Source organism: Astyanax mexicanus, chromosome 8 (genome assembly GCF_023375975.1).
Source record: "Astyanax mexicanus isolate ESR-SI-001 chromosome 8, AstMex3_surface, whole genome shotgun sequence".
NCBI lineage: Eukaryota > Metazoa > Chordata > Actinopteri > Characiformes > Acestrorhamphidae > Astyanax > Astyanax mexicanus.
The window spans coordinates 27257804-27401982 of NC_064415.1; the positions used below are offsets into that span (position 1 = coordinate 27257804).

A 144179-nucleotide genomic window follows, 5' to 3' on the forward strand; every position below is an offset into this window, starting at 1 on the left:
GATTACATCCGCTTACTTCAGTCAACTCAGAAGACCGTGAGAGACTGTTGTGTTTATGTTTTCACCGAAACCTGGCTCAACAACAGCGTCCCGGACCACGCCGTTCAGCTGGAGCGGCTAACATGCTATCGGGCGGACCGCGCCCTAGCTGACGGAGGTAAGAGCCGCGGCGGCGGGCTCTGTGTTTACATCAGCGATGCTTGGTGTCGGAACGTAGTTGTGGTCTGTAAACACTGCTCACCGGTAGTGGAACTGATGATTATCAAATGCCGTCCGTTCTATCTACCGAGAGATTTCTCCGCCGTGCTGATCGCTGCTGTTTACATCCCTCCGACCTCCAACAACAGCGTGAGGAGTGAAGCACTGAATTAACTGTACCAGTACATCAGTGAACAGCAGACAGCGCACCCAGATGCTTTTCTCATTCTGGCTGGAGATTTCAACCATGCAGACCCAAAGAGTGTGTTTTCTGGACTTTTTAAACACATAGACTTTCCAACCAGGGGAAACAACATATTGGACCAGGTCTTTACTACACACAGAGGAGCCTACCGAGCCTCCCCCCTCCCCCACCTGGGAGCCTCTGATCACCTCACCATTATGCTAATGCCAGCTTACAGACCACTGGTTAAAGTCACCAAACCAGTTCTTAAGCAGGTACGAGTATGGCCAGAGGGTTCCTCAGAGGCACTTCAGGACTGTTTCAGCACAACAGACTGGAATATGTTCAGAGAGGCTGCCACCCACAACAACTCCACAGACATTCAGGAGTACACAGAAACTGTCTCTGCCTACATCACCAAGTGCACTGATGATGTAACCAACCTCAAGACAGTCACTGTTCGAGCGAATCAGAAACCATGGCTGACAGGAGAGGTCCACAAGCTCCTGAAGGCTAGAAATGCAGCCTTCAGAACAGGTGACCAGGCAGGCCTGAGGTCAGCCAGGGCCAACCTGTCCCGCGGGATCAGGAAAGCTAAGAGGCTGTACTCAAAGAAGATTTCCCAACACTTCAGTGACAGCAGAGACACACAGAACCTGTGGCAGGGTATCCAGTCTATCACAGGCTATAAACCACATCCACAGACCTGTGACAGTGACACATCTCTGCTGAACAACCTGAATGGGTTCTTCGCAAGGTTCGAGCCACTCAACAACACACCCGCCCAGAAATCCATCCTTCCTCCTGGTGACCAGGTGCTGACGCTGTCCCCAGACAGTGTGAGGAGAGCATTCAGCAGGATCAATGCTCGGAAAGCTCCTGGGCCTGACAACATTCCTGGCCGTGTGCTGAGAGACTGTGCCTGGGAACTCGCAGAGGTTTATACTGACATTTATAACACCTCTCTGAGTCAGGCGGTGGTTCCCACATGCTTCAAAGCCACCACCATCATCCCTGTCCCAAAGAAGGCATCGCCATCCTGTTTCAATGACTATCGTCCAGTTGCACTCACCCCCATCCTCATGAAGTGCTTCGAACGACTAGTCATGCATCACATCAAGTCTCCCCCCTCCCTACCTCCCTGGACCCCTACCAGTTTGCTTAATCACTGCTGTGATTATATATGTTCTATATGTTACAGTATGTCACACATCTCTGCACCTTATCCCAACTATACACTTTATTATACCGTATCGGTACTGCACTGTCCTGTCTTTAAATTGTCTCGTCTTTTGTATTTATTGTATTTATTGTTATTTAGTGTTATAATTTTATAATTTTATGTTGCACTGTCGTCACTCCTGCACTTTATGTTGTCTATTGCTTGTGGTTCTATGTTGCACCATGGTGAAATTTCATTACACTGTGTACCTGTACTCAGATGTAATGACAATAAAAGCCTCTTGACTTGACTTGACTTGAAGTACCCCCCCCCCCACCCCCCCCCAAAGGCAGCATTTAGGTGGCTCTTATATAGGGGGCTGTTGACTTGCTGTTTCTAAGGTTGTTAATTTTAATGAACTTATCCTGTGTAACAGAGGTAACTATTCTTCTTCCTTTCCTGGAGCAGTCCTGATGGGAGCCAGTTTCATCATAACATCTTTGATGGTCTATGCGACTGCACTTGAGGATACTTTCAAAATTCTGGATTTTTTTTTTTCTTGACTTAGTTGAGTAGTTTTTGCCATAATATAAATAAGAACATTACTCAAATACACCTATTTACTGTATACCAACTCTACCTCTTTACACCTTTACAATTAATGCTCTCAAACACATTAAGAGGACAAGAAATTCAAGTAATTAACTTTTCAGAAGTTCAGCACAGCTGTTAACTGAAAGCTCACATTCCAGGTGACTCTACCTCATAAAGCTGACTGAAAAGAAAATCCAGCCAAGATGTGCAAAGCTGTTATATAAGCAAGAGGTGCTACTTTGAAGAATCTAAAATATAATATTCTACTTTATTTAACACTTATTTGTTTACTAAATAATTCCATATGTTTTTCTTCATAGTTTGGATGACTTTAGTATTAATCTAAAATGCAGAAACAAAATTAATTATCCAAAAACACTACATTTAAGAGCTCTAGAGTGGCCCAACTGTCTAACTGCTTGCTTTTTGAAAGACAGTCAACACCCTCCATTGTCTGACTCAAAACATCTTTACAGACATTTAAACTGTAGCATTTATACATTTGTACTTATCAATATTTTTTGCATCAGCTCAGCTAAAAAAATAAACATTTGATTAAACTGTGCATAAAAACACTGCACCATTAGTTAATATATATTTTTTTATATATGGACAGTCTATACAGTCAGTGGATTATGTATTACAATATGTATAATTTTTTTAGAAGTATAAAGCAGAAAAAATGGTCCAAACTAATTGGGATGATATATATTGTCGTATAACATATATCAGAACTTTCTCTCTTCTTAATCTATAAAGGTCACCATTTCAGAGATAAATGGATTTGTTACAGCAGACACAATCTATTACATAACTATATATATATATATAAAAAAACTCCATAACTATAAATGACCCATAAATATGTCCAGCATGAGGCATTACAAATATGCTGTGCGTGATACAGTGGAGAGATGAGCCGCTACACATCTTCATTTCTGTTTGGCTGTGTCTGCCTGGGCTCACTGTGTTCTAAAGCCTGACAGTTTTATGCATAACTCATAGAGAAGCAAGCGGCAGAGGACAGTCTGTGTACAAGATGCAGCAGATGATAGTGGAGGAAGACATTAAAGGGGCACGAAACAATCACTTTGGATGCCAAAGTCCATCCCCCCCACACACACACACACACATGCACAGGCGTACACACACACACATACACACACGGACACACAGCCCTCGTGTGTTCAGTAGGTGAGTCAGGCAGGTCTGGTGGCTTGTCACTTCTCCATGTAAGTGGACTGCCAATGAGCTGCCTCGTTTGAGGGGCTTCTAAATAATGGAGGGTGCCAAGAGGCAGTCGCGCGTTGACTATGGAATGGGCCCCAGGAGAGAGAGAAGGGAGGGCGTGCGTGTGTGTGTGTGTGTGTGTGTGTGTGCGCGTGTACGTGTGTATGTGTGTGTGATCTGAACGACCGTCCTCAGGCAGGGGCACATGGCTCACTGGTTTTGGCCGCACACACACAGGAAGAATTGACCATCTAATTGTCTGTTTATCATTTCTGGAGGATCAGCAGAGGCCAAGGCCTCCTGTTGCCCTCTGCTTGCTTGTCTCTATCTTGTCTCTCTATCCCTGTCCTGCTTCTTCCCTCTGTCTTTTTATTTCTGATTTCCAAAAAAAAAAAAGCTGTAGTGTCCTCAACTTTGCTCCCGACCCCTTGAACCGTAGGTTAATCGTTTAGTTATTAATAAACTCTGTATGCAGAAGGAATTGTGTGTGTGTTTTTTTTTGGTAACAGTTTTATTTAAGGTATTTTTACACCTGTGGTTGGTTTCCCCTGGTCTGAATTAGTTGATGAGTTTGTTTAATTGGAGAATTTTTTTCTCATCTTATTCATGGCTCTGTACAGCTTTCGAAAAAATTTGTTTCTGTGATTTGGCTATTTATATGTATATGTTTGAGTAAAATGAACATTGTTGTTTTATTCTATAAACTACAGACAATATTTCTCCCAAAAATTCACATAAAAATATTGTAATTTAGAGCATTTATTTGCAGAAAATTTGAAATGTCTGAAATAACAACAAAAAAGATGCAGAGCTTTTAGATCTTAAATAATGCAAAGACATTTTTTTTTTCATGCATCTTGGCATCATGTTCTCCTCCACCAGTCTTACACACTGCTTTTGGATAACACTATGCCTTTACTCCTGGTGCACAAATTCAAGCAGTTCAGCTTGGTTTGATGGCTTGTGATCATCCATCTTCCTTTTGATTATATTCCAGAGGATTTCAATTTGGTAAAATCAAAGAAACTCATCATTTTTAAGTGGTCTCTTGTTTTTTTTACAGAGCTGTATATACCAGAACTTCGACTTCGCTTCCCTGCGAGATATTGTCATGTTGTATCATTACTAAGCATTTTTCCTGTGTTTTGTTTTTCTGGAGTTTTGACTCTTTGCCTGGTTTTCGACTCTGATTTTTACCTCGTGATTTTGATATCAAGCATTCTCTGCTTTTACGTCCCACTACCTGTGTGTACCGAGAGTTACACAAGCCAACACTAACATGTGGTAAACACCCAGCATAAACATGGGGCATGTCCATAAAAACTTTCAAAAGATTTGCATAAAAGTGACAGAGCCCTTAAACGGCTCATTCTGAAAGGGAGCTGATGAGATCTCCTCCTCTAATTATGAACATGTTTTGTGTAGCCCATAGACCTATTCTAACTTGTGTTTAACGAGGAATATTATGAACCCCCTTTAATTCTTTTCTTTTTAATGTGTTTTCAATGTGTAGGCATGCTCACTCTATCACAGAAACTATCACAATGCAAAATCCAAAAATAAATGCTGCATTATGAATTTTTTACATAGTGATAGTAAACACAGTAGCACACGGAGAGTGCATGGTCACATGACTGTCCATTTTACTATGGTGCAATCATGCAATACTCTGACCCATCTACTCAGTCAGCGTTCAGTAAGATAGGTAAAGATACACTGCTTGACCTTATATAACATGCTCCTCTGTGTGTATACCAGTATGTGTTTAATTATATAGTAGCTGGAGTGGATGCGTCCACGGGATGTGTGCAGTATAGATCTATGTGTATCGGTGTGTGTGTATATGTGTGTGTGTGTGTGCGTTAGGGTTTGTGCTGTAGCTACACGTGACCTATGGCTGCAGAACAGTCCAGCCTATCCAAACAGCAGGCCCTGAGCAAATCCTCGCTCTCAGTAATGGTCAACTCTCCATCTGCTAATCCCTAAAGCATTCCGTCTGCACACTCTATCCCCTGCTCCAGATTGGTGCCCTTTGAAGCTGAATTGCTGTGTTAAGCAGTTGAGGAAACCTGAGGTGCTTGAAGGAGGTCCAAACACCAAGCAACCTCGTGGTGACCACCTCAAAAATGGCTATGCGTCTATTTTTTTTTTTCAAAGGCTTCTAAAATCACAGCTCTGTCGTGTGCCGGAAGCAGGTACAAAAGGTGGAATTCATGTTGCTTCAAGTGTTGACCTTAAATTACGACACGATGCTTAGTAATCTGGCAGCAGCTGACGGTCTGCTGCATTCTTATTTTCCTTATATCGCAGAGCAGCATTAACCAGATACGGATCAAGCGCCATAAACAAAATCCCACCCCAGCGATCTTGACAACTGCTGCTCTTTGAAAGTTTCTTATCGTGCCGTTTGCTGACAGATCAGGATTTCTGAATTTAAATTGGCTTAAATGTGTAAGATTTGCTTATGTGCACATTTCTACCGCAACAAAATACAGTCAGTGATTTAAAACTAATATAACATGACTAAAGAGTTTGGACTCTATGTGCTCTATGTGCTATTATAAGCTGCTATTTATAGTAGAAATTGCCTTTCTGTACCAATATAACATATGCATTTTTTTAGTTTTATGAAAAAACTATACTTGCCACACTTTGCCACAATTGGTTTGTGGTTTTTACATTTTATAGATGCTTTAACTAATTTTTTTCTTAACATCTATTAAATTCACTAACTAAGCCTTACCCTGGTCCTAATCTTAAAACTGTTGAAAATTCACTAAGATTTACATTTAGAGAGACACAATCTGTGCAAGGTGCACCGCAATACTCATTACTATCTTACGCCTTGAGCCTGCGTCATTTAAATAGCAACAATGCTTGTGAATGTTTCTATGCTGATGGGTGTGGTGGTCTGGAAGTACTATGTGTTCAGGTACATTTCTATCATATTGCTACAGTATCTTGAAAACGGAAAACACAGGTAAACCACTGACTGATTAAAACGCAGACAACAGTTAACAGCCTGACGTTCATTGCAATCTTGGCAATGCAACAATAATCAACAATAAACAGAATACTAAATAATATAACATTGTTGTTACCATCAATTATCTGCTTTTGTACCTCCAAGAATAAGCAGGTCGATTTCCACTTCCTGAAAAGTGCAGAAGTGCCGTGCCATTGAAATAGCAAGTCAGAGCACACCTGCCTCTTAAGGTATGGCAAGTGACACATCGATTGGTTTCAATCATTTCATGTTACGCCCAAAACACACCCATGATTAATTAAGAGATGCCTTTTGCGTGTTTCGAGCCATGCAAGTTGTACTTTTCCCATCATTATGATAGCAAAGACACACTGACACACCCTTACTCAAGCTGTACAGTGTGTGGTTGATGGCTCACCTATAGATCATTAAAATAAGTCTACTCTACTAATAAAAGGAAAGCATAAAATAAATCGGAAGTCCTGTGGCTTTCTTTAAAAAAAATATGCAGATGTTAAAGTCACATTTACACTGGCCTGTTCTTTTTTACAGTAGTAAAGCAGTCATTAAACTGGGCAAAGAAATAAATACATTTTTTGTCAAAAGAAACTGTAATCGGCTCAACTGCCACTGCCTAGTAGAGACACAGCATCATTGAGTATTTCTGCAGCCGAAGAATACAAAATAACATTTTATTGTTCCATTCCATATTTAATGTTACTGCACTTATGTTAGCTGACCGGCTAGTAATTAAGTAATTAGATCCCATCAGACTTACCAGAAAAAAACTGTAAAAACTGTATAGTGTGTGTGTGTGTGTGTGTGTGTGTGTGTGTGTTAAGGCACCCAACAGCACAACACCACATGATCAATAATAGTATGATTAACTAGCCAGCTGCCTGAGAGCATTACCATAACTCAGATAAATACAGACAGACTGCTCCAGCCATGGCTGTCCATCACTGTATTCCTAAGTATAACCTCGCCTTCTTACATTATAGCAGAATAATGTTTAAAAAAATGATTTCTGGGGAAAAGTAATAAAATTTGCCAATATTAGTACATGTAAAACTAATTGTTGGAATTAGACACTTGAGATGGAAAGCCAGTTTAGTGGAGAAAAATAAGATTGAATATTTGCAGAAACTTTTATTGAAACATAAAGGACACATTGTGCCACCCATGCGCGTGTGCACTGTCTTCTTGATTAAAGCAGAGATAATCAGCATTAATTTACTATGAAATATGTGCCAATTGTCAAGGTTAACTCAGTCATGGTAACATACATAGTGACATAGCTCATGGTCCCAAGAATGGGTGCTTTTCCTGGAGGGGTGCTGAATTCGGCACAACACTGCCATGCTTGTTTACAGGAATGTCGCGTCACTGACATAAAATGAGAGTAATGTATCAGATGTTAAGTGTGGAAAGGGATTAGTATGTTTGCCCATTTTGTACATTATTTGTTTTAATGCAATATAAAAATGAAATGAATCTCAGATTAGTGCAGGTTAGTGCAGATCTGGTCACAGACGTAAAAATAAACTAAGCTGTTAGCAATTGTGTAACATTTCATCAGGTATAAAAACAAAAAGTAGATCTTGTTTGGATCTAATTCTTGCCAGTCCAGATGTGTTTTTTGTTTTTATTAAGAATATTCTTTATCTTTCATGTTCTCAGCCTGTTCTGTGTTCTGTTCTTTCCTGCTCTATCTTCTAAATTCTGTGAATTTGTTTAATAAAATAACCACATGAAATTACAGTTACATATACATATTGAATATACAATACATATAAAAAAAATATACTCAACAATTAAAAGTAGTGTATGTTCTCATATTGAATGACATTTCTCTGTTTAATGAGAAACTTGCTTGAGACTGAGCACATTTAAAAAGGGCTAGCTACGGTCATGAGCTTTTATGCTAGAGCATACAAATAAATAATAAATGTTTTTATATCATCACAGGAAAGACTAAATATCATTATATTGCACATCCCTGTTAGAGTGCTTACCTATACCTATATACCTATACCTCAGCTTGCATTTAGCTCTATACATGACTATGAATATAAATAAATTGACATGCACATCATCATATTAATCAATTATCTGTTGTACTCTAACAGGAAATGACTGAAAATACAAATTCCTTCCTTTTTTTTTTTTTTGCCAAGACCTGGTGGCAATGTACCCTAGTAAGCTTGAACACGTCAATCAATCCTCTACACACCAGCTGTATAGAGCAGACACAATCAAAAGGCTATTTTTTGAGTGCACTGCACAAAGGCATGTGAGTGATCTCTCCTATTGATCCAAAGAGTCTACATATTTTTAGAGAATTGATTTTATGCTGGAGTGTATTCCAGGAAGCACTAAAACAGGAGCGTGTGTGTGCATGTGCGTGTTTGCTCAAGCGAAAGAAAGCTCCGCTCAGATGTTCTAGACGTTCTAGGATCCACAAACACAGCAGGAGCCGATGAGCCTTCTTCACCTGCAGTCATATGCTAAACACTCACATGACAAAAGCATATGTTTCCATTACTGATGTGTTTCTGTGTTTTTAAACTCAATATACTCAATAATTTTGTACTAATTTCACGATACTGATTTCTCAGTGTGGCAATAAATTGAGCATACAGTGCACGGTGGAAATGTTCAATAGATGTTAACAGAATCTTAAACTATTCTCTTTAACTATTGCAAGCACACTATGTAAGATCTACTGATATAGACAAATTACAAACCATTATACTGGATCAGAAGTAACCGTTGACTGTATTTTTATTATGTTGACTATATTTTTATTTTTTTTTTGTACTTCTATTGTTGTTCTATTGTCTAGTGCTTGTGTCACGTTCACCTCCTGTTCCGTGTCTTTCCTGTTCTATCTCTAAGACAGGTGAGAGCACTGAAGACAGGGGTGGAAAAAAAGAAGAGCACAGAGCCACGGGCAAAAAAAAAGGACATGGCTAGGAAAACAAACAGGCATGGGAAAAGATAGAAACACACGGATGGACCAGAAAAAGACACGGAACAGGACAAGAACGTGATGTGCTCATGTATCAATATATATCAATATATATATCAATATATATATACAGTATACCTTAAATGCTTTGTTTGCATTGTAGATTCATTTAAAGTCATCCAAACTATGAAGAAAAACACATGCAGAATTATTTAGTGTTAAACAAACCAGAATATGATTTTTCTCTTTAGATTCTTTAAAGTAGGCACCTCTTGCTTTGACAGACAGATTTGCACGTCTTGGCTGGATTGTTTCAGTCAGCTTTATGAGGCAGAGTCACCTGGAATGTGAGCTTTCAGTTAACAGCTGTGTTGAACTTGTCAAGAACTAATTAACTGAATTTCTTGTCTCTTAATGTGTTTGAGAGCATCGGTTGTGAAGTTGTAAAGAGACTGAGTTGGTATCAGTGTTGGGAAGGTTACTTTTAAAATGTAATCCCTTACAGATTACTGATTACATCACTCAAAATGTAATTTGTAACATAATCAGTTACATTACTTCAAGTGAGTAACGTAATCTGATTACTTTGGATTACTTACAATATTGTCGTTTTTTTTAAGCCTGAATGAATGTAGCAACCACATCTTGCATATTATTGTTTTATTTTTCCTTCCAGTTAATAGATGGACAAATAAAACAGCCTTTTCAATCACCCTATAAAAATACTTATGAAACCATTTAATCGAACAATTTTATAAAACACTTCTATAAATTGATGATAAAATCATTAAAAAACAAACAATGTAACAACAACTGTAAGCTAACTATTTGCAGGTTTGCCACTTTCTGCAGGTGGATTTTTTGCCAGGATTATCTAGGGGTGTAAATCACAAGATTCATTACGATACGATACAATACGATTATTTTAGTCAGCGATACGATAATGTACGATACCTCAAATTATGTCTTTATACGATACAAATCGGTCCAATAGGATTTAATGCGATTACAATCTGTTCCTTTTCTAAGAACTCACAAATGCAAACAAAATATAATTTGAATGTTTTATTATTAAATGTCAAATGCAGTGTAATCATAAACAGTAAAAATAATTCACTTCAACACTTTAATTTCCATTATTTAAGTTCCATTTGAGAACATCAAATGCAGAAGAAAATGTAAAAAAAAAAAAGAAAAAAAAAGCGCCTGTTATATTTAGAGTTTACAATGTGTGTATGGATGTTGGTGATGAATAGTCAATCATTCTCTACATTTCCTGATTCAGTAGGGTCTTGACAAACAAATTACAAAATTTGTAATTTATATCACAATGCATTGACGAGTTACACTGCATTATATTAGGTGTCCACCAGGCGTCTCCAAAGTGTTCAAAACCTCTCCAGTATATCTGTCTCTATACAGCCAGAGTTTGTAATATTTTTGTTTGTTTGTGATAAAATAAATGAATGTAAGTCTATTTCAGAGTAATATTAATACTTTTTGATGAAATGACAAACAAAATCACACGTATGCGCGCTGTGGGCGCACTTATGTTTAGCAGAGGGAATTTGGTGACAGCGGTTAGGCATGCCCCTCCCCCAGCCATTAGGAGACCAATCACGGCAAATTACGTACCAATGTTTTCGTCTAAGGGTGGACTATTGGTTGAAATAGGTGTCAATCACTTTTGTGACGCTGGAGAAAGGCTATGACCTGATTTGATTGGATTGATCCAGCGCTCACGTTATTGGTTCAAAAGACGATCACTCAAGAAAAATAGTGGTTTGTGGACCAATAAAAAACACAGAATCTAGAAGAGGACATCCTTAGCTTTGTATTCACATTTATTACATATTACATTGTGTGGTCGCTAGGAGCTTGAGAATATTACGTTTCAGCTGCGCTGAAAATAAACGCATGTTTGTGAGGAGAAGTGAGCAGGCGAATAAAGGACTTTATGGATATTTTATCTGCGATTCAGTGCTGTATTGTGGATGCTGTGATAGTAAGTGAATTTTCTATAATGTAATATGATGTTATTTTATATACTTATGATATTTTATAAGGCTATTTTGTTGGGGAGGCGTGTTCCCCATGTAAACAATGTGAAAAAAACAGGCTGTTTTCAGTTGGTGATTTCTGGCGACTGGTTTCATGTAGATGGTTGTAAATTTGCATGCAGGTAGTTAAATTAGTACTAAAGAATATGAGTCGGTTATTTGGTCGGTGTGTTTAGAATATTTGACGCTTATAAGCACTCTACTTTACATAGTCAGAACGGGCCCACCGACGGGCTAGGGGGCGCTTCTGCAGTGAAAACATTCTGAGCACGAGGTTGTGAATCATAGAATATTTTGATGTCGTGATTTATGTGAATGTGATTGCGTTTTGTCAGTGTTGGATTGGAAGACCAAAAATAGAAAAGTACCGTAATGTAATCCATTTATTTTAGCAGAGTAACTGTAATCTGATTACCATTTACTGAAGCAGTAACTGTAACGGATTACAGTTACTCATAATTTGTAATCTGATTACGTAACGCCGTTACATGTAATCCGTTACTTCCCAACACTGGTTGGTATACAGCGAATAGTCCTATTTGAGTAATGTTCTAATCTGTATTATGGCAAGAACTACTCAATAAATAAAGAAAAAAAAAAACATTTCAAGAACTCTGAAAGCAGTGTTGTGCCAGTTCACAGCTTTTCTGAACATGTTCAAGTTCAGTTCATACATGCTCAAAGTGAACAGTTCACGTTCCAATTTCACAATTTTAATTCTGAACTAGTTCAAAAGTTCAGTTCATTTTACTTTTTTCGTGAGATATTCAAATAAATACTTTTTTTTCACACTACAAGCTAGAAATCACTAGACGTTCTTTGAAACTGCTCATTGTAGACATTTGCTCATGACACTGCAATTGTGGGTTTCTTACCAGGTGATGAAAATGTTCATAAGGAGAATTGATGTCTGTCTCCGTGCATCACTTCCACTAGCAATTTTTTTAATTGCAGCGCTTTCTCTCACTCCCGTCATTGGTCTCTCTCTCTCTCTGTATCTCTCTCTCTGTATCTCTCTCTTGCGCGCTCTACGCTCTCCGCGTCGTTGCTCCTCGCTCTCTCTCTCTCTCTCTCTCGCCCTCGCCCTCACCCTTGCGCTCTGTGCTCTCCGCGTCGTTGCCAGTATGTTATTAAATAGCCACCGTTCATTTACAGGAATGTCTGCCGTTCATGACACATACTGTGAACTAATTCACGTTCAAGTTTTTTTCTTAAAAAATGTGTTGCTTTCAGTTCAACGTTCACGAAAAAATTAGCATGTTCAGTGAACGCGTTCTTTTGAACTCGTTCACGCACAACACTGTCTGAAAGTATCCTTAAGTGCAGTAACAAAGACCATCAAAAACATTATGATGAAACTGGCTCTCATCAGGTCCTCCCCAAGAAAGGAAGACCTCTCTACAGTAACAAATTGATCTTATGTCAGTTCTAAGTGCAACTGATCTGAGGCTAGTTCTAAGTCTTTCTTCAAATGGTTAATACCAGATTTTGGGTTAAAGAGAGAAGCAGATCTCAGAATCGCAATTGTATCTGATTGAACAAATTCTGAGCTGAATTCCCAGTTTTATTAAACGGTGCAAAAGGATACTTTAGGAAATTGATTTCTGTAGCTTAGTTAATCTGTGGGTGCCTTTTAAGGAAACTATGATGAATTAGTTTTAACATTTAAGTTTTCATTTATTGTGTAGATATTCTTTAAAGCACCATTCTGCAAGAATGCCTTTTCTCCTAGTTAAAAAAGTAAAAAAAAAAAAGAAAAGTGTAATTCATGGTTTAGGAGTCAACACTAAAGGACACACATTTCTGGACAAGCTGAGGGATACATAAACATCATGCGAAATTAAATAAACCTGTGGACTAAGGATTTTACATGAATATAATTTGGGTTACCCAACATTGCGCAATTCCCACTATGTTGTTCTGTCCGCTTTAACAAAGTTAAATAGTGCAGTTATCAGTGTTCTGGACAGTCTTTACAAGACAATAGAGCATTACGCTGCAATTATTTCTAGATAAATATATCACCTTTACGTGAAAAAGTGGTCCTTTTTAGACTTTTGAGCCCTCAGGGACCCCCAAAATAGTTAAAGAAGCAGATCTCAGAATCGCAACTTTATCTGATTGAACAAATTCTCAGCTGAATTACAACAGAAACCACAAATACAGCCTCTATCCAGCTGGCTCAAAGAACGGCTTCCGGCTCCTCATCCTCAGTTTTATTAAACGGTGCAAAAGGATGCTTTAGGAAATTGATTTCTGTAGCTTAGTTAATCTGTGGGTGCCTTTTAATGAAACTATGGGGAATTAGCATTAGCCGACATTAAAATGCATAAATAATGGATTAACATCCTGAATTCATCATGAGCTAATGGTAAAGCCGATGCACAGGCCGCGCAGAAAAGAGCACACCTAAAGTGTTCAGCCCCTGTGCTAATCTTTCTCCAAATCACTGGTGCTGATACAGCTGATAACACTTTGTTGATATGCATCTGCTCAGATATTAACGCCGTCAGCTGGCAGTGGGCTGAAAATTAATTTTTCTGAAGCCTGTCTGTGTGCGGTGGCCAGAATGACAGAATGACTTTGAAGAACAATTTGTTTTGCACATTAGCAGTGATACAACAAGATGATAAGCTTTTAATCAAAATTAAATCCTCTCTTCACAGGCTGATAGGCTCTTATTTTCCATATAGCACCAATGACAATTTGGGCGAAACCGTACGAGGGTGTTTAAATCACTCTCGAAAAATCATTTTCAGTGTTCAATTGCTTCACTGACAAGCTAATCATCTTAAAAGAATGCTCTCACATGAAAAATGAAACGTTCCAAATAAAGCAGAAGAGCCGAGCATTAGGCTGGATCAGAATAAAGGTTAATTGAAGAGGCACGATGAGACGCATGGAATATTATGCATTGCATTACGTGTGAACTGAGATGTATGCTCATCCATACTTCAGGACAAATGTGCCAAAAAAAGGATTCCTGGGTTCTTTGAGTTTAACCATAGACTGTGTATAGCTGGACAGAGCATCGTCTCTCAAAAGTGAAGCCACCACAGGTCGGGCGCCCCCTGCTGTTCGGCTGCAGAAAGCTGTGTAACTCCACTCATCCCCATAGGTTTCAATGTCAAAACAGACAACTTTCAATCACGTTTTTTTCTAATATACTCTAATTCTACCTCCATTATTTAAATGCAGCAGCTAGTGTAACCTCAGCTTATATTGTCAAATTTTTATATCCCCACAGAAATCGTTTTTTTAAAACGTTATTCAGCTCTATTCAAAAAAGGTGTGGTTATTGTAAAAGGGCTGGTTATGGGCGGGACCAATAACAGACCGTCAGCTCCGCTCCGCCCCGCTCTGCAGCCTGTCACTGCGAGACAGACCTCAGGGGTGGGTTTATTTAAATGAGTAGGCTGCTCTCCACAGTCTTTCTCCCTCCTCTGGTCTCTACTGTGCAGAATCGGGTGTCAGGATCGCCAACATGGCGGAAGATTTTGGCTTCATTTTCATTGAATGAATGGGAACAGCGACACGGTGTCCATCTTTTTTACAGTCTCTGAGTTTAACCCTTAGAACCCTACGGACGGATTTTCCGTCCAAAATCGCACCTTATGTTCTCAGCTTAATTACTCAGGAATCCCTTCACACATCTTTCTAAAAATAGCGATGACATCCCAGTGCGGTAAAGCATCTACAAGAAACCCATTGAGAAAATCATCTAAAAAGGTGAGATCTCCTTTCCCAACCAATATTATTTACCTTTAGTGCTTCAGACATATTTATATGATGTTTCAAACCAAATAATATCAGTAAATGACTCAAAAGTGTCCACAGAAAAAGAGTGAAACTACCTGCTTTACTCAAAGCTAGGTATGATGTGCGCACTACTTTATATAGTTTTTATTTATTTTACTTGCACATTTTTCTAAGTAGTTATTTTGCACTAAACATTTTTTTTATTTAGACAAAAAAGTTTACATTTTTGTACGTAGTTTTCTTTATGTGTCCTGATCAAAATACTGAAAGGCATAGGCTGCTCTGAGTATCAGGTTTTTAGTATCTACATGTATCCTAGAGGTGTGATTATCAAGAAAAATAACTCTGCCTGATGCTCTCCATGTATTTTGTTAAAGTAATAATTAATAAGCCATGTAATGAACTCAAATCATCAATATTCTTATGCTTTTAACTTATATACACTCTAGTTTAACCGATTTTTAAAAAATATATCTTAGGTGTGAATATATTTAAAGTCTATACATTCAAAAATAAGTAAAAAAAAAAAACGCTTGGTAAAATTTTGACCAAAACATGGCCAATTCTGGGAAAATATAACAATTCTGCTTCAAAAGAGCTCATAGCATGTGTCTGTCTGATACAATTACTGTGTTATAAGACCTGAAAGAGAAACAAAGAAAAAAAAAAAAAAAAACAGCCTAGGGTTCAACAGGTTAAGATGTTGTAGAGCATATATGTCAAACTCAAGGCCATGTCCTTTTATGTGGCCCGCAAAAGCTTAAAAGGTCTTAGTGTCTAAAAATTAATAGGTCAGAAGCATGCTTTGACCAAAAACTACATTTCCCACAATGCATGTCGATTGTGTTACCCGCAAAGTTACGGCTAACTGGCACTACACGCCGCAATTTTGCAAACAAATGTCATTATGGTAAAAATTTGTTTAAAACCCCTGGTGTAGAAGAACCACATTAAGATGTGTTGCGATGCTCGTTGCTATCTTACAGCCCTTTAACAGTCTATTTCCATGCCTTGCGCACGCATCCATAAAATAGCGTTGGAGTTTATGGATATATTTATGTATACGATGGTCGTGGTGGTCTGAAAATGACGTGTGTTCAAGTAAATATGTAGCGTGTTTCTATCTTGGTGCCCTACTGACTGATAAAAACCAGGACAACAGCAAAATACCACATATCATCACTTCTTTACCACAGCAAAAAAAAGAACACAGTGGGGCTGAGTTCAGAGTGAGGCTACAAATATTATATATAAAACTCAGTTCAGATAAATAAACTTTAGATGAGTAAGACCAGTAAAGTCAATCAAATATTGTCCAATATAAAGAATAGGGTGAGGTTTTGGTGAGCTGTTTCCATTATTTAAAAGTAAAACTAATCTAAGCAAGTTAGAGTTGCAAACCCAGCTTTTACATAAACAATAAACAGAATAAAATAAAGAATAAAATAACATCGATGTTCCCTTAAATGAGCTGCTGGCATACCTTCACAACGTGAATGTGTAGGTCAATATCCTCTGCTGAGACGCGCAAAAGCGCAGCGCCCTTAAGATTAGAATGTGCCAAAGTCAGAACACGTCTGGCTCTTAAAGGGCATGAAAAGTGACGCGCTGATTGGTTTATTTTTTAAGTTACACCCAAACCACACCCATGAATAATTAAAAGAATTAGTACATGCCTTTGGCACATTTAGAGCTGCACAAGGTGTATTTTTTTGGCACCCTCATGATACCAAAGACAGACAACATGCCCCTAAATCACTCTGCCCAAAGCACAACTGACTGGTGCACTATTGGTCGCTTAAATAGGGCCCTAAATGGATGTTCTATTTAAGACCCAATCTTTAATATTTAAGACCCATTTTTTCACTGACAGGCCATGACTGTCATTAGATAGCTGTAAAAAGTTATTTGATCATGATCTGTATTTTATCTCAGGGGGATAAGCAGTGAGGTGGTCTCTTGTTATAGTGAGGTTGAACACTGGCCATTTTTTAAAGAGAATGTGCAAAAATATCAGGAAATCCACATTCGATTCCTAAGTGCACAGCCCAAAACAAAAACAACCAACCAACCGTCCAGTTCTATCCCTGAAAACCAATGAAAATATGATAAAAAAAAACACACTCTGTGAACTCTGTCCTTTTGTGAAGCATAAGCGCAGCCAGTTGTAGCACTCTCCAAAAACACGTCTCAGATCAGCTTAAAAGGGCAACTTTACCAGCACGGAAGAGCATCGAATCAATGGTCACGCCCGGCTGACTATATTCCGGGCCGCGGTCTGCCTGCTTCTTTCTGAAGCCTGCTTGAAAGCTTCACGCTGAGAAACTTACGGGCAGCGACCTACGAGATGAGAAGTTCTCATAGGTTCACCTCCTGTAAAGGATCCATTACCCTGAACCTGCAGCTGAAGTTATACAGCAAAGACCTGGAAAGAAGCAGAGTTACTGTCTGCTGTTAAAGAGGTCAAGTATCAAACAACAGGACATCAAACAGCACTGAAAACTTATTCTCCTTATTTAAGCAGAAAAAAGAAACAAAGAAAATAACCCTTACACTTAGGAAAGGAAAAGAGTTATTTTGGAAGATAGTGCTGCTTCAAAATGAGATAAGATTTTGCAACAGTTAAAGAAACATAGCGAATTTCACACTATAAAGCGCACCGGATTATGAGGCTCAGTATCAATAAACATCTATTTTCTGGTCTATTTTCATACATAGTGAGACCTGTAAAGCTAAGCTAAGTAACCAAAGCTGTAATTCTTTAAAAAAACAAGCGCTGGATGTTAATCTACACAGATTTCCCTCCTGAAAACTGTATATTTGGGTCACTTCAGTTTATTTACAGTAAGCTTAGCTTTTCAGATTTCCAGTAGCATTAGCATTAGCAGCTAACAGCTAGTGCTAGCCACGTTTAGCGGCTAATACTGCTCTACAGTGGTACACTGATGAACCATGAGTGTTCCAGTTAGTCAGGCCAATATTTGCTAGCAGTTCGTCCCACTTAACTTATTTTAACACGGTAAACACACAGGATACAGGCCAATAATACTCACCTCTCAACGGCAAAAGATCTAGTGTTGCGGTTAGCAGGTAATGCTAATACAGCTGGAGAACTAAACTGAAACTCCTGTATGCTGTACTTCAGTGGAGTGACTTTACTGCTTCTTACAACCTGACTGGTAAAATTTATTCATAAGATGCACTGGATTATAAGGCGCACTGACAATTTTTTGGAAAAACAAAGGACTTTTAGTGCACCTTATAGTGTGAAAAATATAAAATTTAATGATAGTCATGCCTCAATCTTCACTCTAAATTCACCTTTTTATACAATTTTAGGACAGACTTTAACTTTTAACTTTTAAGTCATAGTGCACATGTTCTTTACAAGCGCCATTCTTTTTAACCGTTCAACAATTGTTCATTCTTGCTCATGGACTTTTTTTCTCCTCCTAAAGTAAAAAAAAATAAAGTTATATTCACAGTTTGAGAGCCACCACTAAAGGACACCCCTTTCTGGACAAGCTGAGGGATACAGAAACATCATGCAAAGTGAAACATATCTGTGGACTTGTACAATTCTTACAAGAGTTGTCCTGTGCGCTTCAACAAAGTTAAATAGTGCAGTTAGCAGTGTTCTGGACAGTGTTCACAAGACAATGAAGCATTATGTGGCAACTATTTCTAGGTAAGAATATCTCCTTTATATGGAAAAGTGGTTCTTTTTAGGATTTTAGGCCCTCAGGGACCCCCAAGATAGATGGGATTTTTTTTCTCCATCCCAATTCACAAAGTATATTGATAGAGTAGATTAAAAATAATGTGGATCATCTGGTGGTCCCTGAGGACCGGATTGAGAAGCACGAGTAGTCCTGTAAGCACTGCTCCGAAGAGTCCTTTCCCTTTTCGGCACCTTTATTTTTAAAAAGTGTTGCAAGGCAGACTTTACCTAGAGCTCTTTTCCAAGAGCACCTATCAGCCACGGCTTGAGCTCCTTGCTCTCCAAGTCCTCTAATGGGCCGCTCTAAAGGGCTCTTCACTTGCACAGATGTTATGTGTTTAGAGCGGATCTTTCACCCTGGCCTACCGTGACATGATTAAGACATCAGCCCGGTGGAGATAGACCTGGGGATAAGAGCGTCAACGTCCAGAGTCGCTCATTAGGATGCCAGTCATACTCCGGGCTCTGTGCTGAGGAACGCTCCACTATTTATCAGGCAAATGATCACGGAGAGGAATCAGGAAGAACAACTTAGCATCAAATATACAGGCCAGTGTTAATACCACATAAAGATATTCCCCGGCATTAAATCCCCACCGGAACCCCTCGCGCTCTGCCAATCGCCGGTTGTAAAACTGCGGGCTGTAATGTTCTAGTGCCTTAGGGGCTTATTAGGGGACATAAAAGCCACATAACACCTTCATTCCTGTTCTTCATGAACGGGTGCAGGTTTCTCTCTGTGCAGGGAAACAAGGCTGCTCTGCTATTCAGACAGCATGCTTTGTTTGCTAAACAGGCATTATCTGGAGACAAATTCCAGTCAGATACCTCCATATTTGGTCCTCAGACGTATCTATGTGAAAACGATCCCCCATTCATTTACAATAAGGCACTGTTTTGTTTGTATGAACCATCAGGTAAATATAATAACCTATAATCAAGAATCATATCCACACACATGAGCAAACACCCCTTTGAATCCTCCCAATGTAATTTTAGCGACTGTGCTAAGGCAGCATAAAAAAAAACTCACATTCCTGACTCACATTTCCCAGCCTCGGAATAGGGAAGTATCTCCGCGTTCATTCGAGTTGGAGAATTATTCATTTTCCACCGTGTGCAAAGTTCAATACCTGAATTTCAGTGCAGCCCAGGCTGCGGCAGAGACAATTACAGGCTCCGCGCTCCTTTTCTGAATCTGCTTGCCGAGTCTATTATCTGAGGCCCAAAACAAATCTGGCAACAAGATCATACCTCTCCTTATCTGCCCTGTAAGAGCAGAGTGCTGCAGTTAAATCACATCTGCACACACACACACCTTCCCCCGGTATAAATGAAAAAGCTCAGCGTCGCATCTGCAGAAGAAATCGAACTCAGCTTTGCAGCCGCCCAAAAGAACCGTGTGTGCACGAGTGTATGTGTGTGCACTGTGTGCTCTGTGTGCTTTATGTGTGCACCGTGGCAATGGTGCTGCATTTTTGTAGCTTAACAATCAAACAGTGTATCAAATTATTCTGATGATTAAACTTGTAATTCAGCCTTCGAAAATGTAACATAAAAAAAGTGAAACAAAACAGTATATAGGGTATAAATCAATTAATCAATCAATCAACCTTTATTTTTAATCTGTAATAAGTTGAGGGTAACCCTCATTTTCATTGGTGCTGAGCATGTACAACTTTTACAAAGGGACTGAAATTAGATTTTATTAAAATTTTAAATAAAGTGTTTAATCAGGTAAGCTAAAATTGTCAGGGTTTGCAGCAAGGAAGACGCGAGGCGGACGCAAATGCAGGTGATTAATTTACTCAAAACAAGATACATGAACAGACAGGGCCACTGGAATTAACACTGAATAAACAAAAAAAACTGAAAACAAAGAAACTGCAACCTGACTGATGTCAAACATGCCTAAAACCAGACAAACTAACACAGAAAACACAGGGGCTTAAATACACATTGAGGGAACAGGAAACAAGAAACACCTGGGGTCAGATAATGAGGGGGCGGAGCTACAAATAAACACAGGTGGGAGCACTGAAGACATAGGCAGAGACAAGGAGAGACACGGAGACAACAAACAAAGGAGGGGGAAAAAACATGGAGGCTGACAAGGGACAGTATGTGACAAAAATGAGGAACTTCATAAACAAAGCAATAAAAGTTAAAAGGTAAAATCATAAGAAAAACAAACAAACAATATATTGTTTTATATATATATAAAACAAACATAAGATTTAATTAAGAAATTAAATAAATGAAATAATTAACAATAAAAGGATAAGTGGACAGGCTAAAGTTTAAAGCAATAAAATAAAGAGATAAATATTGGAATGATAAAAGATAACAAATACAAATAAAAAAAAAATAGAGAAGTAAAAAAAAGACACAGCTAAAATAAAAAAAGAAATATAACAAAAGGTAAAACAGAAGATAGAATTAATAAAAGGATGAAATAAATTCAATAAAAAGGTAAAATACCCAAAAAGATAAACAGGTAATAAAACAAATACAAGGATAAAATAAATTAAAAGGTAAAAGAAAAACTTAATTAAAACAGTTACAGGTTGTCTGACGGTGGTTAGAAACAAAAAGTTTAAAATGATTAAAAAGGAGTATATAGAAGTAGGAGTGTCCATCAGGCTCCGTAAGCCAATAGATCAGCAGCATGAAGATGAAAAAAATACATTTCATATAAATGTCACAGCAAAGAGAGAAGGTACATTTTAATTTAATCATATTTTAAATCAAGCAATTGATTGTAATATATGTTAACCTGAGGTAGCCCAAGAGAGAATCACTACACACTGACAGTAAGTGTCAGAAAATTGGGGACACACCCAGTATGCAAATAGGTTGTGCCAGAAGCCAATGGAAAAGAAAATGCCAATGGCAACCGTCTAAACTTAGTATTTATAAGTTGATTCAACTGAAAGATCTCTGTTTAAATGTATATGTGGCCATAAATGTTCACTTAACTCAAAACATTTGAGTTTTTTTTTTTTTTAGTTTAGACAAATAGTGGGTTTACAGTGCATGAACACAAAACACAACCAATGAAACTACTACACCACATCTTCAAAAGCTCGGGTCTCATCATCATTTCATTTTAGATGAATTCAGAATGTGCTCCTTAATCGTCTTCACAGTGCATGTGAGAGACGATGAGCCTGAGCTGAAAAAGACGCCCTCAAGGCGAAGCGGTGACAGGTGAGCCATCCATCACAAAGCAGACGCTTATTATACACGTGCCATCAGCCTGACAGGCACCTGCCACCACCATAAAACTCCACTAATACAGCTGACGATGAGAAGAAAGTGCAACAGACACGCACTCAGTTATAGGCCACAGCATTATAGTCACTTCTAATGAATGCTAATAATGATGCCGGGAGGCATACTAACTGGAAGAAGCCTGATCTTCAGTGTAGAGGCGTATACATGGTGCAATGTTTGAGCCTTTATAATGAAAAACATATCAGATATCAGATATAATCAGATATTTAAATGTTTTTATTTCATTCGGACAACCTTTTTTTCTTAATAGCTTTGTGTTCCACCATTCTGCTTTTTTTTCTTTCTGGCATCACATGACTGGAATACTCTTCCAGCTAAAGTAAAAGGCTTTACAGCTATTGGTTTATTCTCCACAACCTAAAAAAGCTGTGCATTTATTTGTGTGTGCCTGCAAATGGAAATGATCTATTAGGCTAAATCTGCACATTTGTATTATGACATAATGATGTTTATTAATGTGCATTGTGTGTCACGTCTTTTCCCTGTTTTCCTGTCTGTTCTCATGTCTCTGTGTGTGAACCCCATGTGACCCATGCTCCTCTGTGTTGTTCCCCTGTAATTTTCCACTTACCTGTGTTCATTTGTAGCTCCGCCCCAGGTGTTTCCTGTTTCCCGTTTGTGTCCACCTCTATTTATAGTCCGTGTTTCCTTTCTCGTGTGTCGATCCTTGTATCAGGAGGCGGACGCAAACGCAAACCACACACAAATTTATTAACAAAAACAAACACAAAATAAACATAAACTTAACCAAGAAAACAGGACTGAGCATAAACAGGAAAACACGAGGACCACTAACAGACGTAAAAACGTACAAGGATCGACACACGAGAAAGGAAACACGGACTATAAATAGAGGTGGACACAAACGGGAAACAGGAAACACCTGGGACTAAGGGGCAGAGTTACAAATGAACACAGGTAAGTGGAAAATTACAGGGGAACAACACAGAGGAGCATGGGTCACGTGGGGTTCACACACAGAGACATTAGAACAGACAGGAAACAGGGAAAAGACGTGACATTGTGTCACGCCCTTGCCTTGTTTTCCTGTGTTTCTGGTCTCCCCGTGTGTTCCCCCGTAAATTTTCCAGTCATGTGTGTCTATTTGTAGCTCCGCCCCCTCGTTACCTGTTTCCCCAGGTGTTTTAGTTTTGTGTGTTCCCTGTGTGTGTATATATATATATAGTCCTACTGTTTCAGTCTGTGTTCGTGGGTCTTTGCACCTTCCCCTGTTGTTTTGTCGTTTATAGCCCTAGTTCTTTGCTCCTTGTTTATCTCTGTTTATTTCTTGTTTATTTCCCTTGCCTTGTTTAGTTTATTCTGACTGGTTTCAGTTCCTCGTTCGTTTCTTTTGTTAGCCTCCCTGTTTGTTCATGTTAGCGTTACCTCTCGTTGTTTTGGTTTGCTTCTTTGTTTATTTGTTTATCTATTAAAGAAATATCCTCTTTTACCTGCACTTACGTCCGCCTCCACATCTCCTTGCCTGCAAAACTCTGACAGAAAGACCGACCAAGGAAACGCAGAAACACAGGGGTATAAATACACAAGGAGGAAACCGAAAATGGGCAACACCTGGGGAAACAGGTAACGAGGGGGGGCGGAGTTACAAATGAGACACGTGAATGGAAATGTACTGGGGAAGAACACAGAGTAGCACGGGTCATGTGGGGAACACACAGGCACGAGGAACAGGTAAACAAACCGAGAAACACAAATAAATCAAATCAAATGTTGGCGTACATTTCTTCTTTTATGAAGTTTATTTAAACTGAAATTACTTACAATATAGAATATAAAGTATACAGTATAAAAAAAAACTTCAAAAACTCAAATTTCAAATTGTTGTGATTATTCATTAGAAGGATTCAGTTCTTAAGGCCAACTGGAGTCTGGGTATATGGATGAGGTTAAATGTACAGTATGTGTGTAAGAAATGTAAGAATATTTTTTACTTTTTTTTTTTTTTTACCGTTTCCTTGCACCTCGTTATTACCATATATAATCATAAAAAACAATATCACCTGACCAGTAATAAACACAATTATTGTATTATGTGACATGGTTTTAGTTCATGCCAGACATATTTTTGTGCCCTCACGATACAAGACACACGACACTCCCTAAATCCAGCTGCTCGATGTGCAATTGACCTGTGCACTGTAGATCACTAAAATAGGGCCCTGTGTGTCCAGACGTATAAATGTCTTCAGCTTATGTTAGCTCTGCTCATTGCTAACATTGCTAGCTGTACAAATCAAACTATACAATTAAAAATCCAATCAAATCAGATTTACTGTCATATCTTATAAGTACATGTATGTAGTTGAGTGAAAAACTTGGGAACATTCATACCCACAACTTTTGTAGTCCATATAAAGAAGTATTGCCAATAGAATAGGACTCACGGGAGCACATAAAAATTATTAATCTATTGGCAACATGTCTAATGCCAGGCTTGGGCTAGCGGGCTATATAATGCCTGCATTATTGAGCAACATTGAGCTGTGGAGCAGTGAAACTGTGCTTAATGAAATGATGGTGCTGCTTCCAATCATTTTGAGGGATGATGAGGAATTGGGGGGTTGGGGATATCAGGACTATTGTCACTGAATGCCATCAAATCCTCACAGTGATGTTCTCGGACATCCCAAGTTGTACACATCACATTAACTCACCTCAACATGGATATACTTTAGAGTGGTCTGAGGCTAAATGAGTTTTGACTCACTGAATGCATTCTGTCTGGGAGGGGGAAAAAAAAAACACTGCCCACCCACACTATAAACTGATTGGCTGACTCACAGACTCTTTGCAGAGAACAGGCCAATCAGAACCCTCTCTGTTTTGCATGCGCTTCATAAATATGCACACAAGGGGAGTGCCTTTCTCTCCCTTTCTTATACACACGTGATTGGGGAAAAAAGTTTGTGTCGCCTGCATGCGCGTTTGTGTTCACTCTTGGGCCACTATTCTAGATTGCAGGAGATTTTATCTGACTTGGGAAGTCTGTGCTCTTAAATCTAGTCTAAAGGCCAGTAGCACCAGTTACAGTACTCCAACAAAAAGGTTAGCCTTGATTGTAGAGGAAACCAAATGGAATGAAAAGAGTAGATATTAGTATATATTTACAGCGTATGCTAAAACAAGGTTAATGGCTCAGAATCATTTTAGCATGGTGGTGGAATCCGTCAGCTCTTAGCTCTCAGCAACAGCGACTGAGGGAGGATTTGTAATTTTTTTTAAAAAATGACAGTACTCAGTGCATCCATGCATATGAACTCTGCCTTCCAGCCTTTTTTTCCAAGTAGGTCATGGGAAATCAGCAATGCTGAAAATACTCAAAAAAAAGGTGTGACCCAGCTGTATACAGGTATGAATGAAGTCCTCAAACAATAAAGCAATTATAAATATATATATATAAGTATCTATATATATATATGTATATACTTTTATAATCATACCACTCTGCCGTAGCTGTCTACCGCACTTACACAGAACACAAGCCTATAGAGAACAGCACATACAGGCGCATTCAGTCACATTTTTAGAAGTGTGAGTTCAGAATGTATCTCCAGCAGAGAGCTGGAGAGTTGTCTGTGCGTTCTCTCACTGCAGCGTTCAGCTCCGGTGTTTTTTTCCCACAGAGCCACAGCTAAAGTGGCCGAGTGGCTTTGCTGCGAGCTACAATAGCACTCAGTCTAGCAGCAGCAGCAGCGTGTGAATCCCAGTGTTGCTGCCCTGGTCTCGCCTCTATATGAGGAGTGTACATTGCGTTGTGATGTCCAGAGACTTGGCTTCATGCACAGTTAATGTCTCTCCTGTCCGGATGATTAACGCAGGCCGTTTCACGCTCCCGAACGGCCCCCAAAAATGTCCTCCCCTTTCGCCTCGCCTGCCACACTCTTGGGCCGCAGTAAAAATAGCTCTCCGCTAACCTATGTACTTGCTTTTGTTCTGCTGCGGCGCGAGCGGAGCGGCGCACTCCGTCTTCTGCTGGATTCTGACTGATTTTTACACAGCAAAGTCATTTTAGAAACAAGCGTGGAGAAGAGACTCAAGATATACGACAGTATGTATTTTTTTAGGGTGGTTTTAAAATGTGTATTTAGCAGATTTAGCAAGATCATATATTATCGTATTGAGTTAGTTTTGAGTAATAATAGTAATTACATTAGTAGTTCACTATTAATAATACCTGATGTACTGCACAATGTCTTAGGTACAATTTATACACAAAATATGAACTCTTATGTTATTAAATCTTATATTATAAACCCTTATGCCCTATCCGGGCAAGATTAGTTTCTCAGGGGGTCCTGTGGTAATTTTCTCTTTTATTGGGGATTCTCTGTGATTTTATTCCCATTCAGAACTATCATGTATGTGTTTTTCCTCAGACATCCTCTGAGAACATTACAGGCTGAATTATCTACTGTTTTTTGCGGAATTCTGTGGTCCCCCTGTAATTTTTAATTTCTGTCCGGACTCACTTCTCTAAGGTTCGTCACCTTGCATTTAATAAGATAACTATTTGTCCACTGCCATGCACCGTAATTACACTTTGAGTGCGCGTTTCCATGGAGATCCACGTGAACACAACAGCGAGTGGACATGGAGGAGCTACTGAACGTGATGTCATGTGACCAAGAAAGCTAAAAAAACTCACTGGTACTCCCGAATATTTTTTACTAATATATATATATATTTTTTTAATAAAAAACAATATCAGCTGACCAGTAATAAACACAATTATTGTATTATGTGACATGGTATTAGTTCATGCCAGGCATATGTTTTGTGCCCTCACGATACAAGGCACGCCGACACACCCTAAATCCAGCTGCTCGATGTGCAATTGACCTGTGCACTGTAGATCACTAAAATAGGGCCCTGTGTGTCCAGACGTATAAATGTCTTCAGCTTATGTTAGCTCTGCTCATTGCTAACATTGCTAGCTGTACAAATCAAACTATATAATTAAAAATCCAATCAAATCAGATTTACTGTCATATCTTATAAGTACATGTATGTAGTTGAGTGAAAAACTTGGGAACATTCATACCCACAACTTTTGTAGTCCATATAAAGAAGTATTGCCAATAGAATAGGACTCACGGGAGCACATAAAAATTATTAATCTATTGGCAACATGTCTAATGCCAGGCTTGGGCTAGCGGGGAACACAACAGCAAGTGGACATGGAGGAGCTACTGAACGTGATGTCATGTGACCAAGAAAGCCAAAAAACTCACTGGTACTCCCGTTTTTTCATTACAAGTGTGAAATATTTTTCACAGACATCCCCCTGAGAAACTAATCTCGTCCGAATAGGGCTTTATACTGTTTTTGCTTTATAATAGTACAATTTGTGTGCTTTCTTTATTAACATTTATAAAATAATTTATAACTTCTATCAGATTAATGCACAAAATACTTTATGTTTGTCCCTGTGTTCCTGTCAACTCCTGTTACCTAAAATTGCATAACATTTCCAAACAGTGCTAATAAATAAGACATGTGCCTTGACCCAAGTGGTGCCTCTTCCTTTGATAGAAAACCTGTGGAAGGCGGTGAGGTACAGTTTTTATTTTTACTTTTTATGTTTTCCTACATTGTAAATGGATACTGAAGTAATTCACTCTATGAAGGAACACATTAGGAATCAATCATGTTGTAACTTAAAAGTGTTAAACAAACTAAAATACTCTGTAAAACATTTAGATGGGCACTTAACTTGGGTTAGGCTGTTAACTTGTGGTTTCTGAGGCTGGTAACTCTAATGATCTTATCCTGTGCAACAGAGGTGACTCTTGGTCTTCCTTTCCTGGGGCAGTCCTGATCAAAGCCGGTTCCATCATAAAATTTTTGACTGTCTTTGTGACTGCACATGAGGATACTTTCTTCCTTAAGTTCTTGAAACATTTCATACTGACTGACCTTTATTTCTTAAACTATTATTTTTTCTTTACTTAGTTGAGTAGTTCTTGTCATGATATGGATTAGAGCAGGGGTGTCCAAACTTTTTGTGTTGGGGGCCAGAAGGAGAAATATATTTGAAATCACGGGGCACAGACTCTATAATGAATCAAATAATGAAATATACCACTTTAAATAATACATTTTACTGATTACTTTCATTTACACACCATTTTACTTGACTTACTATCTTTATCTATCTTTGACAGTGTTGTGTAAACTAAGCTTTTTCAAATTGATGTTTCATTTCATGATGTCTCTTAATATTAAACTCCTTAATTACGGCAACTTTTAGACTCTTTGGCCCGTTTTTCTGCGCTACAACTGAACACTCTTGCCACTTTTAGACTCTTTGGCCCGTTTTTCTGCGCTACAACTGCGCACCCTCTCCGCTTTTAGACTCTTTGGCCTGTTTTTTTGCGCTAAAACTGTGCACCCTCTCTGCTTTTAGACTCTTTGGCCTGTTTTTTTGCGCTAAAACTGCGCAGCCTCTCCGCTTTTAGACTCTTTGGCCTGTTTTTCTGCGCTAAAACTGTGCACCCTCTCCGCTTTTAGACTCTTTGTCCCGTTTCTGACACCTAGCGTTGAAACTTTGAATCTCACATTATAAAAACCTGCTTAACAGCGGGCCAACTTTCATTCTATTTCTAAAATACCTCGCGGGCCGCTCCAAAAAAGGAAACGGGTTGCAAATGGCCCGCGGGCCGTAGTTTGAACACCCCTGGATTAGAGCATTGCTCAAATCGGGCTATTCGCTGTAATACCAACTCTACCTCTTCACAACTTTATAATTGATGCTCTCAAACACATTAATTACCTCTTGACAATTTCAGCACAGCTGTTAACTGAAAACCATTCCAGGTGACTCTACCTCATAAAGCTAGAAGAAAATCTAGCCAAGATGAGCTGTCATCTATCCAAGAGGTGCTACTTTAAATATAAAACATTTTATTTGCTTAGTAAATAATTTTGAATGTTTTTTCCTCATAGTTTAATCCAGTAGTATTAATCTACACTGCAGAACACTGAAATTTAAATATGTTCAAACCTTTGACTGGTACTCTATGTATGTATATACAGTATTATCCACAATAGCTTCTAAATAAAGCTCTCTAAATAGACTGTACTAACTGTTTTTTTTTCTCTTGTGCACTCCAGTATGTGGCTCTTGCATGGCAACAGCGAATTCCGTAGGAGAGACAGGAGTTTTAGTAAAGAGCCAGGCCAGGCACTGCTTCTGTGATAAAACGAGTTTGAGGGCTATTAATTTCAGTGATAAAGTGTGGAAACTGCAAGGCCTAGCAGCGTGCCCGTGACAGTGGGGGAGTGTTGTGCTTGAATGCGAGACAGCTCTGTCCTTCACACTGTCTGATCTGCTTGGGAACGGCATTCACGTCCAATGCTAATTTGAAAGACACCAGCGAAACTCTTGGCTTGATTTCAGGAGGCGCGATTTGGGCCGGCCCAGCGACCTTCCCCCGCAAGAACATGAAAAACGTCTTGGCTCAATATGTCAGAAGCACTGTAAAGGAAGATGACAAGATGCTGAAATTATTCAAACGCGTCCACAAGTACACAACAATCCAAGCTGGATTTAGAGCTGCAAAAAATACAAAACATATTAAATAAATAAAACAATGATTTTAAAAGAACTTACATTATGGCCATAGTTATAAATCTTTTGCAATACCCACTAAAGTGTATTTTATTCAATGTAAAGAAACAACAAACATTGTCAGCTTGCAGTTTCTAGAGTGGTTAATGCTATGAAAGAGAACATACGACATGAAAATCACTTTTTTATAAGCTTTTGTACTTACGCTTGGATCTCAACTACCCCATAAACACTCCAAGCATTTCCTGTAAATCAGCTAAAAGAATCATATGCTTCTATGAGCTATTTGGATGACTCCCTTATTGTGACATCACAGTAAGGAAAATTGAACAAAACCACTTGGCATCACCCATCACCCGTCAACTCCCACCAGACCAGAGCCCCACCCACTAGATTAGTTGCCCCACCCACTAGATCCGCCATTTTGTCCATTTTGGATGAGAACTTCAGACACTATACAGCAGGATTAGCCAGCAGACTTTGTCTGACAGAGGGATCTGTACCTACTGTCCATGGCAATAAGTGGATATAAATAATGATCTTTGTGTTCGTATCGCAGTTATATTATACATAAATTACCTTTTCAGTGTTTCGCCATTTAGCACAAGCTAACACTAACGTGAGGTAAATGTTCATGGGGCATTAGATAAGGAGTGTGTTGCTGTTAAACATAGCTGTTCACTTATTTATTCACGTTTTTTAACCATGCTGCCAAAACCATGTGAAAAAATAAAAAACTTTTACCACCACATATTTTCTTCTTGTATAATGTCTTGGGCAACCAGCTTATTTGCATAAAAGTGACAGAGCCTTTAAACATCTTATTCTAAAAGAGACTTAAACTGGCAAGAATAGAGCAAGAATAGAGAATATTTTTACGTGAAAGTGATTTTTGTGTAAAAAGTAAAATATGTCGTCTTTAACCCCTTATGCTCCCTGACCCTACAACATTTTAACTAGTACTAATCCATAAACACATGCAAAGCAATGCAAACAGCTGCAGTTGTTTCAAAATTATACCCGTAGTGAAAAATGTTAAAATTTTGTGAACTACATGTTTACATTTTGCTACAAAACATCAATAAAAGCAGTCCAGAAGAGTTCTGATCACAGAGTACTGTGGACTGATGACTTAAAAAAAGAACTCTTTGTCTGCAATCAGCACAGTTATCTAACTGTGAAGCATGGGGGTGGACGGATCATGCTTTGGAGTTGTATGTGTATTGTATGTATATTGGAACAAAGAAATGATGGATTTCACATAATACCATCAAATTCTGAACGCAGTTTCCAAAACAGACTAAATACATCTGAATAGAAAACAGATTATACAGCAGAATAATGATCCAAAATATACTGTATCACACCATCCACCAGGGGCTACTGAAGATACACATACTGAAGCTTTTGAGGTGATAAAGACCTCAAAACAAAGCTCTGTATTTATTATGACCCAGATATCTCAGAACTAGATGTCTTCTGCAATAAATAAATAAATAATAAAAAAAAATGGATGGGAATGGGAAAAATACTACAAGGACAGAGATACTTTTAGTTTGAACAGATTTAGGACCTTGATAATGAAAATTCTTTTTCTTATTATAATATGAAAGACTGAACATTTTGTTAACAGCAGAAACTGTATGTACTTTTTCTTTATTTAAAAAATACAGAAGACAAAGTGTGATATTTGGCTGTGATAGATGCACATAATTCCCAGTGTGGTGTTTCTCTCGTTCTATCCAAGCCCTCATCTTCACAGCCTGCCATTCTGTTATCCTATATGATAAACTCCTGAGCAAATATGTGTGCCGAGGAGATAAACAAGCCCTGCTTATATTTAGAGACTAAATGATAATTACATTTAGGGAAGTTAAGTTTGGAGCAAATTAGCCCTCTAGAAAAAAGTTGAAACAAAAGTGTTAAAATGGGGTTAATTGAATTTTAAGCCTCGTCGTAGAAGATTACCAAGCACATGAAACACCACTTTAATTATGTTATTAGCACGTGGATTAAGGCATAAAGTATTTTTAACAAGTAATTACGGCCCGGCTGTCTGTATATTATTACAGGCGCTTGGACGCATCGGTTTTGGCTCCGCAGTTTGTCATTTCAGGCGTACAGCCGGCTCGGACTAAAGTGCATTAGGAGGCATCACTGACCACTATAGATCATCAATATTTAATAGAGGCGTGCTCGCTGCTTTACTCCTGCATGTTCTTGAGTAAATTATTTGTGAGGACAACAGATAGGACATATCGTGTCCACAGCATGCTGGAGAAACTGCTCACTGGCTTCTTCTAAGTATAGCAAACCACATCAACCATTTCTTTAAGGAGCCAATGATTCACTAGATTCCACCCTCTTACCAGATTAGGGTCCAAAAAAGTCAAACAAGAACATTCTGAAACTGAGATGATTAAGATTATTGAGTTAAATGTTTGCTCTTTGGAAACATTTAGTTTGAAAAGGGTTTACTAACTTTAGATTTAAATGACAGTTGTAAGATTTTTAATCTTTGGTGTCTTGGTTATGGATTCCCAGATGTTGTTTCGTATTTTTCGCACTATAAGGCACACTTAAAATACTTATTTTTTTCTAAAAATCGTCAGTCAGTCACATGTGCCTAATAATTCAGTGCTCATTATGTATTAATTTTAAGCACTTTAAAATGTAAAGCCACTCCACTGAACTGTAGCTATATTCAGGAGTGTCAGTCTAGTTCTCCAGCAGTATTAGCATTAGTTGCTAACCACACTAAGCGCTAGCTCTTTGGCCGTTCACAGGTGAGTATAATCAGCCTGCAGCCTGCTGATAACCCATGCTAGCACTGCTGAGGCAGCATTAGCATTACCCACTAACCACACTAACGCTAGCTCTTTGACTGTCCAGAGATGAGTATTATCGGCCGATAGCCTGCTGCTAACCCCGGCTAGCACTGCTGAAGCAGCATTAGCATTACTGTTAGCAGTTATGCGCTAATGCTAATGCTCCAGCTTTAGTGGAAATCTTGAAATCTAAGCTTACTGTAAATAAACGGAAGCACTTAACTCATCCAAATAAACAGTGTCCTCAAATGCAATCATCAAAAATGATGATGAAACTAGCTCTCATCAGGACTGTCAAACCTAATCACGGCTTGCTATTTGCTATTTTAAGACTGATACACTCTTGATCCTTTGTTTTCACCACTGTGATGCTGTGCTAGAAAATGTGTCAAAAATAGAGATTATTCACAATCCATTGCAGTGATATGCGTGTGTGTGTGTGTGTGTGTGTTTAATATATCAATATATAGCAATTTTTTATATTTTTACTAAACTTGAGAAAGCCTTTCCTCCAGAGAAGGTGTGTCAGATGAGTTGTGTGTTGCTCTTACACAGCAGTTTTCTCTCATGTATTTTCTAATGTTTTTTAACCATGCTGCCAAAACCATGTGGGAAATACACTTCTGCCACCATATATTTCATTCTCGTATAATGTCTGCTTTTAAATGGAACTATCACGAAAACGCTTCATTTTACAAGCAGCAGAACTGAACCTGAGAGAGAGCAGGAGCTACTGTGTGTGTATGTGTATGAGAGAAATATGAAATTATGTTGCACTCATAACAGTATAAAGTTTTTCAAAAGTTATTTCACAAAACTTTTACTTTTACAAAAATACCTTATATTGTGCTTGAATCAAATCAGGGGGAAATAAACTGTATACACAGTTGTGTGAAAAAGTTTTTGCCCCTTCATGATATATAATTTCTTTTTGCATGTTTGTTACTCTTATTCTTAACTCTCTAGTTTCTCTGGTCCGAATCAGTTAATGAGTTTGTTTACTTGGAGCGTTTTCTCGCTCTGTTTGGTCTGGTTTCACATAGGCATTAATGTAAACGCACCAAAATGCGCATCAATAAACCACGCGAGCAGCCTGTGTCCTCTAAATGGTCAGAGCTGTCTGACACAGGAGTTTGTTAAATATAAATATACGAAAAAAGTAAATACAGCGAGAAGACTTTGTGTTCCAGCGCAAATATCTGTGCTTTAACACTGAACGCTGAAACGCTGCACTTTCAAACACAGTGAGTCACGCGGCTGTGAGCAGTGAATGCAGCGCGTGCATGGACACAGCATTTGTTCACAGCTGTGGTAATCAGCGTTATCTGGCTAGTATATCAGTTTAAACTGTGCTTGCTTTATCAGCAGTTTAGCTCAAATAAATGGCTTATATTTAATAGCTGGATGCGATCGAGACCGGATCACGTTCTCACCACAAGCGAACAGCTCCAGAGTTCGTTTGGTACAGAACCGAGAACACCTCCTCTAGCTGGTCTCGGTCCGGTTCTTTTGATCCCGAGTGCGATTACTGTTTTCACACCTGCTCAATCGAACCGCACTAAAGTTACAAGCGGACCAGAGTTCGTTTTAACCGGACCAAACAGTGCTGCTGTGAAAACGCCCTTAAATGATTCAGATCATCAAAGAAATTTAAATATTAGTCAAAGACAACATACACAAGTAAATAAAATGAAATTAAATGAAGCTTACAAAGGGAGAAAGAAAAATTTAAACCTACATGACCCAAACGTGTTTACCCCCCCTGTGGTTTATCACACCTGAGTTCAGTTTATCTAGAGACACCAGGGCCTGATTACTGCCACACTTGTTCTTAATCAAGAAATCAATTAAATAGGATTAGACCAAAAGCTACTCAAGAGCTAGGCAACATGCTAATATCCAACAAAATTCAGGTACAAATGTGTTTTTTTTTTTAAATCTATCAGTCTGAAAAAGGTTTGTAAAGCCATTTCTAAAATGAAACCACAGTAAGAGCTATTATACATTAATGCAACAGTGATGAACCTTCCCAGGAGTGTCTAGCCGACCACAATTACCCCAAGAGTGCAGCAACGACTCCAACGAATCCAAGATGTCACCAAAAACCCCACAACAACAGCCAAAGAATTGCAAGCCTAACTTGCCTCATTTTAAAATGATGAGTTGATTTGATTTTACCAAATTGAAAACCTCTGGAATATAATCAAGAGGAAAATGGGAATTTTGCACCAGGAGTGGCATAAAGTTATCCAAAAGCAGTGTGTAAGACTGGTGGAGGAGAACATGCCAAGATGCACGAAAACTGTAATTAAAAAACAGGGTTATTCCACCAAATATTGATTTCTAACTTCTTTTTTAAACTTTATAAATAAGAACTTGTTTTCTTTGCCTTATTTGAGGTCTGAAAGCTCTGCATCTTTTTTTTGTTATTTCAGATATTTCTCATTTTCTGCAAATGAATGCTCTAAATAACTTTAATATTTTTGTTTGGAAGAAATGGGAGAATTTTGTCTGTAGTTTATAGAATAAAACAACAATGTTCATTTTACTCAAACATATAAACCTATAAATATCAAAATCAGACAAACTGATTCAGTAACTGAAGTGGTCTCTTAATTTTTCTCTTTTACAGAGCTGCATATACTGTAAATAAACACTAAACGTATCTGTAGCCTTTAAGGAAACTAACTGCATGTTGGAAAAAAAACTTATATTCATAAAAAGTCTAAAAGTCTACTACTAACCAAATTGTTTTATCAGAGATTGACACTTTAGTTATTGTAGGGGTGTTTTGTTGGTGATGTAGTTTATTTTAAGAATATATCTTAAGAAAATATCTAAAAAAAAAAAATTCAAGGCAGGAGTCCCCTCAGGCCACAGACTGTTCAGGCAATAAGGGATGTCTGGCTGTGCTGATGGGGTAAATATTAGGATGTTTTTAGGACGCTTTAACGTTGAAAATTCCATGCAAATAAGTGACTAATCCTGCTTCTGTAAGGATGGTAAGAATCAGAGAAATCACACATGTATTTTTTGATCGCATGTAACATTTCAGGCCCTTTCTTTCTGTTTGTGTAAATAATCCGGGTATTTTTAGTGCTGACATTTGCTGTACTAGCTTGAAGAGAACGTGCGCTCCTCACATTAGGGTGGAAACGTTCAGTGAACTGCTGTCTGAAAGTGCAAATGAAGTCATTTGGCTCGTCAGCGCCTGTCGTTACAGGCCACGCGAGTGTCCGATATTACTTCCTAATGAGTATTGATGACAGCTGATAATTACCGAATTACTGATGATATAGCGGAGCTTTCGCATCATTACATTTGCATGTTTTATTGGAGGCGAGTGTGACAAGCTTCCACATAATTATTCCATTAAAAAGCCACGCTGCTCACCAAGCCCATAAACCAGTGAGCAGTGGTGTCAGATCAAGTTAATATTTACCCCCCAGCCTAGCTAGGCTAGCCTAGCCCACCCCCACTCTTCCATTCTTCCTCCCTTTTCTCTTTGCCTTCCTGTCAATCCTTCAACCACCCCCCCCTTTACAGCTTTTCCTCCTCTTCCTCTTCCTCCTTCTCTTTCTATCTCTCTTTCTTCGTCTTAATATATTATTTCACTCTCCGTCTCCGTCACTCTCCTCTTTCTCTCTCTCTCTCTCTCTCAGGTAATGCACTGACAAAAAGAACACCCCATCCACTTCTCTCCGCCCTAACCGATTGTGTCAGCTGGCCGTCCCCACGGTCACCTCAGTCACCACGGCCACCTGACTTTCTGCTGACGTTCCCCGGGGCGCTGCGAGACTTGCCAGCCGCAGCATTCTGAAAGGCCTGCGCTGGCCTGGGGGCACGGAGCGGGCGGGCGCCGCCGCTCCTCGCAAAGCTCACCAAATCCTCCCTGCGATAACGCCTGCCACCTCCCACTCCTCCATCTCTCAATCTCTCCATCCACCATCCTTCCTTCCTCCTTGTCCCTCACAGCTCACTGTTTCATTCTGTTTATATCTCACTCACACCTTTTTTTTTGTTTTTTTATGATGATGATGCTGATAATGCTTTCCCAAAAGTGCACGAGAGAGAGAGAGAGAAAGCGTGTTTTCTATTTCTTTTTTTCTTTCTTTTTTTTTCTTTGGTTCACTCGTGGCCGTCCTAATTAATAAACGTATCTTTGGTGCGCTTGAGGTAATTAGCGTTGTGTTTTCCGCCGGAGGAGCAGATGGTGAATTAGAATGGAAGTGAGTTGCTCAATCAGCTGCTGTTTGTCTGGTGTCATTAATTATCAAGCGTACTATGCGCTCCGCTCCCAAAAGTTGATACTTTGGGAAAAAGAAGAGTATTGTGCCTTCTGTTGCTCATTACTCCTTAAAGCTTAAAATGGTAAAGCGCAGGTAGAGGAAGAGACGGACGGACGGACGGACGGACGGACGGATGGAAGGAAGGAGAGAGCACTGTCGCCGTGGCTCCATCACTAACAGCTGCCAGAAGCTCCGCTCCGCAAATGACAAATGCGCTCGGATTGCCGGTTACGAGCCACATGGCTCGCTTTCACACCTAGTTAATTGAGTTTACCAAGGTTAAGATGATCAGCAGATTTATATATACAGTGTGTTTTAGAGTTTAGAGTCATGACTGCGACATATATTTTGCAAGGAATGCCACAACCAAAAGGGTTATTCTAGTTTTGCTGTATTTATTTGCATTTTCTTTGCACTTTCTTTCCATAACCATCACCTCCTCATTATACACTCTAAGAAATATAAGTACAGATTTGTACTTAAAAGAGTACAAAGCTTGTCGCTGGGGCTGTACCTTATATTGAGGCACAAAAAAGTACCTTTCAGTGAAAGTCCTTTTTTGTACCCATGGTTTTTGTGCCAGTAAAGATCATAAAGATTATAAACATTATCATCAACTGAATATGGCTCAAAAACTTGATGATACAAAATTGTCTGGCTTTCAAATAAAAAATGTGCAATTAAAATATATATAATTCATTAGTATAGTGATGCAGAATACTGAATGTACCCTTTGGCTGGTTAAATGGTACAAATTTGTACTTATTGCTGTTAGAAATGACTTTGTACTTCAGAGGGAACAAATCTGACCCTGTAAAGACCAATATTGTACCTTTGAGGGTACAATTATAAAGAGTGTACCTTCGAGTACAAAAAAGTACTCATATCGTACCTCTGTTTTTTAGAGTGTAGGATTATTAGGACTGTCAGGACTATCATTTATTTTATATTTACGACATTATCAAATGTTTCAACCATTTTTACATGTAGACACAGTCCTTTAGTAAGTGAGTAGGGGGGTTAAAGTTGGAGAAAGAGGATGGAGGGTTTTGTTGAGGTTTGTAAAAAATGAATTCAGTTTTTAACCTCATCCAAAAACACACATCAAATAAATAGAATTGTACCTATTTTTTAAATCGTGCTGATAATGAGATAACCAGCTTATACTGATAGCTTTCTTTTGGTCTGTAAAATAAAAAATATTTTAATATTTTACTATTTTTTTATTATAGTTGAAAAGAAGTTACAGGTAAAAATGGTAATTTATGTTCTTGAAGTGGACACCTTAATTGCTGTGTAGAGTGTAGAAGTTATATTAAGGTATTGTTTTTATTTTTCTGTGGATTTTAGTAACATTTCTAATTATTTAATATTAATGATTAATGATCTGAGGATCGCTGGTTGGAATCCTAGATCATGCTTCTTATTGGCATCAGCAGCCGGAGTCAGAGAGAGCACAATTGGCCTTGGGTCCCACTTTATAATAAGTGTCCCTAAGTACTATGTAGTTACACGGTAGCAATCCATGTAACTACAGTGTAACTACTAATGAAGTACACATTGTTACAGATTAACTACAGAGGTACAGGTTATGTAAGTACACACGTGTATGAGGGTTAATTTTGACTTGTGTAAGTAAACATGTGTACCAGGGTGAGTATACTTACGCATGTAGTAGAGCAAGTGTACTTACACATGCGTAACAACGTGTGTGTACTCAATCAGCCCTAATTACATACTAGACAATTGCTGTTGGATATGTTTATACTCAACTTATCACACACACATATATTACACATATATGTAAGTACACTTGCTCTATCACTTGTGAAAGTACACTCACTCTGGTACACATGTGTACTTACACAAGTCAAAATTAACCTTAATTACACATGTGTAATTACATAACCTGTACCTCTGTAGTTAATCTGTAACAATGTGTACTTCATCAGTAGTTACACTGTAGTTACATGGGTTGTTACCATGTAACTACATAGTACTTAGGGACACTTATTAAGAGTGTATCAGCCTGGTTGATGGATTTATCAAATTAATGAAGCGATAAAGTGATCTATAGGAAGAGGGAAGAGTGGCACACCTAAAGCCGACTTCACAGAGCGTTCACATGCTAAAGAAGAGGCAGGTTTTGGTTTGGTTTGAGGGATTCATGAAGCAGAACCCAACACTAAAGATCAAAAAGCAGAGTCACTCTCCACTGCAAGGCTGCTGGAAAATTCCATTGCGGTTTGTTCTCTGCCTTCTTCTGCCGAGAGAGAAAACAGATAGAGCTTTGATCATTTTTGGAAGTTTTGTTCATGAGAAATCGAAAAAAGAGAATCTCCAATATCCGCTGAATGTCCAATAGCAAGACAACTGTTTTATTCTTTTAAAAAAATATCAACAACTCGGTACAAATAGCCGCCACTTTGGCAGTTCAAATTGATAGCAGTGGACCAAGAGAATTGAACAGTTTACACAACGACTGTCTCAATAGAATCGTCTCATTCTGCTGAGAACTGGTGATGTTTCTATATAATTAATCCGTTTTTGAACATGCAGGGTTAGAATGGATATACAGGAAGCAGTGGCAGGAGTTGGATTAACTCTCCTGTTATGTTCCGGGACAATTTGACCCCTTTAAAGTTTGAAGATCTAGGAAAAATATTTAAAAGTATTTTCTTCAATATGAAACTTCTTCTGCTTGCCTTATTTAGTGTAATAAACGTATAATATGAAAATGGTTAATCTCACATATTTGCAAACATCCCCTGCAAAAACTAAACTAAAACTAAATTGCAATGTTATATTTCAATGTTATGTAAAACTATTGTGTTTTATTGTTTATTATGTTGGTCTTTTAAAAGTAATAAAGTAGTGAAACATTCAAAAAAGTTTGAACATGTATTTTTTTATGAAAAACGAGTGGATTATCCTAATAGAAGCATTACCTGAAAGAGGTAAGGCACACCATTGCACTAAATATTGATTTTCATTTGAATAAATAGCAATGGAGTTAGTAAAAAACATATTTACACTACACTGTAAAACCCAATAAGTTGACTAAACTCAAAACTTTTGTTGTAATCGATTACCTAATAAATTTTAATTTCATGTAATATAATTTGGTAACACTTTACTTGGATGGTCCATTTTATGGCCTTGTTGATGCTCAACTGACATTCAACTAACACTGAATTGAATGTCCATTAAATTTAACTTAACCATATGTTGAATGTAAATGATTCAAAATAGAACCTAACCCTACAACCAACCCTAACCTTAACCCTTAATCAACCATAAAATCAAACCCTACACCTAACCCTTACCCTAACCTTAACCTAAACTTAAAATCTAACCCTACACCCAATCCTAAAATATTAAGCGTTTGTATTAGAGTTGAATGTAGAGTTATATTCAATAGAGAATCATTTACTTTCACCTTTTAGTTCATTTACATTTAATAGACATGTAGTTGAATGTTAGTTGAGTGTCAGTTGAGCATCAAAAAGGCCATCAAATGGACCATCCAAGTAAAGTGTTACCCTTTTCTTTATATCAATTGCTTAGCATAATAATTCTACTTTGAATGTGATTGGCAGGTGAATAAAAATTGTAGATTTGTATTTAGTCTTATTTTTGATTATATTTCATTCAACTATTTTTTTAATACTCATAAAAAAGTAGATGAAGAAAAAAAATAGTAAAGAATGAACCGAATTAAGAGTACAGCCAACAACACAGAGGCCAAGCAATTAATCATAATATATGATTTACAAGATGACCTAAAGTAGCCTGGGGTGAATCACTACACACTGATGGTAAGTGTTAGTCAAATAGATTGTGACAGAAAAAAAATTGAAAAAAGAAGCTGTTAATGGCAAGAGACTAAACTCAGTTATTATAAGTTGGTTCAACTCAAAGATCTCTGTTTGAGTGTATATGTGCCCACAAATCTTCAACTAACTCAAAATAGTTAAGTATTGTTTAGAAATATCTTTTTTTTGGTTTGTAAAACAGACTTAATTGATTTGAGTTCACACAACTTCTGGGTTTACAGTGTACTTGTAAGGATTTTTTTGAGTTTCAGATAATTTCAGTTTTTGGATAATGAAACACACACCGGTTCAAAATGACCCTGGAACACCATTGTTGTTTCTCACAAATGAACATAATAGGAGGGTTAAGCTAAGAAGGACTAGCCTAGCTTTCTTTTGATGTCGGGGTCTTTTTTTTAGGTCTTTTTTTTAGGGCTCTGGGTGGTCCAGCGAACTGAAGAGCAGTCATTATGCCATCCCTCACACCGACTCTTCCCTCTGATGCCGTCCGGCAGAAGATACAGGAGCATAGGAGCCTCCACTACTAGACTCTGCAACAGCTTCATCCACCAGGCAGTCAGACTTCTCAACGCACAGAGACAGAACTGAACCCCCACCCCACCCACCACTCACCCAACACACTCACACAAAAACTAAACTGTTAACCCCCCCCCCCCCCCCTTTACACACACAAAGAACTGAACTTCACCCACACACACACACACCCAGTCAGCACACAGAGGCTGACATGACTTTATTTGCTGCACTCTTAAAAACTATAAACTCTACCTCAGTAACTGCTGTGATTATATATGTTCTATATGTTACAGTATGTTACACATCTCTGCACCTTATCCATACTAAACACTCTATTATACCGTATCGGTACTGCACTGTCCTGTCTTTAAATTGTCTCGTCTTTTGTATTTATTGTATTTATTGTTATTTAGTGTTATAATTTTATAATTTTATGTTGCACTGTCGTCACTCCTGCACTTTATGTTGTCTATTGCTTGTTGTTCTATGTTGCACCATGGTTCCGGAGGAACGAAATTTCATTACACTGTGTACCTGTACTCAGATGTAATGACAATAAAAGCCTCTTGACTCTACTATAAGCATTTCAGGCTCTGAATAAGACAATAAGACAAATAAAAAAAGAAGAAGAAACACCACATGTACTACTGTAAGTATAAGAACATGACTTGTGTTCAATGCACGAAAGTTACCAAGCTTATCATATGACATTCCATAAATACTATAACAACAGCGGCTGTCTGATTTTGAGTATGGCTCATTAAACCTGAAGGAATAAATAGCAGAATAAAAAGGAGAAATCACAAGCATATAAAAGCTACAGTCTGGACATTATTGCTTCTCTGTGCAAAGTAAGAGATATTCTAATGAGCCCATTATGAGCTTTTTTCTGTCTAGTGGACCGAGATTAACAATCCTTGCATAGAACGTTGCATAATATTACATGTAAATAGTCAAAAACACAATTAATAATAGTTCAAAATATTGTACATGACGACATTTGAAAACATGTTCATATGGGAGATTTTATCTTTGCTTATCTTTGTTTATTTTCAAAAGATTGCATTTTTTTTTTACTTAAGGAACGGTTAAAAAACATGGGTCATATTTTAGTGATCTATAGATGATCCATCATCATCTGTGCACTCTGTAGCTTGATTCAGTGCATGTCAGTGTGTCGTTGCTATCATAACGACGGGAAAAGTATGCCTTATGCGCCTCAAAACGTAAAATAAAAGGCATGTGCTAATTCTCTGAATGAATTATGCTTGTGTGTTTTGCTATTCCTTTTAAGAGCCCGTTGCGCTCTGACTTTGGCGCATTGCTGTTTCAGGGGCGCAGCGGGGTGAGTGACTCTTCTCAGCAGAAGAAAACCGACCTGCTCATTCATTCTGTTTATTGTTTGACGAAAGTCTGCAGTCAGTTACCAACATGTGTTTTCCATTGCCAAGATAGCAATACACATTTCACAAGCACAGTTGTTATTTATATACGAAAAAGGTGAAAGGCATAAAAAAGGCGGGGTGTAAGATAGCAATGAACATTGTGACTTGGGTGGGGTGTAAGATAGGGCCTCATGTGTCTTATTCATGTGTGTTTTTCTCTATAAGGAAAGAGACTCATGGTTATGGTTACTACTCCACTAACCCCCTGTGGGACTATGGGCGTGTGCGAGGTTCAGCCCAACTATGAATGTGTTTTATGCTTATCTAAATGTTTAGCCCGCAGTTCTTGCAGGACTAATGAATGTAAGTTTATCAACAAAAAAAAAAAAACGTAAATTTGGTTTAACTCCACTTTTATTTTGTCATAGTTTATTCAACAGACAGACTCAGAAAATCCTTTATTCCAAGAGCCACCAGACTCTTTAACTCCTCCCATCAGGGACGGGATGCTGCAGTCACACCACATGGACAATAATCAACCACTTAATTATAACACTTCCCCAACCTCACTTACATTTAAGTACACTTTACTCATGATTGGGTATTCACATGTTCAAATTCTCTTTTTAGAACTATATTTGTTACAGATGCATATTTATATTATATTTCTCGGTCACATCAGTCACTTTCATAATAAATGTCATTGCACTTTGCTCTGTTAATTATTTAATTATTTAATGACCATTAGCAACATCTACTGCTACTGCAAGTTTTTTTATCTATCTATCTATCTATCTATCTATCTATCTATCTATCTATCTATCTATCTATCTATCTATCTATCATATACCGATTACAGGAATTTAAGGACATCTTTGATAATTTGACCAGCAATATAACAAGAGATTAAAAGCTCAAATCGCACCTGGACTCAGCAGTGATCCATCGAATTTACCAAAGAACCAATGATCCATTAACATCAATAAGTGGCCAGATATCAGGTTACCTGATATTTTTATGTTGCAGACGTCTAAGCTAGTGTTTTCTGTTGTAGCAAACCCAGTTTACCTATATATATTAGTTATTTGGATTTATTTGCCACATATATTTTATAGTAGAATATTTTCCATAATATCAGTCTTATACAGAAAGCAGAGTCTTCTTTTTTGTGCATTACAAATAAAAAACAGCATTCTTACTTTTTTTTTCATCACAGGAGGCAATTTAGGTCTGAAAGGGTTAAAATAAAAACGGTTCAAGGAAGGTTAACCTGTAATATTACAAAGAGAATGATCCAGGAATGTTCAGAAAACGTGTAACATATTATTAATGGTTTGCATCACAATGTTATTAGAGCGTTTCTCACATACTGTTCCCAGCTAGACAAATGCTAACAGACATATGCTAACATTATTCCCAACAAAAATAAACTTTTGAAAGAAGTGATATTGCTGTGATGTTGTCTGAGCGTTCAAACATATTAAACATCCAGAAACCTTGTCAGATTGAATGTTCTAGGAATGGTAACGGTTACTTTAAAAAAAAATGTTACTAACCAAAAACTGTTAGCTGGGAACCCTCTATTCATATTAAGATACCTGTCTTATTGTTTAATTGATTGTTTATTGTTATTATTAGGTTCAGTTTGAGATCAATGTGAGATTAAGTAGTCTTCTTCTGATTTTTGAGAAGTAACCCTCTGGTTTTGTCTCACATGCACCTTAATCTTTTCCAGTCAGACTAAACTCACCTTAGATTAAAACAGAACAGGTGTAATATTTCATTTCTTCTTATAAAGTGCTATTTTTTATATTTCAGAAGTCTATTAGTAGACAACACACAATTAAGTTCTAATATTTATCTCCTGTCTTCCTTCTAAGGGGGGAGTTTGTAAATATATATATATATATATATATATATATATATATATATATATATCCCTGGAGAAAAGTTTACATTCACATTTACATTTATGGAATTTATCTGACACTCTTATCTAGAGCGATTTACATACATTACATACATTCCTGTAACAGATATGGACCAATGTAGTGTTTTAGGAATTTTTGCCTAAGGACTCTTATTGGTGTATCACAGTATAGTCACCCAGAGTGGAAATTGAACCCCAGTCTCCCACATGATGTGGTAGCTCACATCAGTAAGCGGTGGTGTTATACACTGCTCCACACCAACCACACCAAGCTCTGCTTTATTTCAATGGTAATAATAATAATGATCAATCAATCAATCATTATCAATTTAAACATTAAAACTGGACTGATGGGATTTGTTTTTTTGTTTTATTTTGGTATATAAGTCATTTTACTTCAGTCACTATATAAACAGATAGGAATATTTCAGGAAAGTGGAGTTCTCCAGTGTCCAGTTCCATTGTGTGGAAAAGGGCACGCTGAGGGAGACCTCCTGCCTGCGCGTGGTTGCCGAGCCAAAATGAAAGAAACAGCTCTTTTCTCTGGGGCTAAACTGCAGCATTAATGAAAAAAAAAAGAAAAGAAAATACAATTGGATCCCTCTTCTTTAAAATTTAATGCCTACTCCTGCCGTATTTCTCAAAGCAGAGAAAAGGTTACTCACCCCTCGCTCCGAGATCCGCGTACAGGTTGAATAATAATAGCGCAGTATTACCTTTCAGCGGGACAGATACGCTATCAGATGGAGCAGAGCTATTTCCAAAGGCCCATTCCGCGTCGCGCTTTTGTTTTTAATTCATATGCAGAACCCGTCAGAACAATTTATGCATGTTGGGAAACAAGACTCTGCAGGATTATCATCGCTCATTTCCCAGGTTCGTGCAGAGTTGGCGAAAAAACATAAACATCAGCCCAAAATAACTGACTCTGCAAGTGAGTCATCCATAACGCTGCACCTTTCTCCAGCGCTTACCGAGCTAATATGGAAAATTCAACAAATGTAGCTGAAGCTCGATACAAAGCGAACTCGCGGCCGGATGCTGGAGTTTCATTAGGAGGAATTCCTCAAGGAACAAATTGCTGTTGTCAAGCTGTAACTAGACAATTTGCAAAGAATCCAAACAGATTACTCCAACACGGCTCTTACTTCAGTTCCACGCTCTTTTTCTGGCAGATAAAAACCCACTAAAACAAAAGGAGAAAAGGACAAAAAAAGAGAGACGGAGAGAGAAGCAGGTTAGGGGTTATCCAGTTGTGTTTCTTTGAAACACATTTCCCTTTATTGGCATGGTGAGGCTGATGAGAATTGCACATTAAAAAAAAAAAAAGTTCACAAGAAAGATAGAAGTACAATAGGTAGAACCACAAAGGCATTGGTAAGGACTCAGCAGAAGGCAACATGGATAGGAGACGAAAAAAAAAAAAAAACAAGAAAGAAAGAAAGAAAGAAAGAAAGGTAACAACAACCCCTCCCCCCTTCAACCCTCCATATAACCACTAGAACCACTCACCACATACGCTCTCATTCAACACACGCACAAACAAACACGCACCTCTCGTCCCTCCAAAAGAAACATGATCATCCACGTACAAATGTATACAGTAGTGGCAAATCCCTCAGTAGTTCACATTAGTAAAAACTCCGCCACACAGTTGAAAAAAAACCCCGCCGGGGATTGTAATATATTGCTACTCTAGCAATTTACAAAGCATTTTTTTTTCTCCGTTATATCACAATGATTAAAGCCACATATCAAATTGGACGTGACACCGTTACCCAAGCTCTGTGCTGAAAGAAAAAAATAAAACACTAGAGAAAGAACAAAGAAAGGAGGGCTTTTTCTCGCCCGTCTGATATTGCCTCTTCTCACAGATGCAGATGCAGTTTCATCTATACTTTCATCTTCATACATCATGAAAGGTGTTGTGTGGTCTGCTGATAGAAATTCAACACAAAAAAAGGAAGAGAAAGAGAGAGAGACTGGCATTCTTATTACTCTCACTATAAACTGGATATTAATTGAAGTAGAAGCAGAAAAGTTACGTTGATTACGGGAACAGCTCTGGAAAAAATTAAGAAACAACTTCAGTTTCTGAATCAGTTTCTTTGATTTTGCGCTATATATGTATACGTTTGAGTAAAATGAACATTGATGTTTTATTCTATAAACTACAGACAACATTCCTCCCGAATTCCAATTAAAATTATTGTCATTGTCAAAAAAAACAAGTTCACATTCATAAAGTTTTAAGAGTTTAGAAATCAATATTTGGTGGAATAACCCTTGTTTTTAATTACAGTTTTCATGCATCTTGGCATGTTCTCCTCCACCAGTCTGACACACTGCTTTTGGATAATTTTATGCCACTCCTTGTACAAAAATTCAAGCAGTTCAGTTTGGTTTGAGGGCTTGTGATCATCCATCTTCCTCTTGATTATATTCTATCTGTTTTCAATTTGGTAAAATCAAAGAAACTCATCATTTTTAAGTGTTCTCTTTTTTTCCAGAGCTGTACATTTGGACATCTTTACAGTTCCTCTTACATTAGTACTGGAATAGTACAAGTCATTCAAATTCAAATTTAGTGTAACTTTAACTGTAGAAAACTGTAATCTGCCACTAATCTGTAATCTGCTGGACTGGCTTCATGTGACAACCAGAACAAGTAGTATGTTCAATAGAAATATGTAAATACATACGTAAATAGTATATTTCACTTTAGGTCAGTGAGAGTGTGGTATATGTTTCTCTTCTTCTAAAGGACGCACACATCCAAATGAATGTATGTAAATATAAATGTATGAAGCAGTACCCACACAGGAGCATGTTTTCTCAGTGTGACAGCGTGACGTATGGTAGTACTAAGACACTGGAATGAATCCTTTTCTCCACGTTTCCACAGAGTCTGGGTATCAGGTCAGGTCATCAACCGTACAACAACATGAGCTAAAATACACCTTCGAAAAATAATTTATTGCTTTTTATTTTTACCTTTTTTTATACACATTTTTGTCTTTCATTATTATTGTTCATTTTTTTGTATAATTATTATTGTGAATAATGTGAAGATTAGTATTTTATATATAGATCTTTTGTTTTTTTCTTTTACATCAAATACAAGATTTTAAAAAAAGTCAGGAAAGGAAATTGTAAACTTTAGTTTGGCATTCACATAACCAAGCATGTGAGGAGCAACGAGACAGACCGTGTATGATATAAAATACCTGCTAAATGAGTTTATTGCTTTATGTGTTGCAAAAAGAAAAAAGAAACAGAGGATGTGGATCTGATGTGGCTGCAAACCACCTGTTTGACAAAGAAATATATATATATTTTTTCCTTTTAAATAATTATCACTGTAGAACAGTATTATGTGCATTATGAGTTCAGTATGTGCCTAGTGTTTCTTAATGTCTGTTTGTTTGTTTGTTTGTTTTTAAAAGGCATAGAAAATAATGATAGAAAGAAATGATATCTCGACAGAACATTTACTTGTACATCTTTGTCAGCGAATGTTAAATAACAAATCAAATAACAATATAAATAGCAAATAAATTTAAATTGCGCATCATATTCGACGGCAACCATAAATATTTTGATCAGAATACTGAAATAAATACATCTTTTCCTCATGAAAAAAAAAATAAAAATGAGAACATGAGAGAACATTTCTCTCTCTGTGTTAGAGGAAGAGCAATCACCTCTTAGTGAAAGTAAATTTTATAACAAAATTTTTAAAAAGTAATAAAAATGATTGTTGTGCACAGAGAAATGGATTAAAGTCTTACTGATTCCTTAAAAAAAAAAAAAAAAATCTTGGGATATTGTTTTGTACAGTGTTTGAGATAAAAACATTTAAAATATACAATATGTCATATAAGAAAATAAAACACTGAGATAGCTTTAAATCAAATCAATGCATTTATGACATGACATTTTAAACGAAAAAAAAAAAAAAACATAAAAAAAACCTTGAAAAAATAAAAAATCTGTTCGCATGCTCCCCCCAGCTCCCCCAGAGCAACCAATCTCAAACCATTCATGTTTTTACAATCATATCACGTCACCTAACCTAACCGACGCCATGTTGGTTATACATCATCATCATCATTGTAATGACTACAGATTGACATTCTCAATTAAGAAAATTTCATCTTAAAAAGGCTGCATTTTACAGTGCATAGCTGTAACAAATAAAGAACTTTTGCCTTGATATGTACAGAAAATAAAAATATTCCATTTAATAATATCTGTAAATATCTCACTACATTATTTTTCCCCCCAAAAATGTAGACAATATCATCTTGAATACCCAAGATTTTTAATCCCATACTCTTAACAATAGTGTAACACCACATCCAAATACCAGGTTAAATAAAAAAGGCCAGAAAAATAACAATAATAATAATAATAATAGTAAAATAAAAACTGACTGAACAGGCTGCACCTTGTTTTTTTTTTTCTTCCCCCCGCTCCTCGAAGCGCTGAGATCGGAGCAGTGCATGGAGAAACTTGGTGCGGAGATCGCCTCAGTCTCATTCAGCAGTACAGCAGTACACGCACGTCTGTGCACTCCTCTAAAGGTTCATTGGCTAATCCCCACAGGTAAAAAGTCTCACCTCAGCTTTGCAGCAGCTATGTTCATGTAAACTTTGCTTTTAGATATACACATATATATCTTTCTCTTCATATATGTATATATAGATATTTTTAGATTTATATTTTTCCCTCTTTGTTTTTTTTTTTTTTAATATAGACTCTTTTTTTTCCTCTCGCGCTGAGTGTAAAACTTCTAGTAGTCTCAGAGTAGAGAATTCAGAGGACTGAAACAACAGTGAGGTATCACACGAGGAGTCCCTCTCTCTTCGTAAGCCAGCAGGTCTGTGTTGGAGCTCGTTACCTTCTCAGGCTGCACTGGGCCTCACGCAACAAGCTGTCGAAATCCATGGAGTCGTACTTGCTTTTAGTAGAAGCCGGATCAAAGTCGTCAGAGTGGGAGTCTGAAAGAAGCGGGAGATATCGACAGAATTTGACATTAGAGCTGAGCGGGGACACTGGCCTCACAGCCTATTGCAGAATTTTAAACACTGTTCTTTCACCTCTGCGAAAAAAAAAAAAACCTCGCTAAAACTACGTTTCCAGCTCTGTGTATGTTTGGACTGAAGTGCTGGAGTGCTGGAGTGCAACAGTTTGGAATACTATAAGGAGTTTAAAAGGAAGACAGTCACGGGATGGATTGAAACATCACACAACTTTTTATTTCAAATTTTTTCCCCCATTTTCTCCCCAATTCTGCTCAGAAAATTACCCAACCCACTCATTAGGACTCCCCCTATCACTAGTAACACCTCAACACACCAGAAGGGTGAAGACTAACCATAGACTGTATATATGTATGGACAGGATGTCCCTATTCATTTTCATTACGGCTTTTTGAAGCCAAAATTTGGCCAAAAATGGAAGCTGCCATCTTGCCTGCGCTTGGGCAATAGAGGAGGAAATAAAGTGGAGCCAGAACAGGAGCAGCAGCAGAGGTGGAAAGCAAGGTCGTGTAACTGCCCAAACCCCGCCCACATGACTGAGACCCCATCCACCCCCGTATCGGAGAAGCACACAGCCAGCGCGTCAATCATCGCTTCGTCACACCCCTTTAAATATCATGAAATAACTCCTATAAAACACATTAACTGTACAGAAAAACACTGGGGGTTATTAACATAGGAGGGGGGCTTGCAGAATGTACAGAACCCAACTTCCAAAAAACCTCCCATTCAAATGAGTAGAAATAGGCGGGGTTAAAAGTTGTACTGGAGCCACCAGAGGGCGTAAGAGACGTAGTAGCTTCCCTATTCAACTTGCAACTATCGTCCTGTCCTATCCTGTAGCATCACAGTGACTTGGTTCCGATACATTAGCTCACAGACGCCCTGTGCTGATCTACATCACCCTTTAGTGATGTGAGAATGGGGAAAGAGCGCCATCTACCCATCCAGAGGGAGCAGGGCCAATTGTGCTCCCTCTGAGCGCCAGCCGCTTGATGGCAAAGCTGCATGAGTGAGGGTTCGAACCTGCGACCTCCAGTTCATAGTGGCAGCGCTTTTAGACCGCTGGACCACTCGGTGCCCTGATGCTTGTGAACTTCAGCGCAAACCTCTGTCAAGCACCTACTTAACTGTCCTTAATTAAATAAATTCTTAAAATGTCTGAATGCAAAAAAAAAAAAAATAGATAAATAAATAATAAAATAGAAGCATCGGAACCATCAAAGCGAAATTGAGCAGCCAGTCAGCGCAGGGCGTGTATTATGATTTGTAGTTACGATAATAAGTATGGCTGTCTTATCTCTGGTGGCAGGCAGCTTCACAAATGGGGCCCGCACACGGACAGCGGCGTAGTTGGGCTGCGTGAGAAATGAGAATGACCATGGCAGGCAGGAGATGCCAGTTGTGATCTAATACTATGGCTAAGGGGAGGATTGTGTCACATCGCACACCTTGAAGGATGAAAAATGCTCCCGTGCTCTACTTAGAACTAATGGACAGTGTCTCAGAAAACAAGGAAGAGAGAGAGAAAAGGAAAGGCGGCCCGAGAGGAACTCGAGAGGAGGGCACTGACTGCCTGGGTGGAGCATTTTTCAAGTCACTTTTTTTCTTTGCCCTCCTCTCCTCTTTCCCTCTGTCAGAACTCCGTCAGGCTCGATTTAAAGTTTCCTTTAAGGAAGCCTCTCCATCCGTTTGCTCCGAGGTACAGTAGGTCTAAGAGCCAGTCTTCAAACACAATGCCTCCCCCATATACAACCTCTTAAGTTAACGGACGCCACCTCGCATCGCATAGATCCGGGGCATGTATTACGTCCACCATCTGAATACCTTTGGTCTTACCCTCAGCCGTCGAAAAACACACAGTAATGTCCTCATTATTTGAAGGAAAGTGCTCTTGTTCCCTTCCATTGACCTGCACGGCCATCAATGGCACGGAGACAAATCTATCCAGTGTCCCCTACCATTACACATCCCTGACCTCACATTTTGCAGAAAATAGATGTGAAGTGGAAAATCGACTAACTATTAAAGTCGCCACCAGTCTTCTCCCCCCATTCCCGCCACCAGAACGGGAGAAAATGATCTTGCTGTTGCCTGGAATGAGCTTTCAGATCTTCCAGAGCTGGCCTGTTTAGGATTCCCCCCTATTTTATCTTCCTATCTCAATCCATCCCCCTAAAAAAAGAGGCTTCGTCCTTTCAACCATAGGAATCATGGTTGTGTGTGTTGCTTTTTTTACACTCCTCTTTATAGATACTGCATTATTGACCACATAATACAATATCTGGAATCTTTGAAGATTGCCACTCCATGAACTCTTAAAAATAAAGGTAAATACAAAAGGTCTATTGGGTGATGCCATAGAAGAACCAATTTTAGAGGTAAATAACCTCTACAGTTTCATCATTCTATTCTATTTGGAACCAGCAATGAAGAAAATGAAAAGTGTGGAGCACACATGTACAGCAGTGCTTTATTTAAGAATTTAAGAAACTGAGAAATATAAACTTTTAAAATAAAACATGCGCCTAATCCCTGACAAAACATGGCACAGGTCTCTAACTGCATTACTCGGAGGAGTGGAGGTGTGGAGCAAGAAAAAGAGAGAGATATATAGAGAGAGAGAGAAGAAGAAGGAGAAACGAAGAGAGAATGTACTAAAGGGAGAGGAGGGGAAAACATGAGAGAGGAAAACACAAGACAGCAAAGCAAAAAAGAAAAATGGAAAGAGTTAGTAGAAGATGAAGAACTGGCGAGATACAGAGAGATGGGGATAGAACTGAATAAATCAGACCCCCAAGTCACAGCTCTGCCTTAGCCTCAGCCTCTCACTCTATCACTCTATCATTCTCTCTATCATTCCCTCTCTCTCTCTGTCCCTCACTCCCTCACTCTCTCAATCCCTCCACCCACATGAAACTCAGTGTCATGACAATCTTGCCTCTGTTGAACATCCCAGCAGCTGGCAGCAGCAGACACAGGCCCGCTTGGGAACATGGGAACTGATGGGACTTGACCTTGCCTTTCTCTCCTTTCTCAACATTTTTTTTACATCCCTCCTTTTCTCCAACCTTCCAGGGAAGCAAATTATGAAATATGCATTACAGGACAGTATCAAGCCATCAGTGGGGCATTGCTTTCCACAAAGGCTATGCTGATTAACCAAAGGAGGTATGGTATGCTACTGGTAATGGTGCACCTTTAATTCCACCAGATATATGTACAGTACCCACTGTAACGGAGCGACATATAGAGCAACGTTTCTATTCCTGGACGGAAAACAGAGTGCCTGTTGAACTCCACATGCCCTCCTCAATGCCTAAGAGAAAGATACCAGCCTCCAGGGGATATGGCAAAAGCATCCTCTTTGATTTTAAGGCATCACTCAAGCCTTTTGCTTCCCAGCTATTTTCTCCTGCTTTCAAAGGCAGCCCTTTGTCTGCCGTGACTTCAGGCACTTATGTATGGCCACAGCCAGGCCGGCGCACTTACCCAAGTCTGTGTAATTCGATTTGAAGAACTGCTTTTGTCCACCGAAGCAGAGCTCAAACTGAGGCTCGTTCGACCTGCGCAAGGTGTGTCCATTCTCAAGGGCAGCGAAGGCGTCACAAGTGTAGCGGTAGGTGATAAAGCCAAAATTGTCCCTGGATCAGATACAGAAAATGAAGGCACGTCAGACCGCGGGGGGGGGGGGGGGGGACACATCGGCTGGAAGCCTCAAGCTGATGTTTAGACCATATAAATGCAAAACTGGAATCAATAAGTGGGTCTCGCTGTTATTTTTTGGGGGTCAAAAACGTAAAAAAAAAGAGCATAATCTTATTTGTATTCAAGACAACCTGTCTTGGTTAATCTGGCTCATTTTTGGATTTGGGTTTTTTTGGATTTGGCTGGACATGAGGTCGTGAGAAGACTGCAAGAACACATATCGTCGCTGTCCAATAAAAAAAGAGTATTTGGAGTATCTCCAAATCAGCAACTTTACAGGAGAGAGAAAAAAACCTTCTAAACTCTCGATGGAAGTCAATGTAAATAGAGTTTATTAACCCTCCTGTTATGTTACGGGTCAAATTGATCAGTCTTTAAGTTTGAAGATTTAGGCAAAAAAGGTAAAATAATTTTTTTACAGTATGAAACTTCTTCTGCTTACTTTAATTAGTGTCATCAACATATCATATGAAAATGTGATCAATATGTTCATCCCACATATTTGCAACCACCCCCTTCAAAAACTAAATCAACAACAACAACAGAAAAAATTCAATGTTATGTTTCAATGTGATGTAAAACTATTGTTTTATATGTTGGTCTTTTAAAGGCAATAAAGTAAAATGTTTGAACATGAATTCTTTCAATTCTTTCAAAACGAGTGAATTATCCTAATTGAACCACTACCTGTTATAGGTGAGGAACACCACTGCACTAAATATTGATTATATTGATAATAATTAGCAATAGAGATAATAATAAAATATTCACACTGCTTCTTAGGATTTTTTCAGACATCTTTTGGATAATTAAACGTGAACCAGGTCAAATTGACCTGGGAACACTATTGCTGTTCTTAAAAAAAAAAACATATTAGGAGGGTTAAAGGTCATTTTGAAGCATTTCTATTGGTCCGGTCATCAAAGACTTTTTAAAGAGATTGTTTAAATGATGTAGTAAACTAAAAATCGAGACAAAATGGAGATGCTTGTTTTTCATTGGACAGCGACGATATACATATTAAACTGATTTTTTTTTAAGACTATGATAAAAAGTCTTAAAGAAAGTCTTCTTCTTGTCACATGACAACTTATCATAACATAACTTGCTGAAGACCGAAGGACTACTTACCCATCGTGTCTCAAGTTGATGGCGCACTCCTCGATCTCGCCGAAGACTTCAAAGCGGCGCTTGAGCTCGGAGCGTGTGCTGTCGGCGCGAAGACGCCCCACGTACAACACCCTCCTCTCCTCCTGGTCATTAAAGGAAAGCAAGAGAGGGGGATTAGAGAAGCACAGCACCTCTGTCTTTCCTCTCTTTCTGCCCTTAACCCTCCCTCCACCACTGTAATTAACATTCACCACTGCGGGTGAAAGCCAAAAGTGGCCCAGAGAGAGAGAGAGAGGGACTGGAGGACTCTCCTTTTCTCCTTTGTCTTTTACTCTCTCTCTCTCTCTCTCTCTCTTTCATCCAGCGAATGCAGTCGGGCTAAACTCTTCCTCTTATCTGATGGGAGAGTCAATTGGAGCAGCTTTGAACAGCCCACTCATCTAGACTGTTCCAGTTCACGACAACTAAGCGTTGACCAGGGAAGTATGATCGCTAGATAAAAGCAAACGGGAAGTAGAGCGGCTCTTCATCTTCCTCCCACTTTTTAGCCTGAACGTACAGCGGCTGCTGTGTGGATCTTTTATGTTTTTTTTTTTTTTGTGAAAAAGGGAAAAGAAATACAACTTTTTACATTTCAAAAGAAGTCAATGTTATAAGTGGCTAGCGGTGTCAATCAATTTAAAAAAAATCTGTAACACTTTTTATGAATGTCATCTCTATTAGACTCTATAAGCACATTCATAACATATGAATTATTATAATGCATTCATAAGGCATTATAAACATGGCTGAAAATATTTATAAAAATTAATATCCAATTACAGCCATGTATATAATGCATTATGACTTGCTGTCAAAATACATTATAAGCTGTGCTTAAAAGAGTATATATATATATTCATATATTGTTAGTAATCTAGTCCCACAGTGAAAGTCTGGCACTTTACATAGAGCGCACAAAGACCTTTTATAATACATTATAAATGATTATAACTAATATTATGTTCAGGACAAGTATAATGAGTGGTTGAAATATTATATTTACAGGATTATTGAGAGTGTGTTTATAAGTTGGAAGCTTTTTTTAGTTATAATGCATTTTTTAGTTATATTCTGCAAGATGGGACTGGATTTTTTGGTATTGACTTGTTATAACATGTTATAAACACAGCTATTAACGCATTATAATCACAATCATAATAGTTCATGATGCATAATTAACATGGTTATGATGAAATCTACAATTTTATAAATATGTATAGCCATGTATACAATGGCCTTGATGAATGCATTATAATGTGTTATGAGTATGTTTATAGAGTCTTATAGAGATGACATTCATAGAAAGTGTTACCAAAATATCAATAAAAAAAAATAAAAAAAACTGAGAAAATGGGTGCAAGCCTCTTATTAAATGAAAAATTCCATTTAATCATAATGGATTCACGACTAAGCTAAGACTAAGCTTTTAATAGTATGTGGAAAAAAGACATACACTCTTCAGTGTTAGAATCACTTAGATTTGTATTATTGGTGCCAATCCCTTATATTCTGTGCCTAAACCCTGGGTAAAATTATATATATATTTTTTAAATACATTTTTTGGACGTGGACAGTTATAATATTAGTATAGTCCGATCGATTTACACCTGGTAGACTAGATCCTTTTTATTACTATATTATATTATCTCAGGCTAGTTTTGGATCTTTTTAAACTAGAATATTGCAATGTGCCGAGTTGCTAAGTTTAAATTAGAGTTTAATTAGAGAAAAAGGTAAAAAGAAAAAAAAAGGAAATCTACCTTCTGAACTCGACAGTAAGTGTTGCTGTGTCATATCACTAAATAAAACTTAATTAATCAACTGTATATGTTAATGCATTAATGCTGACATTATAGCCCTAGTTATAATATTTAGTTATAATTCATGTGTAAAAATGTACAAAAAAATTAAAAATCCTTCTTGTTTTAATAGTTGATACGGTCCTAGGCAAGGACAAAATTAGCCATCGGCCACAACCAATCAGTGTTCTCTAGAGTAGAAATTACAATAAGGTCACAGAATAAAACAATACAGCTTTAAGAAGCCATGATTTGAAACCCTTTAAATCTGTTTACTAGTCAAAAGACATTGCGAAGGCCTTGGGCCATTTTGTTATTACTGTATTTATTTATGCACTCAGCTCACTAACACTGCATTATCCTGGCCAACATACTATATATTTATATATATATATATATAATACACAGAAATCGTAGTCCAATATCCAGACATTCAGCTCTGCGGAAATCTAAAGGTACACCTTGCACCTTGTCACATGACTCTCTGACATTCACGAGTCCAAGTCACGTCATCGCTCTCACCGCTGTTCTCTCTGATTACGTTACAAATTAACCCGAATATTCAGCTTTTCTTTTTGTTTCACAGCCCCTCCCCTCTGCCATCACGCTCATGTAGAAGACAAAAGTGTTTGCTGAATTGGTGGTTTAGTTGCTGACAGCTGATAAATTCAGTGAGGTTTTAAAGATGACACCCCGAGGGTGGCGCTTCATATGAAGCTCTCGCATCTCTGGGCCCCCCAAACCTCTCCTGACAGCTCGGCCCGCACTTCCCGTAATTGTCTCCCTGCCGCAAAAGTGGTGGTGCTGCTGGCTGCTTTTGTTGGCGAGGGAGGGGGGCAGTGACCTAGTCACACGTGCATTATTTGACGTGTGCATTTATCAGCAAAGGGCCGAGGTGAAAACCTCTCGTCTCGTTTCACACTCTGCTCGGGCAGGAATGAGTGGAACAAGAAGAATTGATATATATATATATATATATATATATATATATATATATATACAGTATATATATATTTTGTTTGAGGAGAATCGAGTTTAAAATAGATATCCGCTCTAAATCCGCAGTTTGGGACTCATATTTCCGTAGCTTTGATTTGTGCTGTCTTATTTTAACATGATTTCTTTCCCCCCTCTCTCTCTTTCTGTCTCGTCGATAGCATTTAGCCCGTGGTGTGATTAATAGGATCCGACACCGTTCCGAGACGCCGCGGAGACGTTAAAAATACACAACCGGGAGATAAAGAGGAAACGCGTGTAGCCCTGAATGATTCAGAATTTGAGCTTTGCCTGAAAGAGAATGTGGGGAAGACTGTGTGCTCGGAGCTGTCTGCAGGCGTAGTCGGAAAGTCAGAGCAGGGAGTGGGAGAGAGCTACAGAGTTGCATCCAGTCTGCAGAAATGTGAGAAGCCAGCCTGAGATGGACTAAGCGTAGCGCCAGAAACAGAGTGCACCATCCATATTTAGAAATACTGCTGCTTTTTTTCATTTAAAAGGAAAACAAAAATGACTTTAGATGTCTTTACTGAACTTACTATTGCTTTTTTTCGTTGTCGCTCTCTCTGTTCAGCCCTCTCACCCTCCCGTTTCTCGTAGTCCCGCTGATACTCCTCCCTCCTCAGCTGCTCATGCTGGTATTCCTCATAGCTGTTGTACCTATGTGAGGAAGAAAAAAAAAACAAAAAACGAACAATGAATAAAACAGAACTCTAGCCGCAAAAGCAAGTCTAGCTTATGTTCTAGCACTAGGTCCCACAAGTGTAGGAAAAGGTCAAGACCTCCCCAGATTACAGTGGATTACTGCAATTTCCTTTTTTTTCTCCTCTGAAGCAAAAAAGACAAACAAACAAATGAACAAACGCATTAATAAGACGTCTCCCCGCATCGCAAAAGGTTGCGGCTCCCATAGGAGGGGCTCTTGAGGGAGCACGTCAGGAATTGGGCAGCTGCTTCTGTCAGCACAACTTCACATGCCATTACTTTCTGCTTAGTTTGAGCTTTGCGCCTAAAAGTGGAACTTTTTTTCTCATTTGCAAAGGGCTGACTCCCTCCGTGAAAAGCAAAAAAAAAAAAAAAAAAAAAAACGGATTTCAAATGTTGAAAGCATAACAGGCTGCTAACGCCGGAGAGATGCAAAGAAATTGCGCTATTCAATATTTACCTGGGCCTCCGACCAAGAGTAGAATGAGATTGGGACTGAGGGCTTCTGCGTGTCCTTGATTTAAAAGTGCTGTTGTCAACAGTGTGACGAGACCTGCATATGAAATGACAAGGAACATCGTTTATAAAAATCGTTTAGTAGTCGTTTCTATTTGTATTAAATCATTTCTTCAAGTAATTCTTCAAAAAGTATATTTGTCTAGTATATTTTGAATTATTTTACACACAACTAGGTGTAAACTGACGCACACTTTGAGGCAGTTTTCCAAACAGGGATTAAGCCTAATCTTGGACTAAACAGCAATTTAAATGGGATTTAAATTTAAAATTCATTTAACTAGGCTTAATATCTGCCTGGGTTACTTACCCATAATGCTCTATTCTATTTAACCACTAATACTTTTAGTATCCAAATGTGCAGAAATGTCATAAACCACACTCTCTTCACTTAAAACTCCAACAATTACAGAACCAAAAAAGTACATGTACACGAACAAGTTATGTATTTTACCACTTATAACCACCTAATGTTTTATTGGATACTAATAAATGATGCTATTGGTGTTATTAAATCATTAATCATTTTCCTATGTTATAGGAAATGTTTGAAACACTAGTTTCTTACACATGCCTGTGAACCTGCAATGCTGCCTCATTCAGTAGGTACCCTGACGAGACGGCATGCCACCTTGGGAATGTCTGGGAACTTCCTTTTTTTTGGAGAATCCTCTTTCACTACCATTCCTTTTTTGCCTTTGGTGCGAAATCAAAGGCAGCACTATAAATATTGTCTCCCTGATGTTCTGTGATGATGTAACCCCCCCTTTAAAGGGGTCCGGTACTTTCATCTTCCAGGGACTGAGTGGCTAACACTGATGAGCCAAAACAACAGCTGCCACTAAAAACAACAAAGCCCTGTCAAGCAGTGAGGGACATAATCTAAAATCCAGCATAAAAAGGACGAAGGATGCGATGCTTAGAGCGATGAGGTCCTCACATACTCTCAGAAGCAAGAACACTTGTTTGCTGAAGGAATGACAAAACACAGCCGTATTTCAAAAGGTCTGTGTGCTGTTCTTAAATAATTAAATTTATTTGGGATTGTTTGTTTCCAGTTTTTGAAGGCAAATGCAAGTGATGTAATCCTAGTGAAGATAGTCCCATATGGATTGAATTAACTGTTTTGAACTTTAAGTTTTGCATAAATTCAGTACGGCAATGCAAACCCATGCAAAATCAATTAAGTCTGCACTCAGTTGGTCCAAGAGATATGGGGGAATTTGGTAAGTTAGTACTTACCAAGAAGGAGAGCGGCTGGCCGGAGACTGGGAACGGGAGTAAGGAGACCTGGAGAGGGATCTACGCCTGTGGTGGGAGGAAGACCTGGAGCGGGACCTGGAGCGAGACCCATACTGGGGCCAGCGGAAGTGCAGTGGAGAGAGCATGGTCGAAGGTGGCGAGACGGAGCTCCGAGAGGGTGAGCTGTTGGATGGGGAGCAGGAGGGCGAGCGTTCGAAGAGAAGTTCCAGTGGCGTCCCTTCCCACGAGCAGAGAAGACGTTCACGGCACACCTCTAGGTCCTCAAAGTCGGGCAAAGCCGTGTGCGCGTAGTCCCCGAAAGGGTTATAGTTTTCGTCCCCGGAGTCGCTTTCTTCTAGTGGCTGAGATCCTTTCTGATCAGCCTCGTTATAGAAGGCTTCCTGGGGTTTACCAAAGTGCTTGTTGAGCTCGTCCCGTATCTCCTGGTCTCGCAGCAACTTCCTGCCAGCAGAGTTGCTCTCTGCTGAAGTTTTGGCATCCAGTGTGGGGCTGTGAACCTCCTTGTCCGGGCAAGCCTCCTGGACGGTAGGGGGAAGGCCCTGCAGCTGCCTAGCCAGAGAGGAAGACGAAGGAGAAGCGGAAGACGAAGTGGATGTAGGAACAGAAGAGGACGGCATGGCTGAGTCTTTACATTCTACATGCCGGCCCTCCAGCGGCCCAGTTAGTGCAGTAGCTGTGGAGCTGCCGTCTCGTTTTGTGCTGGCAGACTGGCAATAGTCATGATCGCCAAAGACACGGGGCGTGGGCCGTTTGCCCCGACACTCCTCTGAGCCTCCCAGAGGCAAGGCAGAGGAAGCCTTGCTCAGCTGGGCATAAAGCTCAGTCTGCTCTGGGCCCTTCCTGCTGGAGCCACTGGATGGCTGAGGGAAAGGGCCTCCATTGCTCAGCTTGGCCCTCTTGCTCGTCAGGGCTGAAGAGGAGCATGAAGACAGCTTGGTTTTGAGTGATACTTTGAAAGGGTTCTCTTGACTGGCTTTGTGAGGAGGCGTGGTAGGTGGTGTCAGACCTGCGCAAGAGGGAAGATAGAGGGATATAAATTCACAATGCAGGTTCTATTTTTTTTTACAGCCTAGCACACTTCTGCCTCGGCTCCATCTGCTCCGTCAGTGAGCACCCTTGATTAAAATATTCTTTTTCATTCAGCCCTAACACTGATCTGCATTTTATTGGAATATTGACAGATTAATGAAACCTCAGACGGCGCACTGAAAGAGCACAAGTCACTTCTCCTGATTTCCTCCTGACCTTGGACAACCCCATTCATTAAAATGAAAAGAGTGCTGTCTCTTGGATAGCTAGACTGTAGTAGCAAGGAAATGTTTTCTTTGATATAGGGACTCATTATGGTAACCAAAGCTGGTAAAAACTAATGGACATTGATGTCTTCCTCGACTGTACGATCTATATATATATATATATATATATGTATGATCTGTGTGCATTTTCGTTTGGAATAGGAACTTAAGAGAGGCTTCTGGGGAATGTGTTATCATTCTCCTTGGCTCTGCCACCTCTTCCCCCTCATGAACCACAGCAGTCCTGACAGATTTACGTGGCACCAGATGGCAGTTATATGAGAAATCCTGAGATGTGCCGTTTTTACGACATTGTTAATGCACTTGCACAAACAACTGAATGTGGTCCTTCCCCCTCTCTCTCTCTCTCTCTGAACCCCTCTTTTCTCTTCGACTATGGTTTTCCGTTCTGGGAATGATGATCTGGGCAAGATAGAGGCTGCTTCCGAAATGAAGCATCTTGCTGCACCTCTTGTTTCTGTTATGGGACTACTTGTGGATTTTAGAACCTATATAGATCTGGACAGGAAGAAGCCAAAGTAAAGGCTTGAGGCCAAAACGTGATGTAGATCTAGACAGTCTAGACAATACTTATCCATAGCTCTTAGAGCATATCCTAGACAACTGGCTAAAAAACTTCAACAGTCTGTTAAAAGACGAATATGTTATCTATACTAGTGTGGCTGATACAGTATTTCAGAATTAATTTGGGACTGAAAATAGGTGTGTTATTATGCCAGTGCAATGAGCTGTGAAAAGTAGGGAGGAGGAGTGCTGCCAAAGGATCTTCCGCGGCACCAATGAAACGCCATCTGGGTAGACAATGCACACAGGACTGTAAACTAAGAGCCATTAGCACCTCTGGAATAAATCAGAATTAGATAAATATATGCCGCTCAGTCAGTGATGGATGTGACATAGACACAAACACTAATCATCCAGCTGTGGGGTTTTTCTCATCTGTTTCCAGCCGGGTGTGAATTACACAGGGACCTCCAAACGAGTCGCTACCTAAAGCTCACGGAGCTGATCCCTGTGGTAATCTCAAAAAGCCATGCGAGGAGTGACACATGGACTGACCTGGGTGTCATAGATACCATAATTAAAGACACCAGCAGCCCACAGTAAATCTATTAGAGAGGAGGGGATTAGGGAGCAGTATTAAAGCTCCTGCTCTATGCCTATTCTGCAGGTATCCTCAGTTGCCAAAGTCATTTCCTCCACATCAGCCTTAACTAACATTCTCCACGAAACCATTGCACCACTATTTCTAGTAGTTCTACTACTTCTACTACCTTCATTCAGCATTTCATCATTTCAAGTATTGATGCAACTATCATAACCACAGTTTCCTGCAGAAGGAAATGTGCAAAATGCTGCCAAAATGGAAATTTATTCAGACCAAAAAAATAAATAAAAAATTCTACTGACCCTGCTCTGACCAATTAATCAGGTGTAGCAGGAATTATCCTCTGCAGTTCTGGAGTGTTATTATCTGAGTGTGTGTGTGTGTGGAAAGCTCAAGGTAGGCCTTTTGCAAGTAACAACAGTACAGGACCCAGGCACACTAATCCTTAAGTGGAAAGGCTCCACATCAAAGTGCTCACCTTAATGGCTGTTTTACGCTAATATCTAATCCCAAATCTGTGTTGTGTAAGGGAGAGGGGGGGGGGGGGGGGGTGCAGGATGAAAATCTGGGTAGTATAGCTGCATTCGGCAATAAACAGAGCTGTAATTTGACTAAGATCGAAGCCATGTGCATTAAACTTAAATAAAATAAGGCAATATGGCAATATTTTATTATACTATTACAAAAAAAATCAAATTGACAATATATATATTTTAAGCATGTTGAGGATATCATCCCTGCTTAAAGAATACTGATCAAGCTGCACATTTCATTACTAAGAGTTTGATTAGTCATGTTTGATTGGATGAAGGATGTAATATTTTAAATAAGAATGACTGTGAAAAATATTTAAATTGTAGTTTTTAAGGATCTGTCTCTACTGATGCATTTTGATTAAGATCATATGTATCAATATAAATATGGTTTATTATGAAAAATGTTTTTTCTGTGGTTTTATATATATATATATATTTTTTTTTTAATATATCGTCCAGTCCTCAATCCTAAGTCTAGCTTTAATGGCTATATGGGAGGCTTTCTAAAGTGTTACCTGGGTTTAACTCTGGTTTTGTTTACTTACGTTTCAAACAAAGTTAATCTGATTTGTCCAGAGAAACCACAGATTCCCCAAAACCATGGGACAATCTCTGTCTCTCTGTGAATTACCAAAGCAGAGTGTTCCCCTTAATCTCAGGGGTGAGCCAGATCTGTGCACCGAGGGCTATTACTTGGTGGTAAATGAATATCAAATGACCCATTCATTCTGACACCTTGGAAGAAGAAAAGGGCAGCCATTTTGTTTTTTATTGACCTGGAATGATTAATCTCTGCATGGGGGCTACTGAAATAATTACCTGCATGATTTACACTAGGAGAGAAAAAGAAAGAGAGAGAGATCTGCAGCAGCCTTGTGTTTTAGCTTTACCTGCCATTAATTTAGCCTGGCTTTAATTACTTTTTTTCCTGTATCTTTCCCCAACATTCTTTATTAATACATATATAATGGACAGTAATGATGCCAATAATAATAATAATAAAATCCCTTCACGTTGACCCATTTGGCAAATTACATTCTTCCCATAAATATTGGACTCAACGTCGGAAATTACAGCAATGTCCTCTAATCAAATTACCAGACAGCAAAGACACAGATAATATCAGCAAACCAAATTACCTGACAAAACTAATTAAAACAATACTAATGCTGCATCATTTCGCTTCTGAGATATTGGGTAGAATGACTCCCAGTCAAACAACGTTCGGGTCTACACGAGAAAAGGAGATTAACTCTTTAAAGGGAAGGAAAGAAACCTTCTAATACAATTGGAAAAAGGCAAGTTTTTCCACACAAAACTGATAAATCATTGCATCGATTTGCTCACCTGGGGTTCCAGAGATCTCCACACTCAGTGTGCGTTCAATGGTCTTGTTCTCAAATGGAGATCCTTTGTGGTCACTGCAACACATAAAGACAAGTGGTATAATCACACTGCAGCGGCACACGTGAATGGTTGTGTGGTTTTACAAATGGAAATGAAATCTAAAAAAAATGCCTCATCGCTGGATTAGATCACTTTTTTTTTCTTTGGTGCTCTAGATCAGATTTTGTCTGCTCTACAAGAATGGTGGAAAAACTCTCTCACTTACTTTGGAGACTCTGGGGTCAAAGGAAGTGGCAAGGTGGTTGGTTTGGCTGCAGAACACAAAGGAGCATGGGTAATTAATTAACTAGATCACACTGTGCCCGAAAGATATCAGGTCCACATCTACAAATCATTGTCAGATTTTGATCATTAACAGTGTTGATGTGGCACTCCCAACCCAGTACAAAGTGGCTGGAGTATTATCCAGCCAAAACTTTCAAAGGAAGAGAATGGCTTCTAACTTGACCCCATTTGTGTGTTTCCTTTTATTTATCTCTTCTTCTTTTTTTTTTGTTCTCATCGCTCACTTTCTGAGGCAAGATGAAATGATGGTATGTGTCCAGATATCCAACCCATTTGAAAAAGTCCCCCACAACACAGAACAAACAAAATGGAAAGAGAGTGAGTTGAAAATAATAAGAAAATAAACAGCACACACACAGATCACAAATGGCGATGGAAACCGAACTAAAAAAGTTAACCACTTGGCATGCAGTTTAAACCAAAGCAGGAGAAGAAAGAAGAGTCGAGAAAGCATGTGCAGTTGCCTGAGGCTGCGACCGTCTCCAACTGTAGCTAGGGAGCCTCTCTGAGATAGACAGCTGTGTCAAGGCAGCCATGTTTGCCTGAGACCGCATGGAATTTTAGCACGCCTTTTTGTCCGTTGCATGCTAGAAAATGATGATCAACTCCAATTGCCTTTAAGTTGCTGTCTCAACCGCGTGAAGATTTTTTACGCATTTAGAAGGATGCCCTTCCGTTTAAAATAGGCACCTGGCTGCGTTTTTTAAAAGCATCTAGTTTTAGTTTATTTTTAGCATCAGGGTTAGTCTGTAGTTAAACTGGGAAGCGGTTAGCGTAGGAGAGGCAGAAGAGAGAGAGGGTAGGGATGCAGCAATGATTACCTAACGGTGGTGGAACCTGGTCATCAGGGGGCTTGCAGAGTGCCTGTTTGTGTGGGTTCTGCCCTTGTGTGGCGGAGGGGGTGTGCTCTGGAACTAAAGCGTCTGGAAAGAGTGGTCTTGGTGAGACCCATGGGAATGACACAGGGCCACCTAAAATGTCATCATCATGAACATCCACCCCGTTTTGCCCCTCTTTGTCTTTTGACCCCTCTGTCTCCTGCTCTAATTTCTGTAACCAACTTTCTAAGTCCAGGTCAACCAGTCGCGAAAGCTCAAGCCCGGGCTCTGGTGGGTCGGCCTTATAAGGATCTAGGAGGTCTGGAACAGGTTTGTTATTCTGCAGTTCCTCTCTGTCTTTCCCTATGTGCCAATCCCACCCTTTGTCTTTAGGAGTCATTGCGGGTGGGCTTTGCCTGCCTGATGTCTGGGGTACACTGGGCATCTGCAGGTGGGCCCGGTAACGGGCTGGCCTGGGCCTGGAGGTCAGCAGCTTGCTGAGCATGGGATGCTCCTGCTCTTGCCTCCTCTTCCTAATGGTTAACCTGATGTGCCTCTCGGCACGACTGGCCCCAGCCCAGCCGCCCGCCTCAAGACAACGGCCACAGCTGCCTGCGCGACCCGTCTCTCTAGGCGGGAGAGAGTAAGAGTGCATGTACCTAATGAAGCGGGCGGCGGCCAGGCTGCCTGTGTCTGCACTCGGCTGCAGGCCCGGCGGCCTCCCCTCTTCACCGGACCAGGCATGGCCACAGCCACTTCCGCGGGAAGGCACAATAGGGGCGGAGTGCTCCCCGTGTGTACGCGGCCGCCATTGCCCTGCCCCCTCACCAGCCACACTACACGCTCCAGCTGTCTGGCTCTCACCTCTCTGGGCCTGCGCTGCCAGCTGCTGCTGTTGCTGCTGCTGTTGCGACGACAGGGAGGCCGAGGAGGTCTTCTTCTTTGAGGCAGTAGAAGAGGAGCAAGAGGACAGAGAGGAGAAGGAGGATGTGGATGAGGAGGACGGAGAGGAAGAGGACGAGCAGGACGAGGTACCAGGCCCACCCCGGTCCTTGCCGCAGCCTGACCAGGTGCTCTTGGCTTCGTTGGCTCTCGTCTGGAAGGCATCGTCGCTGGCGGTGAGGTACTTGAGCAGCTCTGTGCAAGGGCGTCTCACCAGCCGGTTTGGCTGGGGACAGACCCCTCTTTGTTTGCTGTTCCAGGGGTTTTCCGTCTACAGAACAGGTGCAGGGGACAGAGAGAGAGTGAGACACAAAGAAAAAGAGAGAGAGAAAGAGAGAGGGAGAGAGGGACGTGTAAGAGTGGGGAAGAGGGGAAGAAATAAAACAGGGTGTCAGTTAGCAGAGATGTAGTGCTGTACTCCGCGCAGGGCGATGCAAGCGTGCATCACCCATCATCTTAATTACGAGGTCTTGGGATAGCTCTAGTGAGATCCGGATGCCAGCGGCGGAGGAAAGGCAACGTACTGTCCTCTGGGAGTCTGCCATGTGCAGCACTTCACTTCAGAAACGACTTCAGAAACAGAAGAGTCAAAGTCATTTAAAAAAAAAAAATGAACTCCTCATAGGGAGGCGTATGTGAATGTGTGCTAAAGATCTTAATGGGTATAAAAGACTCTGGTAAAATGATCTAGTCTAAATATTAAACTTGATAGAAAATGTAACACATTCAATTCAATATTTAATATACATTTAAAGTGTTTTCTCTGGCATATAACATTATATAGCTTGAGGCTAGCTTGCCTTTTAAGTCCTGGTTCAGTCAAAATGTTACTGTCTTTTGCTCTGACAGACTTGTTCCATAGATATCCATAGATAAGGAGACTAAACACACATTTCCAAAGAAAAAAAGGAGGACAGATCTAGGATACAGAAGTACAGGCCTTTGATTAAGCGCGCAGCACGTAAGTACCTTGGTAACAGCAGGTGTTGGTCTGATCCTGTGGTTGCTGGCTGCATGGTTCTGTGCCTTGCCACCTGGGTATTGATTATAGCTGAGCTGGGAGTTAGGGGGAGCCAGGAGGAGCTTCTTCAGCTGCAAATGAAACACATAAACAATTAGATAATGGATGACGAGGCATTAATGGGTAAAAAGCAGATTTTAATGAAATTATACTTTTTTTTTCGAGAATAGAACTGAACTGGTTAATACAATGCAAAATGTTTATTATATATCCTTTTAGATGTATTGGCCTTTGGTAGATAATTTTATATTGTTGTGTCATTGTTATGATTCTCAGGTATCTTGGTTATTTGATTAAATTGCATATTAAGCTTTGTATGACAATATGTAGACAAATGCTGGAGTTGAAACCATATGAACCATATGAAATCTGATTCATATATCCATTCCCCCTTTCCTTAACTTTCAACGTTTTACTATTGATTGCTAATAAATCAAGATCAATTTTTAATGCATAAGATGTCACTTTTAGAATGTATGTATATGCCATTTATTTAGTATGGAAATATGTCTACCACTACTACTACTGCTACTACTTATAATAATAATACTAGTAATTACTAGACAATATTAAACAGAAAGCTCTCACAAACATATGCAGAGATGTTTGCATTATTCATACAATAATAACAACCAGAAACAAGCGGAACAAAAAACACAGCAAATACCATAAAATGTTTGTGTTAAAAGGTCAACACAAATGGAGCAAATGTTGTCATAACACACACCCCTATATGTACTTTCAGTTTTTCTGTGATGAGCAAAATAATGGGATGAGGGAGGGGCGTAAAACCCCACTGGAAACAGGTCTCACGTGGTGGTAAACAGAAGTGAATAGTGAGTAACCCATAATGAGTGACATATAAACTGAGTGACTGACAGATTACTACTGATTATTTTTATAGTGGAGTTGTGTACTTTATCATCATTAACTTGGCAATATCTCACTGATATCTCTCATTGATACATTACCGACCTTTACCCCGTAGTTGCTACATACCAATACTATTACTACTACAAACTGTAATAATAATAGTAAAACATTTTTTAGATGAATAATTACACATAAGTCTGTGGAGATGTTTTTTTTTTTTTCATTTTATTTTTTTATAATAACCAGAAACAGGTGGACTGAATACTACACCAAATACCATTAGGTGTTTGGGCTAAAAGACCAACTAAAATCAAGCAAATGTTGTCATAACACACACACCCACACACGTAAATTCAATATTTCTGTGTTGAGGAAAATAATGAGACTAGAGGGTGATGTGAAGACCCACTGGGAACAGGTCTCACATGGCAGTAAACGGAAGTGAGTACTGAATTAGTACTGATTGTGTGTAAACTAGAATACGACTAATCAAACTCGAGCTTCTCTGATTTTGCTATTTATAAGTATATGTTTGAGTAAAATGATAATTGTTGTTTTATTCTACAAACTACTGATAACATTTCTCCCAAATTCCACATAAAATATAATGATATAATGTAAAGAAAACAAGTTTTTGGAGGAATAATACTGCTTTCTAATCACAGTTTTCGTGCATCTTGCCGTGTTCTCCTCCATCAGTCTTACACACTGCTTTTGGATAACCTTATGCCACTCCTTGTGCAAAACTTCAAGCAGTTCAGCTTGGTTTGATGGCTTGTGATCATCCATCTTCCTCTTGATTATATTCCAGAGGTTTTGTAAGTGGTCTCCAATTTTTTCCAGAGCTGTATATATGTATGTAATATGCCAAGACCACCACTGTGCATGTGTGTCTTTTTTTTTTTTTTTTGGAGCAATGTACAATGCAATTAACACCTCAAGAACACTGATCCACTTCGATTTGCTCTTTCATCTGTGCTGTGCGGCTTAGTTGTGCCCACAGACGCCGTGCTGGGCCTTGCCAGAGCTGCCGCCTGCAGAGCCTGTGCCCGTTTTTGGTCACAGGCCCGCAGCATCTCCTTATCTGGTGCATGCGAGGTCCAGGCAGGCAGGCAAGCGAGCGAGGGAAACAAGAGAGAATGTGGCACGGAGAGAAGAGGCCCGAGTGAGAGCAAAAGAGAGAGAGAGAGACAGAAAGAGAAGGGCTGGATATGGTTCATGGCAGCAGGGGATTGGGGGCATGCAAAAGCAGAGGGAGAGAGGGAGCGAGAGCCTTACCAGGGAGGGCTCCTCTGGCTCTGGGGTGCGTGGCGAGCCGTCAGGGGTGGAGGGACAGCTCTGATCGCTGGCGTTGGTCACGTCCCCATCTGCCAGGGCCTCGAACGAAGGCAATCCGTCCTCGTCCACCGGGATACTGTCCAGGGTTTCTGTGAGCACTGCCAGCAAGTTGGCCTCATTTTCCTCATCTATCTTCTTAGGAGGTGGAAAAGGGAAAGGGGCGAGAAAGAGAAAGAACAGTGGGAGAAAATAGGACAGTTTAGTTTGGAGAAGTCGATTCTGTCTGTCTCTATGTTGGCGCAAGCACCGCAGGGTGGGGTGTTGCTCTATTGTTAATAGAATATAGAGAGGTGTGTGTGTGTATATGTGTGTATGTGTAAAGGGAGGGGGGGGACGTTTGGTGTGCAGTGCTGTATGGGGAAAAAAAAAATTTTGCACAGGAAAAAAACTTTCTTTCAACTACAAATTGCCTTAGCCACATGAGTCAGTGCTGTCAGTCATACATTAAGCATGCGGCTTACTGGACCAAAATAATATCTCCCCTAAGAAACCCATTAACTGGGCTGACACACAGCAACTACCCAGGGAAAGAGAAGGGAAAGGGAGGGAGGGGGAACAATGGATGGGAAGCTGAGTAGTTGCTCCAGTCTCCAGTCAACTTTCCTCTCTGCAGAGGGAGAGAGAGAGGGAAGGAGGGAGGGAGGCAACCGGCTTGTCTCCACGTCCAAGATGTTGCAAACGCTTCATAGATAAGGGATAATTATCAGCCGCTAATGCTACTAAATGGATGTCATATTTTTAAAGCAGCGCTAGAATGCTGACAATACAGTCCATGAGGAAAAAAATAATTAAAAAAACAAATCCAGACGTTCAGCTAGTACGTAGATCAAAAAAACAAACAAATCTGGATTGCAGACATCTTCCTCCTTGTCTTGTCAAGTGGTCATGGTAACATGGGAGGGGCAGCGTCTGAGGAATAGCAACAGGAACAGGAGGAGGAGGGGTTGTGACAGGCACTGGAAGTTCCACTGCCAAAAACCCACGGGACTTAGCAACCACGGAAGATAAACACCCAAACTGCTGTGGGTCATGGCACGCGCGGCCCAACAAGAACAAATCCTTTTATGCACACCACAGGATTAGCATCACTTGCCGATAGCGTTCGAGCGCAATCATTGTGGCTGCAGGCAAAGAGTCCTCTTTAGATAGGGGTGTTGCGCTGCTTAGCCTCCGGTCCCATGTGCAACGATCACCCTGTTTGATCCTCTTTCTATTCATAGTTTCCCGTGATTACATGCCAGCATGGCCCTATCCTCATAGGAGCAGCTTTTGAGAAATCAAAACAGAGGCCATTCTTCTTATCTCTCCCTACTTAAAGAACCGCAGTAACTGATAGAGCTGATCTGAGGAACCGTTGACTCGAAGACAGGAATAATAAAAATAAAAGAGAAACAAACAAGGCTTTCGCTGATTCTCAGGGACACTCCCCTCGCTCATTTCGGGAGACCTTTCAGGAGGCTCTGTTTTTGAAAACGATAACGTGAAAAAAAAGTCGAGAGATAATCACTGAGACACCCACTGAGGCCTGTGCCTGTGCCTACTGCCTGCGTCTGGTCTGGTCAGGTCTGGTGGTAGGCCTAAAAAAAAAGTGATGCATGATGCTGGGAGTAAATTATAGCAAATGAATTAGCACTTAATTGTTGGTAAATGGCGCTCATTAAATCTTTTCACTGTACCCCAGCAGCTTTTCAATACCTAACTGCAGCAGTTTAATATATAATACCTCGCCAATGCCTGCAGCTCATGTACACTTAAGCTTTCTTCTTTTCATTATAAAAAAGCACCCCTCAGCAAGCTAATTATAACCCAGATCATTCTGTACTATTCCAAACGCTGCAATAATGCTCAATCATTTAAAATCGTCTGTTCTACTTCAGACTGGTAGTATGGATTGATCTTATCCAGCGGATAATAGCACCAAAATGGCCTGCTTCTACAAATTTCTCCTTGAGGTTTGGTTTCAACCCTTTCCAGACTGATATAGATTAGGGCTGCCACGATTAGTCGACTAGTCACGATTATGTCGACTATTAAAATAGTCGACGACTAATTTAATAGTCGATTAGTCGTTTTTTTTTTTTCTTTGTTTTTCTCTCCAAACTGCTGCGACTGCCTTTCTGTCCTGGACGCACATGCGCAGTAGTGGAAACCGGGGTAGGTAGTGGACGACATCTCAGGACATTATACAGACAGGCTCTGGTTTCATGGCTACCCCGCTACAGAACTCAAAAGTGTGGGATCACCAAGAAAATAAAAGTGAAACGCGTGCAATGCAATATCTGCAATGAAGAACTTGCCTTCCTCGGCAGCACAACCGCGATGCACGAGCACCTGAAAAGGAGGCATGTTGTGGCTGATTAAATGACGAAGAAGCTAAATTGCTATTTAGCTGCTAAAATTAGCGTAAACAGAGCGTTAACTTAGTACTTAACTTACTCATCTTGATAGCTTTAAAACAGAGGTCACTAATAGGCGGACCGCGATCCGGATCCGGACCCAGACGTTGTCACAAATGCCGTCCCAAACCGATAAACTACAGAGAAGGATTTCATTCTGACAGTGGCTTCTGTTTTCAGTGCTTTTTGGTGCAGTAAACTCACAGATCAGTCATGTGTGGTGTAAAATCACCAAACGCTCTCCTCTGCCAATCAGATCTGTGCAGACCGCTGCCCTGTGTACGGTAATGTACACAATATCTGGACAGAGAGGCATTTTTTATTAATATACTTTTTTTTCATAATAGTTCAAACAACCTCACGGTTGAGATGTTTCATAAATGCCAGTGCCTTATCCTTATTTTACACAGTTGTTTACACTTTATGCTAAACAGTAAAATAATTGTCTGTTACAACAAGCTGCATATTTCATTAAAGGTTTAATGAACTATGATTTTAATTGTTTTTATTTTTAGTTAGCATATAGCTGAAATCTAATGTTGGTTGTATAATAGCAGCTGCATTCTATTGTGATAAACTGTGTTTTATATTCAATTAACGTATGATCCGATTAGTCGACTAATCATAAAAAATAATCGGTGATTAGTCGACTATAAAAATAATCGTTTGTGGCAGCCCTAATATAGATTAATCTTATTGAGCCAAGCTCTGAGCAACAGATGATGTCCATTCTGAATAGCACCAAAAATGGGTGTAAATGTGCAGCTTCCAACAGTAAGCTAATAACAATCTAGATTTTTTAGTTCTACTTTTACTATAACGGTTGACTATTTCATTGGTTTATACTTCAGGTTTGGTTCCAACCCTTTGCTTCCGAACCAGTATGGATTGATCTTATTGAGCCAATCTCCAAAGGAGATGATGCCCTCATTGATTGCAAGGCTGTAAATTCATGCTTCATTCTCCATAAAATCAGCTTTTAGAACAAAAAATGGCTACCAACGCTTTGCACAGAAAACTGTACTCTGTGCTCTAAAGTCACTTTCCTGGTAAAACTATCCTTCACGATTGCGTGACACCAGAGCTAGATTGGCTTAAGGCATAGTGTGCATTCCTAGCAAAGGGGGCTCTTAGAGGACACATGGCTTTCGATTGCAGAACAGCCATAGCAGAAATTGCCTTCCCGGCATTCACCATGTCTTTCACCACTCCATTTGCCACTACCAATAGGGTACAATCCAAAAGCTCCATTCAAACTGGTGTAACTGATATTCCAAATGAAAGAGAGGAGAGAAGAGAGAAGCATCAGCCAATGCCAAAACAGATCCCACCAAAATTCACGTGCAATCTCTGACAGGGATGTATTCCTCCACTGATTGCCCACAGCAATTGTGCAGGGCTGGGCTGGAAGAAAGAAAAAGTAAAATAAAATAAAAAATAAATGTTTAAAAAAAAAGAGTAGCTAAGGCCTCCTATCGTGTTTAATGGGCCTGACAGTATTAAAGAGATCTTAACAATCGTAGGCTAATTGTGGGATCACAATATATTAACCTGCCTCAATTCTAAAGGGTGCCATTCACGGCTGTTTTACTCCAAATGCTTCAATTAGCCATAAAAGACACTGGCAAGCACCGAGCGCCTTCCCTCCATCTCCACCTACACCTCCATTCCCCTCCCCTTTTAGCCTCCCTCACCTTCCTCTCCCTCCCTCAGAGGCGAGGCAGCGCTCACGAGTCGTTCATTATCAGGTGAGCCCTTTTGTTATCAGACAGGCTGTCTTTGAAATCGTCCTTGCTTCAACTCTTTTATTGAGTTCCACCGAGCCATTGTGTTCCCAAGATACAATTCATGCCCACTGATAACAGGCAGTGCTTTCTTTTTCTTTCTTTTTTTTTTTTTTTGTTGCACTCCTAAATACGCTTTTGCACTCCAAGGCAAATAGAGTGTTTTTTTTTTTTTTTGCTTTTTAAAGCAAGCACTAATTGTTATAGAAAGCCACCCTGAAAACGCCCCTGAAGAAACAGGAGGAGAGATCGGGGTTCGTGCGGGGTGTGTATTCTTGCGGCCTTAAGGAAAAAAAAAAAAAAAAAAACATTGGAGAGGTGATAAAAAGTGCTCAGGGAGGTTTACAACCTGCAGCTTAGCGTCATGGAAGACACTAAATGACTCGGCTTCATTGGAAGTTCTCAGAGTGGAGAGAATCATCTTATCTCCAATAGGCTTTATCTCTATCTCTCTCTCTCTCTCTCTCTCTCTATTTTTTTTTCTATCGCTCGATTTCCCAACACCACCATCCACTCAGAATAAAAGCATGTTTAATAAATTGGTCTGCAGCTTGCTCGCGGTTGGCCACAGCTTTGACCATTTAATTGCAGTGCATTTCTTTTCTTTTTTTTTTTCTTTTCTTTTTTTTCTCTTTTGCTCTCACACAAATATCAAAGGCCACAGATGAGGTTAACTAAGTTGCCAGACCTCCTAATCACAACACGAGCAGAAACATGTGTGTGCAGTGTGTATATATATATATATGTATGTGTGTATATATGTGCGTAGGCGAATAAGTAATCCCAGTGTCCCAGTGATTGGAGCACTTGGAGAAAGCACATTATGTGATGTAATAAACAAATAATGTCAGTCTGTGTTATTAGTCTGCGCCCTGATTTCACAGCAAATAAATCAAAGTCACTCAAAGCAATATGTGAAGTGTGTTCACATCATTTAGATGCTGGGGGGTTGGGGGGGTTTGGCGAGGGACATGGAGACGTGGAGACAGAGCTCTTAGATTAAGAGAGAAAAAGGCAACAGAATTTGATATGCAACTTTTCTTTTGGCCATTGAACAAAACACTGCAAAACAGCACTTTGGAACATGTCCAGAACCTACGATAAAGAGCCGATCCCTGTAATTTGACGCGATCCATCATATTCTAATGTGTCTACCAGATAATGTCACAGCACATCTTAAAAAAGGAAAAAAACTGCCTGGCGTTCATCTGTCAAGCGCAAAAATAGGATTCGGCCAGTGGAAGGACCAGCACTATTTCAAACCTCATTTCCCCTGCAAATGATCCTGCAAGCCAGCCACTGATGCATGCTAGCTCCAGAGGCAATGATCACAGCACGTCAGGCTACCACATGGATTAACTTTTCATAACGCTCACCAATGTTACAAGAAAGACCCCCCCCCCCCCTCCCCCCCCGCCCACCCTTCCTGGCCCTTCTCTTTCCTCGCTCTAACTGGACACCACCATATCTGAGTCTCTCTTCTTCTTCCTGATTGAAAAACACCCGACCAAAAAAAGAGCACAGCATGGAGGATATCTCTTATCCTAATGGAGTGGAAAGCAAGAAAGGACACACAGCGGTGAGCACTGGAGTAATTCCCGCCATTCAAATGTATTGACGGGCAACAGGATTGCTTATTGGACCACTCCATTAGTGTCAATAGCACTTTTAAAAAAAGGCACGGTTAAGTGGAGCCAGCGGTGTCAAATCGCAGGCTCTCCACCTGGTCCTTCTCAATGGGAATGACACATTTGGGTGCTATCGTAAAACACTTGTGTGTGTGAAATCTGGCCTACTTTGCATATGATAGTTTTGTTAACACAGTGAAAAAAAAGGCTGCTGAATGACAATTCACAGTGGTTTTAATTTATTTAACCTTTTAAACTCTACAGAATAATCACAAATAGAATCTCTAGCAACTCTTGTTTCAACAAAGCTGGTTTTTGCATTGTTTTATATGTGTAGTTACAAAACAGTCCAAAATCCTCAGTTCCTTGGTGTCATAAAAATATTTTAAACTTGTTAAATAGAAAAAAATAGACCATTTGAATTACCAATTAAAGCAAATTTACAAACTGGTTCAGACTGGTGTGTATTTAGAAAAAAAAAAAGAAAAAAAGACCAATTTAATTTTAACCCATAAACAAATTTATTTTTTTACAATTTAATTTATTTAACCTCTTAATCCCTACAGAATAACCAATAATAGAATCTCTGCAACTCTTGTTTCAACAAAGCCGGTTTGCATTGTTTTATATGTACAGATACTAAACAGTCCAAAATCCTTAAAATGTCCTAAAAGTATTTATCACAGAGTGACACAGACTGTACAGTCCCATATTGTTTTGATGAAATTAGTAAAATAGAAAAAAAAATAGACCATTTGAATTAACAAATAAAGCAAATTACAAACTGGTACAGACTGGTGTGTATTTAGTATAAAAAAAAAATGACCAATTTAATTTGATCCATAAACAATTCACAGTAGTTTTAATTTATTTAACCTCTTAATCTCTACAGAACAACCAATAATAGAATCTCTTTAATAGAAACTCTTATTTCAACAAAGCTGGTTTGATTTTTTTTTTTATATGCATAGTTACCAAACAGTCCAAAATCCTTATTATAAAGTGTCATAAAGTCAGAGAGCATTGGAATAAAGTATTTGACATAGAGAAATACAAAAAAATAGACCATTTGAATTAACACCTGAAGCAAATTACAAACTGGTACAGACTGGTGTGTGTGTGTATCTGGGAGAGACAGAGAAAGCCTTCAGGCCTCAGAGGGGGCCACAGTCCTCAGCCCACCTTCTCTGACGCCAACTAGAACTCTCCAGTGAGCAGAAAACGCTCCACAGAGAGCTTCAGTCACACGCACACACGGTAACCTCCCATCTCCAGAGACAAACAGAGATACAGCACCAAAAAAGAGCGGAGTAACAAAGCAACCCTGATTTAAAAGCCCACAATAAGAGACACAAAGAGTAGAAAAAGAGAAGACAAACAGCGAGACGAGAAAAGAAAAGCAGAGCAAAGCAATGCAGCATCGCAAAGCCTCTGTGTAGCAGTAACGTTTCTCGGCCGCCGCACAACAGCAGATGGTCAAGGAGCCGCTTCTAATGCTGCTCTAATAGTGTGTAATGTTTGGGTACTCAGACATATTGTTGCTCTGATTTTTTTTTTTTTTGTTGTTTTTCAGCAGAGCGTGCCACTGCAGCGCTGCCAGATCACTGCCATGTTCCTCAAGAAAAAGCATTTTATCCTTTTGCTGGGATCAAATGCTTTAGAATGAGTGCAGGAGAGAGAGAAGAAGAGCATCAGAAAAAATGGAAATATTATTATTATTTTTTTAAACTTGGCAAACAGTGATGATATAAAACATTTGAGCAATAAGGTTAGGTCATAAAAAATGACGAGAATTAATTTATTTAATCTCTTAATCTCTACAGAACAACCAATAATAGAATCAACTCTTGATTTAACAAAGCTGTTTTTTATTTTTATATATACAGCTCTGGAAAAAAATGAAGAGACCACTTTAGTTTATGAATCAGTTTATCTGATTTTGCTATTTATAGCTATATGTTTGAGTAAAATGAATTGTGTTTTATTCTATAAACTATGGACAACATTTCTTCCAAATTCCAAATAAAAATATTGTCATTTAGCGCATTTATTTGCAGAAAATGAGAAAAAAAGACGCAGAGCTTTCAGAACTCAAATAATCCAAAGAATACAAGTTCATGCTCATAACGTTTTTATAAAGTTCAATCAAAATCAATATTTGGTGGAATAACCCTGGTTTTCATGCATCTTGGCATGTTCCCCTCCACCAGTCTTACACACTGCTTTTGGATAACTTGATTTCACTCCTGCTGCAACAATTCAAGCAGTTCAGTTTGGTTTGATAGCTTGTGATCATCCATCTTCCTCCATCTTCCTCTTATTATATTCCAGAGGATTTCAATTTGGTAAAATCAAGGAAAAACATCATCGTAAAGTGGTCTCTATTTTTTTTCCAGAGCTTTATATATCTAAATCATTAGATTGTCATAACAATCAGAGAGCATTGGTTTAAAGTATTTGACCCAGAGTGACACAGAGTGTACAGCCCCATGGTTTCGGGTTCTGACGCAACAGTAACAGTGGTAAAAATGCTTATCTCATTACACTTAAGTACAAATATACATCACTATGGATACATACAGGTGATGTTTACAGACATATCCATGTATACTTACTTACATATACATAACATAACTGATACACATCAAATGTTCAATGGCTTTAAAGAGAAAATGTGTGCTGCAAGGTTCGGGGTGGGGACTCTTTATCACAATTAGAGTACACTATTGTTACAATGGAATTGTTCTATTTAAGCATCACAGTGTAGGATCATCAGTGCTACAACACATCTGGAACAGTGGCAGCTTAGTGGACCAGGTCTCGAACCCACAGCTCTTTAATCAATTCCCTTAAACTACTATAACTGAACCACCACTGCCACACGCTACAAGATAACAAATTTACATGTATGTTTACTAGCATAGATAGAAAGAATGTCTTATTCCCACTAAAAAAAACAGCAGCTCCTTTTGGCATTTTTGCTTTAATGTGAGCTGTGTGGTTTGTAAGACATTCCTTTAAAAGAAAAGAATAGGGGTCTAAGAAAATATCAGTATATCAAAATATTTGATTGATTGATTGATTGATTGATGATATTAAGTTTGTCAATACTGTATAGATACTCAAAAACACAGTATCAGCTTTTAATTCATCACAGACAGACAATGGTTCATGTTTTGTGTTTGTCTTTTAAAACCTGACTCTGAGATATGAGCATTGTTATAAGATGATATTTAAACCCAACGTGGACATAATATAAATATAATATTCAATTGAGAAAGTGCCTAGTAAGCCCTGTGTGGGTTTTTTTTTGTACTTTCTCTGGACTGTACATAAATTTAAAAAAAGTAAAAAACAAAAAAATATTGAAAATATTGAATACTGGCAATCCCTGTTTGATAGCAATGTATTGTAATGAAATTGCCATGTTCTTGCCAATATGCAACCCTTGCAGAGAAGCAGAACTGTGTCAAAATGTTGTTTTTTTTTTCTCAAACCTTATGTATATCTACCCTAATCTCTTATAATATTGCCACAAACTTGGAAAGACAAACTTGGAAAGACAAAGCGTGCTGGCGGTAGTCACAGGATGGATGCAGTTACAGGGGAAGGGAAGGCAATGTTCACTTTACCCTGCTAAACGGGTGATGTCACATTTCATTCCGAAGCACGGGGTGAGAAACTCTTGCAACAAGAGAAGGAGTGAACGAGTGCACGGGGGGGGGGGTCGGGGTTTGTGAGAGGGTGTGTATCTTTGGGTTGGAGTTTTTTGACTGAAATCTCAGGTAGAACTGACCCTTACGGATTACTGTGATTAGGGTTTTTTTCGTGAGTTATCTCTCGTTGTTCTACATATGTATGCATACAGGTTGTTGTTTATGTTTGTGTGCGCGGTGTGTCCTCTCTCGTTAAGAACGCTTCGTTACCCTCCAGATCCCCCTCTGACCTTTCGGCTGCTGGCAGGCTCATCGGCGGTACTGAAGCGGGGCGGCCTGTCATTTATCACTGGAACCAGCAGGAAGGGCATGCCATCAGAACCAGCAAAGCCAAGCGGGCCAGAGGAGCCAGCTCCACTTAAGTGTGTAGGGGTGTGAGAGAGAGAGTGTGTGTGTGTGTGTGTGTGTGTGTGTGAGAGAGAGAGAGAGAGAGAAAATGAGAGCTGGTGAGCACACGTGTCTGAGTGTGTGCTGAGGGGGAGAGGTTACATCCCCAATATCAAAAATTTATGGTAATTGAAACCGCCAAATCTTTGTGGAAATGCAGTCAATTTGATTCCGCGGCAAAAAGGTCATGCTATTCAATTTACACTCAATGCTGAGTACAGTAGCCGGCAAAACACCTGAAAGCAAATGATCTTATCAGAGTCCGCTATTGCACCCTCACCCCACTGCATAAAAGCTATTTGCTGATTACTAAATAAATGCATTATCTTTTACCTTGACTTCCATTGTGCTCGCTCTTGCTCTCACTCTCGCTCTTGCTCTCGCTCACTCTCGCTCTTGCTTGCTCGCTCTCTCTTGCTCTTACACTCGCCCAGGGGTGTTGTTGAAGGAAGCTTTGTCAGACCTTGACTTTGTAAGGGGATTATTCCTGTGTGTTTTTATACACACTTTTTTACCTTCTAAGGGCACGACTTTAGACTACAGTGTATGTAGGTTCAAAATGTGTAAAATGCAGAGACTAATCTCAGGAAACACAGCAGCACAGCTTACATCACAGGTGTATACATCCTGTGTAAGTGTAAGATCGAAAAAAATGGGCCTTAGTTGGATCTGAATGTCAAAATATGGAAAAATAAACCATTTTTGTAGTGTACATACTACATAGTGCCAATCATCTGTCAACTATGTAATGCATACCAACGAAATGTGATAAGTGTCCTCAAACATTTTTTTATTGAACGGACCAATAAAAAAAAATTTGCTAAAAAAATGACTTTTTACTTTGTGTTTCTTTTTTCTTTTTATACCCAACTCACTTATGCAGAACTCCCTCATAATTTGCACTAAGTCCCCTCTGACACATGATACATCCAATACGCTTGAAAGAAAGTCCCAGACCCCCAGCTGCATGATACATCAGCCAACAGACTCCTGTGCTGGCCAGAACTGCAGTGCTCTATTGCCAGAACTACAGTGCTCTCTCAGGCTCCGGCTGCTGATGCAAAGCAGCATAACCCTGAATTCAAACTCTCTATTCTCAGCACACTTTTTTTTCTCCATGCTCCAAATGTAGATTAGACTAAAGTAAAATAATCTCACCTGTCTTGCTCCCAATAATTGTGTGTAGGTAGCTTTGGACCACTGCAATCCTGAACTAGAGTAAGCGAAGATGAAGGTGATGGAAAGATTGTTTCTAACAATGCTTAGCTTTACTTAGAGTCACAATAAGGATTCAAGGATTCAAGGAGATTTTATTGTCATTCGCATCACATGTGGTACATGAGGTGGAACGAAATTGTGATCTCACGATCCAGTTTTACACCCAAAGAGCTGTTATTAATAGATATATAGATAAAAAAGAATACAATAAAAGAAATAGAATATACAAAATAGATAGATAAATATCCCAAAGAATAAAAATAAATAAATAGAGAGTAGAAGGTTAAATAAATAGAGAGTAGAAGGTTGTGTAAAATGTGAATACCTTTTAATATTCTCCCAAATTACTGCTTCAAAGACCAGCCATCACTCTTTCCCAGAATAATCGTCATAAAGCTCTCAATCCAGACTTTTAACCAAAAAAAAAGCCCTAAGCCCAAAGTGACGCTATTCTGACATCCCAAACGTTGCAACCTTCCCATCCTGACTAAAAGGACTAGGATTTTAAAGCGCTGTTGCATAAGTCTAGGGAGAAGCTGCGTTCCTGGAATCTGGAGATCCAACCTCGCCGACACCAGAGGGCTGAACTATTAAATAATCCAGGAAGTGTCCGCGCTGAGGCGCTCTCCTTCTCCCTCTGCCTCACTCTCTCTCTCTGAAGTGAGGTGAGCCAGACACCCAAGGCTTATTGGCTCAGTGTTTCCGGCCAGGTTAGAGAGAGACAGGCCCCGAAAGGCTCTTAGAAGAGATTACCCACCCGGCCTAAAAATAGCCCACTCTGGCTTGCCTCTACTACTCACAATGTAGCTAATGCTAATGCTCCACTACAGAAGTGCCCAAGAACTACAAAGCCTTTTAAACAACTCTGTGTGTGTGTGTGTGTGTGTGTCTTTAAGTGTGTGTGTCTGTGTATAGGCCTACCCACGGCTGTGGATTGGACTGTTGTATGGTATGTAATTGCACAGACTGTATATAATAGCCTGTATATAATTCAGAAACGCAGAGTGTGATTAAGTCTTTGCCGGCATGCGGACGCTAAATCCTCGCATGTCCCTCGGGTTGTATTTACATGTTTGTTTATCCACACTGATCCGTTCAAGCTGTTTACTGTCAGTTTAAGCTTCGACTGTTTTATTTATTTATTTATTTTTACGTTTTTAGAATGCTTAACCCTTTAAATGACACGTCTTCTTGACAGATTTTAACCATACAGCAATATTATGTAGCATTTTTAGCTTAGAATGACAAAATTAATGTATATGTAAATCATGCTGGTGCATCTTTGACTTAAAATAAGGAAAGTAGCATCTCAATTGTTTGCGATGCCCATTTTGGGGTCAGAAAGCTCCTACTGCACTATGAGACTCTGTTAAAGTGGAGCTAAAGGGGCAGTGGAGAAAAAACTTTGCAATAGTGTGTAACATAATTGTGAAATCTTATGTAATAACACATGGATATGTATGTAATAGTCTATAATTCTGTAATAATGCATGCTTCTGATTCTGTGTCTCTCAGCTTGTCCAGAAATGCATGTCCTATAGCACTGGCTTAAAGTTGAATTGTACCACAGATGGCATTTTCTTGTCCTGTCTAACTCAAAATCTTTTATTAAACAGTGATAATGGAACTGTGGTATAATCTCAATAATATACACTCGAGGTTCGTGCTATAACGTGTAAGATCTTCGACCTACGATTGCATCACAGCAGTGCCAATATTACACGTTATAGCATGAACCTCGACTGTATTATTGCTTTATTTAGACACTTTGTGACTGTAGGGGGAGCCCAGAAGCAAGAAATACCTTGAACTCTTGAATAAATGTAAAAAATAAAAGACCTAATATCTTTAAAATGGTACGTTTATAGGAAAGCAGGAGCAGGAAAGAAGAAGAAAACATATTTTTGTTTTAATTTCTATTAGTCTATTATCATTAAATGCTTAAACCATTAAATGAACAGTTTGACGCCTACTAATAAGTAAAAAAGAAAAGGAAAGCAAAAAGACAAAACAGAGCTTAAGCAAGTTATGCAATTGCGAGCGTGAGGCTTTCACACTTCAATAGGTTAAGGACAGTGGTTGAGGATGCATCAGCACAAGTGCAAAATGTGTGTTAAAGGGTGACCTATAAAAGGAACAGCGGCTTCCCTTGCCCCAGTAAAAATGTGATTTAAAAAGGGCCGATCCTTCCATGTCGTGGAAGGGGTGGCCTTGCTGGTAACACGGTGTCACTCACATACGTGACCCTCTGCAGTACTTCGCTCCTGACCTCAAATACTGGTCCGGTCAGCTGATATTTACGCCACTCAGCTCGGCTGGCATAGTACAGTGTGTCCCTGCGCCATGACCGCCCAAAGCTTTTTATAAGCAGACGAAACTTTAGACGTGCCGGGGTGGCTGAGGTAACACCGCTGCACTCGCACATTCACATAGACACACACACTCACACACACACACACACACACACACGGCAAAGCAAGCCGCATTAAATAGTGGTAATGCTTGCGGTAATCCACACTGGTGACTTGAAAGCAATAGATGGAGATTAGTACGCACATGTAAGTGTTGATAAACACAGCTGGAACACAAGCACCGTGTTCCATGTGTTAAGACACTAATTTATGAATGCATATACTGGTACATATCATTAGAGTCATGCAAAGGTTGGAAATTTTGAATTTGAAGCCAATGGCAAGTTTATAGGAAAAAATGAAAAAACACAGTTTGTGCAAAGAGCATTTTGGAGCATTTCTATTGGTGTATTCATCATCATTTTTTTTGCGTATTCCATTTTTTCCCCTATCACTAGTAATGCCCCAACACCAGGAGGGTGAAGAGTAGCACATGCCTCCTCTGATACATGTGAAGTCAGCCCCTGCCTGTTGATGCAGCATTGCAGAGTAGCATTACAGCGCACTTGGTTCCGATACATCAGCTCACAGACGCCTTGTGCCGATCGACATCAACCCTTGGAGTGATGTGGGGATGTGGGGAAGAGAGCGCCATCTACCCACCCAGAGAAAGCAAGGCCAATGGTGCTCTCTCAGGGCTCCAGCAGCTGATGGCAAGCTACATGAACGGGATTCAAACCAGCAATCTCCCAATCATAGTGGCAGCGCTTAGCCCGCTGCACAGCTTGGAGCCCCACCATCATACAATTTTTTAAAGCAGTGTAAAATTCCAACTGCCACAATCAATTTATTTAAAAAAAGTGAAAAAAGGCAAACATTTTCTTGACAGCAATATTGTTTTTACATTTTACTGAAATAATAATAATAATAATAATCATAAACTTAAAAAAAAAAAAACATAACTTTTATTCTCTCATGATTGCACTCCAATGCCGGTCTCTGTCACCTTCCTCTCACACCAGGGGTGTGTATTAGGTAAGAAAAAAAAAAACTGCCCCCAAGATGAGAGTCAAGTGACTTCTCTCTCCCAGTCGCCAGTTCTGCATTCTGTACCACGGTTCAGATTACATACAGCACAATCCGATCTGAAAGAGCAGGGCCAGGGGCCAATGCAGGCATATTTAAGGAATCGGAATCGGATATATTTAGCCCGATTCATAGCCGGTCTTCTTTCGAGGACTATTTTTATCTCATCAGGCTGTATTTGCAGAGCTTCCATAAACAGTGCGGTGCAATTTCAGAAATGAACAAGCTGTTTAAATCTTCACAGGGTGGAAATGTTCTAAAGTGCATGGTGAAAGCTAATACCTGCAGTGCTGGTGTTCCGACCGCAGGACCGCAGTTAAGCTAGCAACCTTTCCTCAAAACGGGGTTAAACTAGCCGCACGTAAAATGTGAATGCGCTGCTGTTACACACTTGGCAGTAAAAGTAACGGTGCATTCAAGGCTGAGGAGGAGTAGCTCCATCACTTCCCTCAGAATAGATCAACCTGAAAGAGTAAAACTGGAGGTTCTATAGTTTTACAGAAAATTGGATTCTATTTTTATGGTGGATCTACCAAAAGGTTGCATTCATTAGAAGACTAGTATATTGTCACTTGTATCAACATTTTTGCTTGTTTTAGACTTTTTAAGTCTAAAGCAATTGTTTTTTTATAATGTGTCAAAATGTCATTATGAACCAACCAATAAAAAATAATTCAAATGACTTGGAATAAAACCTTTTTACATTGATTTCCATTGATTGTTTAAGCAAGAGTTCCTAAGATTTTTTGCCCAACGTTCAACTGCATGTCTATTAAACACAACTGAACTGAACGGTGTAAAACTCGCTATTGAATGTAACCCTACATCCAATCCTAACCCAAACTCTAATCTTAACATATTAAGATTGGGTTTAGAGTTAGATTTAAAGTTTAGGTTTAGGTTAAGTTTAGGGTTGGGTGTAGGGTTAGATTTTAGGGTTGATTAATGGTTAATGTCAGTTGAACATCAACGAGTCCATAAAATTGACCATCCAAGTAAAGTGTTACCTAATAATGAATTAATAATTAATGGCCTGACCATTCCTGCAGTCTCTAACACACGTTTATTCTAAAAACAAAGTGGTCTGGTAGGTTGTTGGATGTAACTGCTCTCTACATTTTGACAGCATTTTATAAATAAACAAAGTAAACAAAACAATACACTCAAAAATATAGAATTTCAGCGATTCAGCAATTGAATAACATTAACCTGCATTAAAAGTACTCTTCCATATTCTCTATGCAATTACACCTTCTCACCAGAGAGGTCTCTAAATCTCCAAATCTTTAAGAACTGTTTTTTTTTTCCTCATGCTGTAATTCTACGTTTTAGCATATAAAACTGGTGTTAATGTACTTTAATGTAATTGTAATGTGCACTGCACACATATTTTATCAGTACTTTTAGTACAGTGCAGGGAGTGCAAATAAGAGATGTGCCAGTGACTGTAGAATATGGGCAGACAGTAAATTACTGAAAAAAGAGAGAGATATGTGAACAGAAAAATGTATACAGCAAAGAATGGAGGGAGGGAGCGAGAGAGGGGGTGGAAGTGTGGAGAGCTGGGCAACAACCATAAGATGTTAACTTGCTCTTTTCCAAACATGCCCTACAGGGACAATTTTCCAACTGCAAGTGATGCTTCGTCCTCTCCCTCTCTCCCTCCCTCCCTTCCTCCTCCCCTCCCTCATCTCCTCCCTCCTCTCCTCCTCTTCTACTCATGCTGTCTTGCTTTTCATTCCTCCTCTCCTCCTTCCCTCTACAGTAAAGCTGCTGTGGGTGAATATATTGGCCTGCTGGAAGTCCAGCTTCCCCTCTAAGGTATCCAGTCTGACTGTGACACATTTAAAGGATGTACCGGATATAAATTGCTGTAGAGGCCTATATGTGAGTTTACACTTTAACTTCTATAAAGCATCAATAATGCACTAATAATGAAATGTAAATCTCCATTTTGCTACACAAATGTTTTACTTAGAATTTGAATCTGACAGTAGTTGTTTAAATTTTGCCTAAAATTTATGATAAATAAACCAACAAAAATCTTTTTTTTTTTACTTTAAATTCCATTAAACCTTCTGCTGTAAATGTGCCATGTTGGAGATTCGAGGTTTCTCAAATGACAGAGATTATATATTACTTAAATATTATTTTAACAGTCATTACTAAATACATTTGGCAGTCCCTAAACAATAGGATGAAAAATAATATCCTTAAGATTAATTACTGAATAATTAGCCTACAGTTCAAAAAGTTAAAAAATGGATTTTATTGATTTTTTTTGGATTTTACTAAACTTTTTCTCATGTTTTTTTTTTTTTTGTGGAAAATTTTATATTGGGCCTTCTGCACTAAATTTAAGTATGATTTTAGTTTGTCGTAACAAATCTAGCCAGAACTCGTCAGTCACAATCATTATTATCCACTACGCTGTCCAATCTGGATGCTAAAGCTTTATATGACATACAGCTCTGGAAAAAAATCAATTTCTGAATCAGGTTCTCTGATTTTGCTATTTATAGGTTTATGCTTGAAAAAAAGTATTCTTTTATTCTATAAACTACAGACAACATTTCTCTTGTATTCCACATAAAAATATTGTCACTTAGAGAATTTTTAATTGCAAAAAAATGAGAAATGGCTAAAATAACAACAAAGATGCAGAGCTTTCAGACCACAAACATTCATATTCATAAAGTTTTAGAAGTTCAGAAGTTCAGAAATCAGTATTTGGTGGAATAACCCTGTTTTTTATTCATAGTTTAATGCATCTTCGCATGTTCTCCTCCACCAGTCTTACACACTGCTTTTGGATAACTTTATGCCTTTACTCCTGGTGCAAGATTTCAAGCAGTTCAGCTTGGTTTGATGGCTTGTGGTCATCCATCTTCATCTTGATTATATTCCAGAGGTTTTCAATTCAGTAAAATCAAAGAAACTCATCATTTTTTAAGATCAAGGAATGTTTAAATGCCTGCACAACTTCAGAAATGCAATTTCTCTCAGGTCTCACTCGATCACCGATACCTCACTTTGCCATGCCATTAGCACTCTGGCCACCTGAGGTACCTCCTTATGATCAATTTACATGCTGTTATCCCATGACGTTTGCCATGCTGTGTATTTGTCTCCTTATGTAAATGTAACATTTTAAAGATTCAACGTTTTGCTACAACAGCGGAAATGTGGTGACTTTAGCTCAACGCCAGCTGACACCAGCGAGGCCCAGCAGCAAGAAATCTAAATATGTAAATATGAACTCCATCAAAAGCCCCCCTTCTCAGATTAAAAGTAGCAATGAGAAAAAGATCTCCCACATTATCTCCCGAACCGTGCGCTTAAATTACACAAACGCCTTTAAAGCAAACGGCGAGATCAAAGCTGCCCTGCCGGCAACAGATCCTCGCTGGTGAGATGACACAGCACGGTAAACAACAGACGAAAAAAAACAAAAAAAACAACCAACAGTCGCCGCAGAAGACGGAGGCTGTTCGGCGGCAGCAAAGTCTACAGTCATTTCAGCATTGTTAGCATTGTTAGCAGTGTTTCAGAGTCGGCTGACACTGAGCCACTTACAAATGCATGTGCTTGGAGAAGGAGAGCGGGGACGCAATCCTCTCCTCTCTGTGTGTGTGTGTGTGAGAGAGAGTGAGTGAGTGAATGTGTGTGTGTTTCATAAGTGTTCACTTGAGGAAATCATATTATACAGCACAATATGATAATGTGCTCGGCCCAGCTGAACTGCTGCAGCTCAAGTAGTGGTGTGCCTTCAAATGTCAGCATAAATTTGCAAATTAAACATGCGAAGCCATCAGCAGTCACTGTTAACGTGTGCATGTGTGTGTGTGTGTGTGTGTGTGAGAGAGAGAGTCTTAGAGACAGTGTGTGTGTGAAATCGGAGGTATGCTTGTTGACTTTGGAATGCAGCAAAGGCAAGGTGTAATCAATCACCCTCTCCTTCTATTGTTTGATGTATGACTGGGCAGATGTGTCTGTGTGATAGATAAATGAATTAGCAGACAAGCAGAAAGCAAAGCAGCTACAGTGGGAGCTGAGGGAAGTCTGGGTGTTTGTGTGTGTGTGTGAGATCTGATGGGGCTCTTCTACTTTAGATATTAATGCTTACACGGGCACACACACGTATACCTCATGAAAAAAGATAAGTAATGTTTACTGTAAACTTTTAGTTATTATGCCTAAATTGTATGTTTATTTCATTGATTTGTAGTTTCCTGTTATATAATACTTTGCATTATAATTCTACTTTGAATGTTATGGTCAGGTGAATTAAATAGATTGGTATTTAGTCTTCTATTTGATTTCATTTAAGTAAAATACAGATTTAATCTACTCAAAGAAATGAAAATGTGATAAAGTGAACAACACAGAGTTACTGCAGCTCAAAAAATTATGCTTGTTCTTACAGCCTACAACATATAGGCCAGGCAGGTCATCACCTAAGGTAGCCCAGGAGGGAATCACTACACACTGATTAGTGAGTGTCAAAAACTTTGGGGAGAGGGGGCACACCCATTATGCAAATAGTTTGTGTTAGAAGCCAATGAAAAAAAAAGATGCGATTGGCAACAGACCAAACTAAACCAAACTAAAGTGATTGAACTCAAAGATCTTTGTTTGAATGTATATGTGCCTAAAAATGTTCACCTGATTTAAAATATTTAAGCAATATTTGGAAATATCCAATTTGACATAAAACCGTAACTTATATTATATTATGTGAAATCTTATATTAAACTTGCACAATTACACAATTTATCAATATTCTTCACACATATGAGCGAAATAGCACCATTTAAAGTGATGTGCAAGTGTTCTTTTATATTTAATTTCAAAGTTTTTTGTTTGTTTGTTTGTTTTTGTGCTACCAATAGTAAGCAGCCCTATTCAACTTTACAAGCAGCTTTTATATTAAATACATATTATTATACATTCTATATTAAACACAGTGCAAACATAACATGCTTGTATTTCAGCTAAATATAAGTAAACTGTAAAATACAAAAAATCAAGTTTCTGACAGAAACTATAAATGTCTATCTGCTAACATTCCCTTTCGGCAGCTTCTATATTGTAAAGATCATGTACAATCTTGATTATCTCATTTTGAAAATTGCTTTAAAACAATAATTCGATTAATCATATTAATTAGATGAACCCTCCAGCCTTAATGCAACATGAGCAATATCCTCTAATATTCTACAGTATATTAAATCTAATAATGATATAGCACAATGTGCCATACTTATCAAACCTCAATATGAAGTCTACTTCATTCTTAATTATGAATGTAATTCTGCATTATTCCTAGAAGCCCATTATAGAAAGGAGAATGATTATAGATTTTATATGATTTTTAAAAAATAAGTCTTTTAACTGAATGACCCCACTTATGTTTTGTACAGGATGTGCACTCATACAAACACACACTCAGACACACACACACACACACACACTGGCGCACAAACACACACACAGTCCCCTTGGCAGGAACACCCCATGAACAGCTGAGTGCTAAGTCAATGTGTGGTCATGATCGGTCTTGATCAGGCCACCCCAGCCACACTCAGACACCTCGCAAAAAAGTAGGGGTGTCGCTTTAGCCTTTTTACATTGTGATGGAGTCAGGATCGCTGGCAGCACACTCCAGCTTTGAAATGGCAATAACTCCTCATTGGATGATCTAATACAGTAGGGCAGTCACTGGGCAGTTATTTTGACTAGGTGTCAAGTGCCCTCAAAATAACAGGCTGCTGTGATCTCTCCCGGGGCCAGGGGCTGTTTCATTCCGTGCACGGTACATAGAGAACACACTTCAGCTCTGGATACAGCGGCGGGGACCATCCAAGAGTCAGCATGCCAGACTTCCATCACAGAGAGCGCCAAGTATAGCGTACGAGTGTACGAGTATATATCGGGAAGAACATCGCTCCTCCATAACTCCACCAGGAGACTGCTCTGCACTGACTACACTCTGCCTTAATCTGAATTTCATGACCGCTTTTTAAGACAGACAGCGTGTTCTGCAACAGAACCTCAGTTTGAAACCCAGCTGGGCAATAATTGGTGGCATATTTTATTTAGTGATATTTAAATGAATGAATAAATCTGTGAAGACTATTCTCAGGGTTGCTGGAAGCATGCTCACAACCCTGTCTTTTCTGCCAAGTACAGATTTTGTACTTTTTTTTTTGCAGTTTTGTCCTTCGTGATTGGAGGACTGATAGAAGCGCTGATGTCGCACGCTCACGTCAAACAGCTCCTCTTCAAACAGGCCTGATGTCAACAGTTTCATCACCTCTCAGTTAATCATCATCCAGCAGCCTGTTGAGCCATAAATTCTTCCATTTCTGTGAAATTTGGCTACTTAGTTACCACTCTTTTACATATTACCTACTTTCCTTAACCGCTGATTAGATTGAAATTACAGGCATGTCAAACGTTTGAAAAAAAAAAAACGATGCTCAATACTTCAAGAGTAGAGACTTATATACATGTGGTGTGTAACAGTGAATGTCTTGATGATAATGATGCTGATGTAAAACAGGAAGTTGCACACTGCTAAAAGGCACAGAAATATAAAAAAAAAATTGCACTCTGCCCTGCACTAAACAGCGTATCTTAAATGGAAAGAAAGAAAATGAATGAAAATGATACTGGGCAACCATAATCTGCCTCTACCACTGCATTAAATATGCTCAGACAGTATTTTGTGCATACACATTGTGATACATGTCAACATTGACAGACAAAAATCATGTATCTCCAAAATGGTAACTTTACAGTAGAGAGACATACAGCTCTGATAAAAAAAAATAAGAGACCACTTACAAATGATGAGTTTCTTTGATTTTACCAAATTAAAAGTCTCTAAAATGTAACCAAGAGGAAGATTGATGATCAAAGGTCATCAAACCAAGCTGAACTGCTTGAATTTTTGCACCAGGAGTGGCATAAAGTTCTCCACAGGCAGTGTGTAAGACTGGTGGAGGAGAACATGCCAAGATGCATGAAAACTGTGATTAAAAACCAGGGTTATTCCACCAAATATTGCTATCGTAATAGCTCGTGGCACATAAATAACAACAGTACATTTAAATGCAATAAAAAAAGAAACTGTTATTAATATTCTTTTGTAATAAATTGTTTTGAATAAAGTAGTTGATTTCATGTTTAGATATTTAAAAGAACAAAGCTTGGTTCCAGATTAATCCTGGATTATATTGACATCATAAAACCATTACTTTTGTATGATGTAATTTGTGTTTATTTATATAATCTAATATCTAAGATTAATGATTCATAAAGTATATTCTAAACACTTCTATTCTTGCAACAAAACAAAAATACCTAAAAGTACCTAAATGTTTGCACAGAACTCTATATATGTATATAAGCTTAGCCTCTATTTGACATGTGACATTACAGTATGTTAATGAGTACTGGAATTATGCAAAAATGTTTTTTTTTTTCTTCTTTTAAAAGAGAGCGAGATGGGAAAGGACCTTGTCTTCGAGTGCCATGACTTTTACAAATGTGCTGGTGAGTTGTTGTAACCCTGCTCCTGTCCAGTCCAAGGAGAGCGCTGGTGGGTGACAGTGCGGCCGTGCTGCTGGGCTGGCCGGCACCGTGGGGCATAAGGGAGGCCCCCCGCGAGCCCCAGCCTCCGCTGCGGTTTGGCCCCAGAGATGGGCCTGATAACTGGGAACTGAACTGGCACTGAAGGGCATTAGCTGTCATGTCACAAACAGTCAGCAGGCAGCGCTGCCCTACTGGCTCCTATCTCTCTCACTCATCTGCCTGCTAGCCAGCCCTGCACGGCCCTGCAATAATGGGACATGATGTAAAAATGTCAGAAAAGAGCAAGACACGAAATAAATGACTTCACTGAATCCGATTCATTAAAAAGGCCTGAAGCGGGATGCGGAGGGGGGTGGGGGGGCTTGCTGACTGTGTGTGTGGTGTAAGTGTGTATGTGTCACAGTAGGAGAGAGTACAGGAGAGAGAGAGAGTGTGCCCGAGTGTGTGTGTGTGTGTGTAAGAGAGTAAAACAGGCAGGAGATTGTGTGTGTGTATGTGTGTGTGTGTGAGTGTGAGAGTGTGTGAGATCAGAAATCTAGGCAGGCCACCTATTAACTACACTGCAGTCATGCGGGTTAAGAAAACATTGCCAGGGGTTTGAATGGGAGCAGGGGGAGGAGATGAAAAAAGTTCTGCCAACTCGCTTTTACACAAGAGCTGGCCATTTATTAACCTGTCTTCACGTCGCCCGCCGAGCGCTATAGTGACCCACGCAGGACAGCAGCGGCAGTGCACTCCAAACACACAGGCCTAAACTGGGGGTATTTATTAATGCCTCACACCGCTGCGGGGTCTATTCAACGCCCCCGGCCAATATCAGGGCCACAGGCGTACATCACTTGCTGAAAGCTACTCCACGTATAAAAGTGTAGTGTTACAGTGAGGGTGCACCGGCCTTTCAAACGTCTAGTCAACAACAAACTGCTATAAATATATGCTATAAATATTTATAAATACAGCTCTGGAAAAAAAAAAAAAAAGAAACCACTTTAGTTTCTGAATCAGTTTCTCTGATTTTGATATGAACATTGTTGTTTTATTCTATAAACTACAGACAACATTTTTCCAAAATTCCGAATAAAATATTGTCATCTAGAGCATTTGTTTGCAGAAAATGAGAAATGGCTGAAATAACAACCATAATAGCAAAAGATGCAGAGCTTTCAAACCCTGAATAATGCAAAGAAAACAAGTTCAGAAATCCATATTTTGTAGAATAACCCTGGTTTTTAATCACAGTTTTCATGCATCTTGGCATGTTCTCCTCCACCAGCCTTACACACTGCTTTTGGATAATTCATGCCATTCCTGGTGCTGCAAAAGAATTCAAGCAGTTCAGCTTGGTTTTATGTCTTGTGATCATCCATCTTCCTCTTGATTATACTCCAGAAACTCATCAATCTTCCTCTTAATTACATTCCAGAGCTTTTCAATTTGGTAAAATCACCTTTTATTTTATTTTTTTAAGTTGTCTCTTCTCTTATTATTTTCCAGAACTGTATATATTTATATATTTGCCGAAATAATTAGTCAACATACATGAAAAGTAAAGTTTTAATCAGGATCTATCAGGGAAGATCTCTGCAACAGAGACATATTTTAGGCTTTTACTGTATTTTATGTACTTTTTTTCCTTTACCTCTTAGTTTACAGTATGTATGATTATGATTGACAGCCCTGTACCTCCTGCACCTCCTTCAGAATAAAAGTCTGAACATTTAAACGGCTTTACTATAGAGTCATTACAAAAGCTTTCATAAAGGGAAGATAGATTATAGATTAGTCAGTAAATGGCAACATTATATATTGTATTTACAATTTGTGAACTGAGAGGTGATAGTAAGGATCCCCTAAGAACACACACACAAACACACACACACACACAGCAGTGCTATCACATCATGGCTTAGCCCCTCCATGACCCCCTGACACTGATACTTTACTTACTGTGTTCAAGACACAACACACACACACAGGTATTTTTATCCTGCCCTCTTTCCCCTTCCTCTTTGCCACAGGAACCATGGGCCCCCACAGAGTGACTGTAATACACCACAGAGTCACTGTACAGTCCCCAGGGCCACCGCCAGCACAGAGCCTTGTACACACACACACACACACTCGCAAACAAGCACCAGCCAACCGAGCCATACTGTGCGAAAACAGCCACTGCTCTTTTACCAAGCGCTTGCCTTCTACTGACGAACAGCAAAGCCATGTTATCGTCCCCCTAACCCCCCCTCCCCCCCCTCTCTATCTCCACAGATAAGAGCGTAATGAACTAGCCGGTTAGGCCCGGCCTCGGCCGCGGCGTTTCATCTGCCACATTTCTTCTCCTCTGGACTTTGCTTTCTGTGTGAGTGATGGAAAATGCTACACAGTAACAAGTGTAAAGCTTTAACCCCCTCCTCCTCCTCCTCCTCCTCCCCCTCTTTTCGGCAACATGACAGCACTGAAACGGGCCAGGCTCGTTTAGAGGCTGACATGCTTGATTTACTGCTAGACCAAGATGAGATTTCAAACAGCGGGCGAGTAGAACAGAGAGTTACTCCACGGACCCAAAATAAACTATAGTATGTGCGGCATTAACGAGGGAGGTAATGTGCGGGTCACTTGAGGTAGCAAGTCACGGTTGCCTCCGATCCACAATCGGCAGCAGCAGTGTGGCTGAACCAATGCTGTGTTCAGCTGCTTTGAGTCTACATTCGGCATCTTTTCTATTGTATGTGAGCAATTTAAAGGAGAACTTCAGTGTAAAATTGATTTTTGTTGTAATAAAACATGATCAAAAGTATTTATCAAAAGTACCTTTGATAAATTGCACACCTCCGTTCTCCCAGAGCATTCTGAGATCCAGGATTTTAACAGTTTGTCCAAACACCCTTCAGACTGGGTGAAATGGTGCATAATTTGCCAGATAATTATCTTTTTCCACAGTTATCCAGACTCAAAGTAGCTCCTGGCACCGGCTACTACGCTATGAGGAGTCTACATAGACTACGGGAGCAATGGCGGCATTTGGAGCTGAAGTTTGCGTTATAGGATATAAACAGAGGTTTTTAATAAGCTTCTTGTGCACTTTTTAAGTTATTAATGCCTCGTTTTAATTGTCAGGGCTCTCCTGGAGCTACTTTGAGCCTGGATAACGGTGGAAAAAGCGTTTTATTGGAGGCAAATTGTGCCCCGTGTCACCCAGTCTGAAGGGTGTTTGGACAAACTGTTAAAATGGGAGAATGGAGGTGTGCTATTCATCAAAGGGAAATACTTTTTATCATATTTTACTACACCAAAGGTCCATTTTACACCAGAGTTCTCCTTTAAGCATTGATAAGGCACCTGTAGATTTAATGCAGAGCTAATGCAGTAGACAAAGGTTGGCGGCTTATCATAATATCAATATCTTATGAATTAGTCAGTCCGGAGTATTACCCTCCTTTGTACTTTCCGGTGTATACTAAAAACCTGTACGAAGCAGTTTATCCAATATTAACTGAACTTTCAAAGAATTCAGCATTCACTGTACTGTAGGTTATCTCTAATCACTGACAATCAGGGTGTAAAAAAATGCAATATACTGAGACATTATGCTCTGGAGACACCAGTCACTACTTCCTCTGAGATCAGGTCCCACCGGTTCAATCCCAATCCTCACACAAAGCCTCAATCAAAAGCACACAGAAAAAAAAGAGGGTCCTCCTTACCTCGAACAGGTTGGATGATTCGTTGCCATACTGGCTGGAAATGATTTCTGATTGGTCGCTGTACCACTTGAGTCCACCCAGAAAGCTATCCGCATCCAGGTCGCTGACATCCAGCTCGGAGAGGTCCAGTTCAGGCAAGTCAGGGCACAGGGGTTGATCTTCCCCAACCAAGGCAGCGCACTGTAAAAATAATTGAAAAAAGTGATAATTTAGTCATTTGTCTTCATTTAATAGCTAAAGTGATGCTAATAATAGTGGCTGCGTGCCAACTGTGTGATAAACACAAGAGTTATTCTAACAAAGTAACATGTTTTTATCAAAGTAACAGGTACAAGTGCTTCAGTTTCTGAATCAGTTTCTCTGATTTTGCTATTTATACGTTTGGGTAAAATGACCATCTTTGTTTTGTTCTATAAACTACGGACAACATTTCTCCCAAATTCCACATAAAAATATTATCATTTACAGCATTTCTTTGCAGAAAATGAGAAATGGCTGAAATAAAAAAAGATGCAGAGCTTTCAGACCTGAAATAATGTAAAGAAAACAAGTTCATATTCATTAAATTCAGAAATCAATATTTGGTGGAATAACCCTGGTTTTTAATCACAGTTTTCATGCATCTTGGCATGTTCTCCTCCACCAGTCTTACACACTGCTTTTGGATAACTTTAAGCCATTCCTGGTGCACAAATACAAGCAGTTCAGCTTGGTTTGATGGCTTGTAATCATCCGTCTTTCTCTTGATTATATTCCAGAAGTTTTCAATTTGGCAAAAGAAAAGAAACTCGTCTTTTTTTTTTTACCAGAGCTGTACATCACTGCAGGTTCTTCAATTGCTTTTGCTGCTCTGTGCTTGCATTATTAATATCCACCTTTATTTTAATATTCTTCCAGACATATGAAGATCTTTCTTTTTTGTTGTTTTGAAATACACAACAGAATCCATCTTAACCAAAACCTAGTCAAAACCTTGCCAGTTCTGAGTATGTACATATCATGCATTACTGTTTGAGTATACCGTACTCAACTTTTATCTATACTGCCTAGTATGCATTAGGCTTTAACATCTAGTATGCAGTTGAGATGCACTCATGCATTCAGGTGCATTTAAAAGGAACCAATAAACTTCACTGAGGTCTATGTCCATATATAAGCTCTTGTATTGTTATAATAAAGGTTCTTAAAGAGTTTTTTTTTTTTAGCTTGGAGAGTTTGAGGACTATCCAAGAAACTGTTTTAAAACTGAATCAAATCTTTACACTCTCATATATCTCATTTACAAGCATACTAATATGTAGGTTATATTTATAGTTATAGCAATCATTACATCATATTGAGCTCGAGGATGTGAGGTTCAGACCCAAATTGAATAAATTCAACTGTTAACAACTGTTAAGGTTCCTGGAGGGTTCTTGGCTTGGATAGTTCTGAAAGAACTGTTGAACTGGCACAGAACTCACACATCTCTTTAACAAGCACAGTTCTAGTTCTTTAAAGGCCATTTCTTAAGGGAAGAATGGCCATTGTGGATTCTCTGTGGAATCAGTCCAAATACCCTTTCCTGGCAGCTTTGCTTTTAAGAGTGTGGGGTTTAAAAGATTAACTAAGGAAGAGGAGCATTTTTGTTGCAGTCTATATATACTGCATTTTTAGAAGCATTAACTGTTTGTTAATGATTGCATTTGATGAAATAACATTATATGGAATCTATTTGCATTGACTGTATTACTATTTTTAAAATACAGTTGTTGTTGTTACCCTGTAAGTGACAATAAAGAAGCTAAAAAAAAAAAAAATCTTTGCTGTTTTTCTTCTAAAGTGACTTAATCTTAAAAGCTCAAGGTGCTGTATTTCCTTTCCAACACTTTTTTTTACAAGTCTAAGGATAACACATAATACGCTGCACTGCATCTGTTTTTTTTTTTCTGTTTCTGTCAGAGGAAGACATTTCTGCTGTGCAGCGCTGCCTATTAATATTTTGACTGTTCACCGGCTGCCTCACTATGCAACAGCGCGACAGCTGCAGCGTGGCTCCTCGAACACAAATTATAGGCTTCATCGAACTGCTAACACTGGGATCAACACACTTAAAACTTGCCAACCTTCAATTCTATCCGAGGCTTTTATAACACTACTCCAACACATCACACTGCCTGATGCTGTCTTTGTAAACAAGTTCCTGGGATGATCCTGCCAAGCTGTACTGTACTGTACTGTGTTTTTTTCAGCCCCTAGAATAGTTATATTAAGACCAGACACTGGAGACTATGAAGGAAATGTCATTATGTCACACAGACAGCATCCTGTCACCAATGTACGTTAGTGAAGTCATCAAAGGCAGGGAAAATCGTGCTCTAGAACATTGGTTCCCAGCCGTAATCCTGGTCGAGGAGACCCCCTGCCCTTCATGGATTAGTGTTTACCCCGCTCCCAGAACACCTGATCCAGTGAACCAGCTAATTAACAAGCCTTTCCCGAGCTGAAGGTGGTGTTAGGTATTACGTACAACAGGAAACCACTAAAATGCAAGCCACGGGGCCAATTCTCCAGAACCATCACTGAGAAACGAATACACTGCTTTAGAAGACACTGCTTCAGAAGAAGGAAGAAAGGCAGTGTGTGAACCTTCTCTGAACCTTCAAAGAGAAGAAGAAACAAGACAGAGTGCTTCTACGGGGGGTAAATCACACTGACCGCAGGAGGTAAATCATAGAGTATAGCTACATTAACCCAGTGGAGAAGGCAGTGTGGGCAGGTTCAGTCGAAACGCTTGCGCTGCATCCATAATGTGGCACACACCTTTGCACCTACTGCACTCTTGCGTACTCTTTCGGGTTTTAATTATGAGTGTGTGTGTGTGTGTGTGACTATGCTTACGCATCGCTTTCCTGCACGAACGTTTCCTCTGTCCCTCTGCTTTCTTCCAGTGATCTGAGCTGTATTTGTGCAAGCTTAGCTCAAAATGCTTTGGATGTGTTCTATTTTTTTATGTGTTGCCAGGTTTTCAGCTCTATTTGAGGACTAAATGCCCACAAGATCAAAACACTGACAAAAATACTGACAGTTTCAATGTGGACAAAAAAATGTTGAAACAATGTTTAATTGTTAAATGGTTATATCCAATAAACTCGAAATAAATGTTATGTCTTTGTCTAATATGTGTGATAATCCTTATGATTTTATTATATTTTGATCACAAAAATCTTTAAATGTCTAAATGTAAGTGTTGAAAATACAACAAAACTGCAAAATAAAAGTAAAGTTTGTAAGCAGTTTTTGAGGGTTCGTTGTTCTATATAAAATAACATTGTACCATAAGGGTACATTACGTAACAGTACTTCAAAACACAATGTCTCAGCTAATTATTAATTGGCACCAATTGAAACACTATTAATTATCGTTATTTTTTATTTTTAAACCAAGGTTTTGGTTCTTTATTATTTAAAACATTCTTAAGCATAAAAAAATAATGTCTAATTTTGTCTTAACTAGTGGCAATTAATAATTAGTTGAGTCATTACTTTAGTTAACCATTTAACAATATGTATTACTGTCATAGACACTGTTATTTTTTGACACTTATTATTTTAAACAACTTCTGCATAATAAAGTCTTCACTAAACCCTTTGAAAAGCATACTTAACATAATCTATAGTGGGTTACATGTTGTATAAATGTCAAAACATAATTCAATTCATGTTCGATTTAACCAAAAATAAATCTGGAAATGCCAGCTGGGAATAAATGGACCAAATGCGTGAAGTATACTTAGCAAATACACATTAGGAAAATGGCTTTTCATACAAAAATATATATTTTTTATTCTTATCAAGCTAAAAATACCAAAAAAACAAAGAAGCCCCAAGAATGCCTTATAATTAGTTAAGCCTTGGAAAACTAGGTATTCCAGTAGCTCCAGTAACACAGAAGTCAATGAAAGAAATTTTGAAATAACACGAAGACTGTAATAAGTAACACAAGCGGAGTGTGTATTCTGTATGTTCCGAGACACACAGAAAGAGAGAGAGAGAGAGAGAGAGAGAGAGAGAGAGAGAGAGAGAGAGAGAAATGAAAATGGTTGAGCTATGGGGGGCGGGGCTACTTCTCACCCACGAGGCGCACGAGCATGACGCCAGAGTTCGACTAAGGGCGCGTGGCCAGAAGACCCAAACACACGCACGCACGCGCGCGCGCACCATCAGCGAGCCCCACTTATGAGCGAGAGAGAGAGAGAGAGAGAGATGCTTTGATTTAACACAACACACAGACTTTCAGCTTCCACGCGCGCCCCGCCAGCTCACTTTACAGCGCGGAGGATCTAAAGATACACACGCGCGCGCGCTGCATTTCAGCTTTTCAGACTATAGCCACTTCCCCAGGTGATAGGAAAAGAGAGAGAGCGAGAGAGAGAGAGAGAGAGAGAGAGAGAGAGAGAGAGAGAGAGAGAGAGAGAGAGCACTGCTGCTGCATTTGTGCACTTTACTGGAAAGCAGTCTTGAGGAAGACTGGAGGTAGAAATGTGTGCGACAAACACGCTAAACATCCAGAGAAAAAAAACAACAACTCGATATCCAACGTCAGACTCGAGTCCATCTACACCATAAATAATTGACATGTTCCACACTGCTCCACCAGTGGGCTTCATTTGCTGCTCCAGAGAATCCAACCAGAATATAAATAAATAAACAAACCAGCCTCAGAGGCTATACTCCACTGATATATCAAAGTATATTGCAATACTGTGTATGTATTTGAAGGCGGCATGACAAGTTAACTTTTCTCTTTGTTTTACTCAGAATTTCAGATTTCACGAATATGTTAACGTGCTTTTATACGATAACAGTTTTCTCAAATTGAAAATTGATGATTTTAAACAATTGCAGTATAGGCTATATATGTATATATACTGAATCACACAGTATCGTATCGCGTTCTTACTCAAATTGGCAAATTGTCAGTCACTCAAACAGAGAGATAGACAGACAGACAGGCATATAGCCTGGATATATCTGTATGGAGAGACAGTGAGTCTCTCAGCATCAGCGCGTGCACGGTATACACACACACAGTGTGAGTAATCTCCTCGTTTCACTCCACTTCCCGTATTAAACACGTTCTAAACAAGCCGCTGCAGCACGAGCCGCGTCTACAGCGCTGCTCCTCATCAGCTCGCGCCAGCGTTCAGCTGCGTTACTTTCCTCCATCCACAGCGCTGGTGCTGCTGCTGCTGCTGGAGCTGGAGCTGCTGGTACAATCCCGTCCACTCTCTCCCTCTTTTTCTCTCCCTCATCCCCCTGATTCTCACACGCGCTCTCTCTCGTTCCTCCAGACTATAGCAGGATCTCATCCCTCTCTCTCTCTTTCTCTCCTCCGGGCTCGGTTTAAAACGGCTCGGCTCAGATCCGTGAGAAGAAGTTTCCGTGGACAGCACTTGATAGGCTTCATACAGATCAGAGGTGCCGGGGTTGCCAGCCTACTACCTGTGTGTAGGTGTGTGCATGAGTGTGTGTTTGAGTGTCAGTGTGTGTGTATTTGTGTGTATGTGTGTATAGGCTACGGAGATCCTACACACAAACACATACAAACACACATACAAACACACACACAAACACACATAGTCACACCGACCCCCAGTTCACCTGCTGCTGCACCCCCGGTTCTCCCCAAGCTCGAGCCCGAGCCCAAGCACAGCCCAAGCTACCATCACATCAAAAAAGCAAGAAAAAAAACATGCCAGACAAAACAACCAGAAAAAAGCTCAGCTCCCTCAAAAGCTCATTTCTCTTTCTTAAAAAAAAAAAAAAGATTAAAAAACAGAAAATAAAAAAAAAAACGGACCCGTGCGTTTGTGCGTATTCCCGTGCATTCATTTCGAAGCTCCCGTTACCGGATAAAGCAGCCGGTGCGCTCAAATCGCATTCAGCAGAAGTGCATTCAGCAGCAGCCAAGCCACCAGCCCAGCTCTCCGATGCTCTCTCTCTTTCTCTCAGCGTCTCAGCCCGGAGCTCAGACCGGTCGTTAAGTTTGCCGTTATTTCTCACCTCTAGTTCTCTCCACACCGCGTCCTGGTTGCACCTGTCCCACGCCATCCAGCCCCTGAATGACGGTTGCGAGAGAAAAACGTGTGTCTTAAAAAAAAAAAAATCAGAAACAAAAAAAAAGGGGGCGTAAAAAAAACCCAAAATCAAAAGGATGACGGGAAAGATCCGAGCGGCTCCAGCTTTCAGCTCTCATGCAGGGAAGTGCCCCTCACTGCGAGCGAGAGAGCCTGGGCGACCTGTCTTACAACTGCTCTCCATCACATGACAGAGCTATTAAAAGTAGGCAGGCGAGTGACTCCCCTCTCGCCGCTACTCGCCGGTAACGTCACGGAGAAGAGGCGGGGCCTCCGCGTAGTAAAAACCTGCCCGTGCTCTTTTTCCTCGCTCTTCTCTCCACTTCCCACCCGTTTAGCGGAAGGCCACGCCCACACGCTGTGTAGATTGGCTGAAAAGACCCCGCCTCTTTTGCGCTGCGATTGGCCGGCGAGCCGCTTCTGCCGGAGCCTGCTAGGAGCCTGCAGCTCTCGAGCGCTGCGAGTCAAGCTGGAACGATTGTAGCCAATCAGAGCGTTGGAGGGAGGGGCTTGTCTGGAAACGAGCGGAAATAAAATAAAACGCTCTCTGACAGGTTCTGTTTCCACACTGCTCTTCCTTCTGCTTCTGCTACTGCTTTATATTTCTACTCTCAGATTATACATATATATATATATATATATATATATATATATATATATATATATATATAGAGAGAGAGAGAGAGAGAGAGAGAGAGAGAGAAAGACTGAAGCGCACGTGAGGGAAACAGCAGCTCACTGTGTGCTTTAAGGCTATGTTTAGACGGCACTGGCTTCGTTTTTAAAACAATGAGTAAAACAATGAGTAAAGTTAAATAAATAAAAAAAAAACGTGCGTGATTACTGGCTCACAAAAACAAGAATAGGGTGTGTGTTTTTTATTTTGACAGCTAGCAAAAGCCTTATAATCCCCAAAACATCTAACGTTAACGTTAGCTACAGTGTTAAGCTGTTTAGATGTTTAGGTAAAGGCTGAACGCTGCTGCGCTGACAGCGTAAATCTTTACGTATCAAGGAGTTGCAAGGATTTTATTTTTTTATTTTTTTACTTTGCTTTTTTTGTCGTTGTTTTTGCCCTGAGAACTGCTTCCTCTCGCGGTGTAATTAATTGCTATATTGGTGCTGCTCAAGAAAAGCGTTTAATCCTTAATTACTTTAGCTGTGCGAAGTAAACACTTGCAGCCTGCCGAAGGGGCTGCGTTATTAAGCGAATCTAAAAAAAACACTCAGAAAAAAAAAATAAAATGTATATTTATTCGTGCCAGTCATTTAATTTTAGCAAATGGTACGAGTTAAATGTTTGTTATTATTATTATTATTATTATTATTATTATTATTATTATTATTATTATTATTATTAACCCAGTCTATATACTTTACGTTCACTCATTTTAAACGCTGTGTATTTTCAGGAGGGAGGTGGGGGGTGGGGGTCTCCTTCCTAATAGCACCCCCCCACCCACACCCCTACCGTGGGTGATGTTCGCATCTGCTCAATGAGCGACTTATCTGCCCATCTGTCTGTCTGTCCGTCTGTCTGACTTTACTGAGTGAAATGTATCTGTCAATTATGCGCCCACCACCACCACCTCACCCCCTCTCGCTGTGCTGTGTACTGTGTAGTGTGAGACCCCTGTAGTAGCCCACCACAGAGGGAGCATGTGAGCACGTGGGAAGCGCGCGCGCTGGTCTCCTGGTTCCAGTCTGGATTCAACCAGCGAAAACGGACCGGCAGTGGAAAAATCTCCCAACCGCCGCCAGATTAGAGATACACTCTCTCTCTCTTTCTCTCTCTCTCTCTCTCTCTCTCTCTGAAAGAAGAAGAAGAAGAAGGAGCAGGCATGCAGCAGGTGACAAGGTGTACAGTGTCAACACATTTCATGTGTACGAAACAGCCCCTAAGAGAGCAATAACAACGGCTCTGTAGACAGTCACAACAAAGCGCAGGGCAGAGAGCAGCGGCTAACGGCAGCCGTGCAGTGTAGCATGCTATAGCTTAACGCTAAACCTTAAAGGGGAAGTCCCCTCACTACTACTCTACTACTCAACATGTACACATATTCAACAGATTCACATGTTCCTCACGTCCCCCAGAGTAAAGTGTTGAGAAAGATCTGTTTACACTGGTGGTGATACGAACCAAAGGCCCAAAGCATAGTTTTACCATAGTTCTCAGATAAGATTTTTGTTTTTGGGCATGAAACTACATTTATGATGTAGATACATGCCAAAACAGTCCCCAAGTAAAATATTTTTGGTAGATTTACTATGATTTTATATTTCATCATCATCAGCCACACATACTTCAACTCATCATACTTCAACCTATACAGGAAGTAAAATAAGTAAAAAAAATAATAAAAAGAAAGGTAAAAAGCAGCAGTCTAGAGAAATTTACTTCCACGCTAGAATTATTCACAGTGGTGGTGTAAGTTTAAAAAAGTAAAAAAAAATAATAATTAAACCAGAGCAATTTAGAGTAACCGATTTTGGGGCATTTTTTACAGTAACCAATTAATCTGCTCACCATGTTTTTGGACGATGGAAGTAAACCCATGCAAAGACAGGGAGAACATGGAAACTTCACCCAGATAGGGACTTGAACCCAAGATCCCACAAATTCAGCAGATTTGTTTTAAAAAAAGAAGAAGCAAAAAGCAGCAGTCTACAGAAACGTACTTCCATGCTAGAATTGTTTACAGTGGTGGTGAGTAAGTTTTAAAAAGTTTCAAAAAGAACTCACACCAGAGCAATTTGAAGTAACCAATTAACTTTCTCACCATGTTTCTGGACAATAGAAGGAAACCCATGCAAAGACAGGAAAAACATGGAATTTTCTCCCAGATAGGGATTTGAACCCAAGACCCCACCACTAAATTCAGCAGACTTGTTTAAAAAAAAGGTAAAAAGCAGCATTGTAGAGAAACTTACTTCCAAACTAGAATTGTTCACAGCAGTGGTGAGTAGAACTAGAAGCCTGAAGAAACTTTAGTCTCTCACAGAAAGTTTAAAAAAGAAATTACACCAAAGCAATTTAGAGTAACTGATTTTGGGGCACTTTACAGTAACCAATTAACCATGCTCACCATTTTTTTGGACTATAGGAGGACAGGGAACACGTGGAACTTCACCCAGATAGGGACTTGAACCCAACACCCCAGCATTGACAGGCATGCAAACCACCAAGCTACTGTGCTGCAAGATACACCATATATATATATATATATATATATATATATATATATGCAATTTCACACCAATACTACTATAAATTCTAAATTCGAACAACTTAATTCAGCAGATTTGTTTTATAAAATCGAGTCAATTTAAGTTAATCTTAATCAATTAAAGGGATATGAATAGAAGATCTTAAAGCTTGTCTCACTACTGTAGAAAATGGGATTGGCCCAGTGAAAGTGGTGGGTAGATGGTGGGAAAGCGTAATTGGAGGAAGACTTATAACTCTACAGCACCTGGTTACCACTGTAAAGAGTCCATTTCACTTGAGACCACTCTGAATGATCGCATCCATTTACTGCCCCAAATTAGAGAAAGTTAGGAAAGTAGGGAAAATGCATGTTTCTAACATATTCAGAACTGGTATCAGGGGGATGCTGCATGGAACATGCACATAACACCAACATTATTATCAGGGCTAATATTATAAATGTGGGCTTAGTTTTTTTATTTGGAAATATTGAAAAAGTAAGATGTTTTTCTTTTCTCACAGGCACCTTTCTGTGCTTATAGATGAATGGCACACAAGTATTTGCCTGTACTGACTATTCTTCTGCTGTGCATAATCTCATTAAACAATTTAAACTATATAGGAAGGAATTTCAGTGAGTAAAGGGCACGGGTATAAGCCTAAGCTGAATACCTATATGATATCTGATCCCTCAGACGGCACAGCTTCAAGAACCATCATTCAAAAATAGCTGACAGAACCTCATGGGCAAGGGATTACTTGGGTAAACCTATGTCAAGCACTACAATATAGAGTTACAGTATATTTATCAATGCAACTTAAATATTTACTGTACAAAACAGAAGAATTGTGTTAAGCATGTTCAGAATTGGTGTCGACTTATGATGACTATGAGACGTCTGGGATGGACTATCGCAAAAAAGTGGAAAAGTGTACTGTGGTCAGAAATTTTAGTTTAATCATTATTCCAATAGATATTCTGGAATAGAATATATTTTTTGCATGTGAAAGGACCATACAGACTGTTTTAAGGAACATTGAAAGCAACGGATGCAGGTCATCATTTAGATTGGATATATTTGGAACGTTTTAGCTGCACAGATTCATGCCTGTTCATGGAATGCTACAGTTCACACAATCCTATCTTTGGAGCAGTGGCTCTGGGCTGTGCACTATCATTTTGCATTTCATGACATTCTAGAAGAATATAATATATTTGGGGATGTAGCATACCCAGAGGCTTTTAACTCTGTATATCTAATGCTCCGCTGCTGAGCCAAACTCATACACAGAACTGTAAACAGGATGGATTTTATAATATGCAAAAAAAAATCAGTTTGAGTCGTGTGTGCTTTGACGTGCTCTGTGGACAAATAGCACATATGACTGTCCGTATCTCTTGCATGATTGAGTAGATACAATATGAGTGTAAAAGGAATAAATCTGCAAGCCACCGATGGTGGGATTGCAGTCTTGAGCAGAAGGGATGGAAATGGATGGCCGCATATTGCATGGTAGAGGCTTGTGACACACAAACACTTATACACAACCCAAAAACACACACACACACACACACACACACACACACACACACACACACATATACAGACACAGACACATACACATACACACACAGATACAGACAAGCAAACCTTATCTGATTGTACTCGCCATGCCAATTAAGAAAACGCAGGATAAAAATAGACTTGTCTCTGTTGTGATTTTCTTTCAAATGGCGTTTGATTAGGTTTGCCTTTTTCCTGCTGGCAGATGAAGTCCCAAGATGAGTAAGTAGGCTGATCTAGTCTACAGAGTCAATCCACAGACAAATCAGAATGTCGGCACATTGGTAGCGCTTTGTAAAAACATAAGTAAATAGTTGTACATCAACTTAACAATAGGCTGTTGATACAGATGTCAAAAAAGGACAGACTCAAGAAACATAACAAAATCAGCAAGATTCTCCAGGCTGGGAGAAATTCAGTGCCTTATAAATCACGATGCTTTAAATCTCAAAGGTGCTCAGCAATCATGAAATATTGCAAATTAAGAACAAAACAATGATAAGATCTCAATGGGAGACAGGCCTTAAGTCAGATACGGCCGTATAGCGTATATATATATTTGCATGCTGGAAGCACGCCATGTGTTTCACTGGCCAGTAAAGATAGTGTATATATAATTCTTTTCAGATAAGGCCACTTGCCCATAGAAATGCACTGATAAGCTGTGCCTACCGAAGGCTTGGAGACACCAGCCTAGTAAAACATTTATTAACGTGGGCTTGGAGGCAGATTTGGGGCAAAGCCCGGGGAGCTTACCTTGCAGTTTGAAGGCATCTGTGCTCATGTTTGCTAAGCTGACTCTTTTCTTTTGTGGGATGTATTCCACCATTTGTGGTGGTGGTGGGGGGGGGGGGGGGGGCATGTCTCTGAGAAACGAGGAAAGACTGTGGCTGCGATTCTTTCAGTGGGGTTTCTTCTAAAACCAAGCGGAAGGAGTGCAATTTTTGACCTTCTGAAAGTATGTGGAAATTACATGTAAGAATATTTAAGACTTTTTAAGACAATTGTTAAAAAAAGAAACAGTTAGAACCATTTTTGCAATAATTTTGCAATAACAAAAATGGGAAAAATCACACAAAAACACCCTGTGAATATGTCTATGCTAATGGGCGTGGTGGTCTCGAAATCAACTGTGTTCAGATATTCATATCTTGGCCACCGAAAACACAGGTGCACCACTGACCACTGAACAACTCCTAGACAATGGTCAACAGCCAGGCGTTCATTGCTGTCTAGGCATCTAGGCATTGTTACACACACAAGGACAGGCAGCAGTGCCCAAAACCAACTTTTACAACAACAATAAACAAAATATTGAATAAAATAACATTGCTGTTCTCATAAATGACCTGGATCTTAAAGGAAATGGCAAATAACACGCTGATTGTTTTATTGAATGTTATGCCCAAAACACACATATAATTAATTAAGAGAATTAGTACATGCCTTTTGCCATTTTATACCGTGCAATGTGTACTTTTCCCGCAGTTATGATAGCAAAGACACACTAACATGCCCTAAATCAAGCTTCGCAGTGTGTGATTGATAGATTGCCTATAGATAGATAAAACAGGGCCCTAAAGATTTACAGTACGCTTGTGATTCCTATATTTTAGACAGACCAATTCAAACAAACATAAATGACCAATTTTGAATGAACAAACAATGAAAATTGGCTCCAATTCAAAATGTACATTTTCCAACTCCCATAGATACAGTTTCCCCATACCCACAGTACTGTCTCCTCTATATACAAGTAATTTATGAACATACCTGAAACTAGTGCCCAACTGTGGCATGACCAATGCTGTTGGTTTCATTTGGTTCAGCTAACGTGCAAAGAAAATTGGGAAATTCTGAAATGCAATGCATTCATTAAAAAAAAAAAGAGACATTTTAAGGCAAATTAAGGCCATTTTAAGTCGGCCACTTAAACCGATCTGCGGATACCTTGTGTTAGACAATTCCGGTAGTCTGGCACAGCAGTGTGAACCATAGAGAGTAAGCAAATGGTTTGGACCCTCTGGAACAGATGCCAATTATTCATGGGTTATGATTATCCATGCATTGAGGCGAAGCTTTAATAATCAGCCTGGTGTCCGTGTTGTTATTCTTTGGCATTGTATGGTGGTGCATGTTACTGCTGGCAGCACGGGAGGATCATGCTGGAGCTGCGGCATGCCAAACCAAGTAAATTATATAGCCGACATATTGCACGTCCTTCAGTGTGGGTCTGCTGCCGCAGCACGCCTCCGATGAAACTCAACACAGGCAGATACTGTATATCGGAAATGGGAGAGCAATACAAGACGGGGATGCTCGCTATGAAGAAATCATGCCATGCCTTAATCCATATGGTGAACAGCCTAATTAAAATCTCCACAAATACTTAACCAGCATGCGGGGCTGCATGTAATGCGTTCATCTCCTGCATCTCTGAGGGTTTTCAGAGGGTTTTCCACCTCTCATCATTAGATATCCCTCTCAAACTTCCTTAAAAAAAACAAAACAAAACAAAAAAAAAACATAAAAACACAAAACAACAGCTCAAAAACAAAAGGGAATCATAGATGAAAGCTACTTTAAAAAAGTAATGAGAGGCACCCAAATGTACTTCACATGAAATGCATTTCCACCTCGGCATGCGGGATACCATCTTAAGCCCACAAATAAAGCTAAAGGATAATTACAGCAAATGAAAGCCTCACACTTCTGAAAGGAAGTCATCTTCGGAGAAGAATTAAAGAAAGCCATTCAGCCCCACTCTAGCAGAACAATAGGCTTTCTATTGACGAAAGTCAGCCATTTCACAGAGGGTTTGGAGTGTGGATGATTGCCACCTTGGAGAGTCCAGTGTGTATTACGGCGTTGAATGCCGTAGCTGGGCTGGGCATACTAGCCAGGGCTCAACTATGAAATTGGAAATAACAATGGTGTGAAACAGCGGTGTGTCAACAACAGGAGATGACTCCGGAGAGGAGCGCCGGCTTGGCGGGGAAGCCCTGTGTTATTTCGTAGCGAGGCCTTGCGACGCAGGAGCCTCCCTTCCCCCCCGGGGGGAAAATATCATGGTCATGTAAAAGAGTAGGGCCCAAGATTCACACTGCAGCAACGCACGCATGAAAACAAGCTGGCCCATCTGCGGCTGTTATTAAGGCGAGTTAGAACCACCACGCGGTCATGAAAGATGCATGGAGAACAACACAAATCTGGCAGGAAAACAAGCGCTGGCAGACTTTATGAGGCCGTATGTGTGCATGAAAGCTGGGGGATGCTGGTCCACGACTTGGGGACAAAAAATAGAGTGTGCTCATAAAAATAGGAAAGGTGAGCAAAAGGATTTGATGGATCGATATTACCTAAGGTCCATGTTTGACGTTTGATTCCCTAAAGAACATTTTTTTAAACCTCTGTGTAAAATAAAAGGCTATAATAAGAACTAGCTTAGTAAAATGTTCAACATTTTAAACAACATTTTTAAATATTAAAGAACCTCCAGTTCTTGTTCCTGTTCCTACACTTATTGTGCGTATTCCCAGCTCTACTGGCCAATTAAGAGCACTTTGTTGTTCTATATAACTACAGACTCCTACAGCCCTTCTGTTTCTCTTCAATTGTTCTTCAATGCTCAAGACCCAATAGGACCACTACAGAGTAGTATGCACATTATTTTTGTATCATTATTTGGGTGGTTGGTCATTCTCCACACTACAGTGACACTGTAACATTGTGGTGGTGTGTTTTTGTAGTTTTCCGCACTAGTATGCATGCATCAGAGACATCAGCAGTGCTGCTGGAGTTTTTAAACACCTGTCGCAATAGCTCTGATAGACTGAGAATAGTCCACCCAGAACAGACATATCCAGCAAACAGGGACCTGTGGGCAGCGTCCTGTGACCAATGACAAAGTGCAGCAAGGATTCAAAGCTTCATTCTCTAATTCAACATTCATCTACAAGGTGGATTAGCTACTGTAGGTAGAAGTGTCTAATAGTGAACAGTAAACACCGAGTGGACACAGCGTTTAAAACTTCCAGCAGCACGGCTGTGCTGTGCACACTACTAACACACTAATCACCACTAGCATGTTACAATGTTACTGCAGTGCTCAGTGTTAATGATCCACCACTCAAAAATAATAAGTAGCTGCTCTGTGGTGGTCCTGTGGGGTCCTGACCATTCAAGAACAAGGTAAAACCAGTTAACAAAGTATGCAGAGTACTAACAAAACTACAATGGGCTTCTATATGGGAAACAAAGCTGAACAAATGGACAGTGAGTGTTGAAACAACAAGGTGGTATCAATGCTATGACTGATCAGTGTAACAATGCAATGTTGTGAACTTTTAAGGAACTTTTAAGGAAAGGTTTAAAAGCCTAAAATTATAAGTTCCCCAATCGTTCTGAAGGGGAAAAGACAACAGTCTGAGGCTGCACCACCAAAACGTTCAAATGCATTAACTGCGCCGAACTGAGGGACGTGGAAAGCGCATTAGCAGCTGCTTTTATGAGGCACTGGTATGATTAGAACTAGAACTCCCTTTGTGTGAGAAGATGAGTTTGCCTCTCTTGCTCCCTCAGCAGTGTGTTCATGCCAGAGAAGAATTAGGTCAGTATTTGAACGGTGCACTCGCTGCAATGCTACGTTCAAATCATATCATGAGGTGGTGTGGGGGGAAGGGCAAGGTGGGACACTGAGGAAACCTTATCGAAAAGCTGTGCACTGCCCATGACCGGCCTAATTATTTTTAAGAAAGCGTGAGGGGCTGAGGGGGGGGGAAATTACATGTGAGATGCATTTCTGTGGCTGGCCTGCATACAGGGGTGGAAGAGTGAGGCTGAAAATCCTTACGGCATCATAAAAACCAGCGGATCATCATCTTTTTTTTCCCCTTACAGAGGGACTTTCTCCCCCGCCCCATGCCGAGTCTTTCGGCCCGCGCCGCCGAGCAGCGAAGAGGCAACCGGAGAGAGACAACACAGTTCATTTCCATTTCCACTGAGGATCCTCCCTACTGTCACACACAGACTGAGAGAGAGAGAGAGACAGGTGAGAAAACTGAGATAAAGAGACATACACAACAGAGAGACAGGAGAGAAAACTGAGAGAGACAGAAAGAAGAGAGAGACAGGTGAGAAAACTGAGATATAGAGACAGACAGAAGAGAAAGACAGGTGAGAAAACTGAGATAAAGAGACGCACAGAATAGAGACTGATCAGAGAAAATAAATGTATTTTAGTACAATCTAAGTTAAGATATTTACGCTCTATTTAAGTTTTCTTGAGTCCTTGCACAGATCATCTTCACACTAGACTACATACATCTGCTATGTTCGTGTAAAGTGTGGGTGTGGCGTGTTGTTCAGGTGTAATAGATTGTGTATAAACTAATAGGGAGTCAGAATGGTATATGTTTATACTTCTCATCCAATCACAATCAGATTCACTCTATGCGGATGGAGAGATTTATCTGGATAGGGTTTTTTTTTTGAATGATGAAAAGCTGAAATGAAATAGGAGTAACAAGGCAAATTTTAAAATGTAAGGAGAATGTGGTTGAAAATGCAAGATGTAGAAGCCAGAGGTGGAAAGTAACGAACTAGATTTACTCAAGTTACTGTAATTGAGTAGATTTTATGAGTAATTTGTAATTTTTAAAGTAGTTTTTAAAATAGGTAATTTTACTTTTACTCAAGTTCATTTTGACACAAGTAATTTCCTTCGCTTCATTGGAAAACACCCTGTTACTGAGTAAAAAATAAAATGCTGGGGAAAAAAACAATTGTCTGAATTAAAAATATTAATAATTGGCACGGATGCTCCGGCGCACGGATGCTCACGCGTGGAATAAAGAGGCAATGGCGTTCTCAGACAATGCAAAATGTGCCTGCCCTGCCGGACAGAGCTGTCAGCTTTCAAAACTTCCACATCAAACCTGAGAAAGCATGTGGTGTAAGTATTTTTATCATTAAACAATCTGCTTGAATGTTAAAAAAAACAATGGCAAGTTAAAAAATAATAATGACCTGTAAAACTATAAAAATACAGTTTATAGTCACCTATATGACCATCATTTTTAACAGTAAAGAAAAAAAATGGATCATAGAAACCTGTGCCACTTGTTTTTAAAAAATGTTTTATGGTGTGGTCTAAACAAAAACTGCCTGAAAGGTCCAAATTATTATGTGGAATAATAGTTCATTTAAAACTATTTAATTTACGATTTGTTGACCTTTTTTTTTTACATCAAATAATTAAAAGTAACTATGTTTCTTTTACTCAAAGTCAATTTTAAATTGAGTACATTTTTACTTTTACTCGAGTAGATTTTTAGATGGGTACTTTTACTTTTACTTGAGTGGAATTTTAGCAAAGTAAAGGTACTTTTACTTAATTACAAATTTTCAGTAATTTTTCCACCTCTGGTAGAAGTAAAATAGGGTAAATGTAACAAAGTATTTCATTACTTCATTACTTTACACCTCTGCAATCCACTAATCTAAATATACATAAACAGGCCTGATACTGGCCTCTGGCATCTCTATCGTTTTTAGCATTTCCTGCTGATAATGTATTAATGTATATCTTCCCCATCATCGACTGTGCTACTCTGCTGCTGTGTATTTAGTTACAGTAACATCCATTCTCTCCACCCTACCCCCCCCCCCCCTTTTCTGACTACATGCTATACACAAACCTCAAACCTCTGACTAAGACCCCAATGAATACTGCAGCACATGCAAACAGCTGTGGAGCATCTTTCACAGTTATTTGCATGAGTTATTCTTCTGTGAGAAAAAGTCATGAATAATTGGGAATCGGATTCACTCAGTATTAACCGCACACTTTCAGCCTGTGCCCAACACTCACTCCCGTGAGGATAGAAAAAAAAAACCAACATCCCACCTCTCTCTCAGAGGGTCCTGTAAGCGTTCCGCACGCGGTTCGTTCGTGTTCGTCACCCGTCCTCTCGAGCCGCTGACCACAGGAATCGTTTGCACGGTGGCTTTTTTGCGGTGTTCTCAGCTTAGGTCTGAAATCTTCAAAGCGGTCCCCATAACTATGCTAATGAATATTTTCGCGCGCTAGCTCCTAAAGTCCTGACTCATTAAGTCGATAGTTGATGTCTCTCTCCATTTTTACTCCGTACGGTGAAGTGCAGAGGCCTAGCCGGCCCCGCAGTTAGCCATGCAGCAAACTGTCAGCACCACAACACCAGCATAATTAAGGTGGAGATGGTTGGACGGTTCTGAGATGCTAGAAGTTAATGCTCAAAGCGGAGGGGAAAGCCTCAATGCATGAAGGAAAGAAACGGGGGGTGCCTGGCTTTTGAAAGAACTTTAAATGGAATAGAGTTCATGACCTCAAAAGTTGAAAACTACAGAGAAGGTGTTTTGGGTTTGGGTTGGTTCTGAGAAGTTTTTAGAAAATGCCTTCAATCTATTTTTTAATTGGAAACTGTAGAGAAACCTAATCAAACTGAAACTATATAGATAAATGTACCAGCACACCTGCTCAAGATTTCAGGGGATTAAAAAGAGTTTATCCTGCTTTTGTTGGAGTAACTTTCTCTACTACCCAGCCCTATTATATATATATATACAGCACCAATCAAAAGTTTGCACACACCCAATGGTTTTCTTTAGTCCTTTTCTTTAATTTGTATTTAAAAACATAAAAAATAACAAAGGAATACATATGGAATTACATAGTAAACAAATAGGAGACAATGGGTTTTTGGGTTTGGGTTGGTTTTAAGAACTTTTTGGAAATGCCTTTAAAACGAAGGGAGTTTAATCTATTTTTTTATTTGATTGGTAGGATTTGGCAAACTGTAGAGAAACCTAATCAAACTGATACTATATAGATAAATGTACCAGCACACCTGCTCAAGATTTAAAGGGATTAAAAAGAGTTTATCCTGCTTTTGTTGGAGTAACTGTCTCTACTACCCAGAGAAGGCGTTTCACCTAGATGTAAAGCATTCACATTTTACTTTTTAAGAACACTGAACAAACTCGATAAATAATAACGTTTAGACATTGGAATTGATTCGAAAAAATATATGAATATCCAAAAGAAATATAACATAATTAATAAAATAAAATAAAAAAGCCCACGTTAAGAGGATTTTCTTGCTAGATAAACATAATGGGCAATACTGAGGTCAGCAAAAATGATTGAGGTCTGTCTATTGTCTGATAATTTCATATCATAATTGTTGTGACAGCCCTATAATATATATATATATACAGGACCAGTCAAAAGTTTGGACACATCCAATGGTTTTCTTTAGTTCTTTATTAAATTTTTATTTAAAGACATGGAAATAACTAAGGGACACATATGGAATTACATATTAAACAAGAATAGAGAGAAGGTGTTTTTGGGTGTGGGTTGGCTCTGAGAGCTTTTTAGGGAATGCCTTTAAAGTGAAGGGAGTATAATCTCTTTTTTATTTGATTGATAGGAAATGGCAAACTGTAGAGAAACCTGATCAAACTGATAATATATAGATACATGTACTAGCACACCTGCTCAAGATTTAAGGGGATTTAATAGATAGTTTATGCTGCTCCCAAAACAGCCAAAAGTATTAGATTAAGTATTGGTTTGTTTTTTGTACTGAACTGAAAATATAGTCTTCAGATAGACTTAATCTGTATTAAAGGGGCATTAAACCACCCTCCACCCTCAGCTCAAATTTGAAAAAGGCAAAAAAAAATGGGAGAAATAGTTTGAGAGGGGCATTGAGTGATGTATGGGTTTAGAGGAAGGGCATTAGGGAGAGCTGATTGGCTGAGCTAAAGCAGCAGCAGCAGTGTGTCTCTGATAGTGGTGAGATGCAGATGGTTGGAAGTCAGCAGGGGGGGGGGGGGCGGTATTATTGATTGACTGATTTGCGTATTGTGATGTGTCTGCGTACCAAAGTACATGAACACATCATCAGTTATTAATGGGAAAAATATGGTTAGGGTTTAGTGTCTCTTTAAGTTTGTCTTTCTTTAAATAACCATCCATTGAAAGTTTGTCTTGAAGTCTTCAATCAATGTGAACTAAGTTGTTCCATGAAGGTGCATCAACAGACGTTCTCCAACTCATCTTCTTGCACTGCTGCAGTTAAATTAGCCTGTTAATAAACAGATATGAGCCACTACTGTCTGGGTTCAAACACATTCTTACCCAGAAATCCTGCCAACAATTCCTATTCCACATCGGCCCGAGGGCTATCACTCTAAACTGGCCCTGGCTTCTATCCCTCCCTCTCTCCTAGTACCTCCAGGTCCATCCCTCCATCAGTGCCTCTGGAGGCTAGCCGTGAGCACCGCGAGGCTTGTCAGCGCGGTAAACAGGATTTATCAGGCCGCAGTCGGCCCCTCTCGTCCAGATGACGCATGTAATTAGGGAGTAATTGGCACATCATCTGGACATGAGGGAAGATGATCCACGTAAGGCACAGATACGCAGACGCAGAGCGGAGCAGCATAGAGAGAAACAGAGATAGAAAGAGAGAAATCACACTGTAAATATGAAACAAAAACAAAAAAAACTGGCTGCAGCTAAAACAATTTCAAAGTTTTAAAATTATTAATGGCTTCTAGGCCTTTTTTCTGTTTGTTTATTGGTTTGTTTGTGTGGGCACAAACACGGTGACCCACCAGTCTCACTCGTATTACACAAAGTAACTCCTTTTCAAGACTGGAAAGCTGAACCTCACCAAGACTTGTAAAGCTAAGCTAAGTAAACAAAACTGTAACGCTTAAAAATAAAACACTTTCTTTTAAAGTCAAATAAGCACTGGATGTGTTAATCTATACAGATTTCTCTACTGAAAACTGTTTATGTGGTTGAGTAAAGCGCTTTTGTTTACAGTAAGCTTAGATTACAGATTTCCACTAAGGCTGGATGCAGTAGCATTAGCATTAGCAGCTATCTGCTAGCACTAACCGCAGTTAGCGCCTAATGGTGTCTGACGGCGCTACAATGAGAAACTTTGAGTGTTCCGGTAAGCCGCCAGGGCGGTATAAGCTAGCGGTTCTTCCCACATAGCTTCTTTTAGCACGGATAGCGGCTAATGCTAAAGCTTTTACATTAAAAAAAAAAAAAGATTACTTACAGGTTACTTTAAAAAAAAAAACATTGAACAAACTTGATACATAACCAGCTGTTTCTTGCTAAATAAACATAATAACTAGTACTGAGGTCAGCAAAAATGATGGAGGTCTATCTATTGTCTGATAATTTGATAATGTAATTGTTGTGAGAAGCCTATTATATTTATATATATATACATATAGTATCAGTCAAAAGTTTCGACACATTCAATGTTTTTCTTTATTTCTTTTTTTGTTTTATTTTCTACACTGTAGATCAACATTTAAAAACATTTAAAGACACACAATTAAGGGACACAGACGGAATTACATAATAAACAATAAAAGTTGTCCTCCACAATCCCCTAATCCAAACCCCAGCTTCACAGCATGAAGGAAAAGCAGCTACTATTGTTCAGCACCTCCAGGAACTCCTTCAGGACGCTGAGAAAACTATTCCAGTTGCCTCTCCCTCATAAAGACACTGAGATATAAATACCAAGAGTGTGCAGATCTGTCCTCAAACATAAATATGGCTACTTCTATAGAATAATCTAAAGTATAAAACAAATTCTAATTTGTTTAACACTTTTTAATTACGAAATAATTCCTTGTGTTTCTATTTATGCGTGTCCAAACTTTTGACTGGTACTGTATATAGAATTTTTTTTTTTTTTTTTGATTTGCAAAGGGATATAGAGAGCCTTTCTGTTTGTCCACCCATTTGTTCACTCGTATATTCCCTTGCCTTGCTCTTTCTCTCTCTCTCTCACTCTTTTTTCTTTCTCTCAAACATTACTCTCAGTTCTTTAAAGTCATGTATTTATTCATTTATTTACATACTAAGTTATTTATTGACTTTGCTTTCACTCTCTTATGCATGCATTTACATACAAACTCACTTACGTAACATTTTTATTCATTTACCTCTTCATCTATTTCCATTCTAATTCACTTACGCTCGTGGTCACTTACTTATGCACTAATTTACATACTAAATGACACTCTTCCTCGCAGTAACTCGTTGGGCGCTCTTAATTGCCGGTTTAGTTATTTACCCATATTTTTACTCAAGTCTCAGGGCTTGCATATATATACGCCTCACACAGCAGCGGTGCATTAGCTCAGGCCTCATAGGGCCTAGACCTCAGGGCCAAATCTGCATACAACAGAGGAGCTGCAGTAGATGTACAGAATCTGTGAACACGGTGCTGTGTGGTCATGATGATGATGACAATGATGATGTTGATGATGATGATGATGATACGATTGTGTCTTATTGTTATACTTTTCTAAAAGTCTCCAAAACATGTAAAGACAGTCCAAAGGAGCTATAAATACCAGTAAACACATAAACTTCTAATTTTTTTTTTCCATTGGTAATTATTATACAGTTTGGTTTAAAATACAATTTTCCACACATTCTTCACTCATGTCCACATACCATCCACTGTAGATAGAATGTTCTTTTTTAAATAGATTTTTTGTTTTTATTCTTAATTTGTTTATTTTATATTTTCTATTAACAAACTATAAGGACTTATAATTCAAATTTCAAACTCATAATCAACAACAACACATAAAATAATGAAAAAAGAACAAACATGAAAAACACCCCAAAACCATACAAAACAAAAAACACCCAAAACAAAAAAAACACCCAAAACAAAAAAGATAACAAACAAGAAAAACACCTGAACACCCAAAACCAAAACAAAACACCCCAAAAAACACTCAAAACCAAACCAAGAAAAAAAACACAAAGTCAAAGCAAAAGAACACCCCAAAACAAATAAAAAACCCACTCAAAACAAACAAAAAACACTCAAAACCAAACCAAACAAAAAGAAAGAAAAAACATAAACAACAAAAAAAGAAAAACGAAACAAAAAACACTCAACACCAAACAAAAAACACAGGCTCACATTACTGTCCGTTAAAGTAGTCATATAAAGGTTTCCCAGTTTTGTTGAGATTTTGCATGAATTCTCTATTGAAGCATATTTTCAGTCAAGAAGGATTCACTTTTTGGCCACAACCATATGATGAACTATTTTGACAAATCAATAAAACACAGACTGACTGAAGCATTATTTAATCCTGATTAGCTGGTTTAACTGTAATGTAAGTGACTTATGAGATCTGTTAATATTAATTCAGAACGAATCTTCAGTATGAGTCTGAGTTCTTAGTTTAAAGGTCTGGCAGTTGTGAATTAACTGTCTCAGTAGCAACAGTTCATGCTATTGTAATTGTAAATGTAATTAATCAATAAATCAACCTTTATTTTCATTCGGTAATACATTGAGGGTAACCCTCATTTTCCATACAGCCGAGCATTTACAGCTTAAAGGGACTAAAATAAATTAAATTAAATTAAATGTAAAATCCAGTATTTAATCAGACATATAAAATCAGGACCTTTATGATCAATACAACGCAACAATACAAATTAAATAACACAAAAAGAATTGAAGAAAGTAAATGATAGAAATAAAATAAAAGGTAAAAAAGAAGATAAATAAAATAAATAAAAGGATGCAATAAATAATAATAATAGCATTATATGCCATATATAAATTAGTCAATCCCTTACAATTGAAATTACTAGACACGGCTAAAACTAATCCAGCTCCAATAGTGGAGCTAATTAGCCTGTTCCTGTACTGGAATGTACTGGAAACAGCAGATGTAGGAATTAAGTATATGAATTTAAAGTGAATGGCTATTCAGGCAGATAAAACAAGTGAGAGAGAATATAGAACAAATACGTTCCCACTAAATCAAGTTGAACAAGAGGAAATAGGTAAAAAGGAAGAAGAAAAAGAAGAAAGCAGAAAGTGTGTGCGGTCATTCAGCAGAAGCTTGGATGACTGAGCTTTGGGAGGGATGAGAGTGGGGGAATTTCAGAGAGGGGGGGTCGCGGTTGTGGACGGCTGATAACCCGCGATAGCGGCAGGGTAATTTGCAGCATGTCCCCCTATTGCAGCGGAGGGACGGGGACACACTGGGGCGCAGGGCGGGGAATCTTAATGGCACAGCCAATGGCTCAGAGAGATAGCCCAGTTGTTTTTCATCACGTCAATTTCATGCCTCCATTGCCCATCCCGTCCGCACAGTTGCCAGGAGAGACAGATAGACGCATGGGAGGAGAGAGAGAGAGAGAGAGAATAAAGGGAAGGAGAGAGCACTGGTTTTGGTACTAGTGTAAAGTAGGTAGCCATATAGGCCTCTAAATTTAATATACCATAATTGTTGATGCTAAATAATCAGTTTTTTATATATGTACTGTATCATTCAAATCACACCTTTAACCAGTGTTTTTCCATTATTTTAAAATGTTTTACAATGCAGATCAATACTAAAGTAATGAGAGCATCAGTTGTAAACTTGTGAAGAGGTCGAGTTGATATACAGTGAATAGCTCTATACAGAGTAATGCTCTAATCCATATTATGGCAAGAACTACTTAACTAAGTACAGAAAAAATATATATATATTTTAAGAAATAAAGGTCAGTCAGTATGGAAAATTTAAAAAAACTTATCCATATAAAAAAATATTCTCAAGTGAAGTTGAAAAAAACATCAAAAACATTATGATGGAACTGGCTCTCATCAGGAATTTACCAGGAAAGGAACACCAAGAGTTACCAGCCTCAAAAAACCTGCAAAATAACAGCACCACAGATAAGAGACACCTAAATGCTTCACAGAGTATTTTAGCTTGTTTAACACTTTAAATTTAATACATGATTCATTATGCATTCCCTTATAGTCTGGATGACTTTAGTATTGATACAAAATATAAACTTTGAATAAGAAGGTTTGTCCAAAGTACTGTTTAATTAGTAATTTAAACTAATCAAATTGTCCAATGGTCCAAAATCTATTTAGATTGGCTACCATTGAAAGAATTTGCCATTTTTGGAGATATATAAAGGTATAAATATTATTTTTTGAAATGTTAATGCAGCCCCACCCCCATCATAGTAAAAAAAATATATATAGTATCAGTATTACTGGTTTGTATACAGACCAGTAAAAACTACGCAATTAAACAACATAACAAGTGAGGATGTGATCATTTGTGGTAATAATCACTTATGATGGTTCCACTTGATAATAATGAGTAAGATATTGCCTGGTTAACATAAACAGCATGATAACCACATCTCGTCCAAGTGATATCTGTAACTATCGCCACACCCAGGCAGTTGAGGCCAAAATGAGAGTCTGAAAATGAACCCGAGGTCAATGGTTTCACAGGGACAATTCTCTTAATTGTGCATGAAATCAGGAAGTTACTGGATGTGAAGTAACTGATAAGAGTCAATGAAGCCGGTGCTTGGGATCAAATCCAATTTAATGATGCCAGCTACACTGAGCCTCCATAGATGTAAAGTAACTAAGTTATTTAAAGCTAGCATAAGTAAAACACATTTCACAAAAAAACATTTTCTCACATAGTCAAACGAGCAATGAATGTTAAACTACACGGACTTCTCTCCTGAAAAACGTTCATTTGGGTGAGTAAAGCACTTTCGTTTAATTACAGTATGCTTAGATTTCAAGATTTCCACTAAGGCTGGGTGCAGCAGCATTAGCATGAGCGGATAACCATTAGCTCTAGCCGTAGTTATCGCTGGGAAATGCCACCCGACAGTGCAACACTGGGGAACCCTGAGTGTTCCGGTTAGTCAGGGCGATATTAGCTAGCAATTCAGCCCAGGTAGATTGTTTTAATACGGAAAACTTGCAGGCTACAGTCCTGTAAACTCACCTCTTAATGCATAAGAGCTAGCACTTAGCGTGGTTAGTGGTTAATTCTAATACTGCTCCAGTCTTGGTGCCAGAGAACTAAACTAAAACTCCTGTATAAGGCTGTACTTCAGTGGAGTGGCTTTACTGCTCCTTACAACTTGACTGGTAGAATTCATACATAAAGTGCACTAGGTTGTAAGGAACATTGTCGATGTTTGAGAAAATTTGGAGGATTTTATGTGTGTTTTATAGTATGATAAATATGATTCTATGTACAGAATTCATGTTTCCAAGGTTGTCGGCTTGGAACTCTCCCATAGATATAATTTTCGCCCATTCTCTTTCTTATTATTAAATTATTAACACTAACCTACCTGAGACAAGTGAGACATTTAAATGTTGTTCTGGGTTCTTTTGTGACCTCTTGGATGAGTTGTCTTTTGTGACCTCCTGGATGAGTTGTCCATGCCCTTTTGAAATAATTTCAATAGTTGGTCACTCTTAGGAAGGTTCACCACTGTTCAATGTTTTCTCCCTTTGTAAATAATAGATCTCACTGTGGTCTGATGGAGTCTCAATGCTTAAGAAATGACTTTGTAACCATTTTCCGACTGATAGATGTCAATGACTTTCACAGAGACAATTCTCTTAATTGTGCATGAAATCAGGAAGTTAGTGGATATGAAGTAACTGATGAGTAACTAATCCAATGTAATGATGCCAGCTACACTGGGCCTCCAGTAATGTAAAGAATTCAGCAGTATGATCTGTCAGCTTCTATGGCAGTGCTCAGACCATTTCTACTACTTTTAATACTTTTCAAACAATAAGTTTAGAGTGGTGTGTAAGTGTGTAGTGTGTAAATACACATGTTTACAGGTTCTTACAAGACTTTCTAATATGAGGTCATGGTTCAATCCAATTTTCAATCAGGATTTCGTGATAGAGAAACACTATTATTAGAGGTGTAATTATGTACTAATCAACTTGGGCATAAGTTTTAGCACTGTGAAGTGTTTCTATTAAGAGTGGACAGTAAGATACCAGGGCTGCACATTAAATATTTCTATCATAGAATGGTCAATTTTATTAGTGTGATACATAATATACTGTTGCGGAAATATCTATATACTTAGAATAAAAAATTAAGGTATTTACAGAAACTGTGACTTCTGATGTATATTTTTTATTTTTCAAAATATTGCAATTAATATTGTGGGTTTTTTTTGGTATATTGCGTAAACACACAGGTCAATTTCCTCCACTGAGTGGAAAAAAAGAACTGCACCGTTAAAATAGCAATCCGCCAAAGTCAGAGCGCACCTGGATGGCAAGTGACACATTTATTGGTTTATTTTAAACAAATGTTTATTACAAAACACAACCATGATTAATAAGGGGAATTAGTTCATGCCTTTTGAGCATTTAAAGCTGTGCAAAGCGTATTTTCTGACATCCTCACGATACCAAAGACACACTGACACACCCTAAATTAAGCTGCACGGTGCGTGGAAGCTCGTCTATAGATCACTAAAAAAGGGCCAAATAACTGCGAACATTTCTTCTGATTTTATCATTTTATTTCAAATTTTTCCCATTTTCTCCTTAGTTTTGCACAGCCAATTACCCAACCCAGTCATTAGGACTCCTCCTAGTTTAAAACCCTTGGACCGAAACTCTGTAGTAAAAAATCCACTCCAATCCTATCCCCAATTTAAAATACAGCTCTGGAAAAAATTAGGACTCACTAGGACTCCCCCTATCACTAGTAATGCCCCAACACACAGGGAGGGTGAAGACTAGCAAATGCCTTCTCCGATACATGTGAAGTCAGCCACCACTTCTTTTCGAGCTGCTGCTGATGCAGCATTGCCGAGCACCATCACAGCACACTCGGAGGAAAGCGCAGCGACTCAGTTCCGATACATCAGCTCACAGATGCCCTGTGCTGCAGACATCACCCTTTAGTGATATGGGGAGAGAGTGCCTCTACCCACCCAGAGGGAGCAGGTCCAATTGTGCTCCCTCTGAGCGCCGGCAACTTGATGGCAAAGCAACATGAGTAGGGGTTTGAACCTGCGACCTCCAGCTCATAGTGGCAGCGCTTTAGACCGCTGGACCACTCGGCACCCCAATTTCTTCTGATTTTAAAACACATTATGAATCTGGCATATATTGTTTGTTAGGACTTTTTCTCAAGCACTCGTGAAAAAAATCATAAAAAAACTTTTTTGTTTTTTGAAGGCACTGAGAATAAGAAAGAGAGAGAGCACAGGATAAAGAGATAAATAAACAGAAAAAAAACTGAAGAATGTATGCACATATACTGAGGAGGATCTAGGTCACACCTTTTTCTATTTCCTGGAAGTATCACAACAACCAACTTAAAAAAAAAAACTGAAACATCTATTATTTATTATGTATAAGTGTCTTAAACCACCAAGCCTAACAGCCTCTACCTGAACTGATTTTAGGAGAGGCATCTGCATTAAAAACAAAAAAAAAGATGTTAAAGTTAAAGAGAGCTCAACACATTCTCCAGGGAAGAAGATACCGCTCTGTCTGTGCGTATGGAAACAGTGCTGTCGCTCCTTGACAACGTGAAAAAACAAGTCCCTAACATGAGGGCAGTTTTCCTCGAATTCCTGCCTATTTTTAAATGGACAGTTATTTCATATCTCTTGCAGTATCTCTCACACCGCGTTCCTCTTCAGCGGAATCAGACTCTCGCGTGACGCGTCACGTTTTACTACAGGCTCTTCAGCCCTTCACGAGTCCGAGCTTTTTCCCCTGTGCTAACTTCTCTTCATGCGAGCCCCATCAAATCAGCACTTAAACTACAATCTGTGTTTACTCATGCCTGATGGCACTTTGAAGATCTAACAATCCAATTTCAGCAAGTCTGCATGACTGTTAATGTGTAACTTTGTGTGTGTGTGTGTGTGTGTTTTTTTTTTTAATGGGTTTCTTGACCTATCCACTCTAGGTCGACGTGCCTTGCCGTTTCTATTGACACCACAGCTCATGAAGGGTGTTTTGAAGGGCTTTCTGGCTGGGAAAGACTTAAAATGTATAAATGTTTCCTTACAATCTATAGTCGTGGACCTATATCTTATAATAGAGAATCATTATAAAGATTTTAAGTGATAGAACAACACAAAGTTGCACAAAATTGTGAAATGGAACAAAAACGATACACGGTTTCTAAAATTTGAATCAAATAAAAATCTGAAAAGTGAGACATTCCCCCTTTACTCTGAAACCCCTAAATAAAATTCATTGCAATCTAAACTGAGTCACTTAATAAGTTGATAGGGTGCAGCTGTGTGTAATATAGTCTCAGTATAAATACATCTGTTCTGTGAAGACCTCAAGTGAAGGTTTATTTGAGAACACTACTGAACAAAAAGCATCATGAAGACCAAGAAACTCACCAGACAGATCAGAGAAAGAGTTGTGGAGAAGAAGTTAGGGTTATAAAAACATATCCCAAGCTTTGAGCATCCCGAAAAGCACTGTTCAATCCATTAACCAAACAGAAAAGAGTATTCTACAACTGCAAACCTACCAAGACATGGTAGGTCTTCAGCCAAACTGACAACCTAAGCAAGGAAAGCACTGTTTAGTAAAGCAGCCAAGAGGCCCATGGTCACACTGGAGGAGCTGCAGAAATCCACAAAGGTCTACAACAAAGACTTGCAGCTGTATCAAATTAGGTTTATTGTCACATCACATAAGTATAGGTGTACAAGGGAGTAAAAAACTTAAGGCTGGTGCAAGTATATACACCGTAAAATAATGATAGAGATAAAATATACACTACATTCAGTCACCCATCTAAATCTTTGAATTTGGGTGCTCCAATGACTTCCATGATCAAAGTTGCATAAAAGCAAGCACCTAGGCATGCTGCAGAATGCTTCTACAAACATTAGTGAAAGAATGGGTCACTCTCAGGAACTCCAGAGAGATATGGAGATAGGATGCTGGACCTGTGCAACAAGTCCAGTAATGAAATTTCCAAAAGATGATGCAGTGCAAAGTGTGCAGAGGTTGCCAACTTCTGCAGATTCAGTCACTACAGGCCTCCAAACTTCACGTGGCCTTCAGATTAGCTTAAGAACAGTGTAGCGAGAATGTAGTGTATGTAGTTTCATGTAATGGGTTTCCATGGCCAAGCAGCTCCATCCAAGCCTTAAATCTTTACATTACATTACATGAGGTTAGAAGTAGTTAGTGTATTAGAGGTGTTAGGAGAGTAAGTGCTCTTTGAAGAGCTCTGTCTTCAGGAGTTTATTAAAGATAACGAGAGATTCTCCTGATCTGGTAGTGGAAGGTAGTTTGTTCCACCATTGGGGAACTCTGTATGAGAACAGTCTGGATTGCTTTGTGTGAGTGTTTGGCAAAGCGAGGCGGCGTTCATTGGAGGAGCGCAGCGGCCAGGAGGTAGCGTAAGCCTTCAGGAGTGATCAGTGCAGGTAGGAAGGAGCTGTTCTGTTATCACCTTGTAGGGGATTGTAAGAGCTTTGAATTTGATACGAGCAGCAACTGGAAGCCAATGGAGCTCAATCAGCAGTGGGGTGACATGTGCCCGTTTTGGCTGGTTGAAGACCAGACGTGCTGCTGCATTCTGGATCATTTGGGGTGGTTTTACTACACAGGCCGGGAGGCCAGTTAGCAGGGCATTGCAGTAGTCGAGGCATGAGATGACGACTGCTTGTACCAGGAGTTGGGTGGCTTGTTGCGTCAGAGACAGTAAAGTTTTTCTGATGTTATAAAGCGCAAAGCGGCAGGATCGAGCAACTGAGGCCACATGATGCGTAAAGGAGAGGTGGTCACTAAACACAATGCAGGCGAGTGGATACTTTTGGCAAGATGTGCTTCCATGTCTATGTTACCTTCTGGCTCTAGCCATTTATTACATATCATAGTCAGATCTGCTGGAGTCGTTAGTCACACTCTGTTCACTTTCTCTGTTCACCATTCATCCTATCAAGCTGAAAATTCAAGCTGCATGGCATAGATTATAGCAAGACATCATTAAGAACCTCTACAACATTTGGTTCTTTGTTTCTGCTTTGATCTTAATCAAGGCGGCACCCTCACACGTAACTTCTCTCCAATAAAGCAGTTGATTTGTTTAAGGCATGGCTGTTAGACTCCGGGCCACAGCTCTACACAGTGGAATCTTAACCCATTTAAACACCCGATTGAACTCATCAGCTGATTAGCAGGACCTTCATGAGCTGAACGCGGCGTTGTGGTCGAAGAGAATAAATCTCTACAGGCTTCTGCAGCTCCGAGTATTGAGTTCAACACCCTTGGTTTAAGGTGTGAAGATGTGTTGCTGATTTATGTGGGCAACTGGCCCTGTTTGACCAGCCTGGGTGAAGTTATTTCCTGAGCTGAGAGACAAACGAATGTGACAAGAGTGCAAGAGCAGTAGCTGCATTTTTTTTACTGACCTGAGAGATAAAAGCAGTGGTTATACAGTCAATGCTGGCTTGGTTTTTGGCTTTCTTAAATGATAGATTTATTTAAATTCAGCTTTATTCTTATTATATCCTCGCTGTCCTATGAAAAACACTTATCTCCATTTTTGTCGATTTTTTGTTTACTACATAATTTTACCAGACAAACTGTCCCTTACACTGTACCAAAATTTCTTGATGAACGGACCAATAGAAACTATTCAAAATGACCTAAAAAAAACTCTTCCATTGAAAGTTTACAAGGTTTTTTCTCTCTCCTGTAAAGTTGCTGTTTTGGAGATAAGTGTTTTTCATTGGACAGCGACAATATGGACAATGATATATGGTACCATAGTGCAGAGACAATTTACAGACACAATACAATGATGCATAGACAATATATACAAAAGGCAATAACTAAAATAAATACAAAAAATGCAAATAGATTAGGTATTGCAAATGTGTGCATGAAAGTTGAGCGAAATTACTCTACTATTAGTAAAATCAGTATATATTAGACTATACAGAAATCTTACTTGTTTGATTTAGCTTTAGATAAGGGCTGTAGGTAACTGTGGTAAACTGAGATGCTTGTTTGCCAGTATCTCTGGGCACCTCCGTGTCTATGCTACCTTCTGGTAACAAAACAAAAAGGTAACAAGCACCACGCAAAAGTTTGGGCACCCCAAGAGATTTGAGCTCTCAGCTAATTTCCTTAATTAGCTTAAGTCCTTAAGATCTTAATTAGCTTGTTGGGGATTTGACGTTGCTGATAATCCTCAACTTCTCAAACCTTGTCAAAACAATCCCCAGCTGTGAGCACCTCCAAGCAGCTACCTAACACTCTGATACTTTAAGCACTGGTACCTAAAAAGCAGAGAGCTATAAAAAGGACAGCAATGTTTGTGATTTCATTGAATGATGAAATGTTGATTAACAGGAGTGGTGAAATTAAAGAATTGCATGTAGATTTGCTAGAAAAGCTCATTCAAAATCTTTGTTTAGCTGCAAAAGATCTTTACAAATATTTAGCAGTCTTTGGAGTGGGGGGTGCACTGTTCTGCTGTGCAGCAACACCTGCACTAGCATGTTTTTATGGAACAGTTATTAAAAGCAAAGCTGCATCATAAAATAGAGCAACTAAGAAAAAAAAAGATGTTTTTTTTAAAGAAACTTCTAATCAAGTATTTTACAATAGCTATTTTACAAAAGCTCTGGTCAGGCTTTAGACGAGGAGTGCACTCAAGAAACTCAACAAATTTTAGGACTTTTAGAAGGGTAAGAATGTGTTAAAATAAACCAAACACTAAAGTTCAGTACTAAAAAACATAGGTGCAAACCTTTGTGTCTGTTTTTTTTCTTTTCCTGTTATTTTAAAACAACTATAAACATAAATTAAAAAAAATATTGAAGAAGTGTGTTTTCTGTCTCTGCATGCTTTTTAAAAAATAAATCGTAAAAAATAATTTATTTGACTTGATACCGACCCTAACAGATACAGGGGTTTGACAATGAAACTGAAACACCTGTCATTTTAGTGTGGGAGGTTTCATGGCTAAATTGGAGCAGCCTGGTGGCCAATCTTCATTAATTGCACATTGCACCAGTAAGAGCAGAGTGTGAAGGTTCAATTAGCAGGGTAAGAGCACAGTTTTGCTCTAAATATTGCAATGCACACAACATTATGGGTGACACCCCAGAGTTCAAAAGAGGACAAATTGTTGGTGCACGTCTTGCTGACGCATCTGTGACCAAGACAGCAAGTCTTTGTGATGAATCAAGAGCCACGGTATCCAGGGTAATGTCAGCATACCACCAAGAAGGAGTAACCACATCCAACAGGATTAACTGTGGATGCACGAGGAAGCTGTCTGAAAGAGATGTTTTCTGGTGCTAACCCGGATTGTATACAAAAAACATAAAACCATGGCTGAACAAATCACGGCAGAATTCAATGTGCACCTCAACTCTCCTGTTTCCACCAGAACTGTCTGTCGGGACATTCAATTATTGTGCTCTAAAACCAGGTGTTTCAGTTTCATTGTCCAACACCTGTAGTTTGGCTCCGACTGCCCTGCATGTACTATTGCATTAATACTGTATAAGTTTAGTAATATGAGGACAGTTTAATAAGACTTAACTCGGATAGGTTATTTAGAAAATAGCTGTTTTAAAGTAAAATATGAGGAAAAAGATGTGTTTAATTTATTTTCCATAAACTCTTAATTCAGCACCTCAACTCAACTCTAACTCTAATGCTCCAAGAAGAACACACCGGGAGAAGCTCAGGCAACGGAAAGGACAAAAGTTTTCATGCCTAGGAGTGCCAATAACTCGTTTTGACGAAGGCAGGCTACGTAATTAATGGCGGCACATTTTTAATTGGCCCTGCGTGGAGCAGGCACCACTGCTTTTGTTTATTAAGCCCTGCTGCTTCCCATATTAACCCAGTTAGGTTAATGACACAGGTATTTTACTTAATAGCATTTTTATTACTCCCCTTAAGTATGCGGCAATTAGTTAGCGATGGCGCAAATTAAGCTTCTCCTACATAATGGCCTCCCATCGCAGGACATCAATGATCAAAATACTTCATAATGCAAAGGGCCAGAGAAGAATTAACATGAGGAAAACAGATTACATCTTTTTAATTGCATGGGATTATAGCGCTGCTATGAGGTCCACATTTACATTAACACATACAGTGTTTGGAAAGTTTAGGATGGCAGTATGTCATCAGTGGAATGTTTGATGAGCCATAAAACCATTAAATAAACTTAGCATAACATCATTTAATGCATCTACGTTGTAAAAACTGGTGACTATTCAACTTAAGTAGCCTGCAGTATTTATTCACTTTTAATAAATACTTGGAATTAACTATTATTTGTTTCAGATTCAGTATAGAATAGTGTGTATTTACTAGTGTTTAAAAAAAAAATAATATCAATGAAAAGTTACTTTATTTTAGTAATTCAAATGTTGAAAATGTGAAACCCATATACTATATCAATGTATTCCACACAGATTGATCTATTTTAAGCTTTTATTTCTTTTATTTTTAATGATTATGGCCGAATGTGTGCCGAATACTGCTGGAAAATGAAATCCGCATCAACACCAGCAGATGACATGTCTCTCCAAACCATCACTGATTGTGATATGAAACTTCACACTAGACCTCAAGCAGCTTGAACTGTGTGTTTCTCCACTCTTCCTCCAGACTCTGCTCCCTTGATTTACAAATAAAATGCAGAATTTACTGATGATCAGTGATGGTTTGGAGAGACATGTCATCTGCTGGTGTTGATCCACTGTGTTTTATTATCAAGTCTGAAGTTTTGTTTTTCCGGAAAATCTTACAGCACTTTATGCTTCCCTCTGCTGACAACTTTTATGGAGATGCAGATTTCATTTTCCAGCAGGACTTGGCACACTGCCCACACTGCAAAAAGTACCAAAAGTACTATGGAGTGAATTTTGTGCCAAAAGTTTTACGTAAAAAAATAAAATCCACAATCAAAATTTTAAGAATCAAAAGTAAAACATGTATGTTGCAAATTCAAAAGAGAAAAAATATATATCAAATATATATATTTAAATATACTTGGTTATTTTATTATTCTTTGCACTTATTTGAAAATTATTTTAGTTTGGATTTTGCCAGTCTTTGCTTTCATTTTTGGATTTTTTTGGATTTTCTGTGGATTTTTGTGGATTTTGCTGCTAAAGACTTTTGCTTCTGGAATCTCTCCTTTGCTTCTGCTTCATTTTTTTGGTTCTGATTTTTGGCACACTTTTCACGGGTGGGCGGGGCTTAGAAGAAGGCGTTCCCCTTTAATCTCTATTGGTCACCTACCCTGAACCCTCGTCTGAGACAGACCACGCCCACCCCGCCAGCTTCAAGCGCTCTTCCAAACATGGCGGAGCGAACGGGGTTCAGCTCACAGCAGCACCAGCAGGTACTTTTCCAATTAAATTTCATACAGACGTTATGTTTAATGTTATATTTATTTTTTAAGTAAGTGTTTAACTCTATTAAGATGCTCATGTTAGCGGGGTGTGCTAAATATCCATGCTTAAATTATACTAGTTAGTTAGTGAACACTAACCTACCTAGTCAGTGAGTTAGCTAGTGTTGTAGAAAAGAAAATGAAAGGTGGGCCACCCCCACCTCTCGTCCGGGGTACAACTCCCCTACGTGTTCGTTTGATAGAGAGTCGCAGACAGGTAGCGCGTGATTAGTCCGCCATATAATAGGTCCTATGTGTTAGTATACGCCTTATATATCATGTGGGTTAATTTGTCATAATAAGGTCTGTGTTAGTCACATGCTTGATCAAACAGTGTTTTACTATATATGTAAAGAATATATTGTGATTATTGGTTAATCTTTTATATAAATGCGTGTAAAATACACTGTGAGTAATAAAGATGATCAAATATAATGTGAGTATTGGTTATGCATATAAAATACAAGGTTTCACACAATGATTAAGTAATTATAGATACTAAGATAAGTAATCATAACTGAAAGATATTTGTCAATCAACCCAAAGTATAATAAACAGTTACTCTTCACTAGTTTACCTAGGTCATCTGGTCAGTGAGTTAGTGGGTTAGCTAAGCTAGTTAGGTTACCTAGTCAGTGAGTTAGCTAGTTAACCTTAACCAGCACTTACTTGGCTTTACCCTGGGGCATAATAACTAGCTTAGCTAACCCACTAGCTCACTGACTAGGTAACCTAACTAGCTTAGCTAACCCACTGACCAGATGACCTAGGTTAAGTAGCTAGCAAACTCGCTGACCAGATAACCTAGGTTAACTAGCTAACTCACTGACTAGGTAACCTAACTAGCTTAGCTAACCCACTAACTCACTGACCAGATGACCTAGGTAAACTAGCTAACTCACTGACCAGATGACCTAGGTAAACTAGCTAACTCACTGACTAGGTAGGTTAGTGTTCACTAACTAACTAGTATAATTTAAGCATGGATATTTAGCACACCCCGCTAACATGAGCATCTTAATAGAGTTAAACACTTACTTAAAAAATAAATATAACATTAAACATAACGTCTGTATGAAATTTAATTGGAAAAGTACCTGCTGGTGCTGCTGTGAGCTGAACCCCGTTCGCTCCGCCATGTTTGGAAGAGCGCTTGAAGCTGGCGGGGTGGGCGTGGTCTGTCTCAGACGAGGGTTCAGGGTAGGTGACCAATAGAGATTAAAGGGGAACGCCTTCTTCTAAGCCCCGCCCACCCGTGAAAAGTGTGCCAAAAATCAGAACCAAAAAAATGAAGCAGAAGCAAAGGAGAGATTCCAGAAGCAAAAGCCTTTAGCAGCAAAATCCACAAAAATCCACAGAAAATCCAAAAAAATCCAAAAATGAAAGCAAAGACTGGCAAAATCCAAACTAAAATAATTTTCAAATAAGTGCAAAGAATAATAAAATAACCAAGTATATTTAAATATATATATTTGATATATATTTTTTCTCTTTTGAATTTGCAACATACATGTTTTACTTTTGATTCTTAAAATTTTGATTGTGGATTTTATTTTTTTACGTAAAACTTTTGGCACAAAATTCACTCCATAAAGTACCAATTGGTCTTATATAATATTGTTATTTTCTGAGACACTGATTTTTGGGTTTTCATTGGCTGTAAGTCATAATCATCAACAATAAAGGAAATAAATGGTTAAAATAGATCACTCTGTGTATTATACATCTGCATAATATATAAGTTTCACATTTTGAACTGAATTACTGAAATAAAGTAACTTTTCAATGACATTCTAATGTTGTAAAATTCACTATTTGAGTCAATAAACCCAGTTCAATTACTTGTTACCACTTAAAGTAATGTTCAACTTCTTTTTACTGTGTATTGCGGAAAAGAAGACTTGCGGACACAACTTGGGACCTCAACTTTATTAAAAAACAGCGTAAAATAGACCAGACATACACTGAAGTCTGAAATCTCTTAAGCTGAAATCTAAAGTTAATCTTCCATTTAAGATATCAGTCCTTTTGATATGAAAACGAGTTGCTAAACCAGCAAAATCACTATAGAGGACACTTCTAAAGCAGTGGACGGTGATGAGACAGAAAAGGTGAAAAAAGGGCAATCTGCAGATTTCAGCCCAAAAAAAAAGTGCTCCTTTATTCTTTCTGAGATGCGGGACTCTTTTTATATCTTCATAAAAGAATAAGCAGCACTTTGTCACTGTCACACAAAAATCGTGCATCTTCACGTTCGCTGTTTTTTTTTAGTTCTTTGCATTTTTAAATCTGTTTTAACAGTAGTTTTGACGGTCTGAATCTGGCAGCTACTCTTTATGTTGTGTCAAAACTTAATGAATGGACAGGAAATGCTTTACAGTGACTTTTATATTAGAAGTTAATGAGCGTTTTATTTTGGAGATGCCAGTTTTTTTTGGAGTGACAGTGGTGAAATGCTTAGCTAGTGCATCTGTTTTTAGGTTTGAGGTGTGAATTTGCATGACCAGGGCTGTCCAAATAAGGAATTGTAGCAATTTGAATAGTTGTTCAAACAAGATTTACTATTGGTCATTTTTCCTTCTATATTTACAGAATGTTTTAAAATGTAATGTTTTTGCATTTGCTTTAAATACGAGTTAAGAAGCATTTTATTTATACTGTAAAACTGCCATTTTGTTTCAGTAATGGTTTCTAGTGACAGCGACAATATGTTGGAAGCGGGCACATCCATTTTTAGCTTAAATTCCTTATTTTGCAACACAGGAGTATTATTATACTCATAACAGTCATAGCAATTGTCATAACAGCTGTAACAGAACATTTAATAGACAAATCAAATAAACGTGCAAAATGTTAGTGTAACAAAAATGCTTCCCAGTCAGTTAAATATATTTATAAGTGTTTATGTTATCAACATATATTTTCACAATAGAAAAACAGCTGTTGTTTTCAAATAATGTGTTCAAATAAATAAATAAAACAGAAATAATAAAAAGGTTGGATAAGAATATAATTTTTTTGTCTGTTTTAAGTTTGTGCTATCATTTTAAACCCTGTAGCTGTTCTGTGCATTGTTTATGTACAGTAAATCTAACAGCGCTAAGCCCTAGCACTTTCACTGTTCAGAGGTGAGTATATGAGTATATGTTTACTGTGTTAAAACAAGCTACCTGTAATGAACCGCTAGCTAATATCACCCTGGCTTACCAGAGCACTCAGGGTTCCTCAGTGTAGCGCTGTCGAGTTAGCTACCGCTTAGCTAGCGCTAGCAGTTAGCTGCTAATGTTACAGCACTCATCCTTAGTGGAAATCTTGAAATCTAAGCTTACTGTAAATAAACAGAAGGGCTTTACTCACCCAAATAAACAGTTTTAAGGAGAGAAATCTGTGTAGATTAGTATCCAGTGCTCATTTTACTTTCCTTTTTTTTATTAAGAATTATAGTTCTTTATTGTTTACTTAACTTAGCTTAGCTTTACTGGCCTTGCAACCCAGTGGTGAGACCTGCTAAATTAGAAGGAAAACATGGCGACACCCCTGTTCCTTACTAGTGTTGCATAATGTGCCCTATAAGAAAATAAATGTTTGTTATAGATGCCTAATAATACTATTTACAGTATTTTTTGCACTATAAGATATATAAACCATTTCACATTAGCTTTCATTCAAAGTTTAGAGCAGTTTTGACTTCTCCTGTAAACTAACCATTTTGGAGATACTTGTTTTTCATTGGACAGAGAGACGTCACGCTGCCGTTCATGTCTAGGGTTGCTGCAGCTTTCATATCATGATGTGATATCTTGATTAGTCCGCGTCTGACACAGTTACGCAAGGTGAACCCGAAGGCACCATCTGCACAGAATGTGTCGGTGAGAGTGACAAGTGTGTGATCGGGACACCGTGAGATTGCTGAATAAATAAATGAAGAAATAGCATAAATAAATAAATAAAGGACTGAGGAATCTGCACGTCAATATGTTGCCATGCATAGTGCTTTCGCGTGGCCAGCAGAGCTTCGCTGGCTGTTCCAGATTTCTGGCATCACGTGGCAGCCAGCTGGCACCCCGTTCTGTGCCAGTGTCTCAGACCGGTGGGGAACAGATCCTCGTACTGTATAAACGCAGCCTGTTGGCTTCGGACCCAACTGAAAAAAATACTTTAGAGCACGGAGTACCTGTATTTATGACCCTGGCCCTGAGTGCAGTCTATAAACTGGAGCAATTAAACCAGACGCTGTGAGCTCTCGGCCTGGATAAAGTGTTCTACATATCTATCTGTATAAGAGTCAACCTGTGATCGGGCACGCCTGTCCGATTACACAACAGTGAACGGTGGGTGGAGTGGACCCACCTAGTCTAAATATGGAATTACGAGAACACAAAGGGAAATGTTATACTAATACGAGCCGTCTGCTGACCCCCTCAGACTGATTCATCTACTGTACGCTGTAGCGCAGATTACAGGCCGACTCAGCTCTCCTCGGGGGAAAGAGAGCAGTAGTTGTGTGTGTCTCACAAACCAATTAACACACTCTTTCTTCCCAAGTCACTGAACTGTGAAACATGAACCATGCTCATATCTGAGGAGCAATACATCGCCGGAATGATATGATGCCGTTTCTGCAGCACGGCCACGCTGACCCAACTAACAAACACCAATTAAACCCAAACATCAGCCCGGTGCTGCCGTACCTCTGAGGAATTCTTTGGGGAATACACTCCATTTACACTGTTCTAAAACGGTTTGATCCATTTACACTGTTCTAGAACAGTTAACTTCATTTAGAATGTTTTTTCTCCATTTACACTGCTTTAGAATGTTTTTTTCTCCATTTACACTGCTTTAGAATATTTTTTCTCCATTTACACACCTCTTCAATTCACACTGCTCTAGAATGGTTGACTGCATTTACACTGCTCTAGAATTTACATTATTCTACAATTGTTTCCTCAATTTGCTCTACTCTAGAATGGCTTCCTCCATTTACAGTGTTCTAGAATCTTTCCTCTATTTACACTGTTTTAGAATAGTTTCCTCCATTTACACACCTCTAGAATGGTTTCCTCCATTTACACACCTCTAGAAGGTTTCTTTCATTTACACAGTTCTAGAATTGTGCCTTCAATTCACACAGCTCTAAAATGGTTAACTCCATTTACACTACTCTAGAATTTACATTGTTCTAAATTCTTCTAGGATTATTTCCTTAATTTAAAATTTACACTGCTCTAGAATGGTTTCCTCCATTTACACAGTTTTAGAATGGATTTCTCCATTTATACTGCTCTAGAATTTACATTCTTCTAGAACTGTTTCTTCAATTTATACTGCTCTAGAATGGTTTCTTCCATTTACACAATTTTTGAATGGTTAGCTCCATTTATACTGCTCTAGAATTTACATTCTTCTAGAACTGTTTCTTCAATTTATACTGCTCTAGAATGGTTTTCTCCATTTACACTGTTTTAAAATGGTTTCCTCCATTTATACAATTTTAAAATGGTTAGCTCCATCTATACTGCTCTAGAATTTACATTCTTCTAGAACTGTTTCTTCAATTTATACTGCTCTAGAATGGTTTCTTCCATTTACACAATTTTTGAATGGTTAGCTCCATTTATACTGCTCTAGAATTTACATTCTTCTAGAATTGTTTCCTCCACTTACACTTTTCTAGAATGGTTTCCTCCATTAACACAGTTTTAGAATGGTGTTCTCTATTTACACTTTTTTAGAAGGATTTCCTCCATTTACACTCTAGGTCCAAGACTCTCCTACTATTCTGTTTGCTTAAAATAAGACTGCTATTGAATGTTTGTTTTTCACATTAAGACTGTTCTAGAATGTTAATTTCCTTTCAAGACTGTTGTGGAAATTTGCTTCCATGTAGATTGTTATAGAATATTTGCTACTCTTCAGACTGCTTTAGAGTGTTTACTACCATTTAGAATTATAGGCTTTTTGTTGGAATTTTATGGAAAAGTAAATATCTTCTTTTACAACACTTACAGTTGTGGTCAAAAGTTTACATACACTTGTAAAAAAACATAATGTTATGGCTGTCTTGAGTTTTCAATAAGTTCTACAACTCTTATTTTTCTGTGATAGAGTGATCGGAACACATACATGTTTGTCACAAAAAACAGTCATAAAATTTGGTTCTTTCATAAATTTATTATGGGTCTGCTGAAAATGTCACCAAATCTGCTGGGTCAAAAATATACATACAGCAACAAAATTTGTCAATTTTGGTGATGTAGCGAGTTGTGTCAATCAAATTAGCTTCATGTCATGGCCTCTTCACTTCTTGAAAGTGATTCTGATTGACTACAGCTGTTGACTTCTCATGAGCCCATTTAAATAGGGCTCATTTGACCCAGTGATTAGACTCAGCTACAAAAGCTACAATGGGAAAGTCAAAGGAACTCAGTGTGGATCTGAAAAAGCGAATTATTGACTTGAACAAGTCAGGGAAGTCACTTGGAGCCATTTCAAAGCAGCTACAGGTCCCAAGAGCAACTGTGCAGACAATTATACGCAAGTATAAAGTGCATGGAACAGTTGTGTCACTGCCACGATCAGGAAGAAAACGCAAGCTATCACATGCTGCCGAGAGGAGATTGGTCAGGATGGTCAAGAGTCAACCAAGAATCACCAAGAAGCAGGTCTGCAAGGATTTGGAAGCTGATGGAACACAGGTGTCAGTCTCCACAGTCAAGCGTGTTTTACATCGCCATGGACTGAGAGGCTGCCGTGCAAGAAAGAAGCCCTTGCTCCAGAAAAGGCACCTTAAGACTCGGCTGAAGTTTGCTGCTGATCACATGGACAAAGATAAAACCTTCTAGAGGAAAGTTCTCTGGTCAGACGAAACAAAAATTGAGCTGTTTGGCCACAACACCCATCAATATGTTTGGAGGAGAAAAGGTGAGGCCTTTAATCCCAGGAACACTATGCCTACTGTCAAGCATGGTGGTGGTAGTATTATGCTCTGGGGATGTTTTGCTGCCAGTGGAACTGGTTCTTTGCAGAAAGTAAATGGGATAATGAAGAAGGAGGATTACCTCCAAATTCTGCAGGAAAACTTAAAACCATCAGCCCGAAGGTTGGGTCTTGGGCGCAGTTGGGTGTTCCAACAAGACAATGACCCAAAACACACATCAAAAGTGGTAAAGGAATGGCTAAACCAGGCTAGAATTAAGGTTTTAGAATGGCCTTCCCAAAGTCCTGACTTAAACCCCATTGAGAACATGTGGACAGTGCTAAAGAAACGGGTTCATGCAAGAAAACCATCACATTTAGCTGAACTGCACCAATTCTGTCAAGAAGAGTGGTCAAACATTCGACCTGAAGCTTGCCAGGAGCTTGTGGATGGCTACCAAAAGCGCCTAGTTGCCGTGAAAATGGCCAAGGGACATGTAACCAAATACTAATGTTGCTGTATGTATATTTTTGACCCAGCAGATTTGGTGACATTTTCAGCAGACCCATAATAAATTTATGAAAGAACCAAATTTTATGACTGTTTTTTGTGACAAACATGTATGTGTTCCGATCACTCTATCACAGAAAAATAAGAGTTGTAGAACTTATTGAAAACTCAAGACAGCCATAACATTATGTTTTTTTACAAGTGTATGTAAACTTTTGACCACAACTGTATATCATCCATTTAACTATTTGTGTGATAAACTACATCAGCAGATAAACTCAGTCAATCTGTCTTTGTGTGAGGCTGCACATACAGTATAAGTGATGTATTTAATCCTTCCTGATGAACTACACACTTTAACCATATTTAACAACCATTAACAAAATCTGCCGGTTTGATTATACGACTGCAGAAAGTGTGTTTAAAATTTTCGACCGTGTTAATTAAGTAACTATTGTGATGTAACACTGACTTGTTCTGTTGATTCCAAATCTAGCATGTTCACCTCCATTTACACTGTTCTCAATTGATTTCTCTATTAACAACATCCAGAGTGTCCACAGCTTCATTCATTCATTTTTTAGAATGTTCTACATTTACATTGTAATAGGATGTTCCACTAATAGCTCCATTAACACAGTTTTAGACTACACTAGATTATTTTATTCACACTGTTCTGGATTTTTTGCCCTTATTTACTCTGGTTGATTTGATTCATCAGTTCTTCTTTTATAAACATTCTGAAGTCCACTGCTGACATTACATTCTTGATGTTTGTTGATGTGTGTTGGGTTGCTGTGCTCAGTGATAAAAGGCAAGGATGTATAATAACAACCCACTGACCCCTGAGTGTTCTTCATGTCTGTCATATTTATCATATTATATAATATTTGAATGTATAAGTTTTAGTTTTTTAGCACATTTATGTTTGCATTTTGGACTTTAGGTGACCCAGAGAAGATGGTGGCGTTTCTGGATGGTGTTAACATATGGCTGTGTCGCTGCATAAAATGGATTTACAGACATCCCAAGTTGCAAAAAATCAGCGTACACACCGAAGGATGCCAAAGGCTATATATATATAGATTCTGGGAGATTTTAGGGAGGGGAGTCGTTATTGAAATGCGGTAGACTCCTGCAACTTCCGGGAGACTTGGGACGTCTGGATTTACCTTGATTTGCATTTGTGGATTTTGCACAGCTTATATATTCACAGACAATCATTTGTAGAAGTGTTTCTGAGCCTGAGCCCAGTTCTAAATGATTTTAATGCCTTTAATGTCTTTTTTAAATGCAGTTCCACCTGAGGGCCCAAAGATCACCAGCATCCAGTATTGACCATCTGCTTTGTTCCTTGTACAAAAGAATATTTCTCCAGATTTTCTGCATCTTACATCCTATAGTATGTTTTTTTAGATGTGTTGCTGCCATACATTTTTCTTAATTAAAATTATGAGGTAAAATGTCACAATATTACCATCGATTACACAGTGTTGCAACTTTTTTGACATTGGGTTTGTACATGTATACAAATAGAATTAAAACCTCTTAGCTTCTTAACTTTTTTTAAAATGTGTTAGATCCTCTTCCTCTGTGACCAATGACTGCTTCTTCTTTTTTCTTTTTTTTTTAAAGCAGACTCTTCTAAAAGAGGGAAGCTGACTGCCTAAGAACTTCCATGTACATTAATTCTATTTGCGGAACTCTTAGGGAGGGGTGCAAGATTTATGTACCTTGTCTGATGATCTTCAGAGCAATGTTCATTGCTCCTTCAAAGCGATGTTTGGCCTTCATCACTGCATGTGACTATTCCATTATGTGCCCTTTGGCTACACCCACCTGTTGGAACCATAGCCTAAATGCCTGGCAGGGCCTTGACCTTTGTTCCTTGACCATCCTAAACATCTATCTCGAATCAAAATGTCCCTAGTGTCATGGAGGCATGGCATGGTGAAGTATGTGGTATATATACACCATCCACGCTGGTATGAAAGGCAACGCTCCGTAGGAAGATTTTTTCGCGGCCAACCATCCATTTAACAGTGATGCAATGATGTCACAGTGGACCCGCCAGCAGTTGTTGTTTCATGCCCATATCAAGTCACATTGGATAACGATGTTGACAAGATGAATATGTAGTAATGACAGCCATGAGGCTTTAATGGGCTGAGGGGGTGCGAAAGGCAATTAAGGAATCAGCCGGGGAAAACAAGAAAGAGACATAAGAGATTGTGCCGCGGAAAAGAAGACAGGGAGAGGCAGTCAAGTAGTCAGCTAAACAGGTGTTTGTGTGTGTGTGACAGAAAAAAAAAGGGAGAGAGAGAGGGGTGAAAGAAAAAGAGAGAAGGGGAATACAGAGAAAGAATTGATTGAGAGAGGTGAGGTAGAGAAGTGGAATAGAGTGAATGAGAGTGAAAAAGAGACTGAGAGAGAGAGAGAGAAATAAAGAGAAATCTCATGTAAACCATGTCCATAATTGGCGCCAACGTCTCTGGGCTTGGAATCATTTACATATTTTTTTCAGGACTGTCCATCATGCATTTGAGGATAATCTTTTATTATCCCTGATTCACAAGACAAGACAATTAACATTTCAACAAGAAAATGTAAAACCATACACCGCATACATACAGTCCAGAGCTCATGTTGAGCATGTCCATAATTGGCGCCAACATCTCTATGCTTGGAGGCATTTGGGATGGACTGTCACACAATAAAAAATGTGTATTGTGGTCAGATTCATCTGTATTCCATTTTCCATTCCATTTTTTTGTGGAGGAAATGGACGCTGTAAACACTGGAGCGAAGACATGGTATGGTATGGTCATGGTACAAAGTTGTGTCAGTACACTGTTTTGATGACAACATTAATGCAAAAAAGTGCACTTAAATCTTGATGCAACACACATTGTCCTCAAAACAGCTCTTTTCCAGGACTACGTTACAGTCCATCCCAAATGCCTCCAAGCATTTTGCATTGTCTTGTTGAAAGACAATGCAAAATGCTTGGACGCATTTGGGATGGACTGTCACGTAGTAGAAACATATTTTGGCCAGATTCATCTTTATTCCACACCTTTTTTCTCCCCAAAAATGGACACTGTAAACACTGGAGCAAAGACATTGTATGGTATGGTATGGTATGGTCATGGTACAAAGTTGTGTCAGTACACTGTCTTAATGGCAGCATTAATGCAGAAAAAATACACTGAGATCTTGACAAAACACATGTTGTTCTAAAACAACTTTCAACAAGACAATGCAAAACCACACACTGCATACATACAGTCTAGATCTGTCTACAATTTTTTTTTTATAAAGATGCAACACCAAAAAATGCAAGACTTTCACAATGTTTAGAATTGACTGAAAAAGGTGAGGTAGAGAAAAATAGAGTGAATGAGAGTTCAAAAGAGAGAGAGATAAAGAGAATGTTCATAATTGGTGCCAATGTCTCTATGCTTTTTTTAGGCATTTGAGATCGACTGTCACACAACAGAAACATGCATTGTGGTCAGATTCATCTGTATTCCACACATTTTTGGGGGGGAATAAATGGACGCTTTAAACACTAGACCAAAGACATGGTATGGTATGGTCATGGTACAAAGTTGTGCCGGTACACTGTTTTAATGGTACACTGAGTACACTTTAAAGTACACTGAGATTTTAATGCAAAACGTACTGTCCTCAAAACATCATATTTTCCAGGACTGTCCATGCATTTGAGGATAATCCTTAATTATGCTAATTCATAAGACAATCTTTCAACAAGACAATGCAAAACTGCACACTGCATACATACAGTCCAGATCTGTCTCCAGAAATTTGTAATAAAGGTGCAACACCAATAATCCAAGATTATGATAACTTTTAGTATTGATTTAGAAAGGTGAGGTAGAGAAAAGGAATAGAGTGAATGAGAGTGAAAAAGAGAAAGCTTATAATTGGTTCCAATGGCATTTAGGATGTACTTTCACACAGTAGAAACATGTATTGTGGTCAGATTCATCTGTATTTCACACCTCCCCCCCCCCCCCCCAAAAAAAAATAAAAAAATGGACACTGTGAACACTGGACCAAAGACATGGTACGGTATTGTCAACAAGACAATGCAAAAACACATACCGCATACAAACAGTCCATATCTGTCCCCAGAATTTTAAAATGCAAATGCAACTCTATTAATGCAAGACTTTGAAGTGAGAATAGTGAAAAAGAGAGAGAATGAGAGTAAAAAAGAGAGCGAGAGACAAAGAGAAAGCTCACGTTGAGCATGTCCATTATTGGCACTGTTTTAATGGCAGCATTAATGCAAAAAAAAAAAAAGTGCACAGAGATCTTGATGCAGCACTGTCCATGCATTTTATTAGCCTTAATTCATAATCTTTCAACAAGACAATGCAAAACCACACACTGCATTCATTACAGAACCTACCTAGAGTGCAAATCGATCTACAGAATTTTGAAAAAAAAAATTAAAAATGCAACACTGATAATCAATCACTGATAATAACTTTTAGAATTGATAATTGATTAAGAAAAAGGGAGTAGAGAAAAACAGAGAGAGAAAAAAAAGTGAGAAAAAGAAAAGGAGAGAGTGTGAGGGACTGCAGAGGGAGAGAAAAAGAGCGAACAAGAGAATAAATCTATGACTATGGAGAAGAGTTGAGTGAGAGAGAGAGAGAGAGAGAGAATGTGTTGGTGCATCAAAGCTTTGTGTGTAGGTGCTAAACAGGTGAGTGTGTGTATGTGTATGTGTAGAGAGAGAGAAAGAGAGAGAGAGAGAGCAAAAGAGAAAGGACGTGCCTACACACCAGAGCTTAATGTAAACGTATACACTTGATCATGGTTGTGTGTGTGTGTGTATATGTGTGTGTGTGTGTCAGGTCAGATGTGTGCGGTTAGCAGCATGCGGGAACCAGCAGTGACTCTGTACTTTAACACTTGCCCTCGCTTTGCCCTCAATTTAGACTGGCAAGTAAACAAGTCCGAGACGTAAGGAGCAGTGGGCCAAAACAGAGAGTGTGATAGCACATCAGGAGGTAGTGACACACGCTGGCGTTTATTAATAACCCCCCGTATATAATAAGCTCTATACGAGCGTGCCAGCTAGGCCGAAGGCTAGGCGCTCTCAGTTCTTCCATCCTGACATTTTGCCTGCATGACTTAACATCAAGCCCAGCCCCAGCCTCCATACACACACACACCTCTGGTCACTTTAACACACCCATCATCTGATTTTCCTCATGATGGAAAACGAGAAGGAATCAATTCCCGGAAAGTTGGATCTCATGGTCCTCGCATTCCATATTCCATCATACTGTATATCCTAGCGGCATAACAAACACCTTGTGGGTCCCAGAGAATTAAAAAAAAGAATATTTTAAATGGTTACAGTATTTTAAAAACAAGGAAAATTGCTATATTAAAAAAAGTTATGTTTTTTATTTTTTATTCACTTTAGAATTAAGTCTCTCTTTAGCAATCTATTCTCATAATAATAAAACAATTAATTAGTCTCAATTTGGTGTGTTTCCAGGCTACTGTCATGCCTGCTACAGTAGTTCAAAACTACAATTCCCAGCCTGCATCAGCCAGTGTCACATGTCCGGATCTCATCTTCTCCTCTCCTGTCTCACTTTCATATTCGTAATCTCCAGAATTCCAAATCGTGTTCAGGTGTTAGTCATTTCCTCATGTATACAATCCCATCTGTATTTAATGTATTTTGCTAAATATTTTTCCTGTTTACCAACAATATACTGAGCGTTTTCTTTCTGTCGTTTTTGCCTTCCCTTTCTGCTCTGTTTGTATCTTTTTTCTGTTTTTTTTTACAGCTTTATACAGTACAGGATTATCTATACAATATCCATACAGTTGCCTTTTTTGTTGGATGCACTGTATTTTCTCATAGTGCTTATTATTGCTTATAAACATTTACAAAAATGTAATTGATGTGTTCTTTATTGTGATTATTTCTGTTCATGTATTTGCTCAATCTAATTTAGACCGTTTTCACACCTGAAACTTCGAAATGTGTGTTCATTACATTGTATACATTTGGTACAGTTAGTTTTGGTTTCAAAACCAACACCACTGCAGTTTAGGAAGCCAACTAGACTTAAGAACTTTACTATATCCTGTTGTAATGGGCGGAATCTCTCTGCGTCATATTCATTGGTTTGAATTGGTTTGATGTTAGTTATGAGTTCGGCTTTGAGTTGCTTTGCCACAAATTGTAGCTCTCTGTCTGTTTTTTTCCTTTCTTAACTTGAAGTAATTGTG

At 39.0% G+C, this 144179-nt stretch overlaps 1 protein-coding gene across 4 annotated transcripts; it reads right to left on the reverse strand.

Moving 5' to 3' along the window:
- Nucleotides 1–45775: 45775 nt before the first annotated feature.
- Nucleotides 45776–101549, reverse strand: ppargc1a (peroxisome proliferator-activated receptor gamma, coactivator 1 alpha). 4 transcript variants are annotated; one of them, XM_049482471.1, is made up of 13 exons: nt 101274–101549; nt 95229–95408; nt 69303–69497; nt 67100–67222; nt 65192–66401; nt 64291–64336; nt 64026–64099; nt 59698–60724; nt 58400–58492; nt 57774–57894; nt 54422–54543; nt 53075–53226; nt 45776–49540 (listed from the first exon to the last, which is right to left on the reverse strand). In XM_049482471.1, the coding sequence occupies exons 1-13, from the start codon at nt 101319–101321 to the stop codon at nt 49437–49439; spliced, it is 3495 nt and encodes a 1164-aa protein (XP_049338428.1). In that variant the 5' UTR covers nt 101322–101549; the 3' UTR covers nt 45776–49436. The 4 variants fall into 4 exon arrangements, with proteins under 4 accessions (XP_049338428.1, XP_022534037.2, XP_022534036.2 ...); XM_022678316.2 differs by having other exon boundaries at nt 66053–66401; nt 69303–69494; nt 101274–101545; XM_022678315.2 differs by having other exon boundaries at nt 66053–66401; nt 101274–101545.
- Between the last annotated feature and the right edge of the window lie 42630 nt (nt 101550–144179).

Coding starts and splice junctions, on each gene's coding strand:
- ppargc1a (XM_049482471.1), bottom strand. CDS start 101,321: ATGGCGTGGGACAGGTGCAACCAGGACGCGGTGTGGAGAGAACTAGAG. Junction 67,223..69,302: donor AGCCAGAGGAGCCCTCCCTG/GTAAGGCTCTCG, acceptor TTTCATTTGCAG/CTGAAGAAGCTCCTCCTGGC. Junction 60,725..64,025: donor GGAGATCTCTGGAACCCCAG/GTGAGCAAATCG, acceptor CCTCTTGCGCAG/GTCTGACACCACCTACCACG.